At 37.7% G+C, this 143,217-nt stretch overlaps 7 protein-coding genes and 2 long non-coding RNA genes across 21 annotated transcripts; 6 read left to right on the top strand and 3 right to left on the bottom strand.

Annotated features, from left to right (window-relative positions):
- The first annotated feature begins 33,016 nt into the window (after positions 1-33,016).
- On the top strand, positions 33,017-33,459 carry LOC149932430 (uncharacterized). The gene is made up of 3 exons (XR_016473129.1): positions 33,017-33,067; positions 33,124-33,257; positions 33,325-33,459. It is a non-coding gene; the product is annotated as an uncharacterized LOC149932430 (long non-coding RNA).
- A 4,788-nt stretch (positions 33,460-38,247) lies between these two features.
- Ddx56 (putative ATP-dependent RNA helicase DDX56) lies at positions 38,248-41,261 on the top strand. Its single transcript, XM_090155539.1, has 13 exons — positions 38,248-38,519; positions 38,625-38,786; positions 38,857-38,940; positions 39,008-39,081; positions 39,148-39,474; positions 39,536-39,640; positions 40,003-40,179; positions 40,238-40,458; positions 40,521-40,597; positions 40,670-40,759; positions 40,819-40,924; positions 40,986-41,131; positions 41,194-41,261. The coding sequence occupies exons 1-13, from the start codon at positions 38,466-38,468 to the stop codon at positions 41,236-41,238; spliced, it is 1,668 nt and encodes a 555-aa protein (XP_090011665.1). The 5' UTR covers positions 38,248-38,465; the 3' UTR covers positions 41,239-41,261.
- On the bottom strand, positions 41,236-48,433 carry LOC149932428 (ectonucleoside triphosphate diphosphohydrolase 2-like). 6 transcript variants are annotated; one of them, XM_090155542.1, is made up of 12 exons: positions 48,131-48,433; positions 44,366-44,569; positions 43,686-43,803; positions 43,456-43,600; positions 43,196-43,305; positions 43,079-43,134; positions 42,814-43,008; positions 42,606-42,749; positions 42,392-42,547; positions 42,223-42,330; positions 42,020-42,160; positions 41,236-41,952 (listed from the first exon to the last, which is right to left on the bottom strand). In XM_090155542.1, the coding sequence occupies exons 2-12, from the start codon at positions 44,471-44,473 to the stop codon at positions 41,755-41,757; spliced, it is 1,479 nt and encodes a 492-aa protein (XP_090011668.1). In that variant the 5' UTR covers positions 44,474-44,569; positions 48,131-48,433; the 3' UTR covers positions 41,236-41,754. The 6 variants fall into 6 exon arrangements, with proteins under 6 accessions (XP_090011668.1, XP_090011667.1, XP_090011672.1 ...); XM_090155541.1 differs by lacking the exon at positions 48,131-48,433 and adding an exon at positions 47,430-47,540; XM_090155546.1 differs by lacking the exon at positions 48,131-48,433 and adding an exon at positions 47,484-47,501.
- Positions 48,434-58,031: 9,598 nt separating this feature from the next.
- On the top strand, positions 58,032-61,012 carry LOC149932427 (uncharacterized). 5 transcript variants are annotated; one of them, XM_090157074.1, is made up of 15 exons: positions 58,032-58,202; positions 58,350-58,474; positions 58,675-58,747; positions 58,814-58,872; positions 58,933-59,076; positions 59,140-59,159; positions 59,222-59,354; positions 59,411-59,551; positions 59,608-59,925; positions 59,990-60,078; positions 60,140-60,291; positions 60,355-60,498; positions 60,571-60,616; positions 60,796-60,826; positions 60,882-61,001. In XM_090157074.1, the coding sequence occupies exons 2-13, from the start codon at positions 58,355-58,357 to the stop codon at positions 60,609-60,611; spliced, it is 1,434 nt and encodes a 477-aa protein (XP_090013200.1). In that variant the 5' UTR covers positions 58,032-58,202; positions 58,350-58,354; the 3' UTR covers positions 60,612-60,616; positions 60,796-60,826; positions 60,882-61,001. The 5 variants fall into 5 exon arrangements, 2 of the variants coding, with proteins under 2 accessions (XP_090013200.1, XP_090013201.1); XR_016473148.1 differs by lacking the exon at positions 60,796-60,826 and having other exon boundaries at positions 60,549-60,616; positions 60,895-61,005; XR_016473147.1 differs by lacking the exon at positions 60,882-61,001 and having other exon boundaries at positions 60,549-60,723; positions 60,796-60,814.
- Positions 60,881-66,131, bottom strand: SMC3 (structural maintenance of chromosomes 3). Of its 2 annotated transcripts, XM_090157073.1 has the most exons (22): positions 66,115-66,131; positions 65,960-66,041; positions 65,819-65,894; positions 65,581-65,759; positions 65,434-65,513; positions 65,299-65,377; positions 64,943-65,236; positions 64,805-64,885; positions 64,454-64,740; positions 64,239-64,383; positions 64,107-64,175; positions 63,936-64,039; positions 63,614-63,877; positions 63,265-63,557; positions 62,990-63,209; positions 62,839-62,920; positions 62,586-62,777; positions 62,444-62,518; positions 62,278-62,386; positions 61,590-62,215; positions 61,346-61,523; positions 60,881-61,282 (listed from the first exon to the last, which is right to left on the bottom strand). In XM_090157073.1, exons 2-22 carry the CDS (start codon positions 65,972-65,974, stop codon positions 61,104-61,106), a joined length of 3,627 nt encoding a protein of 1,208 aa, XP_090013199.1. In that variant the 5' UTR covers positions 65,975-66,041; positions 66,115-66,131; the 3' UTR covers positions 60,881-61,103. The 2 variants fall into 2 exon arrangements, with proteins under 2 accessions (XP_090013199.1, XP_090013198.1); XM_090157072.1 differs by lacking the exon at positions 66,115-66,131 and having other exon boundaries at positions 65,960-66,090.
- Positions 66,132-66,439: 308 nt separating this feature from the next.
- Prp8 (pre-mRNA processing factor 8) lies at positions 66,440-75,572 on the top strand. The gene is made up of 5 exons (XM_090157071.1): positions 66,440-68,603; positions 68,683-68,920; positions 70,315-71,260; positions 71,337-74,916; positions 75,235-75,572. The coding sequence occupies exons 1-5, from the start codon at positions 66,491-66,493 to the stop codon at positions 75,492-75,494; spliced, it is 7,137 nt and encodes a 2,378-aa protein (XP_090013197.1). The 5' UTR covers positions 66,440-66,490; the 3' UTR covers positions 75,495-75,572.
- Positions 75,573-85,358: 9,786 nt separating this feature from the next.
- Positions 85,359-128,686, bottom strand: LOC149932422 (MAM and LDL-receptor class A domain-containing protein 2-like). The gene is made up of 41 exons (XM_090157117.1): positions 128,629-128,686; positions 124,031-124,186; positions 123,045-123,310; positions 122,887-122,971; positions 122,398-122,514; positions 109,736-109,983; positions 108,713-108,935; positions 107,447-107,587; positions 107,152-107,391; positions 107,053-107,082; positions 106,837-106,983; positions 106,607-106,756; positions 106,357-106,545; positions 106,151-106,297; positions 105,815-106,092; positions 105,516-105,747; positions 104,997-105,449; positions 100,172-102,430; positions 96,764-97,252; positions 96,164-96,385; positions 90,358-96,091; positions 90,107-90,288; positions 89,911-90,044; positions 89,585-89,849; positions 89,357-89,515; positions 89,013-89,300; positions 88,852-88,952; positions 88,474-88,659; positions 88,329-88,416; positions 88,123-88,269; positions 87,726-88,060; positions 87,495-87,666; positions 87,300-87,428; positions 87,072-87,230; positions 86,847-86,995; positions 86,577-86,781; positions 86,365-86,508; positions 86,183-86,287; positions 86,036-86,123; positions 85,917-85,974; positions 85,359-85,590 (listed from the first exon to the last, which is right to left on the bottom strand). The coding sequence occupies exons 1-41, from the start codon at positions 128,684-128,686 to the stop codon at positions 85,438-85,440; spliced, it is 15,111 nt and encodes a 5,036-aa protein (XP_090013243.1). The 3' UTR covers positions 85,359-85,437.
- On the top strand, positions 114,361-115,174 carry LOC149932424 (uncharacterized). Of its 2 annotated transcripts, none has more exons than XR_016472918.1 (3): positions 114,361-114,707; positions 114,767-114,898; positions 114,975-115,174. It is a non-coding gene; the product is annotated as an uncharacterized LOC149932424 (long non-coding RNA). The 2 variants fall into 2 exon arrangements; XR_016472917.1 differs by having other exon boundaries at positions 114,972-115,174.
- On the top strand, positions 115,206-116,150 carry LOC149932423 (uncharacterized). Of its 2 annotated transcripts, XM_090156302.1 has the most exons (3): positions 115,206-115,293; positions 115,439-115,810; positions 115,873-116,150. In XM_090156302.1, exons 1-3 carry the CDS (start codon positions 115,230-115,232, stop codon positions 115,950-115,952), a joined length of 516 nt encoding a protein of 171 aa, XP_090012428.1. In that variant the 5' UTR covers positions 115,206-115,229; the 3' UTR covers positions 115,953-116,150. The 2 variants fall into 2 exon arrangements, with proteins under 2 accessions (XP_090012428.1, XP_090012427.1); XM_090156301.1 differs by having other exon boundaries at positions 115,206-115,810.
- Positions 128,687-143,217: the final 14,531 nt, after the last annotated feature.

Here is a 143,217-nt window from a genome sequence, read left to right as displayed (position 1 = left end):
GCGCTTTGCGAAACAACGTTCGGCCAGTGAGACAGCCATTTTGACCGCCTCACATATAGCAAACAAACGCCCTCATCACGGCCCAACAAAAGGCGACACCATGGGCTGCCCGAGACCCACCCTCGCACAGCTGAGGACTAGAGTGGCTTCCTCTTCCACTGCAAACTACCCTCCTTAGTAGGTCACAGAATGACGAGTGTGGAACACCCATGAGGTTCCAGTGACCCAGCGCCCCGATCACATGACCTTGAGAGCCGGGTATGGAGCCCCCCACAGGCTCCAGTGACCCCATCACACCACTAGATAGGGACAGTGGGAAGATTTCGAGATACAGCGGAAGTTGGCGTTGTGGTCTGCTCATAACGCCAACTCGATTTCGAGATACAGCGGCAGTTGGCGTTGTGGTCTGCTCATAACGCTAACTCGATTTAGAGATACAGCGGCAGTTGGCGTTGTGGTCTGCTCATAATGCCAACTGCTAAAACATCTAAAAAGTGTCTGCTGTAGAGTTAAAACTCCTACTCAATTTTCGGGTGGTAACGACAAGTCACCTGAGAGCAATAACCACGTAATTTTTGTCGGGCATTTTGAGAAAAACGTATTAAAACATTTTTTATCTCGTGTCCCTATTATAAAATTCTAGGTTCCCCTCTTTTCTTAGCATACCCATACTTAAATACTCTGTGGTTATTGTTGTATGCCTTCATTTTTTATTATTTGTTTACGTTAATTGTGTATTTTTAACATTACCACCTCGTTCTGTACCGATGCTTAATTTACTCGAAGCCCTACTGCGGCTTATTGACCAATATTTTTCATAAATAGATAGATAAACATTTAATCGTTAAATGGTTTTCAGAGAAATTTTTCCAGGTATATGAATACAATCAAATTTAACACTAGTACAACTTTTCTGGCGGTGTACTTCCTTCAAGTGAACAGTGGCGTCGCCAGACCCTTTTCAAATTCAAAATTGGCGCCTTAGCTCCTCCAACTCATGAAAAGGCTCAAAAGCTCGCCAAATAGTGTGTTGACTTCTAAAAGTCTAAAAAGATATTTTGGTATCGACCTACCTTAACGCTGGTTAAAAAAGAGACAGCTATCAAAAACACATTTTCTTAAATCGCGGGTTCGCATTTAGTATTTTAGGGGGATTCAGTCATCAATTTCGTGGGAAAAAACTTGCAACAGTTGCACGGCGAACTTAGATCTGCTTTGAGATACACAGTTATGAGATTTTTAGTTAAACAAGAGGTACGACGGTCAGAATACACACAATCCTTCTAATGTGTTAAGTTTGTTTGAGCTTTTCACAGCAACCTGCAACGCCGGTATCACAACCAAAATATATCCACGGTTACACATATATACATATTTACACTTCTCTGTTACTTCTAGTCATACTTTGAAAGCATCGAAGATTCCTTCGATCAGTGTCCCTCTTCATTTTTTACTTCTGATCACCCTTATTTGTTACTACTAGTCAGCCGTTGAGTGTCACCCTTATTTCTTCTGGTTATACGACAAAGACTAGTTCGATCAGTTTCATACTTATTTGTTACTTCTGATCACACTTCATATCACACTTATTAGTTACTTCTGGTCACACTTATTTGCTACTTCTGATCACACTTATTTGTTACGTTGAGTGTCACACTTATTACTTCTGGTCATACGCCGAAGACTAGGTCGATCAGTGTCATACTTAATTGTTACTTCTGGTCATACGTTGAAAGCGCGGCGCACTCTTGAAAAACGCTAGAGGGAAACGGGCGCGTAGACCTCTATAAACACGGGGATTTAAAATGTTGGAAATTGCAGGGGTCCGTATACGCTGCCGAAAAAACCTTACTTAGAATTAAAATTAAGGAACGTATTTGCAACTCTAGGTTATATGAAAACCGTGCAGCTATTCAAAAATATAACTTTCATGAAAATCGGACTTAAATTAAGGAACTGTATGTAGATTTTTAGGCGAAAATATAAAACCCCGAAAATTGGGATCCCGTAAATTACCCTGAAAACTATACTTAAATTTAATATTTACTGATATAACCGAAGTTGTAGGTCCGCTGAATCCTAACCTATCCAATAATATTTTTTTTAACGTTATCGGACTTAATTTTAAAGAAAATATCTACCACATAAAGCGAAATCACCGAAAATAGTAAATTGGGGAAGAGACTCCCGAAAATATATGGGGGGGGAGGCTCTCCCCTCCAAGAGGACGCCCCTGTATATATATATATATATATATATATATATATATATGTGCCATCAAATTCCGTGTGGGTACTAAATTCCGAGTGGGTAGGGCTACCCACGATACCCACATTATCCGCCGGTCCTGTAAGTGTTGGTCTAAATGTTTCCTCCTGTATATGTATATATCACCATTTAATCATATGTAAGTTATACTATAAATATTTGGCCTAGGTTTCCCCCCCCCCTCCCAAAAAATGGTAACCCTGGCGACGCCACTGCCAGTGAAATGAGGACCAAAATTAGAAAAAGGTCAAGTTTTATTGAAAAAAATTAATATACAAAATATGGGTTTTATTTAAAAGTTCTTTTTCTCTAAGTGTCGATCAACCTTTGAATATGTCGTCGACAAAACGGACATCTTCTCCTTAATTCTGGCCTACTTAAACAAGTGTGGCAAGCAGCATGCCCGCAGGGAAGTGCTATTAAATTGAACACCGACGAGTTTAGAATAATTAAAATCAACTTACTACCTTCGAGTTCGGTCGAAAACATTTCGGTGGGAAACATTAATACCCGTTGAAACGTTACGACGTAGGCTCTTTCTGAAAATGAAATCCAATATGTGGTCATCGGGAGGGGGGTGACTGTGTCCAACGTTGTTCGTCATCACCAAGAGATTTTGCCCGTCATGAAGAACCGCCCTCTGCTTGCAGTTTTCGTCTTTGAGGAAGTAGCAGCGGAAGTACTTGTTTCTATTGGCTCTACCTTCATTGTCCTTCAAAAACAAATGACCGTCTTGCATATAAATGTTACTTTGGCTTCTTATCCCAGTTATTATTTCCATCTCAGGGAACAATAACCTGAAAATTAGAAAGCAAAACCTTAAATCGTAACCATTAGAATACTAGGTCTTTATATAAAATACGAGAGGTCACGTGATTACGTTATATTCATCGTAGAGTTAAAAAAAAATTCTGAGAGCTCGTGCGAATTGCACGAGACTTAATATACTGAATTATTATAAGACGAAATACCGACTTACAAAAGCGGAATTAAGGTTTTAGGCCTTTTTAGAGTCGGTACTATGTTACTTATGTTATTATTGGAATTATTTTCAATTATAACGGAAGACAAAGCGTAAAGATTAAAGAACCATTTCCATGCCCGCGTGAAGATTCAGAATGAAGATGTGGTAGCAGAAACGCTGAAGTGAAATTTGTATCTTCCGTTTCACCTTACCGCTTTCTAATTTTCAGGAAAGTGTCAAGCAGATTTTTGCCAAGCGTTTTCTATGCGATGAGAAAATATTTCAAGGCTATTATTTCACGCGATGTTCTTCTTTTACGTTACGAACTGTTTAAATTAGACTGATTAGGTTTAGGTACCTGAATCAATAATCAACTTTCATAAAATTTTTCATTTCAATTATAATTTAATTATTTGAATTGCGATTGAATCACGTGAACTGACATTTACTATTTTGTTTTTGGAATTACCAAACTTGCATGAAACGGAGTAGAAAATTCAATAAATCGCAATTTGAACAGTGTTCCCCTTAAAGGGATAATGAAATGGTAAAAAATAAAAAAAAAAATTATATCGATTTTTAGAAGAAAAATAAGTACAAATTGAGTTTCATCTATTAAAATGAATTTTTAATTAAATTAAAACTTTGCCCAAAACTTCGCCGCGGTTTGCGCGTGAGAGTTCTGCGACGAGGCATTGTTTTCATAGCGTACACTTTTGGTCGTGGGTTTGCGCCCGGCTCCCGACGAAACTGCTTTTTTTTTCTCCCTCTTTTTAAACTAAATATTAGAAAACTGAAATTTAACTATTTCGTAGACGTTATAATTATATTTTGTAGATTATAACGTGTCTAATTGACTTAAATTTCAGCGGAAGACCGGGGTGATTCTCTTCGCTGGTTAGTGGTTTGTTCATTTCATGGATTAATCCATGTTCATTTCAGCATCATGCCCAAACCATGGCAAATGGTGAAGCCTACTTTTAGGCAAATGTTTTTATTAAAAATTGTTTAATCGTTGTGTCCTTCAGTAATTCGTTCATGGTTATGGTGTAGAAGAGTTTCAGTAAAAACTTAATTTGTTGAGGTTAACGGTAATAGTTAGTGTAGGGAGTTGTTGGCTCGCGTGGCTTGCAGCGATTTTCCCAAAAGGGGCGAAAAGAAGCGCGAAAGGGGTTTTCCAATTTCCGCTCTTCCTGCCTATAAAAGGAAGGTACTAACTGTCCTCTTCGCATTCCTTACTTATATTTCTTTGGTATAATTTATCTCTGCCTGAGTACTGCTGTCGATAGTTTTTAATTTTCTAATCGATAGTTTTTTATTTTTCTACCTGAAGCTACTCGGTTATTGTTCCCTGAGATGGAAATAATAACTGTGATAAGAAGCCAAAGTAACATTTATATGCAAGACGGTCATTTGTTTTTGAAGGACAATGAAGGTAGAGCCAATAGAAACAAGTACTTCCGCTGCTACTTCCTCAAAGACGAAAATCTCTTGGTGATGACGAACAACGTTGGACACAGTCACCCCCCTCCCGATGACCACATATTGGATTTCATTTTCAGAAAGAGCCTACGTCGTAACGTTTCAACGGGTATTAATGTTTCCCACCGAAATGTTTTCGACCGAACTCGAAGGGAGTAAGTTGATTTTAATTATTCTAAACTCGTCGGTGTTCAATTTAAGTTAATAGAAAATTAACGGGGCATTAAATATTTAGACACAACGTTACCCACTTGACGTATCCAAATATGAAATCGATGATGACACGGGCGGCAGCGGCTAAATATCCTGCTAATCCCGACAGTATAGCTGGTGTCGCTGAAGGCTTGTCTCCAGGTGGAGCCGGAGCCCATTTTGCCATTGACAAAAATGGGCAACAGTTCTTCAAGGCTCTACTTCCGCTCTACAGTACATTGGTTTTTGTTTCTAATTATATGGTAGAAAATGCTATTCCGAGGACAACCGCCATTTTCGTCGATGGTACATTTAAAAGACCGGCAAAGTTCGCCCAACTTGTGACCATTCATTTACAATGCAACCAATCCCATCATCTAAGAATTTTCTGAACATTACCAGAACTACGGCGAGCAGTTCTGGTAATAGTAAATGGTTAATAATTCTAATTTTATATAGGTTTTTGCCGCCGTATACGCATTAATGATATGCAAAACCGAAGCAGCTTACGATGAGTTCTTCGGATACATTGCGCGAGAATTCCCAACACTCAGACCAAATCAAATAATGACTGATTTCGAAACAGCCTTACAAAACAGTCTCCGACGAAACTTTCTTGGCGCCGAGTTAGCTGGCTGTTGGTTTCACTACACTCAGGTATAATAACCGCACTCTTGAATTCGAAAGTTCTAAAAAAATTTATGTGTCTTGTCTAAAAAACATTTTTTATTTAATGTCTAAATTTAGGCATTATACAGGAGGGTGCAATCCAGGGATCTGAATGCCATTTATAGGGTGAATGGTCTGGCTAGAGATGCGATAAAAATGCTAATGACACTTCCCCTCCTGCCTGCAAACCGAATCCAGGATGGTTTAAATGTCATTCGAGTTAAAATAGCGGGAATGCTATATGTACGTACATAAATCTTTTGTATTACCAGGACTTTATGTAATCACTTGTAACGTCTATGGTTCCATTGCTACCACGTTTGTTTTGTTGTTTTAGAACAAAAAGGGCCTAAACTACAATTGAAGGTCGAACATCACAGCAATCATCTTTGAAATTACAAATATATATCTATATCAGTGGCGGCGTAAGGGGGGGGTGACTGAAGCGGTCCGCGCCGGGTGCTAGGGTAGAAAGGGGTGCCATTTATCTAAGACAATTCAAATAAATAATTCAATAAATAAATAAATAAATAAAAACATAATTCAAAAATTGATATTAAAATCTGAGGGGGGTGTCACTAAACATTGCCGCCCGGGGAGCCAGCCTTCTTAAGCCGCCACCGATCTATATAATTACCTGGTATTACATTATGTTACATATGATAATTTGTTACATTAATGCGCATTATAACTATTTATTTAGCTGACTCCAAGTCAACTAGCCGCATTAAACGGCCTCGCGCAGTACGTAAACGATTATTGGATTGGAGTAGTTACTCCAGATATTCTCTCAGTATGGAACCGTTTGAGAAGGACCAACAACGACGTAGAGTCATTCCACGCACAGCTTAATAAGTATGTTAAGGACCCGAATCTCGGTGATTGGAAATACATAGGTATAAATGGACAATATTGGTCGCTTTTTAATGTTAATTAATAATTTTGATATTTTTTATATATATTAGTAGTAGGAAACTAAATATGAACATGTAAAATACAAGATGGCCGCCAAGATGGCCGCCATAACACCCCCCCCCCCCCCCAAGACACCCCCAAAATATTTTCCAAAAACAAAATTTTTGTCCTTGGAAAAATCGAAAAACATATTTTTGTTTTCAATCTCAAATTTCACCTTGAAGATGATCTTTGACCTCAACGACAGACCCCTGTCTACCACCCCTAAGCCTCGGTCTATCACCCCAACAAGTTGGGACACGATCGGACAAGGTCGGCCCGAGATATCGGCGGTAATATGTAACCCCCCTGATTACGTCAACTTATTTACTTTTGGTGTCACTTTTTTAGTTTTTTCGTTTTTTTGCCATTTAAAATGCTAATTAGTTATTTGCGAGATGGGGAAACGAATTCGCGACCTTCGTTTTATATCCTTGGCGGTTTTGGCCCCACCCAAAATACTTTAAACAACTAATAAACGAATATAAACTTGAGATAATAACTATTTCTATAAATAATAATTGTTTTTACATTTAAAAGTCAAAGGATATGTGTAAGCGTAAGACGTCTCAAAAATCGAGCTCTTTAAAGGTTAAAAAAATGAAGTTATTTATGGGGAAACCAGAAATTAAATGCAAATCTCCTACCGAGAACCCTTGTTATTACGAGGAACCATGTCGCAAACACGCGTTTGATTTTATAAATAGTTTTAAATTTAGTGTTAAATGTTGGGTTTGTCAAGTTTTATTTCTGGAACGAAGAGTTTTTAAGATGCATCTGCTGAATCATTTGACATCTAGTTTTTCTAATAAAACACTTCTTAATATTGATGTTTGCGATTGTCTTCATTCAAATCAACCGAAATACACAAGCGAAGAAGAAATATTAGACGACCAAATTATTGATTATTTGAACGAGTTTAACGTAAAAAATGAAGAATGGCTCGACGAGTTTGTTAATGGTAATGGAACTCCAAAGAAAATTCATCGTAATAAAAGACAACTGGTATTAAGAGTGAAGAAACTTTAAATTCAACAAGGAAATCAAATGTTGTATTTCCACCGGACTTTGTCATGCCATCTGATGAGCAGATGGAAGCTATTATTAATTAATCAAGTTGAAACGCCCATCGAGGTTTTAGAAAATCTTGAACAAACTTGTCAAATGATTGAAAATATGTGAATAAATATGTTTTCTAATAAATATATTGTGCTTATTTTTTTCCTACGTAAAAATAGATAATTTAACTCTTTCGTGTTAAGGTTTAGCGTGGTAGATCGGTAGCGTTGCAGGACGTTATTCAAGCAGTCTCAAGTTCAACTCCCAATCCTTTCGATCTATCACGCTAAATCTTTTATTAATATAAAACGAGATGTCGCCCAACTAAAACTGTCATTATAAAGATGTCAAGTTTCGTAGTATTTCTACCTTCGAACGCATCACCCGATATTTACCCGGAAAATACGCCTTCTAACTTTAAAGTACAGTTATCAAAACCTTTAAATTTTAACAATGAAAAATGGGCTTGCTCATTAGCAGAAATAATTCTTCCTGAAACTTATTCGAATATAACAAATGAGTATTCGCATTTCCAAGTAGGACACGTGTCAGATGTTATTTCACCCGAAGAAAATCAATGGGATTATATTAAAATTGAAATTCCACCCAAACGTTACGAGGGTGATCTAGACAGAAATAAGAATACTATTCCAACATCTCTTCAAAATAATATACTCAACGAGTTTGCTAAAACTATTGAGGCCAATCAAACACTTAAAGGAAAAATACAAATAAATACGGTAAAAGCAGATGAAAACGAAGACAGTTCAAAATTAAAAATACAGTTACAAAAAGATGTGCAAGTAAGAATACCTCAAGCATCGCCCCTAGCGTCTGTTCTGGAATTTCGAGAAAATGATTTTGTCGACAGTGATTATCTTTCTAATTATCCACTCTCGAATCACGCCAAAACTATTTCTTTAACTTACGCAACGAATTTTATCGAAGTACGAATTAAAAAAGCGTTAGTTGTGAATAAATATCAACAAAAATATTTACCACGACAAATTCCAGTGGAAGAAATACAATCACAACCCAGGAGGAAAAAACAGAAAATTAACAAGAAACCGAAACTAAAACTAAAAGTGAAACAAGAAGAAAAACCAAAACTTGAACCAAAAACAAATTTAGAACAAAAGTCAAATTTGAAACCAGAAGAAAATCTAAACAACATTTTACCAACAGAACCTTTAATTCCAAATATTAATGGAGACGTCAACCAACCAGAAGTTTTAAATCCTTCAGAAGAAAATAATTTACCAAGTTCTCTCCCAATACCAGTTAATCTACCATCTCAGCCTGTTATTAAACAAATACAATGGAATAATTACGCAATTGTGTTTGAGGCGGGCAGATATGAGGGAGAAAGACAATATAATAATGAAATTCAACCGTTCACATTACACTTAATTATACGCGATTTATTAGAACGATGTAAACCAAGACAGTTTGATGGATTAAAAACCGCGATATCGTCCGATGATGAAGATAATTTATATTTTAATTTAGAAATACCGGTAGGGATGGAAATTAAATTTCAAAATCCATTAGCAGATCTTTTTAAAATTCCACCAGACACTTATTTTACGGGTATTCAAAAATTTGGCCCGTTAAATAATTTAAATAATATTACTTTTAATTCGCGTAACAATTTTATCGACATACGTATTGAGACTACAAAAATACCACAATTTGAGCAGGAAGATTGGGCTTTCTACTCTGTATCAATTATCCAACCTTTTTTATTTGAAGGTCAGAGAGATGATTTTGGAAATATTATCCCATTATCTTTGCATAGGCAATTAAAAAACGAGATTCAACAAGCTACAAACTACCCCCCTTTGAATCGGTACGAAATTAGTTACGCAATAGAAGAAATAAATCGAGGTCATTACTTAAGAATTTCATTCCCTAGAGATCTACAGATGGCCTTCACCGGGAGATTAGCAAATATTTTTAATATAAACGCGCCAGAATTTCAAAATGGTGTAATTAGCAGTCAAAATTTAGAGTTATTTGTTAGAAATATTAACCCATTTCTATCCCGCCCGGTATAAAATTTTAATTATAATTAAAATAATTGAGACGAAACGACCAATTTTAATTTATTCAGAATATCATAAGTTAAGTAGTTACAACAGTAAGTTAGACGTACTATAACAATGCACAATTGAATTAAACCCTTTTACAGAACAAGTTTATCAGTTAAATATAATACGAAGCAAATTTTAATGAAAGAAATATCTACAGAGGCTTTTTGGAATTACTCGCTTACGAAATACTTGCCGCATCTTTAACGCTCATTTTATTTCAACACTCGCCCTTGATGAAGATACCGTAGATATCTGGTAGTGGACGACTCGTTCACTTCCTGTTGACGTTGTGACACATACCACATGAAAAAGACCAATGCCGTCCAATTTCCAATATCATATAATGACTCGCACACCCAAGAAATCATTGACTGGGTTCGAAACCTGGGTGGCGCATTTGTTTTTAATCAATAGAGAAACGCTAAGTTATAATTTCTTCGATGCAATAATTTCAATTTCAATTCTATTTCAATTAAACCAAAATTTCGTACTCTATTAAATACGCTTCCGATAAAGCTGAAGGTCTAATTTTCAATAAGGCGTAACAAGTGTCGGTGGTTCTGTGGTAGAACATCCGCCTGTCAATCAGGAGGTCTCGGGTTCAAATCCCGCCCGATGCGATCGCAAATTGATACTAAGACGAATACCGTGTACAACTGGTGGAAACCCTGCCATTGGACGTTGAGAGGTAGCATTACACTCAGCACTTGGTCCGTCCCAAAGTCATTAAGAAGAAGTTGGAGAGAAAACGCCCATATAAACACAACAGACTCAACATGCACAACCATCAGAACACAAACACAACAAATTCAACACTCACAACCTACGCATAAACATTACAAAAATATAATACACCAAACCGTCACGACGGTGAGCGAAAAAACACCATCCAAACCAAACCGCAAATGCATCCGTTACCGTCGCACGGTGGTTTTGCCAACCCTTTGAGAAACTGCGTACGCAGTAATTACACTTTGCACCGAAAATGCGAACGCGTTCGCAGGCCTGACAGACCCACAGATCCACAGACAGACCCACCCACAGACCGACCCACAGACAGACACGGTCGTTGTATAACCCCTCCTAGGGGACTTTGTCCCCTCGGAGAGGTAATAAATTTTTTCCAATTGAAGCCCCTAACTGGGAAAATGACAGTTATACGTTTGAACGTAATTATTACGAGTCTGATAAGGATTTAAGCGGGAATTTTAAACCGTTATCTCTTCATTTCAAAATTTTAAATGAACTTCAAAGATATTTTGATTCGCATATCTCACTTAAGGCTGGATTTTTTATTTTCAAAGAAAATGGAAATTATTATTTTCAAATTGAGTTAATGAGTGGCTTGGAAATTAAAATATTCGGTCCTCTAGCAGAACTCTTACAAATTGACTACAAAGTAGATTATATCTCCTCAGTTTATAAAAGCAAAGCATTAGACCCACTTCAAATTAGATTAGAATTAGATAATACGGTTAATTTCATAATTTTTCGAAACGATTTAAACAGAGTTGAGAATAGTCGACGACAAAAACGTGATATTGATTTCAACAATTACGAACATGGTAAAAATAATAAACTAAATGTTGTAGACAAATTCCATTGTCGAATTCCAACTGGTGTTTACCACACTATTGATGATATTTTAATTGCGATGAAACATTCATTACCACATCAGAGTTGGGCTAAATTCGAGTTTAATTTTAATTCAGATTCGACAGTTTCAGTTAAAGGTGTGGGTGGAAACAGTTTTTTAACCTTTCCAATAGATAACCCCAAACTCGGGCAAATGTTAGGTTTTTCAAACAATCAAATTGAAAGACCTCTTTTTAACGAAATAGGTATGTACCCCGCAGATCTCAACCACGGAATATCCGGAATTTATGTCTATACAAATATTATACAACCTATAATTACAGGCCACACTAATACGCCCCTGCTGAGAATTATCAAATTAAACGAAAATAAAAATCGAGCACAAGTTGAAAGATTTCATTTTTTAGACTATTTTCCAGTTCTCTACGATCAAATACAAACTATAGAAATTTCTTTAAGGTCGGATTACGGTGAACTCCTGCCATATAAAACAGGCAAGACTATTATTAAATTAATATTTAAAAGACTGGATGCTTAGTCTAAAGTACACTTAAAACAAGCTCATCATGGAAAGATATTATCATCATTATGTACAAACAGGACGCGGATATAACGTCTTTCGAGGAAGCCAATATCAAACTGGTCGTGGATTTGGGTCAATTTTTAAAAGTTTAGCAAGATTCGTAACACCTCTTTTTCGACACGTAGCTAAATCACTCGGTATTCAAGGGTTGGTTATGGGGAAGAGAATTATGGATGATGTTGTTGCGGGTCAAAATTTTAAGGAGTCTTTTAAAAAAAATAGTAAAATTGCTGGAACAAATCTTTTAAATAGTCTCGGTGATTCCATATTAAATACACAGAAAGGCTCTGGAGTTCGGAGAGTAAAGAAGCGCAAATAAAAATTACGCAATAATCAAAGAAAACGCAAGAGAACAAAAACCGATTTTCTTGACTAAAGCATTATGCCTCAATTTGAATCTATGTGTTCAGAGTTAGAGCTTTTTAACGAACCCCTGATTAATGGCAATATTTAGGGGAATAAATTTGTAGATTATTTCCCTATAGCTCCTTTGTCTAATGCTACACAGATTGATTTTTCTATCCCCGGGGGAGATTATTATATTGACATGTCAAACTTGATGCTTAAAATTCGAATTCGTGTTAAAAAAGAACAAAACGGGATTTTAATAGATATTCCTGCAGTCGAAAAACAAGTATCCCTATGTAACCTTCCATTGCATTCTATTTTTAGCCAAATAGACGTATTTATGAATGAGACTTTAGTACAATCTAGCAACAACTGCTACCCATACTTAGCATATTTAGCAACAGTTTTAAATTAAGATAAGGGAGCCAAACAATCTTACAAAACCGCCGAGGGCTATTACGAAGACGGGTTTTGCGACCCAGCGCTAGCGTTTGACGATGTTAATAAGGATAAAAAAAATAATGGAATTTTAAAAAGAAGTAAAGATATTGCGGGATCGAAACTTTGTGAATATATGGGTAGACTTCATGTAGACTCTTGTAAAATAGACAAATTTCTTTTAAACAAAGTGAATTTAAGAATTCGACTCTTGAAAAATTCCGATGAATTTATAATTATTTCACATGAAGATGTTAATAAGAAATTTAAATTGATTATCGAAGATGCGGTTCTTACGGCTAAGCATATTCTCGTTAATCCAGATCTCCAGCTGGCACATAATGTGATACTGCAGAAACAGAGAGCTTTGTACGATCTAACACAAACTGTTGTTAAAACTCTGACAATCTCAGCAGGCGCGAGCGATTTCGTGAAGTCAAATATTTTTTTAGGTAAAATTCCAAATCGGGTAATAATCGGAATGGTAAACAATTCTGCTTATAATGGGTCTAGTCGAGAAAATCCCTTTCAATTTAACCATAATAATCTCTCGTTCTTACAACTTTCATTAGATGACCAGAATATACCAGAAACTGCGCTAACTCCAGATTTTAATAAAAATCTCTACACTAGGTCATATTATTCACTATTCTCGGCAATGGATTTAATTGGAAATAACTCTGGTAATTGTATTGATTACGAAAATTATAAAAACGGTAATACATTATTCGCGTTTGATTTAACTTACGATTCCTCGGCAAACTCTAACAATCTCTCAATTCAACGAAATGCTAGTTTACGGATGGTAATGAAGTTTTCTTCCCCCTTAACTAATATTCAAAACATAATTATTATTGGAGAATATGAAAACCGATTTGTCATTAACCAAGAGCGTCAAGTTACGTATATTACGGAATAAAATCAATCAACGAGGGCAAAGATTGGTTAGTTGTTTCGCGAAATCGTAGTGGTAAAGATGTCTCGAACTCACAGTCTCTCACCTAAACAAGAAGTATCGGTGGTAGGTTATGTTAACCCATCCATCCAAATTTACCGACTAGACACTTGCGCCGAATTTGAACTGAATTTGGAAGCCTGGCAATCTCTATTCACATTCGAAAAGGAAATAACTGATTTTTTTGAAGACCAAGTTGCTAGTTTTCACACCTGGCTTCCTCTTGAAGGTTCAAAGATAAAAATCGACTGATTCAAGGGACAAAAGGAAAAACTCGTGGATGTACGCGCTTGTGCAAGAGGAAAAAATCATTTGTATCATCTTTTTTATTCAACAAATTATGGTTTTACTCTCAACCAAGCAGGGTGGAAAAGATTAAAACATTGTAAACATACAATCGATCAGGAGATTAATTTAATTTTGTCGGCAAAAAATATTATGCGTGACATAATTGTACATGAGCTCACGGATAAAATGCTTGAAATTACCGAAAATTGTGAGAATCCACATTGTAAATCTTCGATTACTCACGATCTCTCTTGTAAACTAGGATTTAGTACAAATTTTGAAGACCGAGTGGAAAATATGATATTATTAGCTATTCCCCAACTAAATTTTGATCATATTGTTGTTAGATTCCAAAAGGAATTTGGTCTTGACCCCTTAATAGTAGAAAGTCAATTATATTTTGATATTGTTCAAAATGTGTCAAACTTAAAATGTTATTTAATTTATTAAAATAAAAACTTTTACTATAGTTTGTTTTTATTATTTCTATTCATACATTTAAAGATGGTGGTGTCAAAAACAGACAAACAATTAAGTAAAGTTTATTACGATGTTGAAAGCCCATACAGTTATTCTGACAGTGTTACTTTAAGAAAAAAATTTCCCAAAATTTCGGAAAAAGAAATAAAAAATTTTATCAGCAAACAACCAACTTACACACAACACAGAGCTAGGAGGTTAAATTTTAAACGTAACAAATTATATGTAACAACTATTGATGAAACATTTATGGCCGATTTATTAGACCTCCCTATTTTACAAACTTTTAATAAAAATTACCGTTATACGTTATTAGTTCAGGATATCTTAAGCAAATTCGTTTTTATTCTGCCAATTAAAAATAAATCCTCGAGCGAGATTGTGAAGGCTTTTAGAGAGATTTTCAAAAAACGGGTACCCCTTAATTTATGTACCGACGCAGGGTCAGAATTTCGAAACGCCCCATTTCGCGCTCTCTTAAAGCGTTATAACATCCACCATTACCTCACATACTCCGAGAAAAAGGCCTCTATGGTTGAGAGACTGGTTCGTACGGTAAAATCTAAAATTTTTAAAATAATTACCAAGACCGGCGATTTACAATATCTTAATAAAATAGCATTAATTGCAAAATCTTATAACGCTCGAAAACATTCAACAACGGGAATCGCCCCTAAAGATGTCAATAAAAACAATGAATCGGCAATTTGGGAAAAAAACTATGGCAACCTTAGTATGATTGGGAAGCCAACATTAAAAATTGGGGATAAAATTCGATTAGCCGTTGCAAAATCATCATTTGATAAAGCATACAAAGGAACGTTTAGAGCCGAAATATTTGAAATTCATAGAGTAATTACGAGAGATCCCTGTATGTATATTGTGAAAGATTTGACCGGTAATATAATTAAAGGGGCGTTTTACGCTCAAGAATTAGTTAAAATTCAAGTGTAGAGCGCTAAAGTCTTTATTCAACATTTTGTTAACCATGGGTTAAGTACACATTCTCCTGGGTCTCGCGATTGTAATATTTGGTGTTAGTGCCACAATAGTGACATCCGCGATGAAATTTAAAAAAAGAAGTCCCGAATACAGGCTAGATATTGGAGTTTGTGACAAAGCATACGATCTAGGAAGAGACACGTACCTCGTAAAATGTAACGAGACTTTCGACGTGCGACATTTCAAAAAAGAAGACGGGAGTTTGAAGCCGTCTATCAGGGGAATCAACTTAACAAAAGATCAATATGAGAAATTATGTATTTTGACAGTGACGTGAAAGATGAACACTAATCAAATCCAATATATACTTAAGTGTGAGCCCCGCTCGAGAGATAAATTTATCGGAGTGTTTCCCGCTAATAGATTACCAAAAGTTCTAATTCAAAAAAAATCATATTGTTTCGTAATCAACACCGATCCTGGTACGCTTCCAGGCTCTCATTGCGGCGATTTTGGAACACCACCAACAGCACCCTCCTCCAAAGATAACTCTCGATCCCAATCATCTTCCTTGCTTAATTGACTTCCAATATCGGTATTTTCTAAGTATTCTTCAAATATTTCATTTTCTCGATTTAATCGTTTTTGTATTCTATCCTCAGTAATTGTCTTTTATTGCTTAACAATCGGCGTAGATGATTTTCTTTTCCAAGAATCTACAGTCTTTAAGAAACTCGGGAATTTCCTAGTTTGTTCGTTTTCTCTCTCGCTGAGATAGTCTTTCATTTTGCGTGTCATAGTATTTAAACGCAGCTCTGCAGCGTCGCCAGCGTTAACTCCCTCGGGCGTTTTGAAGGGTGAATAAATTTGCGAGGTGTACGGGGAATTTAATGGGGCAACAGGTACGGGTGCTTGAAAGTTTGTAATTTCAACTTTAGGTACCGGTATCGCTTTCCTCATTTCTCTGGCCTCGCTCAGTATTTTTAGAAATTCTCGTAATTTACAGCGGCTGTTTAAATTAGAAGATAATATATTTTGCAGCTCATTATCTAATAAGTTATAATATGTTTCCTGGGGAGAAACAAGCTGTTTATTTTCTTGAGATATTTGTCCGACACTCGATGCGGGAACTAAAATCATTTTTTTCATTTTATCTTTTATTGAATAAATTGGCAATTAAAGGAACGATAGAGCCTAATAAAGCCGGTATGAAGAATACCGTACCTTTCTGAATTATTAGAGCACGCTTCCTTTTTTGCGAAATTTTCGGACTGGCTAAAAACCGTATTGTTTTTTTATATTTAGATAATTGGTTTTTTTTGGCTTTAGATAATATAATTCCACCCCCTTTCAAGTTTTTGCAAACGGTCTGTAAGGCTTTTAATTGCGTTGGAGAACTGTTAGCTAATAAATTTTTACGTATCCCTCCTTTAGATTTATACAATAAATTTAAATATGGATAGTGTGTTTTAAACCTGTCAGAGGGATTTGCAATAGGAGTCGTTTTTTTACGTACTGTCTTTTTTGGAGCCATTTTCTTTAATGAAGTTGCTAATAATATAGTAAATTATTTATTATTGGGAAAAAACTACCATTTGTGGTCCGTTTTGATTAAATGTGTACGATCTTAATCGTAAGCTATCTGGAGTGGTGACACATGTGTCTATAAATAGGGAATTGTAAGGTTCTCTAGTAGCCATATCGTAGGCCATTTTAATTATTTTTGTATTATTTGGAGATATTTGATTGGCCAGATATTGGATTTGACTTAGATCTCGAGGAGATTTAAACAGATTTAGATATGACATATTAAGAGAGATTAAACGAGATTGTTTGCCTCGAGGAAATAGGGTTTGTGAGATTAATACGACTGAAATTTCATAATGACGACTGTCTACGGTAACCAATTTAGCAACTTGATCATTTTTGTAAAGTTCGTCTGCTAGATCGTCAATAATAAGTAAAGAATTTCTATTTGATTCCCAAAACTCGCTGTCCATTGGAGGAAGTCCTTGAATAAACTCTATATCGGTTAAAAACTGAGATAAATCATGGTAACCTGATTGCCAAACCGAATAACAATAAATAATTTTAATAGGAGGTTTTATCGATTAATTCATTCCTCCATCTAATTAGTGAGTTCGTCCATGATGATTTGCCCGACATAGTAGGCCCTGACACCATCATTCGAAACGGTGAAAGAAATTTTATATAAGACATTACTGTTTAAACAAAGACAACATACTACGTATTTTGTTACTACATTGACTGATTTATAGAATATATGTAAAAATAAACAAACACATTTTAAATTTAAAAAATTATTTTATTAAAGTATAATGTTTCTTATCAAAATCCATTCCTTCACCATTTATATAAACTTCATAATAACATACAAAAAAATAACATTTTTGAATAAAAAATAAATCATAATATCTCTTTCACCAAAAAAATTATTAATTCCCGTTTTTTAGTAAAAATTCAATTTTGGAAGTTAAAAGTTTAAATCTTAGGTTATTTAAAAATAAAGTATTTACTCGATTTTCGGAAGAGATTTCATTTACGATAACTATGTTGTTAAATGAAACCTGTTTTGCGGGTTTTTTTTACATGATTTTTAGATTTATAATTAAAAGATGACAATTTTATTTTACAATTCAACATCTTCACATTCTAAATAGCCGTAGGGGACACTAGAAATATTCTCTTTTAGCACACGTTTACAAAAAGTTTTTTTGAAAGTTTTACTTAAGTTGCCAACACGTAAAAGCATTTTGTACTTATCTTTTATTACGTTAAAGGGAATTTTCACCTTAAACTCGGTATTTGGTACAAAAATCATTTGTTTGAAGGCGTCGAAATGTATGATGTCTGAATTCTCCCTGGTAAGAGTTATTCCTTTTAGTTTTATAATTGTCTGATTATTTTTAAGTTGAAAACTGTAGCTTTTTGGTCCAGTTGATACGAATTTTGTGATATATGTATTCGGAGTCTCACACGTAAGTTCACCTAAATTACCACCGAGGGGGGTAGCCACTCGTTTGGTTGATGTGTAAATTTTACTCCATCCGTGTCATAATAAATTACACGCTTTCCCAACTTATTAATTAACTTATGCAGATGAATACGCCCGTAACTGGTGACAAACGAAGCAACAATAACATTACCTTTTGCAAATGTTGGGGCTAGCTCACTTTTTTTATAGCTTACCATGGCAACATCGTTGTTGATTAAATGAAAGTCTGTTAATTTATTCGTTGTGTCTGCTATAATCTCGGTTAATTGGGAGTAGCGATGGAATATTTTAGTTGATGATTTATCCATTCTTAACGCCATTCTGCCATATAACGAATTTTGCGCCAATTTCGCGGAAGTTCTTAAGGATGGGTTATCAACAATTTCCTCAGGCTCTAACCTTACTCCATCAGCTTCGTATATCGCGTCTAAATACTCTTTTTGTTCTTGATATGTTTTAATATTGGGTGGAAATCCTGAATTTTTAACTTTTGCTCTAAAAAAAATGTCAATATATGGTTTGAAAAAATTTGTTGTAATACTATAGTGGTAAGCTTCGAAAATTTCTAACAGTTTGTAGTTACACTCTTTTATTGAGTAGTAGATTTCCACCGAAGGTAAAACTACCGTTATAGCTCGTTCGTCAATACTATGGGTACATTTTTCATCATTATTTATCACACAACTTCCGCATAAAGGATAATAAAGTTTCTTATTAAATCGGTAGGGAAGAACGGGTAAGTAGAGGTCTCTGGGGGGAAGTATTCGACAACTAATTATTCCAAAATAGGCGTCCGGTGCATAATCAAAGTTGTGTGTGATAACTTTAACATTTTTACAACCGTATTCCATTTTTTGTAAGCAATACGCATACAGACTACAAAAATCAAAATATCGGATTTGTTCTCCAATTAAGGGTTCTACTTCATGGTACAGCTTAATTGTTTCTACACGCCCTCCAACTAAAGAATCTCTAGGGTTAATTTTAGGAATAATTTTAATTGTATTAAAAAATGCTTTCGCCTCGGCATTTTTTCTCAACAATTCTAATATCTCTGTTCGGTTGTACACATCGTAATTTTGTATAGTACATCTACCTATATTCATTTTCAAATGTTTATATAGCGCACGCGCGCGTGAAAGTGAGTTTTTGGTTGCTGTTAAAAAAGGTGTTATTTTTCGCGTGTAAAAATAAATTAACGGCCAGTTCTGTTTTGAAATAAGAGGAAAAAGGTTTACCGGTTTTTATGTCGGAAAAGTTCGCGTCTTTTATTTCGCTGTTCACGACATTTTTTGGTCCGTCGAGCCGGATACATTCGTCAACTTGATTATGTTCCTCAACTAATCATCGAATCGGCTATCTTTCCGTGAGAGACAGTGAAAATTAGCGTGGATTCTCCGTTGGAAACCGTTTAAACCATCGATCATATCCCGATCGTAAACGAATCAACATAAGTCATCATGGATGTTCTGGTGAGAAGAAGAGCAGCTATCAAGGGACAGATCACCAGGATTGAAAATGCGGTGGGTCAAACAGCAACGAATCTATCTGACGTCGCCTTGAAGCTGTATGTAGACAAGGTGGAAAAACTATCGAAAGACTTGGATGAGGTTCACGATGCCGTAGTTGCAAAAATCGATCCCGACGACGACGACTTCGCGGATCACGAAGATGAATACAACCCTCTAGTCGCTCGACTCGAAGATCTGACAATCCTACTCGTCACTGAATCAAATGAAAGAGCAGCAAACATTCCAGTGAGACAAGTCAGACCAGCTAGTGATGTACGTTTACCTAAGCTGGAACTTCCATCATTCAGCGGTGGTTACGTCGATTGGCTTCCATTTCATGATTTCTTCACGGCCACCGTACACAACAACGAATCGCTCACCGGAGCTCAGAAGTTTCAGTATTTGAAGTCATCGTTACGAAACGAAGCAGCGCTCCTAGTTCAATCTATTCCGGTAACTGACGCTAATTATCTGGAAGCTTGGGATATCTTAAACAATCGGTTCAACAATACCCGGGAAATCATCGATGCACACGTCAAACTAACGTCATCCAAGAATCTTCATCCGCTTTACGAACGCTCATCGATACCACCGCCGAATGCATAAGGGCGCTCAAGGTTCTCAAAGAACCAGTACGACATTGGGACTCCATACTACTTCATCTTGTAAAGGAAAAACTGGATTCAGAATCTCGCCGACAATGGGAACTTTCCCTGAGGGGGACCGAAAGACCAACTTTCGAGGATCTCGTTACATTTCTTGAACAACGGGCCAGAGCCTTAGCAGCAGCTCCGCCTACAACTACTGCAATCAAGTCGAAGCCTCCATTACATCAGAGACCGAGTACAAAGGCTCATCATGGTGCTCTGAGCGAGACGTGTCACTTTTGCAACGAAACACACTCGGTATACAAATGTACCAATTTTCTGAATGCATCTTCGGACGAGCGTTGGAACATGGTCAAGAGGAGTGCCATGTGTTTCAATTGCTTACGAACCGGTCATCAAAGCAATGACTGCAAATCTGGTCATTGTAGGAAATGCAACGCACGACATAACACACTTCTACATCAAGAGAAGGAATTAACGAAGACGAAGGCAACCTCCGGTGTAGTTTCATGCCCATCTCGTGAAATAATTGGATCAACCCAAGTTATCTTGGCAACCGCAATGGTCCAAGTCAAGGGACTTGACGAGCAACTTTATCCAGCCCGAGCGCTTCTGGACTCGGGTTCTCAAGCCAGTTTCATCACGGAACAATTCACGAGGAAACTAAGATTGAAGCGAACACGTTTCAACGTCTCAGTTGACGGAATTGGAGCAACCGGAATGAACACCTCTCAAGGCAGTGTCATGGTGAATATTCAGTCAAATATCATGAACACGTCGGAGGTCATCGTCGAGGCAATCGTCCTGAAAAAGGTCACGGATTATTTACCTAACAGTCCGTTCGATCCTGGAAATTGTCTACACTTGAAAGGCTTAACACTTGCTGATCCAACTTTTCATAGCCCTGGACAAGTGGATATTTTACTAGGTGCTGATGTGTATCTAGAGCTCTTACAAGATGGCATTTGCAAGGGGAAAGAAGGTCTTCCAGGTGCCTTTAATACTCTTTTCGGATGGGCAGTTTCCGGTCCATTGCTGATGGCCGGAAGAAGTTCGAAAATAAAGGTCCACCATTGTACATTGGAAGCAGATTTGAAACATCTTTGGGAGCTAGAAGACATCCAGCCTCGAAGAATACTATCTCCAACAGAAATTCAATGTGAAAAGAACTTTGAAGAATCACATACACGTGACTCTACAGGAAGATTCACTGTACGATTACCAAAGATAAACGATGCACCAAAACTTGGAGATTCTAAACAAATGGCAATCCGTCGATTCTCTCACTTAGAACGACGTCTACGTGTTAACCCGAATCTCTATGAGGAGTACCGCAAGTTCATGGGGGAATACATTGCCCTTGGACATATGGAACTCATTCCCTCGAATGAAATGAAAATCGAAACCAATCCATCTTACTACGTGCCTCATCATGCGGTATTCAAAGAAGACAGTACCACCACGAGAGTTCATGTGGTGTTCGACGCCTCTGCCAAATCTACAACTGGAGTTTCCCTAAACGATCATCTGCTAGTGGGGCCAAAACTTCAAGATGATTTGGTCAACCTCCTTATTCGCTTTCGTCAACATCGCATTGTAATGAAAGCAGACCTTGCCAAAATGTTTCGTCAAATTAGAGTACATCCAGACGACTCCGATCTTCAAAGAATTGTTTGGCGAAACAACTCACACGAACCCTTGCTCGAATACCGTTTGCTAACGGTTACATATGGAACCGCATCAGCGCCATACCTAGCATTTAAAGTCTTGAAGCAACTCGGCCATGACGTGAAAGAGACACTTCCGTTGGCATCTTCGGCTTTACAAAATGACTTCTACATGGACGATCTAATGACAGGAGACGAATCGATTGAGAACGTTTTAAGACTTCAGTCAGAAATCATTCAAGCTACATCTCAAGCAGGATTTGAAATAAGGAAATGGGCGTCGAATGAAGCTGCATTATTGGATACACTACCAGCCAACATGAAGGATTTACAAAAGCCACTATGCATCGAGAACGACGAATCAGTCAAGACTCTCGGCCTATGTTGGACTCCTTCGGCTGATAATTTCTCGTTTATGGTTACTTCTCCAGCGTCAAGAAGTTCAATCACTAAACGTACGATTCTTTCGGATACAGCAAGGATATTCGATCCTCTGGGACTGTTGGCACCAGTAACCGTTCGAGCGAAACTGATGTTACAGGAAATGTGGCAGCTAAAATTGAATTGGGATGGGCAACTTCCCCAACCACTTGAAGCTAAATGGAGGTCGTTTCGAACCGATTTACCAGACATTGAAAACATTACGGTTCAACGGCACATTTCGCAAGCTAATGCTACAGACATTAGCCTGCATGGATTTTGTGACGCATCGGAGAAAGCGTACGCAGCTGCCGTATACCTGAAGACGGTGAATAACAACGGACAAATCAAAATACAACTGATCGCTGCGAAAACAAGAGTCGCTCCGCTCAAACAAATCACACTTCCGAGACTGGAATTATCTGGTGCATTACTTTTGGCTTCTCTGATTCAACTGATCAGGGAGTCATTGAGATTGGATATAGCTGATGTTCATTGCTGGTCGGACTCAACAATCGTCCTAGCTTGGTTGAAAGCTCCACCGCAACGTTGGAAAACGTTCGTAGCCAATCGAGTGTCAGAAATCCACGAGAAACTACCGAGAGCGCAATGGCATCACATTTCAGGAGACAGCAACCCTGCAGATTGCGCTTCTCGAGGAATATCCGCTAGCGAACTGGGAAATCATGGTCTCTGGTGGCATGGACCGCAGTGCCTTATTTTCGCCGCAACAACGCAAGAACTACATGAACTCTCAGAGCCAAATGAATGTTTATCCGAGGAAAGACGAATTATTTCGTTAGTAACACATCATCAAATGGATTTCACGCTCCTTTCCAAATTTTCAGCGCGTAAAAAACTCATTCATATCACCGCCTACATTCTACGTTTTGTCTTCAATTCGCGAAATGCGACAGAATTGAGGATTACTGGACCTTTATCGAAGGAAGAGAACGAAAAGGCGCTATCCCATTGGATTCGGGTCGTCCAAAGCAACAGTTTTAACGAAGAGATAGCTTGCCTTAAACAAAACAAGGAATTGCCACGGAAAAGTAAAATCCTTTCGATGCGTCCGTACATCGATCAAGATGGGATTCTTAGAGTTGGTGGCAGACTTTGCCACTCCAACTTACCATACGAACAAAGGCATCCGGCACTGTTACCGAGACAGAGCAAATTAACAGAACTTCTAATACAACACGAGCACGAAAAACATTTTCACGGAGGTGCTCAACTACTAACTTCTGTCTTACAGAAACGTTATTGGATCGTCGGTCTTCGTGATGCCATACGTTTCCATATCAGAAGATGTGTTTCATGTGTACGACAGCAGGCAGTCACTGTAAAGCAACTTATGGGCGATTTACCACCAGCGAGAGTAAATCCTGCTCGGCCATTTTTGAAGTGTGGAGTCGACTACGCAGGACCATTTACCCTTAAACTAATGAAGGGACGAAGTCACCTCAGGTTTAAGAGATACATTGCCGTCTTCGCTTGCTTTATCACAAGATCAATTCAACTTGAACTTGTCAGTGACATGACCACCGAAGCATTTCTGGCAGCATTGAAACGCTTTGTTGCTCGACGAGGAAAATGCGCCGACATTTACAGCGACTGTGGAACCAACTTTACAGGAGCCGATCGAGAGATGAAAACATTCATCAAATTCATAGTCTCTACAAACAACAACGATCAAGTATCACGATGGCTCGCAGACGAAGGAATTAATTGGCACTTCAACCCGCCTGCAGCGCCACATTTTGGAGGCCTCTGGGAAGCCGGGGTGAAGTCCGTCAAGTATCATATGAAACGAGTTCTTGGCACCATGGTTCTAAACTTTGAAGAAATGCAAACGCTTCTTTGCCAAATCGAAGCTTGCTTAAATTCACGTCCTTTAACGGCGTTAAGCTCGGATCCAAACGACTTCAATGCGTTGACACCTGGACATTTCCTAATCGGAGATGCGCTCACCGCAATACCCGAGCCCGATCTCACTTCTGAAAACGTCAACCGCCTGTCACGTTGGCAATTGGGCCAACAAGTACTGCAGCACTTTTGGAACCGTTGGCGAAATGAATTCCTCTCTCGCCTTCAACAACGTCCAAAGTGGACTACACCAAAACCGAATCTACGAGTCGGCGACTTGGTCTTGCTCAAAGATGAAGATTTACCTCCAACCAAGTGGAGAATGGCAAGAATCACTGAACTTCATCCAGGACAAGACAATCAAGTTCGCGTCGTAACTGTCAGAACCTCTGACAAATCACTGAAAAGACCCGTAGTTAAATTATGCCAGTTACCACTAGACTGATTTTAATTGTATTCAAACTGTTTACTAAGGGTTATTTATGTATGCAAATGTAACTTTTCGGACTTTTACTATCTCATTTGAAATTCGTTATTTCAAGGCGGGCGGAATGTTCGGTTGTACACATCGTAATTTTGTATAGTACATCTACCTATATTCGTTTTCAAATGTTTATATAGCGCACGCGCGCGTGAAAGTGAGTTTTTGGTTGCTGTTAAAAAAGGTGTTATTTTTCGCGTGTAAAAATAAATTAACGGCCAGTTCTGTTTTGAAATAAGAGGAAAAAGGTTTACCGGTTTTTATGTCGGAAAAGTTCGCGTCTTTTATTTCGCTGTTCACGACAATCTCACATTCAAAAATTTGAATATATGTGTGGTTTGGTAAATTTTGTTCAATAAATTCTTTTCGGTCTAATTCTCTTTCTCTAATTTCTTTGAATGTTTTTCCGACAATTGAATTAAAGCTCGAGCCAGAAAAATGTTTTGGACAACCGTACCAGAAATCACCCATTACATCAATTACTATGGGTGGATTTTCACAGTAGCCATCTACGAAATACGGACCTACAGACTGTTCCCCAGCCGCGGATCTGACCGTTTGCAAAATTAAATTATTTTCCTTCTCATACCAAGATAAATATTTTAATGCAATCTCGCTTTGATTCTGTCTACTTGCCAAACCGATAGCCGGTATAGTACATAGTGTATATGGTTCTAAAAACTTGTCGATAAATACATTATTAAGTGCCCCAGAAAGAGAAATACCCCCATAATTACTGATATCAATTTCAATTAGTTCTTTATATAAGATGCGAAATTTCTGCATAGCTAAGCGTAATAAATTACAATCTAAAAGACAATATGCTCTGGATTCTGATTTAATACAATAGACCGGTTCGAGCTGTTTGTGTGAATACCAATTTTTAAATTGTCGGTATTCAAATTCTTTCATTTTATTAGGCTCAAAATATTTTTCGTCCGGAATTGGTCCTGAATAATTCAAAGTTTTTTTCGTCCAAAAAATATAGGGAAAATATCCTTTAGATTGAGGCAAAGAAAACATTTTAGGAAAATGTCTTAGTGGAGCACTAACATAGTTTAAAGAATCTACAAAACGAATGTCTACCCCTTTAATATAAATAGTAAGAATTTTGGCTCCATCGTAAATAACCTCGGGAATGACATGATTAATTAATTTAGAAATAATAAACATTCCGTCGAAAGATTATGGGCCATTACGATGAGGTTGGTAAATTTCGGCCTAATTGTTTTTCTTTTCCGTTTCCCATCCGCAAGTAAAATAGTTTCATGTTGAAACAAAAAATTGAGAAAGTTATTTACACAATATTGTCCTTCAAAAACCGTGGTTTCCACAGGCTGATTTAAAATTTCACTTTGTGCCACTAGCAGAATAGGTTTATGCATATTATTCTCGATTATAGTTTCAATATCGAAATATACATAGGATCGTGGTTTTTTTTTAAAGGTCGACTGTTTAACATAATGTTGGTTTGGAGGATGTTCAATTTTGCAAGAGTTGCAAGCTGTTTCACATTTGTGAGTTTTTGAAGTTTCAAATTGAATACAGCATTTTTCATATCTGTGGAAAAGCTTGCAAGTTTCATTTTTCAGGTGAAAACTGTAACATTCACCTTGTTTTAAATACCTATTACAAAGTTTACAACGAATTAAAGGAATTTCTAAAATTTCGTGAAAATCTCGACCTAAACACCTTTTACATTTAATATTTCTAGTGTCAAAGCAGTTGTGTTTGTTCCTACGAGCGGTGGAATAAAAAAATTTTCACAGTCTAAGCACGAAGCTACCCCACCCCAAATGGAATGTAGATTTTTAGCTAAATGAACGTGCGTGCCAATTTTTACAAGTAGAATTTTGTTTTCGGCAGGGGGAAAACCCTTGAAATAAATTTGAAAATTTTCCGTGGCGTTAAATATTATTATCTGATACTTTGGGGCTAAATATGATTGAAATTTAGCTATGTCACCAATTTCTACAGCTCCTTGTGCAATTCCTACATCATTATGCAATTTCTTAGCGGCTTTAGTTTGCAATTTACTACGAAAGAATGTTAAGGCTCTATATTCTTTAAGAACACTTGTTAATGGAAGTTTTTTCTTTTTATACTCGGCAATTTCACAGAGTTTTATTCCGACTGTGAGGCCTCTCGCTACGCATAAATTATCGATGTTGTTTATATAGTAAAAATTGGATTTAGTTTTTAAAAAAGCATCAAGATCGATAATGTCTCTGTTTTTTAGAGCTAAAAATTTTTTTCCCATTTTCTGTGGGGATTTCAAAAGAATTATACTAAATTTAATTTCTCCATCTAGTAAGAAATCTTTTTTCGATTGAGCAATGCGAGCTATATGGTTAAATATTCGAGAAAAAGTTAACTGATCAATTTTAATAAATTTAATGTTAATTGGATGTTCTAAATTTTCCGATTGAATTGCAAATCTGAGGAAATCGAAACCTGGTGCCTCTTGTCTTACGTATTTGATAATTTTGGACAGAATCTTTTCAAATACTGTAAAAAATAAATGTGTGGGGATTTCGTTTAAATCTATTAGTTCTAGATCAATATCCAGTTGTTTACATTTCCACTTTTTTGAATTTCTAGGCCTTAATTTTTTAATTTTATAAAACTTTTTATAATTAAAACTGTTTAAAGATGAAAAGTCTAATTCACTGTCCGAATAGTAATCACTGGAGTCTTCCATATTCTAATTTCGTTTCCAGGTCTAAAATATTATTCTAATTACTATTACGAATAATTAATTAATGAGTTTAACTTGCCTTCGTGGGTGGGCAAACAATTTTTCCTTCCGTCTGGTCAATTATCTTTTTCAGCCTGTTTGTTGAGTTTATGATTCGAATAACGTCCATGGATAGGGTGTTAGCTAAGAATTTCACCCTTTTATAATCACCCTTACAGAGTTCATCTTGGGGAAGATGTTTAATGTTTTTATACGAATATATCTGAATATCTACATATATTCCCTTGTCGCTCGCTTTTTTTCTCGGAGTTTTAGTTTCGTAAGACACTCCACCTTTTTTAACTTTCACTGATTGTTCGATTCCAACTTCTTCGATGTTTGACATCCTACGGACCTCTTGAATAAAGTCCCCATCCGATTCGTCCGACTCTAATAACATCTCCTCTTCAGGCCTATCAAAAACTGAAACTGCTTGACTCGCGGAGCTTTGACTATTGCTTGTGGAAGCCATTTTAGCCTGTTATGTTTTAATAGTAAAATTTGGCCCTTTTATACCAAAAGTATTTATTTTTTCATTAATTTTTTCAAAAATATAAAACCTTGAATATTAAAGTGATTAATACTACAAGGATAGAACCTAGTTATAATTTATCAGTATGTAAATGGTATTTAAAATTGTTTGTGAATGTCAATTTAAATATAGATATGTATAAAAATATAAAATTATTAATTATTTTTTTGAAGGACTTTATATTTAATTCCGTGACAAAAAAGACAACGCCCTAAGAGTTTTAATATTTTTGCTTTAAAAATCGATTATAGATGTAAGAATTTTGTTAATTACAGGGTTAGATGTTTTAAAATTCTATGGAAAGAAATATATTTCTGCGAGGTATAAAATTTAAACGAAGGGATAAAATTATATTTCTGCAGGGTGTATTTGATAAAAAATTGTCTTTCGACTTGATTTTAAAACAGGTTAAAATCAGGATGTAAAAATTAAATATTCTGAAATTTTTCTTATAAAAAGAGTGTTTTTCAACGTATTCGTTTTATAAACCATGGGCTCTCGCGAAGTTTTGACTGTTTCTGGTAAGATTTCTCATCCTCTCGCTATTAACCCTTTTTCACTTAAATATCTAGCATTACGCAAAGTCAGGAATTGTAATCTTTTTAAAATTAACGAAGTTTCAATTAGAGTTGAAAATTACTGTATGAAAACAGTCTTTCTTGAGTGTCAAGCCTTAGTAGAACCTTTTAAAAAAATGATTTTTGCTTGCCCCTTTATAAAAAAATCTTTCAAATTATCACCAGTTGTTTTTGCTTCGGTTTTTTCTAGAAGAATCAATAACAATTCTTGTCTATTTGACGTTCATTCTATTAATTTTGTCTGTCCCCACGACGGTTTTGAGTTTGACGGGTTACTGTTCCACACTCAATACACTCTTGAAGGTTGGTTTTCTTACGAAATTTTACGCTTAATTGGAAAACATATGCGACTATATCAAAATTTAAATAAGATCCCATGGTTTCGTCAGCATAGAAATCGTAGGAATCTTCAACACAATCTTCTAATTCTCTACCAATTACAGCAACTTTCTTTCTTTCGAAAAAACAATTAACTTTATCTACTGACTTTCATCTAACAAGATATACTATCCGTTTAGAATTAGGAATGATAGTTCTATTTTTTATTAATGATTTGGATCGACAAGAAGTTAAAATAGTTACAACTTTAGAGTAAGGAATACTAATTTTAAAAAAATAATTACAATAATTAAGATAAATATTTTTATTTAGTTGCAAATTATCTCGACCAATTCAAAATTTAAACGATCTTCGGCAACTTTTTCAATTACGACTCAAGGTATTTACAATATTTTTTTATTTATTTTAAAAAATTAAATTTTTTTTTAAATAGGACTCAAATCTTATAAAATTATAATATTGTTCATCAGACTATTTTATTTAAAGACTTTATTTGTGTTTTTTATTTTAATTGTTTTATTTGGTGAAAGATTTAAATTTTTGAAATGTTTTATATTTTTTATTTAAATTGTTTTTATTTTAAAAGGTTTAAGTGTTTTTTTAAATATGTTTTCCAAAATAACTAGTTTTATTAATTTAATTCAGGTGGTGGGGGCTCTTTTTAATACTTCATAATCTACTTTTTCTTTTTTAACTAGTTTTATTAATTTAATTCAGGTGGTGGAGGCTCTTTTTAATACTTCATAATCTACTTTTTCTTTTTTAACTAGTTTTATTAATTTAATGTTGGGATTGGTGTAAAGTCTTTTTTTCTCTATATTAAAAATCCTTTGTTTTCATCTTTTTTATCCAGTGAATTTTCAAGAAATTTTATTCTTATCTTTTTTGTCAGGTATCAAATTTTTTTGGTTAAATTAATTCGGTTATATAAATATCTTTTTGTTTTTTTATTAATAGTAGTTTTTTTATATTTTTTATTATTATTATTATTATTATAATTATTATTTAAAAAATTTCTTGAAAATTTCTTGTTTAAAACTGATTTAAACAAAGTTCATCTGGGATACAATCTATCGCCTGTATCAAACGACCCATTGGTTGTTTCAAACTACTCATTGGCTATTTTTTAATCTTTTTGATTTTTTTCATGTCCTCTATGTACTTTTTACCTCTCCGAGGGGACAAAGTCCCCTAGGAGGGGTTATACAACGACCGTGTCTGTCTGTGGGTCTGTGGGTGGGTCTGTCTGTGGGTCTGTGGGTCTGTCAGGACTGCGAACGCGTTCGCATTTTCGGTGCAAAGTGTAATCACTGCGTACGCAGTTTCTCAAAGGGTTGGCAAAACCACCGTGTGACGGTGAGCGTTAACGGATGCATTTGCGGTTTGGTTTGGATGGTGTTTTTTCGCTCACCGTCGTGACGGTTTGGTGTATTACGTTTTTGTAATGTTTATGCGTAGGTTGTGAGTGTTGAATTTGTTGTGTTTGTGTTCTGATGGTTGTGCATGTTGAGTCTGTTGTGTTTATATGGGCGTTTTCTCTCCAACTTCTTCTTAATGACTTTGGGACGGACCGAGTGCTGAGTGTAATGCTACCTCTCAACGTCCAATGGCAGGGTTTCCACCAGTTGTACACGGTATTCGTCTTAGTATCAATTTGCGATCGCATCGGGCGGGATTTGAACCCGAGACCTCCTGATTGACAGGCGGATGTTCTACCACAGAACCACCGACACTTGATACGCCTTATTGAAAATTAGACCTTCAGCTTTATCGGAAGCGTATTTAATAGAGTACGAAATTTTGGTGCGAGTCATTATATGATATTGGAAATTGGACGGCATTGGTCTTTTTCATGTGGTATGCGTCACAACGTCAACAGGAAGTGAACGAGTCGTCCACTACCAGATATCTACGGTATCTTCATCAAGGGCGAGTGTTGAAATAAAATGAGCGTTAAAGATGCGGCAAGTATTTCGTAAGCGAGTAATTCCAAAAAGCCTCTGTAGATATTTCTTTCATTAAAATTTGCTTCGTATTATATTTAACTGATAAACTTGTTCTGTAAAAGGGTTTAATTCAATTGTGCATTGTTATAGTACGTCTAACTTACTGTTGTAACTACTTAACTTATGATATTCTGAATAAATTAAAATTGGTCGTTTCGTCTCAATTATTTTAATTATAATTAAAATTTTATACCGGGCGGGATAGAAATGGGTTAATATTTTTAACAAATAACTCTAAATTGCGGAGATATATCTTTAAGGGTTATCTCGAGAAATTAATACCACTAGGGACAATTCTTCCGAGGAGAGGTATATTTTGGCTTGCCAACTTGTTTATACTAATATCAGTTAAACTTTAATGCTTTATGTTTTTTTTTTGGTAATTGATAATTATATTAACTGAAATTGTATAAGTACATTTTGTACTAGGTTGTTTAAAAATTGAATATAATTGATTTTATTAATTTATAAAACTTGTTTAAGAAGGATAGGGATAATTAGTTAACCTTAGTTGTATTAAAAAATTAATAATTATTCCCAAAGACAATATTTTTAAATTTTAAAATAAAGGTCGGGCTTAAACTATAAAATTTCAATGTAAAGGATTTTACCAGGAGAAATCTAGAATCAAGATGTTTGGTGAATTACATCTAAAGCCTGTACTCTCGAATTATATCTAAAGCCTGTACTTTCTTTGCCACGATCTTTAAAAATTATCTCTCTTTGAGTAGTAAGAATGTATAATCTTTTGTAATACTCGTCAAATTTCTTGGTGGAATCACAAGAATTTAAAAAGTTTGAGTCTGAACTTTATGTGTTAGATCAAATTCAACATGTTGGCACTGTACAACATACCGTTCGATCTGTTTTAATTAATTCAGACATTCTCGAACTATATACTTCCGAAGCGATTAAGACCAAAACCAGTGTTTTTATTCGTGCGATGATAGAGCAACAAAAAGAATTCTTGTGGTAAATATTTTTTAGATATAATCGTTTTTAATAGATTAATTTATTTATATTTATAAATTCTAGCCCGAATTTCCAACCCGACATCTCGTTTTGTACCGAAGAGGAAAAATACCTTCTACGAATTGATGTAATTATAATTATTTTTAATTATACACTTAAAATATTTTTAACATTGTGTTTTTTATATTTTTTAGCCTTCAAATTATTTATACACCCTTCTTTAATTCTTTATTATTTATTAATTTAATTTGTTAGATTATATTTTAGTTTTTTTTGTAGTGTTTCATATGTTGTTAAGTGATTAAAAAAATATATTGTTTGAAATATAATAGTTATTAAATATTATAATAACTAATTGTGTTTTTACTTTTACTAAAACTAACATTGTTTTAAAATAATAAAATATTTGCGAAAAAATGAAAACTTATTTATATTCGTTTATTAGTTGTTTAAAGTATTTTGGGTGGGGCCAAAACCGCCAAGGATATAAAACGAAGGTCGCGAATTCGTTTCCCCATCTCGCAAATAACTAATTAGCATTTTAAATGGCGAAAAAACGAAAAAACTAAAAAAGTGACACCAAAAGTAAATAAGTTGACGTAATCAGGGGGGTTACATATTACCGCCGATATCTCGGGCCGACCTTGTCCGATCGTGTCCCAACTTGTTGGGGTGATAGACCGAGGCTTAGGGGTGGTAGACAGGGGTCTGTCGTTGAGGTCAAAGATCATCTTCAAGGTGAAATTTGAGATTGAAAACAAAAATATGTTTTTCGATTTTTCCAAGGACAAAAATTTTGTTTTTGGAAAATATTTTGGGGGTGTCTTGGGGGGGTGTTATGGCGGCCATCTTGGCGGCCATCTTGGATTTTACATGTTCATATTTAGTTTCCTACTACTTATATTTTCGATATCTAGAAATCCTGCAAATTCTGGAAGACGCTCAACAAAGAGACCATGCCTGCGCCATTAATGGACAACCAATTAGGTCTGGTTTTAATAGGGTCCACGACGAAAATAATACGTAATATTTATACACCAATTTTGTTCATAAGGGATGTTAATATAAAATAATTGTAGAAGAATTCTAAACATTTCGGGAAGACTCGAGAGAGAGGAAATTTCAGTAGAAGATTTTCTTCAAACGGCCCAGAATTATGTCAATCCAGGAGGGTTGCGTCCACCAGGAGAACCTCGCAGACAACAACGAAACGGTAATATACTTCAATAGCTTTTAAAAGTTTATATAATTACAAAATGTTAATGATTTGGATTTCGTAGCTGCACGAAATCTCCAGGCTGGGGCACGTGTTGTGCGTCGCCAAGTAAGACGCGATAATGTGGCTCCCTTCCGACAACCACGAGTGGCTGCCGCCGCCGCCGCCGATGGACAGCTACCGCCAGCGTTACAATTACTACCAGCCATACGACTGCCACCAGCCTATGGACAACCACCACCTGGACAGCTACCACCAGCTGGACAACTACTACCAGGCAGACCACTACCACCAGCTTATGGACAGCCACCAGCTGGGCAACTACAAGCCGCTGGACAGCTACCACCAGCAGGACAACTACCAGCCGCTGGACAGCTACCACCAGCCGGACAACTTCTTATCGCCCCAGTCCCACAACAAAACGTCCGGTTAAGAGTGGTACGTGGATCAAATGGACTGATAAGAGTAGAACTTGTTGGAGCGCCCAATCATAATAATCAGCGAGAACAAAACGTCCAAGTTCCACCGGAGAACGTCCAAGTCCCACCGGAGAACGTCCAAGTCCCCCCGGAGAACGTCCAAGTCCCACCGGAGAACGTCCAAGTCCCCCCGGTGAACGTCCAAGTCCCCCCGGAGAACGTCCAAGTCCCCCCGGAGAACGTCCAAGTCCCCCCGGAGAACGTCCAAGTCCCACCGGAGAACGTCCAAGTCCCCCCCGGAGAACGTCCAAGTCCCCCCGGAGAACGTCCAAGTCCCCCCGGAGAACGTCCAAGTCCCACCGGAGAACGTCCAAGTCCCACCGGAGAACGTCCAAGTCCCACCGGAGAACGTCCAGAGAGAAACGGATGAAATTGAGGTGAAAATTTTATGTTATATTGAAAAATCAAGGGTTCATAATATTGAAAGATAGTGTTGTTTTTATAGGATGACGGCACTTGTTTCCTGTGCGTTACAAACCCGTCAATTACAATAGCACTTCCCTGCGGGCATGCTGCTTGCCACACTTGTTTAAGTAGGCCAGAATTAAGGAGAAGATGTCCGTTTTGTCGACGACATATTCAAAGGTTGATCGACACTTAGAGAAAAAGAACTTTTAAATAAAACCCATATTTTGTATATTAATTTTTTTCAATAAAACTTGACCTTTTTCTAATTTTGGTCCTCATTTCACTGGCAGTGGCGTCGCCAGGGTTACCATTTTTTGGGAGGGGGGGGGGGGGAAACCTAGGCCAAATATTTATAGTATAACTTACATATGATTAAATGGTGATATATACATATACAGGAGGAAACATTTAGACCAACACTTACAGGACCGGCGGATAATGTGGGTATCGTGGGTAGCCCTACCCACTCGGAATTTAGTACCCACACGGAATTTGATGGCACATATATATATATATATATATATATATATATATACAGGGGCGTCCTCTTGGAGGGGAGAGCCTCCCCCCCCATATATTTTCGGGAGTCTCTTCCCCAATTTACTATTTTCGGTGATTTCGCTTTATGTGGTAGATATTTTCTTTAAAATTAAGTCCGATAACGTTAAAAAAAATATTATTGGATAGGTTAGGATTCAGCGGACCTACAACTTCGGTTATATCAGTAAATATTAAATTTAAGTATAGTTTTCAGGGTAATTTACAGGATCCCAATTTTCGGGGTTTTATATTTTCGCCTAAAAATCTACATACAGTTCCTTAATTTAAGTCCGATTTTCATGAAAGTTATATTTTTGAATAGCTGCACGGTTTTCATATAACCTAGAGTTGCAAATACGTTCCTTAATTTTAATTCTAAGTAAGGTTTTTTCGGCAGCGTATACGGACCCCTGCAATTTCCAACATTGTAAATCCCCGTGTTTATAGAGGTCTACGCGCCCGTTTCCCTCTAGCGTTTTTCAAGAGTGCGCCGCGCTTTCAACGTATGACCAGAAGTAACAATTAAGTATGACACTGATCGACCTAGTCTTCGGCGTATGACCAGAAGTAATAAGTGTGACACTCAACGTAACAAATAAGTGTGATCAGAAGTAGCAAATAAGTGTGACCAGAAGTAACTAATAAGTGTGATAAGAAGTGTGATCAGAAGTAACAAATAAGTATGAAACTGATCGAACTAGTCTTTGTCGTATAACCAGAAGAAATAAGGGTGACACTCAACGGCTGACTAGTAGTAACAAATAAGGGTGATCAGAAGTAAAAAATGAAGAGGGACACTGATCGAAGGAATCTTCGATGCTTTCAAAGTATGACTAGAAGTAACAGAGAAGTGTAAATATGTATATATGTGTAACCGTGGATATATTTTGGTTGTGATACCGGCGTTGCAGGTTGCTGTGAAAAGCTCAAACAAACTTAACACATTAGAAGGATTGTGTGTATTCTGACCGTCGTACCTCTTGTTTAACTAAAAATCTCATAACTGTGTATCTCAAAGCAGATCTAAGTTCGCCGTGCAACTGTTGCAAGTTTTTTCCCACGAAATTGATGACTGAATCCCCCTAAAATACTAAATGCGAACCCGCGATTTAAGAAAATGTGTTTTTGATAGCTGTCTCTTTTTTAACCAGCGTTAAGGTAGGTCGATACCAAAATATCCTTTTAGACTTTTAGAAGTCAACACACTATTTGGCGAGCTTTTGAGCCTTTTCATGAGTTGGAGGAGCTAAGGCGCCAATTTTGAATTTGAAAAGGGTCTGGCGACGCCACTGTTCACTTGAAGGAAGTACACCGCCAGAAAAGTTGTACTAGTGTTAAATTTGATTGTATTCATATACCTGGAAAAATTTATCTGAAAACCATTTAACGATTAAATGTTTATCTATCTATTTATGAAAAATATTGGTCTTCGAGTAAATTAAGCATCGGTACAGAACGAGGTGGTAATGTTAAAAATACACAATTAACGTAAACAAATAATAAAAAATGAAGGCATACAACAATAACCACAGAGTATTTAAGTATGGGTATGCTAAGAAAAGAGGGGAACCTAGAATTTTATAATAGGGACACGAGATAAAAAATGTTTTAATACGTTTTTCTCAAAATGCCCGACAAAAATTACGTGGTTATTGCTCTCAGGTGACTTGTCGTTACCACCCGAAAATTGAGTAGGAGTTTTAACTCTACAGCAGACACTTTTTAGATGTTTTAGCAGTTGGCATTATGAGCAGACCACAACGCCAACTGCCGCTGTATCTCTAAATCGAGTTAGCGTTATGAGCAGACCACAACGCCAACTGCCGCTGTATCTCGAAACCGAGTTGGCGTTATGAGCAGACCACAACGCCAACTGCCGCTGTATCTCGAAACCGGCCCTAAATGGGTTAGAGTGTGCAATAACTGGTGGCTTTACCGGGGAGTCGGGGTCCGGCTCTTGTAACCCATAAGGGCGGTGGCGCACTGGGAGATGTTAGCTCTGATCAAATGGTCCTATCTCCACCTCCGACTTCGGTCAGGTTAGGGCTGGAAACTGAGCTTCGGCTCAGGCTAAGGGGAGAGGGTCCGTGCAAACTGGCCACCTCGGCGGATTGGGTATGAGGGCACGGTGGTCCTGTTTCCCGGCATACAACTGGATCTCCGGTCAGGTTTGGGCTGGATACTGAACTTCGGTTCAGGCTAACGGAGAGGGTCCAGGCACACTGGCCGCCTCGGCGGATTGGGTAGCCTGCTGTGGGGTGGCGAGCCTCCATATGCGGGCACGGCGGTCTTGTTTCCCGGCCTTTTGGGGCCCACCGGGATCTCCGGTGCCAGCTGTGCCGGGTTACTTGGGCTGCTGTGTGCTCGTCGTTCCCCTTTAGGAGCTCTTTCCAAAGGGTTTGGCTCCTTACCTTCATAGGTAGGGTGTCGGCTGGAGTTGCTATAGCATCCATTCTTAATCCCACTGCTGTGTGCGAAGTGGGGATTGGTCCACCCATTGCTGCACCTTCTGCTGGGTTGAGTGGCTTGCGTCAAAGGTGAGACCATCAGTAGTGGGCTTCTGCTACCCATGCTGGATTTGTTACCTGTCCGGGCTTGGGGACGCTGGCGTAGGGCACTATGATGATAGGCTTCCGGTGGTATGGTCTTGGTTACTAGGTACACCGGGCTATAAATTCTGACACACTGTATCTCGAAACCGAGTTGGCGTTATGAGCATCCCATAACGCCAACGGCCCATAACACCAATTGTTCATTACACCAGCAGTTGGTGTTATGAGCCGTTGGCGTTATGGTCGTTGGCGTTATGGGAATTTTTAGTTGGGGTAATGGGGAGTTGGCGTTATGATCCTTACCCGTCATGACCACTCTTTTCTACCCCACTTATCTCCCTCCCTCTTTTACTTTACCTTTGAAAGTGAATTGTTAATAACGATTAGGAACTAAAATGAGATTTATTTATCACAAACCAAAGATCTTTGATATTTATCACATTTCTTAAGAAACTTTAAACAATATTTCATTATATTCTTGTTCTTCGAATAAAAACTTAGCCGTATTTACAGTTTTACATCATCTTCTTGTCCTTTGAATGAAAACAGTTTTACTCCTTTCTGACCTTCTTTTTGTTTCTAAAAGCCATAAAGAAATTGTAGGATAGATATCAATGTCTTCTATGCTTATGTTTCTTAAACATATTCTTAATTATTGATCTAGACAGTCCGCATTTAGCTCGACGAATCTGACTGATTGTAGCATAATAACGTCAAATTGCATTACTGCCAGATGCCGGGAAATACGTTCGATTTAGGAGTAGAAATAAGTCAAAATTCGCAATTTCATTGGCTGTGGGAAACTGAGAGCGCAACGCTTTTATCATTTTCTCTTTTCGGTATAGTATTATACTTTTAATTAAAAATAAACTGGTCATTAGAACCAGTGAACCCCCAGATTCCATTTAATTTACTGGTCATAGTCGCCACCGCCTTATTTCCAACACTGGTTGTGTATGGTGTGTCTTTTGTGCAAAGAATATATATATATTCTTTGTTTCATAAGAAAGTGCCCCGGGCCCAGCCATCAAATGCAAATTGTGTCTCTAAAAGAACTATATTCTCTACTTTCGTTACCCACATCCCACGTTGTTGCGGGTTACAGTTCTACCGAAGACTAAATAGCGATATAGTCTTTGTCTTCTACAGCCCTGGTTGTGTTTCTTGCTTGAAACTTGTTGTTATGATATTTTTACTAAGTATTTACCTCTAAGTAATAGTTAAAAATGGAGTCAAATATCCAGTTTCATCAAATGGGTCTTGACGACAGAATATTACAAGTAAGATAATAAAATTACCGTTTACTTTAAGCCTGTTTTCTAGTATCAATATCAAAGGCTCTATTTGATTTTAGCACATGTATAACATCAGCATTGTCTATTTAGGCAATTTCAAAACTGAAATGGGAGTCACCCACCTTAATACAGGAAAAAGCAATTCCTCTAGCACTAGAAGGAAAAGATATCTTGGCAAGAGGACGAACTGGTTCTGGGAAAACTGGCGCCTTTTTGATACCCCTCATTCAAAAACTTTTATCAATTAAAAATGTAAAATGTTTTTAGTAGATATGTTAAAGATGAAAGTGTAACTATAAATTAACAAATTGTTATTTGAAAGGATTCAAATGCTAAACTTGAAATTCGAGCAATAATCCTTGCACCCAGTAAAGAGTTATGCAAGCAAATTAACTACCATTTTAAAGTACGCTTAATTAATCACTTTCAACTTCAATACATGGTGTAATATAGCCTTTTTTTTATATATTTAGTCTTTAACAAACTCGTGTGGTCCAATTCTTCGTAGTGTGGATGTATCGCAGAAGTCTGATGTTATCACGCAAAAGTAAAAGATGATAAATACTTTTTTATTATTTAAATATTATAATTTAGAAAGCAATATTGTTTACAGGCCTCTTTTGATGGAAAAACCAGATATTGTTATTGGAACGCCCAGTCAAATTTTGGCACACATTAATGCCAATAACATTTCAGTCCAAGAGTCACTGACAGATCTTATAGTTGATGAAGCTGATTTAATCTTTGGTTTTGGCTACAAAGCTGATGTGGAAGCCCTTCTAAAGCAATTGCCTAAGGTTTATCAGGCTGCCTTGATGTCAGCTACTTTGACTCCGGAAGTTTTAGAAATGAAGAAAATTATTCTTCACAATCCTGTTGTTTTAAAGTTAGAAGAACCTGAATTACCACAACTAGACCAGTTGACTCAGTATCACATAAAGTGCGTTATGACAAAATTATTTTTGTATTTTGTTCTTAACATATACTATTGTTATCTTTAGATGTGAAGAGGAAGAAAAATTTGTATTAATTTGTGCTATGATGAAGCTTAGCCTAATTAGAGGAAAAACTATTATATTTGTAAATAATGTTGACAGATGCTTTAGGTGTGCAATTTTAGGCCAAAAATTAGTAAGGCTGTGCAAGTCCTCTTTTTTTTAATTTCGAGTGAGTCAAGAGTCCAAATTTCGGGATTCAGTCCCATTTTCAGTACTAATTTGAGTCTTTGAGTCCTTAAGACTAACAAATAGAACTGCATGAACGCTACTGCAGCGCTAATACGGGACTTTAAATAATAAAATTGAAAATAAATACATTTAAAATATTAAAAAAAAATAAAAGAAGTCTGCGGACTCATCTAAAAATATTGAAGTGACTCCATGGCCATTCGAGTAGGTCTCAGACCAAGTACTCGCACAGCCCTAAAAATTAGAGTATGTTTCAATTTACCAAGGAATTTACTTGTTAGGTTAAAATTGTTTTTGGAGCAATTTGGTATCAAATCCTGTGTATTAAATTCAGAACTACCAGTTGTTTCCAGATGTCACGTAATAAGCCAGTTTAATGAAGGAATTTATCAGATAATTATTGCTTCAGATGAAACTGATTGCGCCGAAACGAAAGGACAAAAGCCCAAAGACAAAGGGTGAGTTTAAATTGGCCTTTTTGTTGTAGACTGAGCCTACATTTTTGTCCATCTTTAGAAAACGGAAAAAAGATAAAAACTATGGAGTATCCAGAGGAATAGACTTTCAGTATGTATCCAATATTGTGAATTTTGACTTTCCATTGTCTGTAGACTCTTATGTCCATCGAGTTGGAAGGACAGCTAGAGGAACACACAAAGGAACTGCTCTTTCTTTTATTTCTATCAAAGACCTGCCTCTTCTGGACGCTGTTGAGATGAAATTCAGCCAATCAGATGGTTGATATTACTAATTTTATTTATTTTGGATTGGATTTGTTATTTATCCAACATTCTTTAAGACCTGTCAAATCGCAGCATTTTTAAACCATATCAATTTAAAATGGAAGAAATTGAAGGCTTTAGATACAGATCCAGGGTAGTTATTTTTATAATAATGAGAATTATTGCTGTTAAATAGCTTGTATAAGCATGTTTGTCAATGTTATAGGATGCATTAAGGGCTGTTACCAAAATTGCCGTCAGGGAAGCCAGACTGAAAGAGATTAGGGCTGAACTGTTGAAGAGTCAGAAACTTAAAGTAAGAATCTCTCGATGGCTCTTTTTACAAGTGAATCTAATCCATTCTCTCCTGTGTAGACATATTTTGAGGACAATCCTAGAGATTTTCAAGCCTTGAGACATGATAAGGCTTTGCATACTGTTAAGTTACAGTCTTATTTGCATGATGTTCCAGAATATATAGGTAAATAATGTCTTTGGTAATTTTTTGTATACAATATATTAAAATTGACAATTCTCTATAGTACCTCCAACCTTGAGGAAAATGGTTAGAGCTGAAAGGTCCAAGAGAAGTAATAGAAAAAGTGATCAGTCACTTGCATCGACATTATATAATGACAACAAAAGTCAAACAAATAGGAAGAGAATACAGCAAAACAGAAAGAGAAAGGTATGTGTTTTTCCAGCATTCATAACGGAAAAGTTAACTAAAAGTTATATATTTATTCCTAGAATGAAGGAAAGGATCCTCTAAAAAATCTAAAGAAAATGAAATAAAATGAAACTTTTTTATTATTGAATGAAGCGTTTACACGTATATTTTTTAATTAACTTCATAGTATTTGCATAATATTTCATATTCAGCACTTAGAACATGTAATGTATTTTCATTACATGTATCCAAATATATCAGAAGTCTTGGCAAGTTGGCACTATCATAAACGTTGAAACAAAAAAAAATTTATTTACAAAAGTAACAAAGAAAATCTATTAGTTTTTCATTGTTTAAAAGCTAATAATATATTTTTTTACATATAAGCTATATTCTAACAAAGTGAAATCTGTATAATGATGAATGGTGTAAATGAAAAGAGTTATGGTAGTCATTTCTTATTAATATGATATCGCTTAAAGTTAAGAAGATAATTAGTTGCTTTGGACACATTTCGAAGGTATTACCGTAAATATTTTTACAAATTTAAACAATATCCCGGTGACTGCTCATTTACTATTGTCAAAATGAATGTGATGCAGCTATATTAAGAACAATTTTGGCATTATAGTGGTTAATATCTACACTATTGGCTGTGACTGTTTCTTCTGTCCCTTGGAGCAAAAGAAAAATCCCAATACCAATAAAATTGCACACACTATAAGTAGAATTATAAAAACTGTCAAACTAATTGCTGCAGGTTCGACAGATTCCTCTGGAATGGCATTTGTTGAGTTTATCATATAGCCTAAGGCCCACCCAACACTCGTGTTGTTAATCTGCAACAAACAAAAATAGTAATTTATGTATGTGGCAGAATATCGCCCAATGTTGTTGACAACTTGCCTTATTTGAAAATGTTAAAGTTTCCCAAACAGTGGCGTTGAATTCATATCCTTGGGTTAAAATGGCATCAACTGCAAAACCTTGCATACAAAAACGATCTAATACTTTTCTAACATTTTTGGGATAATCCGTAGCATTAACCTGTGAATTTTTGAATGCATTTGTTGTACAATCATAATGAATTAATCACATCATAAGCTTACTTCTGCCCAGTTTTTTTCGCAGAAGGTGTTCAAGTCTTTTCGATAGGTTTCAAGTGATTTATTAGCTGCTTTTAGGAAATCAATCGTGTAATAATAACTGGAGAATGCCTATAAATTTGGTGTATAGTATTTAATAAAAGCTCCGAGTAAATTAATAATTTAATCTCACCATAAACTTGATATTATCACCCATTTCCACATCGGTAATGGGTTGAAAGCACTCTTTATAACTTTTTGTGCTGCATTCTGCAGGATCAAATAGGGCTTCCACTTTTTGCCTACATTTTGTTGGGTCCGAAGTACCTTTTATTGTATAGGTTTTATTCTGAAAAAGCAGAAATATATAGTTAAACGCATACTATTTTCAGATTTTCAGATATTACCAATTTTTGTTCATTAAGAAAAACCCACTGCCTCAGGTAAGGTGTTTCGGTACATGGTTGATTAAAGAAAAAGTTTGCGTCATTCTGAAAAGTCCAACCTGTATGATGGCAGGGACTCTCTGCAATTTCTGAATATTCAGGATCCTAAATTTAATTATCACCTTGTTAATTTAAAAATACTTGAAAAACACAAATTGGTTAATAATACAGCAATTAGGCCGGCCAAGTATCGCCTATATATTTCAAAAGCTCCGTAGCAAAGGTAAGTAACGCTGAAGATGTGGTACGTTTCCCCGTATAATCGAAGAGTTTTAACATTTTTGGCGTCTTTAAATTTATCAACCACTTCGAATGATATTTGAGTAGAGGCGCCGCCCATGTCCAACGCACCAACCGTTGGATGCTATATTAACAGAAAATACTTATATGATATACCCATAAACGTTTGAAAAGTTATCGATAAGAATTATTACTATTTTGCTTTGAAGGTTTCCCAAAAGAAAATTACTGGTTATCCAAGCGAAAATACCTATTGAATGACGTGATTATCCAAGGTTATAGATTAACAGTTAATACACGAAAATATTTACCCTCATCTTGGCCGGAAATAATACCCACATCCTTTCGGTCCATACCAGATCGAGGAATAGCGCATTTTATAGCGGTGAAAGTTGCCAAATTTAGGTACGGATTAGACATGCTACGAGAAAGACGCGGGAAATGTAATATACAATCCATGTGCTTTCTAATCGTTTGATTTTGCCGCCAAATGCAAACCGAAGGAAACGAGTACCAACTAAAGAGCATTGGCCGTATCTCGATAATATATGATTTTAATTGTAATAGTTACTTGAGTATGCGCATTCCAGCGGTAGCTGCCAAATAGACTGGGGTTTCTTTTCTTTTCTCTTCCGGCACTTTTCCCGCTACTTCGTACAAACAGGGAATCAACGATTCCCCGGCGTCTTCCGGATCGGCGAAGCTTGAAATTCCGTCTAAACAATGGACAGTAATTCATTACCCGTGAAATTTATATCCCTGGAACTTGTTGGAAATACTATCACCGAATAGTTACCGTACCGTCAACGCCGCACGTATGAATTTCATTCACGTAGCCGGTTCCCTTGTATTTATCTCCCTTCCACTGATACAATAACGCTTCCGTGTGACTCGAACCAGCGTCCATAATAACTCCGTACTATATTAAAAAAAAACACATATTACAAGGTTTATTGCCTTCATAAATTGTCGACGGTCGTCGCGTAGTAGACATCACGAGAACCGGTAATATTATTTACGACATTTAAGCCTATTATTTCCTAATTACGCGTATTATTATTTTGGTTCCTCGTAGAACTTCCGCGTTGCTTTTGTTTTTGTAACATCAAAGTAAAATATTGTCGACCGTTATCGTTCGCTTGACAAGACGGTGTCAAGCGTATATCATTCGCGTTTTGCTTAAGATGACAGAAGAAAGTTGTCGGGAAGGGCTCCAAAATACTTCGTTACGCTAGAGAAGGGACACGCGAGAAAGAAACGAAGAGATTCCTTCTCTCAACACAGAGGCGAACATTTTCTAAATTGGAACGTCCCGGGGCGTCGGGAAGAAAAATATATCCAGCTAAAACGAGGGAAAGCCGCTTGTGAAGAAAAAGTTCAATAGACCACTTTGAACGTCAAAGTGTTTTCTTAGGGGTAGCTTCGTTGGGAATGAACCGTTTAACAGAGAACTAAACTACTATTGGACCCGTTGTACTTACATCAAATGGAATATCGCCTCCAGTTAGTGAGTAGAGCAACGACAGAAATATGATCCCAACCAAACCTACGACGATGGATAGGCCGGCTAGTATTTTGTAGTTAACCATTACTCCGGATGACGTGAAATACTTTTCCCGTTACTGACTGGTAGTAAGGTACGCAACGAACTACGGAAGATCACGGACGAATCCTTTCGCCAACCACTGCCCGAAAAAGATTTAAAAAATTAACTTATGTGGGCTTATATCGATGAAATTCCTTATCACTTTACACGACGTTATACGAAGCAGTCATTCATAATAATACCTCGAATGTGTGCCAAGAATATGTTTCGGCGCCAAATCTAGCGGCACATGAAAACGAAAACTCCTCTCCCCTCTCAACCCCAACCGGGATCTAGCCGCGACTTATAAAAATTTTAAGATCCACTCCCGGAAAGGGTAATTACGAATTCAACCTCGAATGGCTTCAAGGTGTTTTCTCTAATTATTATCACGGCGTTTTATTCATTATTATTTCTTTTTCTCAACGGGTCTCTTGTTTTTTCCTTTCGCAATTTTCGGCACCAAACGAAGCTAATGTAACCGCCTAAGTGGCTAGATTTGTCCATACCTGGTATTGGGTAAGCTAGTGCGACTGGATTCTGACGTTCCCCGAAGCCTTCTTGTTTCTCCTAATTTAAATTACGATGTTTTAACTAAGTCTTTGGGATGTTTTACTAATGAGCCCTTGTTTTATTCATGACCCGGTTGACTCACTTCTCCGCGACAGTTATCTCAAAGGCCTTCGAACGCCGTCTTAGGGTCCAAGCGAAGTCGCGCGAGGAAATTGGTCCACGTTTTTATCGTCATATTTTGTCAGATAGAGTTTATAGACTTCCTAATTTCTCGACGCGTAGTAGTAGGCTCCAGTGTTATTTATTTTAGAAAAAAATACATATATCCGGTTACGGTAATGAATTACCCGACAGAAAAGAAACTATCGCGATTATGGCCACTATCAAAACCCGGCTTGGAAAAACTATTTACGTAAGATCTTATTCGTGCCGACAGGAACTGTTAATTATCCGTTATTCAGATGTCGGGCTAGATTTCCTATGGCACTCTTATACACACGCTCAAATATCTAATAAACAATTATGTATTTATGTATATACTTAAGGATAATGACTATATTAAGACGATCCGTGGGCGCTATGGTTTAGTTTCCCTCTGCGCGAATGAGTTACTGCGTCGAATAAATTAACATTTAAAGGGGGGCACACTGACTGACCACATATCATTATCCCTAAGTATAAATAAATTAATTCTTGCTAATAGTAATAATAATAATTTTACATATTGGATTTCTTAAATCGTGTTAAAAGTCAGGAAACGTTGTAATTCGTCACGGGTTAGGATTTAAATTGTAATTGTTGGCCGGTTTATAAGCGTTAGTTCAGATATCAATATCTTTTAGTCAGGGCGTGCTTTGGGGAATACGTGATAAGGGTGTCATAACTTAGCGTATACGGTCGCTTTTTAAGCTAACACGTATAAAATTGGCGGGTTCCCCTTTTGTTTCCCTTTCTTTTTTTTTGCGCAATTAAACTCCTCCGCAATTCGAAGTTTGGCACTGAGAAAGGATCTCTCAACGTGAAACTAGTAACCACGAGCCTCTTTTTATTTTGGCGGTCAAATTATTAAATTGTAGTAAATTACATATCCTTGACGTTCCTTCGGGACATACCGCTCCCGGTTGACTTGTTTCCCCCGATATATTACAGAAACGTATCATTTCATTTCTTCATTTAAACCAATGCTAACCACACGCGTACGTTTACCGGGGATTTAAAATACGCAGCAAGACGCGATGTTGGTTATTTAATTGTTTGGCACGTCTCCTAAAAACGTTTTTCGTTTTTTGGAGGAAAAGGGTTGGTTTGAATTCCCCATTTCTTACTTTCTTCCTCGACTTCTCGGAGTCAAATGGCATCCCCCATCCAAGGATTCAAAGAGTTCTCAGCCCCAATACCGTGACTTCCTGATTTGACAATCTCATTAATCTTAGCCGAATCATTTTCCATTTACTGGTTACCCGATTTATACCTATACCCCTCCCCAAATCTACAAAATACGCGGCTTATTCCGCCAACGACAACGGATCCATACAAATTAGGTAAAAGTTACTCATTTTATATCTCAAGGTATACTGGCTAGCCTTGAACTCTTTGCAAACTCGGCGCTGTTTCTAATAGTTCTAATATTACTGGAGGATTTTTTACTGCGGTATTCAACCAGAGCCATTATTCGTGGTTTCGGATATAACCGAGTTTAACATATCTCTTATCTAAAGGCTTGCCCCGAAATATTACACCGTGAAGGCTCGACTACCTTGAAAACTTAAAAATGCGGTATCCCTACGAGAGATGTTTCCCATTTGTTTTTAATTGGTGAAACTTTCCCGCCAAAACCACGGAAACATTCACCGCATCCCGGCGTGTAAATTACGCTTGAAATTTATATTTACGATGAAAAATTTCAAAATTATACGGTCTAAGGATTTATAAAAACCTATTTTTCCTTATCCAATATTTTAAAAAAGTCACACAACTATCTCAATATTTTTGTAAAGATCAGCGGAAGCTTGCGAAGGTACATGTTTCGAGTGTATAACGTTAGCGGTATAGGATAATTTTATCTAAGAAAAATATTATATATTTCCAGTAATACTAGTACCGGCCGCGTGATAACCGGGGGTACCGAGTGGTTGGCCCAATGGTGACCCTGGAAAGTACAAACCGGTAAAGGAACATGTTCACTGGTCGTTTTCGATGTTATACCAACAATTTTAATAAGAATGCGATCTTAACGCGTACTGTCACCATTTTAATATCGACAAAATACACTTACAACCCCCGTCAATAGCGAACTGTAGCTGATGGATCTCTATTGTATCGCTACCTCTCTATCAAGTTTTTTTTTGACGTAGCAGTCTGGCACCGGGTTTTATATTATTTACTTTAAATGGTCGATATTGCGTCCCGCAGAATGGAGGTTGCTTACGGTATATTTCTTCACTAACCTTGGATCGCTTGTATTTGTATATTTCGAACGTAATAATATTCAATGGTTATACCTAATCTGGATGGGGAAATATAACTTCCCAACCTAGTAATAAAAACGTAGTTTGACGCGTGTTTTATGTTTCAAAGTGTACTTTGAAAAGCAGGCAATTGTAGAAATTTTGGAATTTATCCTCGATAAGTTTCCGTATGATCATATCGTTACGAAGTGTTATCTTTATTTAGATAAGTTCGTATTAAATAGGCTCTTTTATCAAAAAATACACCGGCTCTCAAGCCAATCTCTCCCATTATTCAATTTGCCGGTAAGAAAGAACACGGAGATTTCGAAATTTATCAGAAATCTTCGTATCACCATAAAATGGGTCACTTGGTCATTTGTAACAAAAAAAAATCCTAACCCTAAACCCATAATTATTTGCGCCATTTTCGCTTGCCCCGGAGAACGAACTATCAAACGTTTTTAAACCTATGCGTTTAGGAAAGTTAATAAATATTGACTACGCTATTTTAAAATTATAAACACTATTATTTAGTTTCTGTAGACTCTTAAGATTGTTAAATTTCAGTGCGGTAATAGTGATAATATAGAAGTAAACTTTGAAATTTATGACAGTTAGGCATGCTTGAAAAATTATTAATTTTTAATACGCACCACTACGTTTTGTGTTAGATTTTGGTTCAAAATTTACGGACTTACTTTGACGGTCAAAACTTGGATAAATCACCCGCGGTTAAGTAGAAATTTATTGAATAATGTTTATCGCGTTACTTTGGGAAATAATGTTATTCGCGAGAGATAAAGAGATCGAGCTGCGTCCGATCCCAGTTTTTCTCCGCGAAAGTTGTCCGCTTTTATTATTTGAAAATTTCTCTCTCTCTCTCTCTCTCTCTTGAACTTCCTCGACGCGAGAGGTTTGAAAAGACCGCCCACTTTCTCCTTCATTAAAATGGGGCATTCATATCATATTTCGTTTCCCAGCCGGGGCCAGTCATACGCGGCTCTCGTCTTTTCGGAAAGTAACAGAAACGCAGCGGCTGATAGTTTTTATAGACGCTAGAGCCTCTCTCGGTGTTATGTCATTGAATATTTTCTTAGCTAGTTGACATACGGGAAGGGTTGGGTAAAGTCGGTTTGGATACGGTCAACTTTTATTACGCGCTTGAAATATCTATCGGTATATGCAAGCGTAAGTAACATAAATAAAATAAGTATGACACTTGGGTGGATGTTTTCCTACAACCTTAATTCAAGTAGTAACAAAACTATGAAAATCGCGACATCGTGAATGTAAAGGCTCCCGCCATTTGACGCCAAGGCTTAGCGAAATTTAAACTAATCATTATTTTAGTAAAATAATTATAAATTAATAAATTGTAGCTTAACACTGATTATTAAAAACACCCGATTTGTTGCTAGAAGTAATATTTTTAAAATTTGAAATCTTATCATAAAACGAATTTATTTGGGTATTATTGTATAATATGGAACTAATAAATAGCTACTTATTAGTTCCATGATTGTATTAGCTTCGTGTGTAGTTTACATTTTAATATCGAGGCCAGATTATTCGTGGCCTCGGTAGTCAAATGGTAGTGGCGTTGAGACGGTGACCCAAAGGTCGTAGGTTCGGTTCCTGCCCGATGTGATATGATTTTTCTCAGTCACTCTGGTATGGCCCCACACGCAGAGGTATTTCTTGGTTTAAATGAAACTTCTAATTGTATAAATTCCTGCGTAGTAACAAAATTAATTCTCATTGTTATAACTACAGGCTATCAAGGACCTGTATTAAATTAGTCGACGTAAAATGCTACGGCACCGTCAACAACGGGTAAAAGTATCCCGTCAATAATGTGAACCAGATAGAGTCATTCATAAATTGGGTGTCCGAGGCCTAATTATTCGTGGCCTCCATTATTCGTGGCCTCCATACTCCGTAGTCCAATGGTAGTGGCGTTGGGACGGTAACCTAAAGGTCGTAGGTTCGATTCCTGCACGAGGTGATATGATTTTTCTCAGTGACTCTGGTATGGCACCACACGCAAAGGTATTCCCTGGTTTAAATGAAACTTCTAATTGTATAAATTCCTGTGTAATAACAAAAATAAATTCTGATTATGAAGTTAACACATACGCGCAGGGCCGTCTTAAGGCATGGGCTAAATGGGCTACAGCCCAGGGCCCCCAGCCAGTTTTAGGGCCCCGGGAAAGCCAGCCATACAGCCTCTACCCTAGGGATAAGGGTTTAATTGGTTAAATATTATTTATGCTCATTTAATATTATGTGTCTTTTAATTACGTCTAAAGTAATTTTACTCATCGCCACATCACGTATCATACGGTAACTACAATTTCTAAAACCTAACACTGTCTGAAAAAATCTTATTTTCAGTAGGCCTATGTTATACCACGGCCAACTTTTATGTCTCGCGCATCTCTCGCGCTACAGCGGCCATCTCATTCGTTGACGTTTCCGTGTTAACCTATGAGCAAAAGATGTGTATGACGTGAGCGCCCCTAGCGGATTATTATTTTTAGTATAGTTTTTACATTGAAGTCAATATAAAAACCGAGCGTGGCGCTGACCTCCTACACATTATAGTACCGTTTATAGGGGGAAAATCCTTGCTCGCGGAATTTCGACGAATGTGTTGGCCGCTGTAGCGTGATCAAAGTTGGCCGTGGTTATACTTTTGAAATTAAAAGTTTTGGTTTGATTATGGTGTAAATGAATTTAGACAACGGACATACAAAGGCTTACCGTTGGGGCTCGCAAAGGTCTTAAGAAATAATTTAGCCCAGGACCCCAAAGGGTCTTAAGACGGGCCTGCATACGCGATGAACTTGGCGCTGTGTGTAGCTGCTTCCAGGTAACGATGACAAGGAATCTCATTCGTCAGCTAGTTTTATTTACTAAATATTACATATTTAAAAGCTTTCATGAAATTACTTTGGCGCAATAATGCCAAATAATTCAAATGGAACCCACAATTGACTATTATAAACCCTCTCTTCGTTTCGGACGGTACATATTTTGAAATATTTAATCGAAACCGCGCTTTCATTGTTATTTATCACCATAAACGTAACCTGGTATTAATTCCTCCCGAACGATATTGTCATCCAGACGACCTTTTCCGTTACAGAGATGAACTATTAGTTTTCCCACAGTAGCTGCAGTATAGTGTTTCGTCATGTATACGAAGTTTAAAGGGGCTTTAAACGAAACACAATATTTCAGCTCAAGCAAAAACTAGCGGCCGAAGGAGATTTGATCCTCAGTTTCCTCACCATCGTTAAGTGGAAGTAACACACAGCGTCCAGTTTGCTTGCGGCGTATGTCCGAACTTCAAAACCAGGTCGATAATGTTTTTAGTTGTAAACAAAGATAGAACTCCATACCCTAGATACGAATTCAGAGAGCTTTCCCAAGAAGCAATTACCCACTTCCGGAACGTGACGTCCAAAAAATCGGTTTCCATCGGCTGCTGTAGGTCGCTATTTTATTTACTTGTATCAACAATACCCGCAAAGCCATGGATGGCTTGTGCGCAGGTACATGGATTTGAACATACTGGCAGAGAGGGAGTATAGCACTATTGATACAATGTAAAAAGATATTACAATAGGTGAAAACCATTCACCAGTCTTCGCGCAAAACTATTCGTCGAAAAAAAATTATCGAACCATACTAACGCAAACTATTCGCTCGCGGGAACCGGTTCTTGGACCTTTCGGAACTGTTCGAGAGCAGGTACCATCAAGAACCCAAGACTGAGCTCTCTTAATCTCGTCTGCAATAGTTTTTAGTAGACTAGTCCATACGGGCTTTTAGGAGGGAATTTCAGACTATTCGTACAACAAGTTCTGAACTGTCCGGGACGTTAATTTTAGAGACTCATAGCTCCATCCGAATCAGTTCTTTGAACGGTTCCGGACTTACGAATAGTTTTCACCTAATATGTACAGCGTGGAAAGGGGAGTTTATATTGAATGATTTAAAAGAATGATATAAAACAGATAAAATATACCAACAAACAAAAACAAAACAAAAGAGGGCATTAAGGGTCGATACGCATCTGGGATGGGCGGAATGTCAAAGGTTTTTAACCGAGAAGATTAGTCGTCTCAATAAACGGCGCTCTCCTTTCGCTTCTCCCATGGCGTAGTCACTAATCTGAAATATTTTCGGTCGGGCGGTAAAAGGGTGCAACTTCAATTCGACTTGTAAAATAGATTAAGCGTTTCACTTTCACCATGCTTTCACAAAAGAGACAAGCCTTTGCACACTTGTTCGTAAATGATAAATTTTATATGATATAAAGGTAAAATTTTACCTTTTTTAAACTTTTATATAACTTTTACCGCCTAAAATGTGGTCTTATTTCGGCACCGCTTCAAAACCAAGAGAAAAGGACTAAATAAAACCTAGCTTTCCTTTCTACGCTCTCAGTGCTATTACTCCTTGGGGACTCGCTGATCTGCTTTTATTGAGACGCCTATTTAGTAACTAGTTTAGAGGATTTGTTTGGGCATTTTGCAAAGCACAAAGATCCGTTGTAGGACCTAATTTATTGGGCAATTCTGCAGTATTTGTAAATGTTTAATATAAAAGTCATTTTGGGTAGTGGTGAAATTCACTTTGACAAATTAATTTTGGCAAAAGTGGCAAGATTTCCAATCTTATCCTAATTTTGGTTAATTTGTAGGTAGTTCTGAAATTGAATACTAGGAAAATGTTTTAGTATAATTGTAAGTCATTTTGGGTAGTAGTTAAATTCCCTTTGACAATAAATATTTTACAAAAGTGACATAATTATCAATTTTATCCTAATTTTGGTTATTTTGTTCGTAGTTCTAAAAATCCTATAAATAGGCACTGATCCCTTGATAAATGTGGCGTTCAAATGACAGAAAAATAACAGATAATGAGGAAAGCGAGGGAATTATAAAACCTATTTAACGAAGTTAGTGGACCGAAAATTTAAGTTGCGACAATGACCCCAAAGGTCCCCGTCGGATAGAGTGGAGACTAGTTATCCACCATTTATAGTATAGTCAAAATTGATGCTCCTATGGTCGAGATGCAGTTAATATTAAAAAATAAACCAGCGAACCACTGCATCCAAGTCAGTCTGTAGCGCAAGGTTGTCTGAAGACACTTCAACTTTATGAGAAAGTTTAGCTTCATCGGCAAATAATAAAGGAAGATCAACACGGACAACGGTGAATAGGGAATTATTAAAGGGGCTCCAAAGTTCGGTGGAAAAATGTGTGTAAAGTCAGTAAAGTGCGAAATTTACGGTTAACTCTGCCCGCCTCTGCCAAGGCCAAGTGAGGGGTTTTGGGGAAGGAAAAGCATGCTCAATTTTCTTTTTTTTTTTGCCACCGAACTTTGGAGCCCCTTTAAGCTATGGTAACCATGGTAACTATGGAGTTATTTTTTTCGGAGTTCCGACAGGAAGTCGGTAAACGCTATTAACTATTTCGAATCTAGGGTACGAGGACTATATTATCTTTCTTGTCAACGAGGTTTATAGAGCATTTAAAGGGCCGTACCGCCGTTTGAATTTTACTAGTTTCCCACCCGAGCGCCGGTAACAGGGCTGAAAAAATCGCCGGATCTGCTAATATTGAAGTGGCTTAGGTTCATTTGAGATAATTGTTCTACGGAATATCTAGTCCCACTTTGAATGGGCGATATTAAGTGTCTGCCTACTGGGCAGAGTTGATAGAGACGCTATAGGGTAAGAGAACTGGGTAGTGTTTTAAACTAAACCCAGACAGAGAGCATTTAAAGGGCCGTACCGCCGTTTGAATTTTACTAGTTTCCCACCCGAGCGCCGGTAACAGGGCTGAAAAAATCGCCGGATCTGCTAATATTGAAGTGGCTTAGGTTCATTTGAGATAATTGTTCTACGGAATATCTAGTCCCACTTTGAATGGGCAATATTAAGTGTCTGCCTACTGGGCAGAGTTGATAGAGACGCTATAGGGTAAGAGAACTGGGTAGTGTTTTAAACTAAACCCAGACAGAGGCGACGTGTGTTTTGTTTAACTGGCTATCTGGCATATATTTAAGGGCCGTGTCTATCAGTTACATTAAGACATTGAAGAGCAAATGGAGAGGGGATCTAAGGATAAACTTTCTCCTCTAGTGGCGTGAAAATACGTCATTCGGTCGCCGTTATAGTCACATATATAAAGTTCCACTCTGATGACGTTTCAGTGACGTTTTTTGTATCTACTTCCGACCCCTCACACCCTCCTTGAAAGTCCCTTTAAAGGGAATAGAACCTCTGGTATTTCTGTCGTCCCAAACCGGGTTACACCGCCTTTTAAGGCTTTGGCTATTTTCGGCGCTGTTAAGTGATTTCATAAGTCTATAATATTGTTCCATAAGTTTGTCACTTTCGGGAATATTTTACTGAGAGCTAGTAACAAGTGACGTCATCCCAAGAAGAAAATCTCCCTCTAGCGAGGTGCTGTCGGGAAGAAACTTGAGATAATTAAAAGGCCACACCGGTGTTTGAAAAATTCTGCCTGAATTTAGCACGTGGTAGCAAATACAGTTCAAATTCAAACGATGGTGTGGCCCTTTAATCAAATTAAAATGTACCCTACCGTATAGAGATGAGTCGGGCCAGCTAGTTTTAAAGCCCGACCAGATTAAAAAATTACAAAGTTGAAACCCAAACCGACCCGGCCCCCCAAAATTATTCATTTCGAAAACCCGACCCGACCCGGCCCGCCAAAATTATTTATTGCAAAACCAGGCCCGCCAAAGTTGATAGCTGACCTGCCCGGACCGTTCCAATAATTTTTTTTTAAATCCAACCCGAATAGGCTCGATAAAATTGAAAACCGTCGCGACCCAAAAAACTGGCACTTTATGTTTATAGTAGGTGGTTTCTTTTCGCCTGTTCTCGAACTAAAAGTGTACTGTTTTTACCCTAAAACTTTTTATTCGCGTATCCCTGGGATTAGAACTACTTCGCCCCATAAAATATTCGCTTGTTCCCGAGTATTAGGGCTACTCTTTTTACTCCTTCCGAAAAGAAGGTGTAACTGAGTAAATCAGATTTTGTCGTCTGCTAAAAAGGCCGCAGGCAGCCATTTTGGAATAACCTTTTTACTCCGACTCAAACTATTCGCAACCACAGAATCGGAATAAAATGACGTTTGTACCAAAAGTAAATAAAGTATAATACTAGGGCCTCGATCTGTGACGCCTTATTTGAGGGGGGGTATGGCCACCATTCCCCCTCCCCCGTCTGAAGCCAGCGAGGGGCTGATCACTCCGCGTAATCGGTGTACAGAGCCGTACCCTTGACTGTATTAATGGGATTACGCGTAATCTTTGAAGCCCCTGCCTTTGGCAGTGTTAGTCTAAGCGTAATCCGGTGTACAGACTTTCTAAGAGTGGTTAGCCCCTCGGAAGCCAGTCCTGTTTTCTGGTTCAGGATTGAGAAGTAAATGGGAAATCAGTCGAAGATTCGAGCGCTTTATTATCGAGTTGAAAAGAAACTCGCGAAATATTTCCAGCCGACACCCTACCTACGTAGGTAAAGAGTCATACCCTTTGGAGAGAGCTCCTAAAGGGGAACGACGGGCACACATCAGTCCCAGTAACCCGGCACAGCTGGCACCGGAAATCCCGGTGTGACTCCAAAAGACCGGGAAACAGCAGCGCTCATCGGACTCACCGATTACTAATCGGTGACATCGGTTTCCTACTGTACGCTTTTTCGCGTTTCCGGTTTTGACGTCACGATAGTCATCGGTTACTCACCGAAGTCATCGGCTGGAAGAGTCGGTTTTCCGATGACTGACGTCGTTACTGACGTAAAACTACTATAAAAGCTACGCCATTTTAAAAAACACCGATGACTGAATAAAAGCGTTCAGCAACTTACGACGTCATTATGACGAAAAAGCTCATCGGTAGAAAATATCGAATCCATCGGTTTTTTTTCCGTTGACTGCTGCTGAACGTACCCCAGGCTACCCAATCCGCCGAGGCGGCCAGGTTGCACGGACCCTCTCCGTTAGCCTGAGCCGAAACTAAGCACCAGCCCCTACCTGACCGAATTTGGAGGTGGAAATAGGGCCATTTGACCAGAGCTAACATATCCCAGTGCGCCACCGTCCTTATGGGTTACAACTTTACAAGAGCCGGACCCCGACTCCCCGGTAAAGCCCCCAGTTATTGCACACTCTGCGGTATCAATTTTCACCTATTTTAGTTTTCGCCGGTCCTATAGTCGATTTTCGCCACAATTTCCCCCATAGATTTACCTTAATTTCACTGCATATGTTTCTTCTCTTTATTTCCAATCTTAGATTTAAGCAATATATATTTATTTTTTACAAAAGGTAACTATTTGTTTTTTAAATAAAAAAACCTTTTAGATAAAGTTTATCTCTGACAAAAATTGAATGAGTTGCCATTAGGGGCACAGTAGGGGGACTACTGTCAGAGACGATGATTTTTTATTTTTTCTGACTGCAAATATCGAAAAATATTTTCGCCGCAAATTTCACCGTTTTCAATGGTTTTTGCCGCTTTTTCGCCGCAAATTGGAAACACTGATCGTAACGACAGAAGTTTTTGAAGGCGCGCGATGTTTACAAAGAAATAGCGATTATTTCGGAAATCACCGGGGTTTCCAGCCCAACCGATGACTACGATTACTCAGCGCTGGCAATTGTGACGTCACAGCCGGAAGTTCGTTAAGTCGTTCAACAACTTTCATCGGCTCAGCGATGGCTTCAATAACTAGTTACTGAACGCAGCCTAAATTATGGTTCCAGCTCTCACGCCAAGGTGAAACTTAAATCTCTCGATTTGTGTAGAGAGTTACCTATCCTTATGACTAAATTACTTTTCAGGTACATTGAATACATTCTTGGATTCACGTAATGACGCTCACACCTATCAGTAGTTGGTGGCGCCACCTATCTTTCAAAGAAAAAATCGTCTGATGCTAGTGGTAGATGATAATTAAATTATTATCACCGCTGGTTTGCGGTTGTTAACGCCACTAACTAATGATAACTATTTTGGTTCGTAAATGTTTTAAAGAAATTGACCCGCTGACATCAAATACAAATATTGGCTCTAGCTGTACTCATAGAGGAATAGCTATACTATAGTGGTATTGATAGTTCTGATTGGGCTAAGCACTGACATTCCTCTTCAGAAATCGCGTAAAGGGGGATGTATAAACGGGGGGTATGTCGAGGTAGACTTTTATCTATTCATACATTCCAACAAAGGCAGCGCGATCATGGCGCGATCTACCGGTTAGGGTTTGAATTCTATAAAAAGTCTACCTCGACTTTCTCCCCGCCTCGAACTGGCACTACGCTGTCGGATTTAGCGTCTTCTTTCCTTTCCCCTCCTCTACTATTCCTCCATGCTGTACTATTTCCCAACTCAATGGTTTTCACTAGTGCTTCCACATGCGGGGAATTTTTCCCTTTTCCAGGATTTTTCAACCTTCCAAAACGCTAAAAGGGAATAATGCAATTTTAGGGGAAAACGGGAAAAATGAGGGAAAACGTCCTTTCGCTGGGGAAAATTAGGGAAAAATGTTCTTTGCACGGGAAAATAGGGAATTTTAAGCTTTTCTGATAATATTGCCTGTGGCAGTTATGTTATGAGTCACAGATGTAAAAAATATTTTTAATACGTTCCTAAAATGCTGGTCATTTTTATAGTAATGGATGTCATGATCTAAATATCCATTTGCGACTTATATATTTGGGCAAAGTTATTCAAATGTAAGTAATTTTGTATTAAATAAAACCTTATATTTGGAATTCTTTTCAGAATTAAACTGAATATGAATATAAATTAGTATTAAAAGCTCCAAAATATAGCGAGGTATAAAAATGGAAATTTCCAAGTCAAAAAAGGGGGAAAAGGGATTTTTCATTTAATTAAATTATCGCAAACGGGAAATTTTAGATATCAAATGTGGAAGCCCTGGCAGTGTTCCCGAAACTGGTACATTTGTACTTTTTCGGTACGATTTGAAATAACCAAGTACAAAAGTACATTTTTAAAATTGTAAGGAGGATTTTAGTACGTTTCAAAATTTTTAAGAAATTTTCCTTCGAGGTCTTCCAAAACCGTAAAATTATGAGGAAAACGACCTTTAAAGGGAATATGTCGAGACTATCGACGGACACGTTGAGGCCCCCCCTAACCCAAGGTTTATGGATAAATTTGTAGTATATGCGCTCCTAACCTCGTCACGCTAAAAATGGAGGCGGTCTTATTTTTTGCGTCTTCGCAGCAGAGTTAATCACGTCGAAAAACGTAATTTTTAAGAACCAATAAGATAGCAGTATTATTTTATTTTAATTTCGCCCCCCTTTTCTTCTCGCTAGTCAGACCTCTAGATATTTTGGAAGCGTACCACGAGCGGTACGATCAAGGATCCTAATAGGATCCTTGGTACGATAAATAGAACTGAAATACGATAATTTTCAGGTTTTGGTACGATAATTCTATTCGATCAGGTTGGCAACGCTGGCCCTGGTTTTCAGTTTTTTCACCAATGCACCCGTGGTGACAAGCAAAATAGTCTTTGCTGACAAGTGTAGTCTGCATTTGGTAATTTCGGTTTTGGTTTACCCACGACCTGAAATATATGTTAGAGGTCTAAAATTTTTCTAAGGATTTAATTATATTTTTAATCTTTGATTGTTACTTAACTATTCTCTAATACGGGTGGAACAAATAGTAAAAACATTTCAGGTAAGTTAAACAATTTAAGTATATGCTAAAGATCACAATGAAAAGGCAAGGCTTTTTGCTATAACATGACACTGTGCGCGGGAAAATCATGTGTACTTTTAGAACTTGCTATTGTTTTGTCAAGTTTTGTGTGCTTTGTTTTACTAGATGAAATGGAATTAGGAGGCGGAGGTCGTAATAACAAGGATGACTGTGGTAAAAACATTGGTATACGTTCTCTACGTAAACTCAAAACTAGACCGATATATGAAGATAATTTGTCAGAAGACAGTGTATGTCCATAAGTTTTTTTAGCAGTACCTTGAAGGGCCACACCGACGTTTGAACTTGACCTGTTTCACGCGCAAATTTCCGGAATAGGATTGGTCGTATTTGCTACCCGGTGTTAAATTTGGGGCGAATTTTTCAAACGCTGGTGTGGCCCTTTAATTACACTTAGGTGTCTATTAATCAATATTAATTTTATTATCAGGTGGAAGAAGTAGAAGTTGACACCCCAAAATCTATTTTTGAAAAGGAAAATTTAGCAAACCAGAAACTGAAAGGCATTTATTTTTATAGCTTCTAGTTAAATGTTTGGTTTATACAACAGTGTATGACATTTTGTATAGATTTGGGACACCAAGAGGATGTAGATTCTATGTCATATGAAGAGAAAATACAACTCATTGTTAGTATTTAGTTTAATCTCATGTTTAAACATTTTTAAAATTTTCTAATGCATTTTAAGAAAATTTATGAGGAGTCAACAGAAATGGCAGCTCTAGATAAAATAGCTTCTAATCACTATCCCAATGAGTCCTTTGAAGAAAATAATATTGTTGATGTTGAAGACGATCAGGCCAGTCTGTTTCAAGCTCGAAATATGGACACTGTTAGCAATATGTTAATTTTAAATTTTTGTGGAATTATATGGTAATAGTTTTTTTTTTCACAGGAAAGCATTAACCGTTTAAGGTATAGAGTTCAAATATATTTGAGTAAAATACATGAATTTGTAAGATTTACAACATTTTTAGATCAAGAAATGTGTCTGTAGTTAGAATTAACCCACCAAGTTCCACAGTCACAAGGGAAAGAGCTTCCACAGGTTTTGATTTTGATTCCCTTTCAAGTCCTGAAAATACTCTTTCAAGTGACAAACCTAGTCAGGTAATTTAATTAAATAACTTGTTGTTTTGCCTAAGTTTTCATTTTTATATTTTTAGGATACTCAAAACAGTCAAGCAGCCATACTTCATTTAAGAAGACCACCTCTTCCAAAACCTGATCCCAGCATTCCATTTACAAAAGAACACGGCTTAAGAATACCATCAGAGTTAGCCGCTCAAAGAAAGGCCATTTTAAAGGTGCTAGTCTTGTTCATATTTAACCTACTTTTATTTTCGATGAAATTTCATTTTAGAAGAGGCAAGAAGATGATTGGGTTCATCCAGATTGTTCAGATATCAAAGATTTGGAGGAGCGGAGAAAAGTCATAGCGGAGAGATTAAAGCTGCAGTCAAAAATGATTTTTCAAAGCAGGATAAAAAAGCAATCAAAGGGTAGAAATAATTGGGTGTATAACCAAATTGCCACATTAACAGAAGCACAGAGTGTGAGATTTTTCAAAGAGTGGCGGGTTAGAAAAGATAAAGAGAATCGAAACGAATCACCTAATATATTTGATGACATTGAGCCAATGGATGAAACTGAACCTTCAAGTCAAATTGCTCCTTCAAAGGTAACTGTTTTTGCATCTTTTAGAAATGTCTGTATTCTTTTATATAAATAAAATTTTGTTTTAGTTTCAAATTTTGTCGACAACTTCCAAAATACAGGGTGATGATGATGGGATTGATGATTTTGTTGATAAGAAAAAAAAATCCTTGCGTTTGTAAGCTTAACGTACTTTTGAAAATTTGGCAGTTTTGTCTCATTGATAAAATTTGTCCTAGGTCTAGCAGAAATCATAAAACCAAATCTGAAAGGGACGATGTGTGGCTCAGTAAAGATAATGCCGAAATGGGAAATAAAAATGCCAACACTCGAAATGCTAGTAGAAGAAAGCTTTACAGTGGTTTATCGTCTATTCCAAATCCATTTACAGGTGGAAAATAACTTGTTTAAAGAAAAAGTAACTGTAATAAAAATTGAATATTTATGGCAACAGGGTCTTATGTTTCTGAAACTATCTGTGATAATTCATCAAATGGTAAAAGAAAGAGATATGAAACTGAAGATAAAAATAAAAAGCAGTTGGCAGAGGAATTTGATGCGCTTTTAGATTCGTCTCCAAATCTGGATATTGAAAATGGTGAGAAATAACTTCAAATAAGGAAAAGAAAATTATCCTAATATAGTCAGGAATTTTCTTTTAATCATAAAGCCAAACGTCCGAGAGATGAACCAAAGAGTCCAGAGTTTTAATGAAAGTAAGGGGCTCTTTTCCACCTAGTGGCTGACATTAAATAAAGTGCCTCTGTTCTATAACTACTGTAGCAGATGACATATCACAATGTGCAGTGCATTTGTGTCGGCTGTTAGTTTGCTCTGTTGCAATTGCTTATTTAGATTGAATCAATCAGTATATAGCTATTCAAATTTATTTTAGATATATTAAATACCAAAGGCATATTTTTTTGGTAAGTTTCCTTGATTAATTTGTTAATACTATATGTAATAAAATACTCTTTGCAGAAAATGTCTGCAGGTTAAACAAGGAACCAAAATCAAGTGCCTTCTTTTATCTTTCAAATGTCTATGAAGATCGTCAAGTTAACATTCAAGGCTCTGCTATCTCATAGAACACTTATAATTTATTGTAAAAAAGTGTTTTAATAGAATACATAAAAGTTTTTCAAGTTTTAAGGGTTTTAAAAATATCTTCAGAATTAAATACAAAGGCAAGTTTAAATGTTTTTAAGAATGTGTTGCGTCGTCTTCTACAAAATCTCTGGCATCTTCTTGGGTAACAGCCTCAATGTGACTGACTTTATTTCTGAATTTGACACCGTAAAATTTGTCAGCATGTTCCAGTAACTCTGGTCGGAAAGTGGTGGTAATAAACTGAGCTTCCTGAGATAGCTCATGAATCATATCTATATGACAATATATATATTTTATTTTTGATGGAAAACCAGTTCAGAAACTACTCTTATTACCTGCTACTGCCTTTCTGTGTTGAGAGTCTAAAGCCTGATCAATTTCATCAAAGAGATAAAATGGGGCTGGGTCACATTTTTGGATGGCAAAAATAAGGGCCAATGCGACTAAGGATTTTTGTCCACCAGAAAGCTGTTGCATTTCTTTCATCTCAGCTTCACGCCCAGAAAATGACACCTTAAATAAGAATTATAAAATTACCATAAAAATATACTTTCAACAATTTATAAAAATAGCACTTACTCTAATTCCAACTCCCTCAAATTGCTCCATCACGGATGTGTCGGAGGTTGAGGCACTCTCCTCCATGGATTCTACAGTTTGGTCCTCTTTGTCCGATCTCATAACCAAGTTAGCATGTCCATTTGGAACTAACTTTTTAAAGACTTCACTGAAGTATTTGGAAACTTGCTTAAACGTAAGCTGAATTGCTTCATATTTTCTGTGCTCCAAAGCATTCATTAAATCCATAATGGAATCATATCCACGGTCTAGTTCTTGTTTTCTCGTAATGAGTTTTTCTTTCTGTTCTGAAAAACTAACAAACTGATCCAGAGCTTTTTTGTTTACGTGGCTGTATCTCTTCAACTCTTGATTGGTTTGCTCCAGCATTTTGAAAAGCTGTTTGGCATTATTTCTCTGATATTTTTCAAAAGCTTCTTGCGGAAGTGAACCCAAATCTCTTATCTTTTTGGCACATTCTTCGATTTTCTTGTGCAGCACTGACTGTTTGCTGGTCATTTTCTCCAAATCTTTAGAATCTTCATTGATTCTTTCTTGGCAGTCTCTTTCTTTATTTTTCTGCTCTTCAAGGTTCTTAGCAATTTTCTTCATATCTTTGTTTCTATCGTCAATCTTTTTGTCCAGGTCTGAAAACATAAAAGTAGATACAAACTCGGTTTGCATTTATCGAGTTGTACGATTATTATACCTTTCATGGATTCCTTTAGGTCCGTTATCCTCGACTCTAAATTTTTAAGCTCATTTCTGGAATTACTAAGTTTTTGTTTTCTGTCTTCTACAGAAATTTCTTGAAGAGCCTGTGAAAATCATTGGTTATTAGGTGATAAAAAGCACTTCTCTTCTTTAAAACATACAGCTTCTAATTCCTCTTTTCTACGATAAAGATTGTTGTTTAAAGAATTTTCCAGCTTGTTCTTCTGACCCTCCAACTAGAAAAAAATATATAATTTGATACCACTGCCAGCCAAATTGTTCAATAGAATGCCATTCTCTTACACTCATACGCTTGCTAAATGCGTCTTTATTGCTCTGGGTAAGTCTCTTTATCTCATCATTCAGTCTGTCTACTTCTTCTTGGTCAGCGACTGAAAGTTGTTTGAGAAGTTCTTGCTGTTTTTCATTATTCAATGACTCTTCGGTGGATTCCATAGATTTCAAACTTGACTCCAAACTAACCAAACTTCTCTCCTGCAAGTTACATTTTCAATCAATGATCGTCTACAAAATTGGTAAGCTTATTTATTCATACTTTGGGAGGTCTCGCTCTATCTAAAACATTGATCTCCTCTTTCATTAGGCGAATATCAGCTTTTGATTTCTCAAACACATCTCTAAACACACAAAACGGTTATTTCCACTTTTTTTCTGTTACTTTAATTTTATGTGTAATTTTAATTTACTTGTTCTTGCTGTTCTTTGTTTCAACTTTCTGCATTTCACTAACAAGATGGTTAATACGAGATTCAAGTTCGGCTAATTTTTCCCTGTGCGTTTTCAATTCATCTTCTTGGTTATCTACATCTTTTTGAATTTTTGAGTGCGTTTGGTGTAACTCCAATCGAGAGCGTCTTGGATCCAAATAACCACCAGTCAATGCACCTTTATGGGAAACTTGGTCCCCTACAAACAAATTTTACATTATTGTACAAATTAATATAATATAAAATTTCATTACCATCTAGGGTAATACAGTCCAAATTTGAAGTTCGAGCAATTTGGGTGGCAACTTCCAAGTTTCGACATATGAGGGTTTTTCCATAGATATACTTCATTACTGGTTCCATTTTCAGTTCAAAGTTAAGTTTGGAGATCATAGGGATGGCATTATCATTTGTTGGATAATTCATGTCTTTGTAGACCAGTCTATTGAAGGGCATGAATGTAACTTCCCCTGGGAATTTCTGACGATTCATTTCATTCAATATCTTTGTACCAATACTATCATTTTCCACAATATGATAAAATAGCCTAGAAACAGAATGTATTATTTTTCATAACGGAGCACACTGATGGTAAGTAATTACTTAGTCCCTGAAGTAACTTCTACAGCTGTATTGATGGTTTTGTCACAAGTGAAGTTTTCTATCAACATTCCATAATATTTATCAGCTATTTCTTTAGACTCGCCTCCTCTGTCCTTGAATATCTTGAGAACTTTTTTCACACTTTCTCTTCCATTCAATGTAGTCTTTCCAATCATCGAACGCATAGATTGATCTTTCTTCGAATATTCTTCCTTTAGCATAGCCAAATTTTGTTGCATGGAATTTTCCTTTCTCCATAACTCACTTGGATAAAAATCAAAATATATTTGCATTCTATTTAAATCAAAGATTAATTACGTACTTCCGTTCTGTTTGAAGAGCATCCTTTTCTTTTTTCCTTTCGTAGAAATCTTTGTTCTGCTTATCAATATTATCTCTCTGTTGCTCAAGTTGCGCTGATAATTCCTAAAAAAACCTTTTATTAAATAAATATGATTTATTATAATTTACCAATTTATACTTAAACACGTACATCAATTCTTTCGGTTAAATTTTCCTTTTTACCCACATCTGTTTCCAAATCTTTCTTCAATCGAACAATCTAATAGAATAATATAATTATAAGTCTTTTTAATGTTATCAGACCTTATCTAAGTTTTCCAACCTGGTCTTTTTTATCTTTTATTGCCTTATGGAGAGATTTTAGTTCTTTGGCAATCCATTTGTCCCTTTCGGCTTTTGAAGTGAACTGGCTTCCCCTTCCTTGTTTAGCGTAAAGTTCTGTTCTTTTTTGCTCTTTCAAACTTAGCCTTTAAGAAAATATGTGTATAATTAATACTTGGGGACGTATAACACTAAACTATATAGGAAGATATTTACTCGCGGGTGCATTCCTCCTCTATTCTTTTCTGTTCCTCATATTTAGGCTTTATGTCAGCCAGTTCCGCTAATTTAGCTTCAATTTCTTTTTTAAGTTTTTCCAGTTGTTCTTGAGCACGAACACGAGAGCTATTGTCTCCCTCTACTTCGTCTTTCAAATCCTTGATGTTCAGTTCAAGTCTGGTTTTCTCTTTTAAAAGAGCAGAATGTTCATTGGTACAAGTGTCTTTCTCATCTTTCAGGGCTTGAAGCTTTCCTTTGATTTCTCTCAAATCTTTATTCAATTTCTGTTAAGATATTAAAATCTCTACAAAAGTGCAATTGAGTAAGACCTAATCTAAGATATGATACCTTAATATTATCTGAAGCTTGCTGAAGGTTTTCCCTGAGTTTTTCTGTTACATTGCTGCTGGTCACTCGGCGTGTCTCAATCTAATGAAAAAGCTTATATAAATGGAATTGCAAAAAAAACCTGAAGGTTTGTTATACCTCATCCAGCTTTTTTCTGGCATCTTTCAATTCATGGTCATATATGGTATACTCAAGAGACCTTCTTTTCTTATCAAATTTTTGATACTCCTTCAATTCCTCCTTTTCTTCTTCTAACGTTTGAAGTCTTTCCTCAATGTACTTCAACAAATCATCAATTTTTTCTCTTTTGCCTTGGGTGTCTTTCAAGATGTCATGACTCTCCTCTTTTCTTTCATCGTAAACTCTAGTTCCAGCTACTTCTTTTAAAAGTTGCAGCCGGGTTTTGTCAGGAGCAGTTGCCATTTGGTTGATCTAGGAAACAAGGAGAAAACTGTTCTAGAAAATAAATAGCGATATTAAAATTAACTTATTACCTTTCCTTGTTTCACGATGTAATACGGATTACTTCGAGAGAAACCAGCACTTTCTAACATATTCATCACATCTGTTCGGCTATACATAAATCTCTTTAGTTCCATTAGTTGATCATACTTTAACTTTATACGTACGTAACCATTTTCTTTGCAAGAAAATACTGATCCTTTTTAGAACCAATGACACGTCTAAGGGAAACTTCATCCTTATCTATCTAGAATATTTTAATATTACATAATGATTTCTTTGAAATTGCAAGTTGTTTCTAAGCATTTAAGTACTGGTAATCTGTTGTCTGTATTGTCGAATATGATTTCCACAAAAGCATTAAGAACACGTGGGCCAGTTCCCTCATGAAGAAGAGCTTGTCGTTGCTCAGGACGTAGATGAGAGAATTCATCACTCAAGACAAATTGAATTGCATAGAAAAAGTTACTTTTTCCGGACCCATTTCGTCCAACTACCGAAAAAGTTTTTTCTATAACTATATTCTAACAGGAATATAAGAAAAAACCATACCAATAACATTGTGCCTCCTACTGAAAGGTTCAATTGTTGTTTGTTCCCTGTAACTTCTAAAGCCTTGGATAATAAGCTGTGAGACAAATGTTAATATTTTACATAAAAGTTAAATAATTTTATTGAAACAAAAAAATTTACCTGCTTGATATACATTTTAAATACGAGTTATCTAATTTGTTTTCATTTTCATTCCAGCCTCATCAAAAGAGATGACAAAATTCTAATGGCGGGAAAGGTTCTAGAATTATTAACTAGGTAAGCACTACTATTCTACCAATGAATTTAAAATTTACCAATAATAAAGTTTGTTTTTGGTACGGTAGAATTATTACTCCTAAAGTGATAGAATTTACCTTTACCATTCGGATTGCGTTCAGCGACCGCAAAGCGGCGCAAAGTTAGATCAGCAGAATAAAATAAATTCTGGACGCCATTTGCAAAGATCATCCGGATTGTAAAATTAATTAAAATGCAATACATTGTGGATATACTAATTTATAAACAATTGGTTGAGTAATGATTTCCAATTAATGATAGTGTTCTAAAGACCGACGAATTTGAATGTATTAAATTCATTTTAATTCGACCTTTGTACAAAATAATCGATAGTTAAATAATTTAACATTGTTTTTATAGTATACTGCAACCAAGGCTTAAACATTAGTCATCATGGCATTACCACCCTATGTATTAGGTCAGCCTTACATGATGGGAATGATAGCCCAACAGCAGGCGGTGGCAGCTGCCCACCTTGCCCAAGCTCAAGCACAAGCCCAGTTTCAGCAACAACAACTTCAACAACAGATGCAGCTTCAAATTCAAGCTCAGCAACAAGCTCAAGTCCAGCAGAGCATGCAAATGAAGCAAGATTTAATGTCTGAAGAGAAACTTCAAGAGAAGGCTAGGAAATGGCAACAGCTTCAATCAAAAAGATACGCTGAAAAAAGGAAGTTTGGTTTTGTAGATGCTCAGAAAGAAGATATGCCACCAGAGCATATTCGTAAAATTATACGTGATCATGGTGATATGAGCAGCAGAAAATATCGTCATGACAAAAGAGTGTACCTGGGAGCTTTAAAATACATGCCGCATGCAGTTTTAAAGCTGATGGAAAACATGCCCATGCCTTGGGAACAGATTCGGGATATTAAAGTTCTGTATCACATAACTGGAGCAATCACTTTCGTAAATGAGATACCCTGGGTGATTGAACCAGTCTATATTGCTCAGTGGGGTGCAATGTGGATTATGATGAGGAGAGAGAAGAGGGACAGAAGACATTTCAAAAGAATGAGATTTCCACCTTTTGATGATGAAGAACCTCCTCTTGATTACGCCGACAATGTTTTGGATGTAGAGCCTCTAGAAGCTATTCAGATGGAGCTAGACTCTGAGGAAGATCAGGCAGTAGCCAAATGGCTTTATGACCATAAGCCGCTATGTGACACCAAGAGAGTCAATGGCAGCACTTACCATCACTGGAATTTGACACTACCACAACTGGCAACCCTTTATCGTCTTGCCAATCAATTATTGACTGATTTAGTCGATGAAAACTACTATTATCTCTTTGATTTGAAATCTTTTTTCACTGCTAAGGCATTAAACATGGCTATACCTGGTGGTCCAAAATTTGAGCCTTTAATCAAGGATTCCAATCCAGCTGATGAAGATTGGAATGAGTTCAATGACATCAACAAGATTATTATAAGACAACCTGTTCGAACTGAATACAGAATTGCTTTTCCATATTTATATAACAACATGCCACATTACGTACACCTTTCTTGGTATCACACACCTAATGTGGTTTTCATCAAGACAGAAGATCCTGATTTACCCGCCTTTTACTTTGATCCTTTAATCAATCCAATCTCTCATCGTCACGCGATAAAGAGTGTTGAACCACTTCCTGAAGATGATGAAGAATTTGAGCTTCCTGACTATGTCCAACCATTTTTACAAGATTGTCCACTGTATACTGATAATACTGCAAATGGAATTGCATTACTATGGGCTGCCAGGCCATTCAACTTGAGGTCTGGTAGAACCAGAAGAGCTATGGATGTACCTTTGGTCAAGTCTTGGTATCGTGAGCACTGTCCTCCTGGAATGCCAGTGAAAGTTCGAGTCTCTTATCAAAAGCTTCTCAAGTACTACGTCTTAAATGCCCTGAAGCACAGACCGCCTAAACCTCAAAAGAAGAGATACCTATTCCGATCTTTTAAAGCTACAAAGTTTTTTCAAACCACAACGCTTGATTGGGTTGAAACAGGCCTTCAGGTGTGTCGTCAAGGCTACAATATGCTAAACCTTCTTATTCACAGAAAGAATTTGAACTATCTCCATCTTGATTACAACTTTAACTTGAAACCTGTGAAAACTTTGACCACCAAAGAAAGAAAGAAGTCTCGTTTTGGAAATGCTTTCCACTTATGCAGAGAAATCTTGAGATTGACAAAATTAGTCGTAGACAGCCATGTCCAATACCGACTGAACAATGTTGATGCTTTTCAACTGTCAGATGGTCTGCAGTATATTTTTGCCCATGTCGGACAACTGACAGGAATGTATCGGTATAAATACAAACTAATGAGACAAATTAGAATGTGCAAAGACTTGAAACACTTGATTTACTACCGTTTCAATACTGGACCAGTTGGGAAGGGACCGGGATGTGGATTTTGGGCACCAGGATGGAGAGTTTGGTTGTTTTTCATGAGAGGAATCACTCCCCTTCTCGAAAGATGGTTAGGAAATCTACTCTCTAGGCAGTTTGAAGGTACTAATATTTGGCATATATATAAGATACTCATTTTTTTTTGCAAAACCTTTTATGTTAAATATTGTTTACTTTATAGGACGACATTCAAAAGGAGTTGCAAAAACAGTCACCAAACAAAGGGTAGAAAGCCACTTTGACTTGGAGCTGAGAGCCTCAGTCATGCATGATATCATTGACATGATGCCTGAAGGTATCAAACAAAATAAGGCCAGAACCATTTTGCAGCATCTCAGTGAAGCTTGGAGGTGCTGGAAAGCTAACATTCCTTGGAAAGTACCTGGATTACCAATCCCAATTGAAAATATGATTTTGAGGTAATTGTTTTATAATTCTTCGCCCATGAGTGATTTAGATCAGAAGTATATAATGCGTGATTTGGCTTATTATTACCCTTCTCTCCTTTCAGTAATATAATATATCTGGGGAGCAGAGAAATCTTTCTTTACTACCATTGTTATTTTCTTGAAACGTATCTGCGCAGATTGATTTTCCAAAATAGATTTTGGAAAAAAAAATAATATGCCAACTAGAACTGGCGCGGATAGGGAAGTCCTATTTTGCGGAAAGAATATTTTGCATACTTTTGCAAAACTAGTGCGAACTGGCAATTTTCAAGAATAGCGCTTCCTCCTATATATTTGTTTTGATTGTGCTATAATATAGTATTTTTCACAATTATATACTTGAGGCGTAAGGCTTGGTACTGTCCTCTAGGTCTCGTTATAGATGGCCCATGACTTTTTTTAGTATGGGGCTGGGGAGGCGTCGCGCGCCCCCAGCGCTAGAGCAAAGCTAGTGCGCTGCGCCATCAGGCACCAATGTATAGTCTTTGGATAATTTGTAATTAACTATATCTCCTTAAGTATTCATTTCTGAAAAATAATTTTAACGGCAATAGATTCCTGGCGAAAAATACTATATTACAGCACAATCAAAACAAATATATAGGAGTAGGCAATATTCTTGAAAATTGCCAGTTCGCACTAGTTATGCAAAATATGCTTTCCGAAAATAGGTCTTGAAAATTGCCAGTTCGCACTAGTTGTGCAAAAGTATGAAAAATATTCTTTCTGCAAAATGGGTCTTGAAAATGGCCAGTTCGCACTAGTTTCGCAAAAGTATGCAAACTATTCTTTCCGCAAAATAGGACTTACCGCGCGGATACAGCTTCATATACATCTTCAGCAGTTTGGGGGGGGGGAGGCAGAGTAATTTACGTTTATTGAAAATGCCTCAAGCTGGCGAAGGTGCACATTTAATTTTTATAGTTTAGATATGTATATTACTTGTATTGCATACTTCTGATTAGATGCTTTTTATATATAATTTTTTAATTATAATTTATTATTTATTATATTTTAAAATCATAATACTCGGAGTATAAATTGTAATTTTTATAGACCAGCAGAGAACTCTAAACTAACTTTGTGTAAAAAGAGTATTAGGGAAAATGGGATAAAATTATGGCATGGTCTACCGGACATTATAAGAAATTTCCAAACATTAGTCGTCTTTTATAAAGCCGTATTTTACTATTGGGCTGTCAGCCTATAAAATTGAATGTAAATACCACGAACTGTTTATAATATTGTACACTATTTACTAATTTATTAATTTAAATAGGTAGAGACCCTTTTGTAAATCAGTGTACCACACTGAAAAGGATATCTCGGAATAAAAAGCTTTTATTATTATTATTATTTCATAGGTATGTCAAAATGAAAGCAGATTGGTGGACAAATACTGCCCATTATAACAGAGAAAGAATAAGGAGAGGTGCAACTGTTGATAAAACAGTTTGTAAAAAGAATCTTGGTAGATTAACCCGTCTCTACTTGAAGGCTGAGCAAGAAAGACAGCACAATTATTTGAAGGATGGCCCATACATCAGTGCTGAAGAAGCTGTTGCTATATACACTACCACAGTCCATTGGCTTGAAAGCAGAAGGTTTTCACCTATTCCGTTCCCTCCTCTGTCCTACAAGCATGATACGAAGTTACTTATTTTAGCCCTTGAAAGATTGAAAGAAGCTTACAGTGTAAAAAGCAGACTGAATCAGTCTCAAAGAGAAGAGTTAGGATTAATAGAACAAGCATATGACAACCCCCACGAAGCACTTTCAAGGATTAAACGTCACTTGTTGACCCAAAGGGCATTTAAAGAAGTTAGCATTGAGTTCATGGACCTGTACAGTCATCTGGTGCCGGTTTACGATGTAGAACCCTTGGAGAAGATCACTGATGCATACTTAGACCAATATCTTTGGTACGAAGCTGACAAACGAAGGCTTTTTCCACCATGGATCAAACCAGCTGATTCTGAGCCTCCTCCACTTTTGGTCTACAAGTGGTGCCAAGGAATCAACAACTTGCAAGATGTCTGGGACACCACTGAAGGAGAATGCAATGTCATGCTTGAATCGAGATATGAAAAGATGTATGAGAAAATTGATTTGACATTGTTGAACAGATTGCTTCGTTTGATTGTAGATCATAACATAGCTGATTACATGACAGCCAAGAACAATGTGATTATCAACTACAAGGATATGAACCACACTAATTCCTATGGTATCATTAGAGGTCTTCAGTTTGCCTCTTTCATTGTACAGTATTATGGACTGGTTTTGGATTTGCTGGTTTTAGGCTTACAAGTAAGTTATTCCTTTTTCTAAATCTATTGTAGCCCTTTCGGAGTTAATTTTAAATTTTTTCCTTTGGCAATTTCAGAGAGCTAGTGAAATGGCTGGGCCTCCACAAATGCCCAATGACTTTCTGACGTTCCAAGATGTTGCAACTGAAATTGCTCACCCAATTCGTCTGTACTCAAGATACATAGACAGAATTCACATTTTCTTCAGATTCTCAGCGGAAGAAGCTAGAGACTTGATCCAACGTTATCTGACTGAACATCCTGATCCAAACAACGAGAACATAGTGGGCTACAATAACAAGAAATGTTGGCCAAGAGATGCTAGAATGAGATTGATGAAGCATGATGTAAACTTGGGTAGAGCCGTTTTCTGGGATATAAAGAATCGATTACCACGTTCAGTTACCACAGTTCAATGGGAAAATAGCTTTGTTTCTGTGTACAGCAAAGATAATCCAAACTTACTCTTCAATATGAGTGGTTTTGAATGCAGGATTCAGCCTAAATGCAGGATGACTCATGAAGAATTTACCCATAAAGATGGAGTGTGGAATCTTCAAAATGAAGTGACAAAGGAACGTACAGCTCAATGTTTCTTAAGAGTTGATGATGAGTCTATGCAACGTTTCCACAATAGAGTCAGGCAAATTTTGATGGCCTCAGGTTCAACGACCTTCACTAAAATTGTCAATAAATGGAATACAGCTCTAATTGGTCTTATGACCTATTTTAGAGAAGCTGTAGTTAACACCCAAGAGCTTCTAGATCTTCTAGTCAAGTGTGAAAACAAAATACAAACTAGGATAAAAATTGGCTTGAATTCCAAAATGCCCAGCAGATTTCCTCCTGTAGTGTTTTACACACCGAAAGAATTGGGTGGCTTGGGAATGTTGTCAATGGGACACGTATTAATTCCTCAATCAGATTTAAGATGGTCCAAGCAAACTGATGTTGGAATCACTCATTTCAGATCGGGAATGAGCCACGATGAAGACCAAGTGATTCCAAATCTTTATCGTTACATACAGCCATGGGAAAGTGAATTTATAGACTCTCAAAGGGTGTGGGCTGAATACGCTCTTAAGAGACAAGAGGCTCTAGCACAGAACAGAAGATTGACGCTGGAAGATTTGGAGGACAGCTGGGATAGAGGCATTCCAAGAATAAATACTCTCTTCCAGAAAGATCGTCATACCTTAGCTTATGATAAAGGGTGGCGAGTAAGAACAGACTTTAAACAGTACCAGGTCTTGAAACAGAATCCCTTTTGGTGGACTCATCAACGTCATGACGGAAAGCTTTGGAACTTGAACAATTACCGTACAGATATGATTCAAGCTCTCGGTGGAGTTGAAGGAATTTTGGAACACACTCTGTTCAAAGGAACATACTTTCCTACTTGGGAAGGTTTGTTTTGGGAAAAAGCAAGTGGTTTTGAAGAATCGATGAAGTACAAAAAACTAACAAATGCCCAGAGATCTGGTTTGAATCAAATTCCAAACCGTAGATTTACCCTTTGGTGGTCTCCCACAATTAACAGAGCCAATGTGTATGTTGGTTTCCAAGTACAGTTAGATCTGACTGGAATATTTATGCATGGCAAAATACCCACTCTGAAAATATCTTTGATTCAGATTTTCAGAGCCCACTTGTGGCAGAAAATTCATGAAAGCATTGTGATGGACTTATGTCAAGTTTTTGACCAGGAGCTTGATGCCCTAGAAATTGAAACTGTGCAGAAAGAAACCATTCATCCAAGGAAATCTTATAAAATGAACAGTTCATGTGCAGATATTTTGCTTTTTGCTGCCTACAAGTGGAATGTATCAAGACCTTCATTGTTGGCTGACTCGAAAGATACCATGGATGGGACCACAACACAAAAATATTGGATAGATGTCCAGCTACGTTGGGGGGATTACGATTCCCATGACATTGAGAGATATGCCAGAGCTAAATTTTTGGATTATACTACTGATAATATGAGTATTTATCCATCACCTACTGGTGTCCTGATTGCCATAGATCTGGCTTATAACCTTCACAGTGCTTATGGAAACTGGTTTCCAGGCTGTAAACCATTAATTCAGCAAGCAATGGCCAAGATCATGAAAGCCAACCCTGCACTTTATGTGTTACGAGAACGCATAAGGAAAGGCCTTCAGCTATATTCATCAGAACCAACTGAGCCTTATCTATCTTCTCAAAACTATGGAGAACTCTTCTCAAATCAAATTATTTGGTTTGTAGATGACACCAATGTATACAGAGTAACAATTCACAAGACCTTTGAAGGGAATTTGACTACCAAACCAATTAACGGTGCCATTTTCATATTTAATCCAAGAACTGGGCAACTTTTCTTGAAAATTATTCATACATCAGTATGGGCAGGTCAAAAACGTTTGGGTCAATTGGCTAAATGGAAGACTGCTGAAGAAGTAGCAGCTTTGATTCGATCACTTCCTGTAGAAGAGCAGCCCAAGCAAATTATTGTTACCAGAAAAGGCATGTTGGATCCACTTGAAGTCCATCTTTTGGATTTCCCTAATATCGTTATCAAAGGCAGTGAATTGCAGCTACCTTTCCAAGCTTGTTTGAAAGTGGAGAAATTTGGAGATCTCATCTTGAAAGCAACCGAACCTCAGATGGTTCTCTTCAATTTATACGATGATTGGCTTAAAACAATATCATCTTACACTGCATTCTCTCGTCTCATTTTAATCCTTCGGGCTCTTCATGTTAATAACGAGAGAACCAAGGTAATTTTGAAGCCAGATAAAACCACTATAACTGAACCACATCATATCTGGCCCAGCTTATCCGATGAAGAATGGATCAAAGTTGAAGTTCAGCTGAAGGACCTTATTTTAGCTGACTACGGCAAGAAGAACAATGTCAATGTTGCTTCGTTGACACAATCAGAAATTAGAGATATCATTCTGGGTATGGAAATATCTGCTCCTTCAGCTCAGAGGCAACAGATTGCTGAAATTGAAAAGCAAACAAAAGAACAATCGCAACTAACAGCAACTACAACCAGAACTGTAAATAAACATGGTGACGAAATCATTACATCCACCACTAGTAACTATGAAACACAAACATTTTCATCTAAAACCGAATGGAGAGTAAGAGCTATTTCAGCCACTAATCTGCACCTGCGTACCAATCACATTTATGTTTCTTCAGATGATATAAAAGAAACAGGATACACTTATATTTTACCCAAAAATATTCTAAAAAAATTTATCATCATATCAGATTTAAGAACCCAGATTGCTGGTCATTTATATGGTGTCAGCCCTTCAGACAACCCTCAAGTTAAGGAAATCAAATGTATTGTTATGCCTCCTCAATGGGGTACTCATCAGACAGTTCATCTTCCCAACAATTTGCCACAACACGAATATTTGAAAGAAATGGAACCTTTGGGCTGGATTCATACCCAACCTAACGAATTACCTCAACTGTCCCCTCAAGATATTACAACTCACGCTAAAATCATGGCAGACAATCCTTCCTGGGATGGTGAAAAAACAATCATAATTACATGCAGTTTCACCCCTGGATCTTGTTCATTAACAGCCTATAAACTAACTCCTAGTGGATATGAATGGGGTCGACAAAATACTGACAGAGGAAACAATCCAAAGGGTAATTATTATTATTATCATAAGTAACATAATAAGTATGACGCTTCCTATGGTTTTAATGCAAATTTCCTGACTGAACGTTTTTTGACACTGACATTCTCGACAAGCTACTTCCCTCGCCTTTAACAGTAGTATATTTCGCCTTAGGCATATTTAGACACAATGGGGCTTTGTGCTGAGAACTACACCTAGATTGTGCAAAAACTCTGAAAATCAGTTCGGTGATAATTTTTGCTAATTATCATACTTATTATGTTATTAATGTTACTATCTAAATTATCTACTGTAATTTTTTGCTAATTATTTATTATGTTTATAGGATATCTACCCTCCCACTATGAACGAGTCCAAATGTTATTGTCTGATAGATTTTTGGGATTTTTCATGGTTCCTGGACAGTCTTCTTGGAATTATAACTTCATGGGAGTCAGACATGACCCCACCATGAAATACGAACTTCAACTGGCGAACCCAAAAGAATTCTATCATGAAGTTCACAGACCATCTCATTTCCTCAAATTCAGTAATTTGGAGGATGGAGATAATACAGGTGCAGATAAAGAGGATTTTTATGCATAAATATTCTTTTAACTTTTAATCATGTGATTATTTTTGTGTAATTATCTGTATCTAAATAAAAATGGAATACACAAAGTATTTTGAATATTTCAGATTTAATTACATTTTATACAGATTATTTTTTTCAACTTGTATTTAAAAGCTTAAAGCTAGCTAATAATAATATATACATGATAGTGCCCTTGTTTTAGAACATTTGGTTACAAGGTAGCTTTTCTGCTTGGCTTGAGGTGAGCTGCTTTTTGCTCTAGCTCGATTTCCATACCCGCTAGTAGGATATATAATAGTGCTACTTAAAAGGGCCACAGACTCGTTTAAATTTTGATTGTGGGGTTACATAACTTGTTTAAGGAAGCTAGGAGGAATGCCTGAGCCACATGACATGAAATTCGGCTCGAATTTTTCAAACGAGCCTACTGGGTTTTAAAATCCGCTTCGGCTGCCAAAATTTTCCTAATCCGTTACGATCTGTTTCAAACAGATATTTTCAGCTTCTGCTGGGTAAACCCGTAGAATTTGAAATTTTTAAGTAATATTTCCCTACTGGGAAGTTGCTGAAGTACATTAGGGTGTGCAAATACCTTTTTTTTGGGACCAAATCAAATATCAAATATTTTTTTTTAAGATCATCAAATACCAAATCAAATATTTGAAAAGTCAAATAATTTGGTCAAATAGTATTTGGTTAAAAATATTTTATCAAATACCAAATAGTATTCAAACATCAAATACTAGATCAAATATCAAATAATTTGGTTTTCAAATAGTGTCAAATAGTTGTCTACAACCCGTTTCAATTTAAATAAGTAAAATAACTTAACCTCCATTTCATTTATATTTAACAATAAGTCAATTACTCAATGAAACTATCTTAATTATCATTAATCAATTAATCATCAAACTATTCAGTTTAACTATTTATAATTATAGATATTAAAATTACAATCCATGGTTTTAAAATTTAAGTAATAGAAATTAAAAAGACAGATACTTTATTACCAAGTCATAAAAAAGGTAGCTTTCGGCCCAAATGTTAACAATACTAGCACTTACAATATTTACAATTACATCGCTGACAATGAAAAATAATATCATCCCTTTTTTTATATATTTTTTTTATACAACCTATTTATAGTTTGTTAATTATAAAGTGATTCCATTGTAATATCCAATAACTACTTTTATAGGTTTAATTTCCTCCAATCAAATATGTTAACCGTGCCTTTATCTAGATTTATAAGTATTAAGTGACAATTAAGTCTAATAGAAATGGAATTTTAAATTGTTTCTTACCATTAGTGTAAGTTGTTCAAGTCCTAATCTTGAACTTTTCTAATTAACTTAAGTCTCAAACTATTTAAATAAGCCGGTTTAACATAAATAAATTTAAATAATAAATCTAAATAAAACAATAGACTAACTAGTAGTAAAGAACGAGGTTTCTTTTACACTGGTCCAGCTTATAATGCTTTGTGTTTTAGTTTCGCTTTCATATTTCCATTGTTCAGCCAATGGCCAAAGCGCACGAGCTTTAAAATTTTTGGCGGGAAAACCCAGACAACTTCTAGCGGTTAATTGATTATTTGACTAATTTATCTAATATTTGAAATCAACAAATTCTATTTGAAGACACCAAATTATTTGATTTTGGAACTATTTGACCAAATACCAAACTTTTTAGCTATAGCTATTTTCAAATATCAAATTATTTGGTCAAGAAATAAAATATTTGACAAATAGTTTTAAGCACTATTTGATTTGGCAAACCGGTTATTTGATTTGGTATTTGGTCCAAATAATTTGGTTGTACCAAATATTTTGCACACCCCTAAAATATTGAGTTTTATATCTCTGATAGCGGCCATGAAAATGGGGCTTTATGGACTTCAAATCCTTTCACAGATTGAGTTGAACTGTTGAACAAACATAGGCGCTTCAATAAATCATCCTCTAAGGAAATCGCCAAGAAGTAATGTTTCCGAGAGCCAGGACCCGTAAGGTATTGTTTATATAGTGCTTGATGAAATAATGGAACAGTGTTGCCAATGTTCGAAAGTTAAAAATCCCACAGTTTCGGTGAAAAACCGCCCAAAAGCCACAAACCCCTATACACTCACGAAAACTCCTCGGAAAACATGTACAATGTTTTGGGCCCAAATTAAATTAGGTTTTTTTTGTTTTGTATTTTATTTATTTTTATTTTTTGGAAAAATTATTAATCTCATGTTTAAAGAACTAGTTTACTTTATCCTCCTTGCTTATCCATAGGTAGCAACTCTACCATTTTATTCATTATACATTTTTGAATTGTGGAGATCGAAATGACGGGGTTCTGGCTTAAAGTTAGTGCAATTGATATTATTGGCCTCAAAGCTAGATCTTAAAATGCAATATGCATTCCACAGTAACGTGATGATAGTTTAAGCCTCTGAATGCGCTCCCCCCCCCCCCCCACCCATTTGACCCTTGCTCCTCTTCAAATCGGACAATGAACAGCTTCGTTTTTCTCTACTCCCAAGTTGTTTCGGAGATAAGACTGGACGAATTCCAAGAAATGCGAAGGCCAGCTGCAACCGCAGCAGCGACCTTTCGCCTTTCTTGGAACTTGGCGCACGTCATGATCCCCCCCGTTCTTCCTTGCGGCTCGCGACGCCTTGCGTTCTGTATATAGGGGGGACTAAGGGTGGTGGGTACAGTGGCTTATGAGAATGAAAAGTAAAAGTTAGGACCGTTATCATACCGAACAGGTGGAAGGGGGTACTTTCTTTTTTCTCGGAAGGCAGCATCAATATTTCTTTAGACAAATTTTCGTGGGTATTTTGAACTAGCGATCGAAAATCTCCCAAAAAGTGAAAAATCCCACAAAACCCTTTGATTTGGTTAAGAAAACCCATTATCCCATTTCCAAAAAAAAAACACCCTAAAAATCCCACAAAATGGGATTTATCCCACGATCTGGCATCACTGTAATGGAAACTTTTCACCTGTAAACAGAAGTACAGAACGTCGTGTTTTTGGCATGCTTTAATATGTCAAAAAAAAACTACCTGGTTAAAAGGGAACGCTAGTTGCTGCCGTAAATGTGAAAAAATTTCCATTATTTTAACAAGCACTATATAAACAGTGTGTTGCAGGTCCTGGTTCTCGGAAATATTACTTCTTGGCGATTTCCTTGGAGGATGATTTATTCAAAGATAATTTAAACTCGTACCCTAGATTCGAAACCACTCTCTCGCGCGTTGCCGATAGCGTTTACCCACTTCCCGCTGGAACTCAGAAAAAATTCGCTCCGTGGCTTGCGCCTTACCGCAACCGATGGAGCCCGATTTTTCTGAGGTCACGTGCCGGAAAAGGGTAAACGCTTCGTAACAAAACCGTCAATGGGAAAGCTCTCAGTATTCGAATCTAGGGTACGAGTTTAAATTATCTTTGATTTATTGAAGCGCCTATTAAGTAAAAATCTTCCAAAAAAATTTAGGCATATAGGGGAACGTTTATAATCTTTGTTTTCAATTTTATTGACCGCACATATCGATTTTCTTTATTAGTTTTTAGTCATAGATAATAAATAGATATCTTACGCTTGGCTAACCCCATGGGATTTAGCGAAGATGGCTCGCTGTGGGAACCGGAAAGGGCACCAGAAGCATGATATAAATTTCGGTTCAATCCCTATTTAAATCCTTTCTGCTATTCGCGACCGAAACGAGTCTAGGTGGAGATGGGCGCCACGCTCTTCCGACTTTCCGAGGTAGAGTCTGCCATTGTCAAATTAGAGAAAGGGCGTCGTAATTGCTTTGTGTTCGCGCGGAGAAAACATAAAACAGTGGAAAAAAGCCATTACCCTACTGGCTGTCAAACGCCAATAGCTTCTAGTTTTCGACGGTAACCAAAAAAGGGTGAAATAAATAATAACTTTTGGTCGCGCAAAGGGAAGCGTTTATCTAAGAACATTAAGCTGCTGCTGTTATATCTGAAATGAAATAATAAATTGGTTCTTGCTCGAAATAGCATTCGTTTTCACTTGTCAGGGGAATCATGGGTTTTCTAGCTACTAGAAAATTTAGTTCCAACGCTTATAACGTCTGAACCTTTTAAAATGATTTAATCAATTTTTTTTATAATATTGACCACAAAAAGGGAAAACACAGGTTACGTCCGCGCAAGAAAATTAGTAAGGATAACGTGTACACAATCATGAACCAAGAATCGACGGGTACTCACTATTTCCCGTTTGTTGAAAGCGATTTTGCTGTACAGTTCCAAATCAGAAAGAGCTTTAAAGGGACTTTAAATTTCGTATACATAGATTAAACACTATACTCCAGTTACTGAGGACAAGCTAAGTCCACTTTATTCCTTTTAATTTGTAGGTGGCGTTGATCGCATATTTCATTATAAATACCTTCAGAAACGAAGACAATGGTCAATTTTAAGTTCATATTCAATAATTCTTCATTACTTCGACGAAGTAAGCGTCGAATTTCATTTTGAAAGCTTTTTAATTTTTATTAAAGTAAAAATATTTTTTGATATCCAATAAAAAATGTTTTCGATAAGTATCGTATTATTTGCCGGGTTGTTTATAGTTGTTTATTGTTAGGGGCGGTAAAAATGTTTTTGATAAGCATCGTATTATTTGGCCGAGTAATTATAATTATGTTCAATAAAAAATGTTTTTGATAAGTATCGTATTATTGGCCTGATTAATTATAATTAGATCCAGTAAAAAATGTTTTTGATCAATATCGTGTTATTTGTACGTGTATTTTTTGATAAGTATATTGGTAAGACCAGAAAACAATTATTGGTGCTTAAAAGGAATATTACCTCTAATATTTATGTGCCCCCCAATGATTCCCATATTGGCTCACTCGTACGTCTTTTCACATTTTCAGCGCTGCTTGAGTAATTGTAATTCTTATACATGTATTTTTTGAGTCAAGTTACTAAAACTAGGCCTATCCATTTACATTATTTTAAGAAAATTGCCTATTTTTTCACGAAAGCTAGTGGAAATGTCGTGGTTTTAATATTAGTATGACTTTAAAAAAATTGTTATGATTTAACTTTTTGTGCTAATTTTGAAATCAAATTCTGCCCTAGCAATTAATTTAATTGTTTAGTGTCCAAAATTTGAATTTATATTGTTCATTTTAAAATTGTATATTGAACATTTTTGTTAATCAAAACCGGCCAATTTGTGTTTTAATAAAATACTGTCCCTTAAATAGTATCCTTTATTTTTCAATAGATATATTGGCCTCAAGTACGAAACTAGAAATTAGCACGCGAAGGAGATTTCTCGCCATCGTTACCTATAGATTCTAGAAGTTTCACACAGCACACGAAATAATCAGGTCGTTAGATGTCAAAAGAGTTTATAGGGCCTTTAAGATTTGATACTAAAAGTAGGTTTCGTAAGGCGCTTGAATTATGATAAAGGCGAACTTTTATCGGAGATGCAATATGAAATCAACATAAAGGAAGTTGGGTGAACTGCCCAAGCGCAGTTTTTTGACTTTTCAAACGCCTTTGGAAACCCAGCTTTACTATCGCTACGCACGTAGATTAGAATCCAACAGCAGTCACGAAATTTGCGCGAAATGGACTAAAATTGTATCGATTTCCTCTTAGATCCTTGGTCCACGTATTTAAAAATTATTTTCGACTACCACTACGTAGGTTCCGAAATAAGGTTTTCTTTGAACAACTCTTATTCCACAATCCTATTCTACACATGGTGTTTTCCCTTTCACATTATCTCGACTAGTTTTCTTACGTGGGCTTAACCTGTTTATTATTAAAGCCTTTAAAGGTCCACAGAAACGTTTGAAAAATTCGACAAGAATTTCAGTCAGCCCCTTAGAAAAAAGTGTTAATCCGTAATCCCACCCTCAAAATTCAAATGATTCTGTGATCCTTTAATTACTGGGGCAGTTGTCAAAAGTTCTGAGAATCCAGTTTAAATCGAGACTACCAATTTCCTTTGCCAAAGTTGTTAAACCTTTTGCGTTTTAATAACCGCCCCTGATGTTTCTGGTTTTTTGAAAGACTTATCTATAGACATAACCCAATCGCGAAAGTCATCGGTTATTTTAAAGTCTTTGGAAGGCAATGGAGCGTGATACTTGTGGGTATCTCGATAACTGGGTCCTTGATTGGCGTTTTTGGCTTTACCCGCAATTTCGGGATGTCCAGCTCCCGGGTGATTGGCGTAGTGCTGGGCAATATCGCCCTGAATGGTTCCATCATCCTTGTATTCCAGTTTTCTTTCTCGGTCCCATTCTTCTTCGAAATACTGGGTTTCCTCTAATCTTTCGATTTTCCGGTAATTGGTGTGCTTGTAACCTTTACTGCGATACTTGTCTTTACCACTTTCTGTTACCTGTATATTAATTAAAATAGGAATGTAACTGGAAGTATGTTATACATATCTTACGAGAGAAGTATTGATCTCCATATACTGCTTATGTTATTCGCTTGAAACATGTACCTTCGCCGGAGGAATATGTTTCTCTTAAACGGCTTAGATGGATACTTCTCTCGTCAGTGATATTTTACAAACTTCTGATACAAGCCATTGTATATATTGTTTAGGGATTCCATCATTTAAATTCACTACAAACCTCGGTGGAAATGAGGGGCCGTTTTGATTTGCGTTCCCTCAATTGAATGACGTACTCGAACGGCATGTACGTATCGTCTTCCTCTTCCTCGTGTCGACTCTTTGTTTCTTCGGACACTTTCTCCTCCGCGGCGGATTTGATTAAATCCGAACCTTCACGCTCCTTTTGCGTCGAGTCGCTTTCTTCTTGGCCAACCGCTTCTTCTTCACTCGGCGCCTCTTTACGCTCGCTGGTTTCTTTATAGGCTTCGGTTTTGGACTCTTCCTTTATCCCGGGTACTTCCATCCTTTCCTCATTGTCATTGCTACGTCGATCGTCCAAAGTAACTTCCGTCACTGGGACTTGGTTGTAAATATATGGCGCATTAGCGACCGACAATGGAAGATTTTTACCAAAAGGATCACTCGCGAAAGATTCGCTTGTTTGGGGGTTGATTACTTCGTTTTTCGTGCTTCGCTCATTCTCTCTTGATTTATCACCGCGCTCTTTGCTAGACGTCGGAAGTAAGGCGACGTAGACGTACTCTTCTGGTCGATGTAGCTTCGGGTTTTCTTCTGATGAATTTTCCCTTTGAGAATATTGATCCTCAAAGAGGTTTCCTCGTTCAGGGGGGAGCCCCGTTTCGAATTGTCGTCGTATCTCTTTATTTCGTTCTTCTATATTGCCCTTTTGTCCTTGGGGTATTAGCTCCTGGGACTGATCGTGTTTCATATGGTTATAAAACGTGGTATCCGGCCTTTGTTCGAGAAAGTACCGTGGGTTTTCCAGTAATATTCCGTATGTTTGCAAGAAAACTTTGTCCTGGTAAATTTTGGGGAAAACGGCTGGATGTTGTTTTAATATTAAATGAGCTTCGTTGGTGGCTACGGATAACTGCCCGGGAAGCGCCGCTTCGCCATGGCCAATAGAAACGACGCAAAGAAAAGCGAAAGCTGTCTGTAACGTATCCATATTTTAAAATTATTTAGAAACTTGTATCAGAAGTTTATAATATATATCTTACTAGATAAATATCCATCTCCTTCTCCTGCTAATGATATTTGCTTGATTTATGTGCCATCGCAGGCTCTCGCTATATAGTAGCTTAGTGAGTTTAGATTAGTTAGATTACATGAGAAAAATATGGTTTATAAGTAAATATTCCTAAGGAGTTTAATTTTTACATTTTATATCGTTGGACGGAGCAATACCGAGATGCGGTGTAAAAACGATTTGGCAGAAAATTCGTGCCCATTGAATCGAGGGGTCGGACATTTGGCCGAATCCCGTACAAAATTTGGAAAAAAATCAACAAATCCAAAATCCAAGAATTTTGCTCCCACAGACTTTGTATGACAAATCCACAATAAAAAATCCTGGATTTTTAAAAAATCCAAAATCCCGTACACAAAACAGGCAAATGTCCGACCCCTCGCATTGAATAGTGAGTAGATTTAATGGCCTATATGGATACTTATTTCGTAAGAGAAATATTATAATTTTAGAAGAACCGCTTATATTTCATATACGTGAATAAAAACTTACCAGCGTATGAATTTCAAACTTCATGATCTTGTTTAACTAATAATCCTGATACTTTAACTGACATAGTTCAGCAACGCGGGTTTTTTAGAGAGACCGGAGCTATTTTGCTATAATCACATTCGCAGAATTTGACGCAACTGTTTATTGGAAGACGAATGTATCGACATAACTTTGTTTGGCAGAAATAAGGTTATTGGTATCACTGACGCGCTCTTAATTCCACTGACCCTATTTCTCTCGGGAATATAATTTCACGCTTTTTGGTCAAAGGAAGACCATCTCGCCCCCACATACGACAGACAGCTAGCTCTTTTAATAATAATACGTCTCATTCGGATTCACTCGCGTTTTCTTTATGTTTTTCGCGGCTTCCCCCGTGTCGGTTTCGACGTTCTAGCCCAAATAATTTTCACCACTACTCTGCCTAATAACGTTTCAAATATCCGAACTATACACCAGCCCGTTACGCGTGGCTTCACTTTCTCATTTCAAATAAGAGAAAGAACAAGGTGTCACGGACATTTAAGTGCACACAATCCCCCCGATGTATTAACTATATTTCAAATATTAAATTTAAATTAGAACAAATTTCCAATCATCTTGTACATTAACTTAAAAAAAGACGAATTTTATCGAAAAATAATTTTTCGAGTTACCTGGTTTTGGAAATAGTGCGTACGCGGGTTGTGGCGTCCCGCGATTTGGCCAGATATCTCACTTAAAATAAACATTTCTTAATTCAACCGAAAATATAGTTAAAAAATGATCAGTACTACTAAAAATATAATATTCAACCAAGTCACTCTTAATTTAAAAAAAGTATGTACATTTTAAGTCGAAAATCGCCAAAAATCACTAAAAAGGGGCAAATGCCCCACTTCCGGCCCCCGTTCTCAACAAATGTTAACAATGCCGACGAGGGCATGATATTTACAATTTATTGACGTATCATGTGTCATGGTACCTCGAACATACCTCGAGAAATCGTGCGAACACCCGTGGCGGCGGCGTTATACACCATACGTGAAACTAACACTTACAAATCCCCTAGGATTGTGTGTAAAAATCTTCTCAAGTTTGTGTTTTTTTTTTAATTTATTTTTCGACGCCTTTTTTCTAGTCTTTTATTCGCTTTTATCGTTTGGCTGGATCTTTTGCCGACGAGACTGTTGACCCTGGTAGCGACGATGCGAGCCATTACGTTTAAAACCGATCTGCAAAAACGTGCCTTTTTGTTGTTAGGTTTAACGCGTTTTTGTAGCGTTTCTTTCAATACGAACGTATATTTTAGTAACCCGTTAAGAAACCCACGTTAGGCGACTTATAAAGCTATCTCACCACCCCTCTTTAAACAAAGCTATTATTTAAAAGACAGTATCGGAATCTTTACGTTTAAAATTAAAGATAAATGTACTTTAGGCTTTCTAGTTTTCCTCATAGACGCGAACCAACCAGTGACTTTCTAATTTTAGCGATGTATCTTTAAACTTATCGCGAAACGCGCTTCATTGGAGCTGGAGGCGTCTCTCTGTTGGTTTTTAGCCTCGATTACGAAAATTAAAAGATTGGAAACTTTTCTCAAAACGTTGTATTCGAGAAATTCAATATTTCCCCAACTCTTTGCGGTTTTTCTTGACATAAAAATTTCGATTTTATCGATATTTTGGCCCGTCGTGTTTAATTGACCGGAACCAAATGAAATTTTTCAGAATTTAGTACGAAAAGCTTTTATTATAAAATGTTTTTTATTTACAAAACATTCGTTGATATAAATAATTAATTCGCTATATTTAAGCCTCGGTGCTAGAGAGATCTAAGTCGTCATCTAAGTAGGATTTGGCAGGACGGTGTGCCAGTTCCGTCGTGTTCAAAGGAACTTGGCTAAATCCAGCCATAAAACTAGGTTCTTGCGGTTCATTTGTTTTCCCATCCGGTGGATTTAACTGAAAATGGTAACGAGACGAAATATTAATTTATCATGATCGAATTGAACATTTACTTCCTCTCTCATCTTGTTAAATTAAGCGTCAAATTGGCATAAGAACAAGAGTTCTCGAAAAGACAAATGATAAAATGAAGAATGCGCGCTTATCCGCTTGGTCGAATTTATCGGGCGGCGGCCTGAAATGTTAACAATGTCCCTCCTAGGTCTTTTGTTGCAGAGCGTGGAATCCTCTCGAGTACAGTTTAATTCCGGTTGAGTTATATTTTAACGCGCCTGACTAGAAGCGACTAATCGTCTTTGTTTTCTCGTATTACGGCCACTTACTTCGTCCATTGGGAGTCCGAAGAGGGGATTGTCCATGCTTTGTGGCGCCTCCGGTTTTCTGTCAATTTTTGTTTTTGATAAATGAAACTATTTGAAATTTAATTGTTTGTCGTACGTACCTGATCCATATATTGTATCCAATAATTAGCGCGATGACCAGCACGGCTAGAGACCCGAATATGAAACCTAATGTCATAGCTAGCGTAGCTATTCAAATACAATAAATTGTGATAAATAAAAAAGGAACGGTGTATTTTTTTACTTACTAATACTATCGTCAGCAGGGGACGTTTCCGGTTTTAATGTAGTTGCGGATTCTGAGGAAGTTTCAGGACGATTTGTGGTTTGTTCCACAGGCTTTAATGTAGTTTCTGGAAGTTTGGTCGGGGTATGTGAAGTACTAGTGCTATCTAAATATATTTTACATTCTATTAGAGTATAGTCTTACCACAGCCAATCTCATCCTCCCCGTTAGGACAATCGGCGTTTCGGTCACAAACGAAGTCGTACGGGATGCATTTGGTGCCGTTCCCGCAGTCAAACTCGTAGCTAGGACAACCTCTGGGTGGCTCAGTTGGTGGCACCGTTCGGACTATAATTAAAATGCCATTCTCGTGAATGTTTTCGCGCGAATAACTTTCAATGGGAGATTGAACATACTTCCACTCAAACAACCAGAAGTGAACCGGATTTGATCTATAGCGATGTCGCTCTTGTTTTCAACGTATACCGTTCCTTCGAAGACTACGCGATAGTCTTTAAGGCTTCCGATGGCGACGTGGCCGTATTTCCAGGCTTCGTTCTCATTTCCAGATGAATGCCACATTATATCCGTAGTGCCTCTTTCGGAAGACATCGTTAAAACCTAGAGCGAAACAATTTTGTTCACCTTCGAGATTATTTTCGTACTAAATTGTTTCAATGGATTACTTGTAATTGTCCACCTCCTCCCTTGGCAGCCAACATACTGTACCAGAAGCTGACGTGACAAACGCCTTGACTCGCTTTAAAAACTGGGGCCGTCACCGCCGCTGTCCACCCGGGTTTCGCATTAGTACTGTTCAAAAACAGGAAAGAGCCTACGTATCGTAAAGAGGCGGGGAAATAAGAGGTTATAATCAGCAGACATTTTGCGATAAGTACAATCAAACTGACCTTCTTCGTTTATGCCAGATTTCGGTTGCGCATAATTAATAGTGGGCGAACCCACTTGCTTCCAGATGAGCTCCGTGTCTTCGATATGTTTCCATCCTTCGCAAGAACTGATAAAATCCAGTTTGTCAAAGTCGCAACTTCCGGGACTGATTCGCGATTCTATAGGAAATGCGCCCTAAGTTAATATACAATGTTTTGAGGCCATTGACGTTGTTAGAGTCAGTTTACCGCATCCAGTTTCGTCCGACAGGTCTCTGCAATCTCGTTTTCCGTCGCAAATTTCCCATTCTTTAACGCATTGGTCCTTACTTACCAAACATTGCCACTGATCCTCCGTACATTCTTCGATTTCGTAAACTTTAATTGATTCATTACATCATGGTTATATTATAGCACATTGAGCTTAATATCCTGTCGGATTACCTGGTTGGCAGTTTTCTAACTGGAAGTCATCGACGGCTATACCGAAGGCCCCTCCGCTGGACACGTATGATCCTTCAACGATAACGGCCATGTCCCTTTCCGATCCGATCTTAGCTTCCAATTGACGCCACTCTTTGCTTATTTTGCCCGCAGCGAATCCGATTTGTTTCAGCTGGAAAGATTAGTTTTGTAAAAAAAACCTCTTAATTATCGCTAGACGCGAGAACGTACATTGGAGCTCCCGCTTGCGGGGCGTCCAGATCCTTTAGAATAGATTGTAAGGTTTCCCATTAAGAGATTGTTCATGAAGTACCACAAAGTGAAAGTGCAGTTGGAGCCAGATTCGATGTAAGTCGGGGAATGGAATCGAGCGATGTCCCGGTTTTGCGTTTTGTACGGAGTGTACGAAGAGAGGTAATAAGCATCCGCCTTGCTCCTGCTGTGGTCAGCCTCGGGACCGTCTATTTGTTGTTTCTGGTTCTCGGGCTTCACTCTATTCCATTTGAACGCGAGACCAGCTTGGTTGAACCATTCGCAAAATCCCGTCTCGAAATCGCATTTGGTACCTAAGAAATGGTTTTTGCTTATACTATAACATCGATTATATAAGCGAAGGAGAAGTCCATACCACAGTCTTTTTCGTCAGAGCCGTCTCCACAATCATCTATAAAGTTACATTTCTGGATGTTGTTAAAGCAACGACCGTTGTCGCAGGCTAATTTAGAGCCGCAAGTAGGGTGTGGTGTTGTTAAATCAGTTTCTCCCGGTAACTTAGCTGTTTCAAAAGGCAAATATTAGCTACTTCAATAAGGATTGCTTGTTCATATTATTTACAGTTAGATTTTTCGCACGAAGGCGTCAATGAGATATCATCGATACTAACGCTTCCTAGCTCACTCGTCACAACCGCTACCAAAGCAATCTGCGGAAAATTTCCGTTATACCCTTTAGCTGTCTTTTTGGAATATTTCAAACTTACTTCAAAGTCCATATCACTGTCGTCGTAACTGACGAGCACGGCCTCGAAATCCCAAAAATCTTCACCTGTTCTGGACTTGATAGTCTGAACTATTGTTAAGGCACCGTTATCGTTGGGATTATAACTGGTTCTTCTGTAGACTTTCAACTCGTGACTCTTCCCAATGATATTGTACCAGAACCTTACCTAAATAATTTTAAACCCCTTTTGAAAAATGTCGGTTCTACCTGAGGCTAAATAGCGCCTCAAATATTCTAGAGAAAATAGTTCCCGTTATAAGAAGGGACTCATATATAGTTTCTGTGTGGGCCCACAGACCTTTGTCTTTAGCTACGCCACCACGTACTACTTTTAAAAGGAGTCCGGTAGATATCATACCTTGCAATTTCTAGTGTTACCCTTGATGATGTAGGAGGCCAAATACGCTTCAAAAATGTTTCTCGGTGCCCCAAATGCGTAATATACGGTTAAGTGGCTTCCTGAAGTGTAAAGCTCTTTTAAATAATTATTTTGCCTAAATTTACTTAAATAAGATATACCTCCGTATTGTCTGGTGGTATGATCCGCTTGCGGATAAATACCCCTGACCACGGCCGTAGCCGTTCTGAGTTTCCAGGCTGTAGTACCAAGGTGATCTTGCGGGAACCATTCGGGACAGATACCATTAGAAAAGTCGCAACGAGCATTGTAGGCACCACATCTCTGCGGGGATTCATCACTGTCGTCAGAGCAATCGTACGAGAAGTCGCAAATTCTGTTTTGATCAATGCATTCGAGACGCTCTTCACTGTAGCACATCGCCTCACCTTGGTCGCAAACTTTCTTATCTAATGAAGAAAATTATATTTTATATAGAGTTTCGTAAAGACGATTACGGTCGTACTGGAAGCGGGCTTGTTCGGTGGGAAGCAGTTTACGAATCGCAAATCGTCGATTGCCGCAGCCGAAAGATGCGCAAAACTCCGGTAACTTTTGAATGTTAGACGAAGGTTCTTGTTTCGTCCCAGAAATACTCTTTGTGGCTTCCACGTATTCTGAGCAACTATGTTCATTTGGTAGTTTATTTTATTGGGTGGTTAGATATTGTGAAATACGGGTTAAAGATAAATACCCAAATCCGCTAGCGCCCACTGTAAATAAGTTTCTGTTTGAGCGTCGTTTGAAATTTCTCGATCCATCATTAAATCAACACTACATCGAGTTCCCCCGCAATACGAGTTAAATTCGACAGTACATTGTGATCCCGTTCTGCTGATTATTGGGGTGACGAGCAGAGTCCAGTCTTGGGGTTCACCGTATGAGGAATCGGCGTTCACGTACCATCCCTCTGAACAGTTACAGGTAGTGTCAGTTGCTGGAAGAATGCTTTTGGCGGCCTTAAAGTAGATGAAATTCTTACCCAACTTATTCTTTATTACTTGGGCTAATGTACCTTACCGAAAGTTGTCGGTCAACGGCTTTAATCGTTCGCCACGCGTAAACGGTGTCTTCGTGCGGAGGCTTCGGCGGTCTAGCAAATTCGACAAACCAGCCACACAAAAAGCCATTTTCGAAGTTACATTCGGATTCAACTATGTTAATTATTATCGTTGTTATTTAACGAAAACTTTACCAGAAATAGATTGTGACTTACCGCAATTCTTCTCATCCGAGCCATCTCCGCAATCGTTTCTAAAATTGCAAACATCTTCTTTTGGAATACAATTTTTGGTGTCGGAAGCGCAAGAGAAAAATCCCTCGCCACAAGGATTATGTAGTGTTGTTTTTGGAGTTTCTGTGGTTGTATGAGGAGGTGGCAGTCGGCCCTTATAGAAACTAAAAGGAAAAATTATTTATCCAATTTAAGCTTTAATGTTTTCCATGAACGTCGAACACGGTATTAACCTGCATTGATCGGTAAAGGAAATGTCATCAATAGCTATAACATCGTTGTCGGTGGCTCCTACTTTGGCTTCGATTATGAAGAAAAAGTTATCCAGTTCGTTCAACTCTATAGTTTTTTTTAACCAGTAATTTCCTTGATTTCCATGTAGCTGAAATATTTCTCTTTCGGGAGACATGGGCGAAATGCTTCTCACGTATAAAGTCAAACTATTGACGTCAGAGCCGTACATGTAATAGTGGAACCTTATGGAGCAGGGATGCGTTTTTGTGTCTTTGAATATCCAGGACTTTAACCAGGCGCGTTGGTTGTTCAATGATTGCCGTTTATTGACGTAAAGATAGTGACCTTTTCCCGTAAAGGTAGTGTGGTCGAAAACGGGACCAGTGTCTATGAATTCCTTGTGATAGAGCGCTCCTTGACCCCAATCGAAATCGATATTATCATCTACATTGTTTTCCCCCTGTTCGAAAATGGACGTCCCGTTTTCAAAATCAATCAATGTGAAGTTATCGCACTTTTCCTCGTCCGATCTGTCACCGCAGTTATCCGTTAAATCGCAGCGAAGGGACGGGTGAACGCAAACCTTATTGGAACATCTGAACATGTTGTCCGGGCATTTCGTCTGAGCAGATGGCATGGCGCAATCTTCGAATTGAATGTCGTCAATAGCCAATGCACCGGGCATTTGCGGGACTGGCGTGGTTTTAAAAGCTAGGTGAAAACGATGATCTCTACGTCCAATGCCTATCGTGACGTTTTCCCATTGGTTTTGGATAGTGTGCCGCTTTGAATAGCTTTGATACCAAATTGTTATCGGATTTGGAGTGTCCAGCGTGTCAAGAATCAAGTTAACTGGTGCTGGACTCGACTTTAAAAAATAAAAGAAAGTAACTTTGCAATTGCATGAGCTACCGGTGTACAAAGGACTGACTACTTCCGATGTCTCATTGGTTTTGATTTGACCTCTTTGAGCCCATAGAAGCAAGTAAGACCCTTCCTCTGATCCAGTAGTAACGTCCATCTTCACGTCAAAAGATGTCAGAGCTCCGGCTTCACCCGCTTTCGTGATGTTCCAAGATATCTCCGCGGGATTATCTTCCGTGGGCCACCAACCACACCAAAAATTGTCCTCGAAAGTACATAGATCGGGACAAGTTTCTTCATCTTCACCTCTATACGGACAGTCTTTCTTGAAATCGCAGACTTGAGTATTGTTAATGCAGCTGTTATCGAGACACTGGTATTGCGTTTGTTTATCGCATCGGCCCGGCGGTTGAACCGTTGGAATCGGAGTCGTGACAATTGCGTAAGTCGGGGTGCACTTAGGCGTAAAGGATATGTCGTCTATAGCAACGGCGTTCATACCCATAAAGGATCCTCTAGCTTCGATCGATACTTTAAATTCTCGCCGTGCTAATAACACAATAGAAGATAGCAGCCATTCGTCGCTAAAAGATTGGTTACTGTTAATATAACCCACTTGACGCATTTCAGGCTCGTTGTATGTTTTAATGAAAACCTTAATGTCCCTGTCACCTCCGACCATGTGATACCAGAACCTCAAACTACAGCCTTCGGACATATCTCGCTGGAATTCGGTACTTTCAATTCTCGCTCTTTCGTATCTGTTTCTTGGTGGTAAATACAGGAATCTACCTGTCGAGTTCCCGTAGGTATGATCCCTTTGAGGCGTTAAGTCTTCCGAAACGGAGCTACCAGATACCAATTGAAACGGGTAATAATTATCCAACCGCCACGAGCCCAATCCCGTTTCAAAGTCAACTCTTTCTAAATATTCCGAACAAGATTGCTCGTCCGATTGATCCGGACAGTCAAAGTTAAAGTCGCAAAGTTTGCTTTCCGAAACGCAATGTATTCCGTTGGCGCATTTTTTCTCGCCGGCTTGACATACACTTCTTTTCGGTATCGGACAGTTTTCGAAATGGATGTCGTCGATTCCTACAATTGGACTTCCATCATGGATGGTTGCCGTGTACCGAAGATTCCACAAACCGGAAGTTTGAGTTCTAATCGGCACGAAGGCTGTGTACCATTGATTTTCCGTATGAAATTGATCAGACCATATTGTATCAGTTTCGACGAGTTGTCCTCCCAAATTCTGTCTAATCAGTTGAATTCCTACGTGAACTTGGTCTCCTTTATTTAGTTCGATGTAGTATCTGAATCCCAATTTGCATGTTTCGATGGTGTCTCCTAGACTGGTTGATTCGAGGGTGGCCACGTTTGAAACTAGTCCCCCTTTTGCGCTCAAGTCGACGTATAAATAGGAGCCGTTGGTGTCAGGTGCTTCGATAGGAGGAATCACGGAAGAATATTGGAGGTAATTGGACGAAGAATTGAATAATTTCCAGGAGAATCTTCCTTTACTCGTATCGCTCCAGCCGCACATATCATTGAAAGAGCATTCAGCGCATTGGGCTTCGTCACTACCGTCAGAACATTGCGGATGAAAATCACAAACTTGGCTCTTAGGAATGCAATTTCCCACACCTACGCATATGAATTCGTCGTCGTGACACGGTCTGTTGGTTACTGGTACAGTCGTCGTTGTTCGGACCAGTGGCAGTTTCTCGTCGGTCATCTGGCATCCTTCGGAGAATGAAACGTCGTCCACTACCCAAACTCCATTTGAGTCCTCACCCTTCATAGCCTCTATGTGTATTTTGAAGAGCCCTTCTAAGTCATTTAAGTTTACGGTCACTTTTTCGTAATAATTGCCCAATGTTTTGGAAGTAGTGAACTTGTCTTCGAATTCCCCCAGCTCGTCTCGTTGTACCATCACGGTGAGAGTGCCCACTCCTTTGTGTTCTTCATATTTCGTGGTCATGTACTCGGTGAAATAAAGGTAGAAAAATCGGAAAGCGCATTTTGCGCCAGTAACCTTCATGACAGGGCTGGAGAGTTTGTCGACCGCTCCTTTCGAGCTCGACATGAAATAAGCGTATTTTCCAAAATAACCATTTTTCGTATGGTCCCTTTCCGGGATTTTGTCTTGGTCGTAGATGTTGAAATCTCTAATTTTCCACCTCGGATACGATTTACCAAAACTCCAATCGCATAAGTAGTTTTCAAAGTCGCAGTTTCCCGTGAAATTGCTGCACTCCTGGGGAAGTTCATCACTGTAATCGCCGCAGTCGTCGTTGTAGTCGCAGAGGAATTCCCGAGGTACGCATCTGTTGTTCTTACAGCGAAACTCTCCGGCTTCGCAAGAAACGGCTTCTATAGGTCGGGGATTGGCGCAGTTTTCGAATTGAAAGTCATCCAAAGCTATGATGATGCCCGGGCTATTAATGTAGAATCTCTTGGTTACGGAGACAAGTACTCTGAAACGCGATGTCTGACGTCCAATATGGACCATCGCTTGATGCCATTCGGACATTTGGCCCTTTTCTAGGCGGAATACTAGATGCCTCTTTCCATGGTGAGTTCCCTCAACGTAGACACGTATTTCCAATCCACTGACATAGGGAATGTCGCGAAAAAAGTACCAAAAATAGAATGAGCAGATTGAAGATGCATCGTTCAAATCGGGACTGTTCATTATGCCTTCGTTGTTGTTGAAAATGATGCCGTCGTTTGTGCCTAATGTCAAGAAGTGGCCATAGCCAGCCTCTTTTACAGTATGGTCAAATTTTAAAGCCGCATCCGTAGCATTAGCTTTTTGCCTTGTCAAAATTACCGAGGATTGATTTTGTACAGTCCAATGGCAAGTATCGTTTTCAAAATCGCATTGTGTTCCACATTTCGACTCGTCAGATTGGTCGACGCAATCCGGGTAAAAATCGCAGACTTTATTTGAAAAAATGAAATGGTCGTGATTATTGCATCCAAAATCGGGCCTTTCCGGTGGAGGTTGCGGACAGCCTCCTTCGGACGATGACATTTCGATGTCGTCAAGCCCTATGAATTGGTTTTTTGAATCACCGGAGAAGTTCGCCTGAAACGCTAGCTGATAGCTATCCCAACTATTTTCCATCAGATCGATAGGTTGTTGAGAGTAGATCCAATCCGGACGAGTGCCAAATCTTTCGTTAAATGAATAAAGTATAGTTTCCTGCCCTCCTTTACTTATGGCCATTAGACTAAGAATCGGAGGTGTCGTTCCATTTCGAAAGTACCAATATTCAACGCATCTCTTTTGAGAGGTCGAAAAGAACGGAGACAGGAGACGGAAAGATCTTTTTCCATAGCCGTTCCAGTAAGCGTACATGTAGACGCCAAACTGACTCCCCAAAGTTTTATCGTGATCGGGACCGCCGTATTCAGTCTCCCCACTCTCTCTACTCCATTTTTCCGTACTTAGCGGATCATTGTACCAAGCGCAAGTGTCTTTCTCGAAGTTACAAGAGCCCGGAGATCCGCAATTATCTCTGAGAATTTGAATGTTGTCTAAAGCCATTATTCCATTGTTACCAGCGATTGCTTCGAAAATGTATTTCAAGCTAGTGGAAGGTATCGACGGAGCGTTGCACTGAGCCATATGCCAAGTAGCACCTTCGTCTCCCACTTGGTTCCATAGCAGTTCCTCGATATTGTCTTGCATGGAATATACCTTGATGGCACCGGTTTCGTTTCCAGTCAGGTAATACCAGAATTGCAAGCATTTCAAATTTACATCATAATTTCCGCTTTCCAATCGAGCGATCGAGCCTGGTTTAGGATTCTTGGAACCGTCTATAAAGAAATACTTGCCGTTCCTGGTAAGAAGAGTCCGGTCAAATTGTGGACCGAAGTTAGTATCTTTCCCGCTTCCAACTGACCAAGTTAAGTCGTAAGAGATGACGTTGTGAAATCCGCAAGTGTCCGTTTCTACGTCGCAAAGGCTTCTCGGTGGACAAGTACTTTTATCTAGGTAAAATATTGAATCGAATGCCGTTGTTCCGTAATAATTGTTGGTGTGACTGCCACGAAACGCTAAGTGGTACGTTCCATTCTTGGTAATGTATATTTGTTCGTCAATCCATGTCGGTCCTTGACTCCCTTCTCTTTCCCAGATCAACTCCGATTCTCTCGTTTCATAATCTATCAGCGAAAACGACACTTCAGGTCTACTTCCGCCGTGCATATAGTACGAGAATCGTATGCAACTCCCATCTTCCCCAATGTCTACTACGTCTTTTGTTTCCAAAAATGGTTTGCTAGCGCCATTAGTTTCGGGTGCGGCGTAATATCCTAAACTAGACCCAGTCGTTCTATCCGTTTTAGGCCTACCCGACGCTTTAGTTCCGGAATGGCCTTGGAATCTCGAGAAGGATCCGTAAGTGAGTACGTCCGGAGAGTACCAATTACACATATCTTTTTCGAAATCGCAGTTAAATGGGCTATAAAGGGGCGTTGTTATTGGAGCCGTGGTGCTCGAAATGGTGGTTTGTTTCTCTCCGCATCTCTTAAAGGATAATTTTAGGTTATCAATAGAGATGGATCTCTCAGATTTATCTCCGTTGTAGTCAGTTAATTTAACCACAATTTGTATAGCAAAGTTGTTCTTTCCATCTGGAATGGCCACAGCCGCCTCTCTGTAGACCCATCTTCCAGGATCTATTCCCGACAAAATTTCTACCGGTATGGCGTTGAATCCATCGTAGACTTGGTTTACCAACACGCTTACCCCTTCGACATTGATGACGTAGACGTACATTCCAAAACAATATTCAGCTTGCTGGTTGTTTTCTATATCTTCGCTGTCCAGTAATATGGTTGTGTTTTGTACCCCTATATCGGAAAATTATCTTTTTAGCCTATATCTTAAAACTATTCCGTATGACCAAAACTTGTTGAACTTACCGGCCAAATTGAGGAACATGTAGTGACCTTGAACGCTGTTAAGAGTTTTGTCTCGTTTTGGGCCAGTTCCGAAGCTTTTGTCATTAGCGGCCCTTAGAATCCATTGAGCTTCTTGCGTTTGCGTAGTTCCCCATCCACACTGGTTGATCTCGAAGTTACAAGTGACGGTTTGACTACAGCTACCATCGACTACCTGTAAGTCATCTATTGCAATGTAGCCCGCTGTTTTAAGAAAAATCAATTTGTGCGTATAGAGAGAAATCCGATAAAAAGTGTTGAGTAGCAAATATTTAGGGCTGTTCACAATTTATCTACGCAAAAATTCTACTTCTTTGACAAACTGTACTAATTAGAAAGATCCCCGTACCTTTATTAACATAAGAAATTTTTCCGAACTACTTTAATTGAAAAAATATCAATAATATAATATGATTAAAATGTCGACTCTTTCTTGACACAATTGTGTGAGATAATAGCTACATGCTAATGATTGTAGTGACCCCTACCCCTTTAATATTTAAAAAGGCTTATACATCAACCCCTTGCCCCTTTGCATGTTGCGTAAATTGTCAACGGCCTTTTAAACCGATAAAACATTACTTCCAGACACGCCGGTTTCAGCTTCTATTGCAACGAAGTACGTTGAAGGCATCGAGGGTAGTGTCACTTTCGTATGCCGCCACTCAAAGGAATGGAACAAGTAGACTTTTTTTATGGGTATCTTGTTTTCTAGTCGAGTTTCAGAGAATGTTCTTTGGTACACTAGTAAATTTCCCGCGCCAGTTCCGTAAATATTATACCACATATGGAAGCAAGTATCACCGACTTCGGTCAAATTATTCGAAGTGAGAACGGCCAAGGAACCCTGCTTTGGCCGAACGATTAGGAAATGCCCTTTCATCGTTTGCAAGGAATGGTCGAATTGCGGTTTATCCTTGTCCGCAGTTCCGGAACCAGTCTCGAGTTCCCAGTCTTGCAATCCAATTTTACTGGATTTACGCCAACCGCACAATCCATTCTCGAAGTCGCAGAGAGATATCTCGGGGCACTCTCCATTTTTCAAACTAAAATCGTCAACCGCTATGTTACCTAAAATGAGGGTAGTAAAAAAAAATACATATTTTTTTAAATTAGTTAGAAAAAATTATATTATCTTCATCGTGCATATACATATATATTCACGGGAGTAGCCATTGCCAGGCTGCATGGCTGGGGACCAGAGGAATTTATTATATAACAGTAAAGTTAAAAGGTACCCCTGTAGCACAGAGTCGATTTAGGGTCGGGCATTAGTCGAATAGTCGCTTTTGGGTTCTGGTCCAAAGGCCGACTCTAAAAGTCTTAAACGTTTTTGAGATAATTCCGCGTAAGTACGCTTTTGACCCCTTTTAAGGTCGGTATGATGACGTAATATTTTGGACTACTTGCCGACTCAAAAACGACCTTACTATGTTTAGTATTAATTTATAAGAGTAACGAAATTCAGATAGTAGCACATTTAATTCGGGCCGATACAGTCGATATGTCCTAGGGAGTTGAGGTCGGCCGGCCTTTATAGGTCAAATCTGTGCCGACTAAAAATGTACCTGTTTCTTACTCCAAAACGACGTCGGGCCATAGTCGTCCCAATTTCAATCCGTGACTCTATAACGACTATTAATGTGATGGTTAACCGACTCCAAAACTTCGTCGGGCCGACTGCCTAAAACTGCGTATTTCTATTGCGTATCGATTCTGATGCTAGAGGGTTTATACGAAAAACTAAGACACCGGAATCAATAGGCCTTTCTATAAAGTAACATTGGCCTTCTTGTTTCGATGTTGCTGCTGCATCACGTTGACGTTTTACTAAGAAAAACCCTGGAAATAAGAGTAAATTCGACGAGGCACCCTATTTTTAAGCATAAACTGAACTGAACTTCTACGTATTTCGTGACGAATGAGCTACATATAAACAAGTTCAGCAAGCGTAGCTTATTTTATTGAAAGGCCTATTCTAGTAGGATTGTCCGCCATCTTGAAAAATGGCCGCCAATTTTTAAAAGATTGTTAATCGAACCCAACCAACACGTAGAATAAAATATGAGTAGTCGCTTTTATTCCACGTGTTTTGACAATCTTTGGTAAGTTTGTTAACCCTGTAACGAGTTGATTTATGCTCGGGCTTTGGTCAAAAAGTCGCTTTTCGGTCCTGGTCCAAATGCCGACTCTAAAAGTCGTAAACGTTTTTGCGATAATTGCAGGTAAGTACGTTTTTGATCCCTTTTAAAGTCGGTATGGTGACCTAATATTTTGGGCCACTTACCGACCCAATAAGTCTTATCATTGCAACTATTAATTAGAGTCCGAACGCGGACCTTAAATTGTAATAGCTGTGGTGACTTGAAAAAGCCATTGCACATTTAGAACACAACTAATGGTCGACTTATATCCAACAGTTTATTTGTAAATTAATCGCGCAGAACTTTGAAAATTTGCGATTTAATAAAACTAATTAAAACAGTTTTTTTAATAACTTCTTTCCTATACTCTATTTTTTCGAAAAAGATCATATATTCAGCCTGAAAATGTTTGCTTTTTCAAAAACCTCTTTACTCAAGTAGGTCACATTCGTGTAATAAAAGATATTAGGGAAATATATTGTTAATTCAAATCGAGGCCCTGTTTTTCGAGCACTACTAAAACATTTTCTGCCTTTTAAATTGTTTGGATTAGCTCTATGAAATTACGATAAATCGTTGATTCATGTTTTGTTAAATCACAACAGTTCCCCTTACATATTAATTTAATATTAATATTACCAATTAATTTGTTTTTTTTTGTTTAAACATTTAATTCAATTCGTTTTCTTGTGTACGGCAATATTTCAAACACCTTGTATATTTTCCGTTCTTTTTATCGCCAATATTCTCCAAGGTCGTTTTACTTGGTCATTGTAGGAATTTTCTCACTCCCTAACCCCACTTTTTTCCCACCGTCTTATGCATTTTAGCCCGCTTTCGCTGGTCAATCCGTTCTTGGAAAACCTAACCACCCCCCCCCCCCCCATTTTTTACATCCTTTGTAACGGTCGTTCTCGGGCACTACCTTCTTTTTGTTTAGTAAAGAAAAAATAGATCTTTTTCTCACTTCCAACGGGTCACACGCACCCAATTTTCCTTCCCGCGATTTTGGAGAATAAATAGTACATTTATGTTACCAGTCGCGGCGAGATTTAGTAAGATTATTGTAATTTTGTAAGTATTGCCCTCCTGTTTATTAAAGTTATTGTTTTAAAATAAATCCGTTTCGATTTCAATACGTGTTACTACGATATACGATCCCACTCGATAGGACCTTTAGAAATTCAGTAAAACCAAATTTTCATCCCCTCCGTCCTAGCGGATTGGCATCACATGTTTACAAATTTTAAAAAAAGTGTTACCAATACAATCACAGCTAAATATCTTTTAGGGAATCAAATTGGTATATTTTTAATACGAGTCGGAAATACTGCTAAATTTGTCGTTGGCCCAGCGTCGTTTCGGAGTCGGCTCAGAGTTATTTCAGAATCGCCCAATAGTCATTTAAGAGTCGGTTATACAGGGTGTTAACTAAAAAATGGACCAGGGCGAATATCTCAAAATGTGTTTTAGCTACGATTTTGAAATTTTAGGTTGGTATAGAGCGCTCAGGGGGTCAACCAACTATGAAAATGTCAATGACCTTGAACCATGTCTTCAAGGTCATTAAAAAATTAACTTGAGAACCGTAAGAGTTACGAAGTTGGTTCCAATTAGAAAGTTGTTCCCCGTCACATTTTATGGTTAACTAGCTTTGACCGTTAAGTTGATAACGTGTTAAAGACGATGTTCAACTGATAACTTTAAAAGTACTCTTGTTAGAGTCGGCCAACCTCTATTTTTAAGAGACACGCCTATGTCGGCCCGACTCTAAAATGCTATAGGGGTAGTACACGAATGACGGTCACCTGTAGATAAAATTGGGTTGAGTGATTGCCATTCTTACCTTGAGGTCTCATCGAAACTCCGGCTTCTACGATGATTTGGTAATCTCCTTCCGATGTTATGGTGAACTCTTGAAATATCCACTTGTTACCAGCGTCTCCTTTTCGTAACCAGATTGACGTCGGGGTGTTGGATTCGGATAGCTGTTTAACCTCCAATGACATGACGTCTCGCCCATACATATGATACCAGAAAGAGAAGCACGAAGCGCTTTCGTTGTCGGACAGGATTTTGGGACTTACGATGGCGCTCGCAACCCTTTGTCTTGCCGACCTTTTGTCGACGTACAAGTAGTAGCCTTCCCCCGTTGTGTGGTCACTCGTGGGCCCAGTAAACGAAGCGTTCGTAACGCTGCCATGTCTTTTCCATTGGATAACATTTTTTGGATCGTTTGTCCAGTAACAAAACCCGTCATTGACCGACCCATCGTCAAAATTGCAGTCAACTTGAAGCCTCTTTGGGTCGCAGTCCGAAAAGGTTACTTCGTTTATTATGAGGTTAGTTTCTCTAGACCTAAACAGCACGCGAGATCCTTTTGGAGTACTCGGGATTTTAACAGTAAGCCGAGACCATTTCCTATTATAATCATTTAATATAAAATCTTTCAATTTTTTTTCTTTTTTGTCGAGAGATAAGTATACTTGTAACTTTTGAACAGTTCTACCACTAGTAGCGCGGTAAATATAGAAAACCATTTGGCAATGCGTGGAAGTACGTGGAAGAGCTGGGCTTAATAAAACCGCCGGCGTATTACTTTTTCCTACATTTGTCCGGGATGTCATAACGTACGATGTATTTACGCCGTTTCGATTATTGGGGAGCGAGATTCCTCGACCAGTTTTGTTTTTATCGGTTATGACGATCCACGAAAGCCTGCCAGTGCTATCGTCGATCCAACCGTTCATTCCGTTTTCTACGGAAAGGGATCCGCACCCCTCTTCGTCCGATTTGTCTTGGCAATCGGAGGTAAAATCGCATAGATTCTCCAATGGTATACATCCTCCAATTTTGCATTTGAATTGGTCACTTCGACAAGGATTTACAGTGGGTCTCGGGGTCGGCGCGGGAGTCGGTAGAGGTGTATCGTAAATCTGGCAATCTTTCGTAAAGGAAATGTCGTCGACGCTGATTTTTGAAGTTTGGTTTCCGGGTGCGCCCTCAATTATGAAGTGAAAAGGTTTTTCATCGTCGATAGGGACGATACCTTTAGCCCAAAACTGCCCGAGGCTACCGGATTTGATCCAAACCCGATCCAAGTCCCACGCGTTTTGTTCGTACCCGCGATAAACCGTTAAAACGTCTTCTTGGTTTCCGTATAGATAATAATAGAACCTTAAAGCGCAAGTCTTTCCCGATTGTTTAACGATGTTCGGTCCTATCAGCTGAGCTTTGGGTTGCTCGCGTATCGAGTTTAAATTTTTTGATTTGACGTACAAGTATCTTCCTCTGAAATCCGCGCCAATCGTGTGATCGTTAATGGGTCCCACGTTTTTAGTATACCTGGAAGCGGTTGAGTCGCTAAATTCCCACGAGTAGCCTATTGTTCCGTCTTGCTTTTTCATAAAGGGACCGAGACTCGCGGCATCCTCAAACGTAGCTGCCCGTAGTGTTTCGCTGCAAAAATCCGTTATTTCGTCGTAGCCGTTGCCGCAATCATCGGTCAAATCGCACAGCGCGTCTTCGTTGATGCAAATATTAGTGGCGTTGCACTTTATTTGATTTTCCGAACACTCGTCCTGGTCCGCTTTGAATGCGCAATCTGAAAATGTTATATCGTCTATGGCCAACGTATAAGCGTAGCTCACGGAACCCGATATTTTGATGGTAAACTCGCCGTGCGTGGTGCCTACGCTGACATCAGCTTGCTGCCAAGTTTTGCGCTTTTCGTCGTCGGGACCAACGATTTGATAGATGGAAGAAGTCTTGGCGCCGCTAACCTTTTTTACCGTGATTATTTGTTCGCCTCGGGTTAAGAAGAACCAAAATTTCATCGTGCAACTGGCATCGGATCTCTTGAAAAGAAATTCCTTCTGAGGACTGACCAGATCGCCGGTAACGTAGTACCCGTTGAGGTAAGCGTACGAGCCGTTGGCGTTCTTCAGCGTGACGTCGGTATCGGGCAAATCGCTGTTTATTTTTTTGTTGCCCGTTCCCACGGCCCATGAATTGCCTCGATTTCCGACTGACGTCCAGCCACATAAACCGTGTTCGAAGTTACAGCTATAACCACAGTGGACTTCATCCTCGTTGGTGTCGCAATCTGATAGGAAACGCTTATTAGTTAAAGAACAATTTCAAGCTCACGCGAAGCGATAAAAATATTAAGTTTTAGCGGAAAAATCAACAAAAACTTTTGCTCGAATGGCAAGCGTGTCTCGAAGTTTGATATGAATTCCGCTTCGTAAGCCGATCAAGACGATCAAGATATTTTCCGTTTACACGTCGCTTAAACGGAATATAACCTTCAGTATTTCTCTCACCCCGTAAAACGCTTCCAATATTGGCCCCTCGCTCTTATGGCTTTGAACATTTTGTCCCTTCTTAGAGGTTTGTTGAGGAGGTAATCTCTAAAATTATTGGGTTTGCCGTTAAAAACGCGTTGGAGGTTATACCCATTAAACGCTATTTTTTAATATCACTCGATAAGGAAAATCACTGCCATGATTATTAGGACTCTAGCAAAAATTTTAATCTTAATTTATTACGAAGAAATTAATACAATCGTTTTGAAACATTAAAATTAGTATTTTAAATTATTTTTTTAAATCATTAGAAAAACTAAGATATAGTAATTAAATTTATAAAATTAGAAGTAAAATAATTAGATATATACGGAAGAGTTCATATATAAATTAGGTTGTAATTAAAATGTTTAGATCATTTCATAACTGAAGTTAATAGAACGAGCTTAAAATAAACAGTTAATAATCAAATGATGAGATCATAATGTTTAGAACTTTAGATCGTAACTAAAATGAAGACCTGATTATTAAAAAATAATAGTTGACCATTTAAACGCTTAGATCATAATTGAAATGAGCAACTGATTATTAAAAAGAATCGTTGATAAATAATAAAATGAATAGTTTGAAAAACAATAAAAAGAATAGTTGAAAAATACAATAGTGAAATTTTAAAGGAAATCATAATAAACCCTTGATAAATCAAAGGATCATATCATAATTAAAATGAACAGTTGATAATAAAAATGAGTAGATCGTAATTTAATTGAATAGTTGAAAATAAAATGTATTAGTTTGTAATGTAATTAGTAAGTAAGTAAGTATTTAGTAAGTACTGTTTGATCTTAATTTAAATGAATAGTAAAAAATATATATATATTTTATTTCAATTATTAATTAATTATTATTTATTAAAATTATTGTAGCCGATTAAATATCGATAGAAGTGATTAAAGTAGTTTTGTTATTTAATTTATTTAATCATTTCAATCATAATTAAATCACACTGAGATGCTTAAATTAAAATTGGAATGAAAAAAGAATGATTAAAATTATTGGTTCCAATATCTACGCCTAATCATTCTAATTAAAAGAATGTCGAAAGTAAATTAATTAGGGAAAAGCGGAAATTTAACCAGTACTTTTCCACTCAAGCATTCCCTAGCCATTTTTAGTTCCACATCCAAATTTATTTCGAGTGGGACTAATGTTAATATTTCGTTTTGTTGTTGACACGACATAAACTGACCCCCCTCCCACCATTTCGGCTAAATGCTTCCTCGAAATTGGCCTCAAGAGCATTTAATTTAATTCAATTATTTTGTATCTTATTCTTAAAACAGTAGCATTACCATAACTAATCAGCCTGTTTTTATCCTAAAAGGTAAATTTCAATTTCTGATTCCCACTTCGTACGTATAGGTGCTTACCGCGCTTCCTTAAAATCCACATCAAAGTCAAATGTAGAGTTCGCACTGCCGCGACTGGACTTACAACCTGTTCGATACACTACCAAAGCTGTCAGTAAAGTTCTTTTAGCAAAGTTTGACAGGGGGGCAAGACAGTTTGGAACGATTTTATAGAAAGGAGTATTAACGAACTTGAGCTTCTTGTATTCCGATGGTATAGGGCCTCGCGCGGATGGAAGTAAATGCCTCGGCGAAATTGTACTAAATGGCGCTTAATTAGCCTCATACCCATAGCCTCATCTTTCGATGGGTACTGGACTACTGCTTCCCTCTATCTAATAATCGTAGCGTCGCGCCGCGGTTATTATACAAAAGCGGTTTTTCGTTCCTTATATTGAAATTTTTCTTATTAGGCTCCGTCTCGGAGTTCCTATGGGTTCTTGCGAAACTTCGCATTCGAAACTCTGCAACAGCTTCGACACGAATTGTTTAGGATACTACAATCGATTGGGGATATAATGGAAAAATATGTTTGACCACTAGGGTCCTACAAAATTAAGCATTCAATATCTCTGGAACCGCTTCGACAAGAATTGTCCACGAGATATGAAATAGCTTTGGAAATATATTTGGGCACAAAACTGGAAATTAGATATCTCTGAAACCATATATAGGGTAGATTTGTTTCCAGAATAATATGGATATAAAACCATGTTTCTATATAATTGCTTGTCAATTTAACTCGTTTTTCGTGGCATATCTTTAACGTTTGCGTTCTAGTTTCATTTCTTACGCCGGTATTATGTGGATAAATAAAACGCAAACAATTACGTTTTTGTCAAAGTAGGAAACAAAGATCTTGTAGGGGATCTTAAAACTTTAACGATGTGGAACTAATATTAAGGCTTGAAAATTGACGATAAGTCACGTCTCTCTAAAAACCACTAAAAATTACCTTGTCTGAAGTCGCAGACTTGACTGGCATTGACGAAACTAACATTTCCTCCTTTACAATCAAATCCTTTTTCCGGAACTTCGTAGCATTCTTCGTTATCGACATAAATGTCGTCCAAGGCAATATTCCCCAATTGCCCTTTGCTTATTCCCGAGAATTCTATCCGGTACTCGTCCTCGATGTTCAATATCCCCGGTCTCAAGTTAACCGAAGTCGAAAACCACTTGTTTCCTTGGTTCCCCGTTCTCTTCCAAATTTCGAGTGCCGACATTTGGTTCGTTTCCAAACTGAAAGACGTGACGTTGACGGACAGACTGCCGATATCGTCACCGTACATATGCGCCCAGAATTTCAAGCATCGGTTGGTGGAGAGACTCAAGTATTCCGATTGTAAAACACCCAGTTTAGACACTTTGTTGATACTATTCACGTCCTCCAGATAGACGTAATATCCTGTAAGTAAGAAACGCTCGAGTTGAGGTACTAAGCGTTTATTTGATTAACCTTATTTACAATCACCTTCCAGGTTTCCTTCGGTGTGATCTCTGTCCGGTCCTGTTCCAACGGTAGGTGTTGGACCTTTTCCCCTAATCCACTCCAAGTCCACACCGTACGCTTTGTTTTCGTAAGTGCAGAAATCAGTGTCAAAGTCACAGCTAGCGTGGATAGGGCATTCTCTCGCTAAAATTCGGACATCATCAATAGCAATATCGCCTTGGTCCCCATATCCAGTCACGGCTTCAAAAACAATCTGAAAGGTAGTTAGGGTTTTATCTTCAATGGTCTTAGCCAAAATATCAATCATCAATGTGACTTACATCGTGTTTTTTAGTGGATGCTACGTTGACTTGGGCGATAGTCCAGGAGTCCGAGTGTTGTCCGTTCTGCGACCAGGCGCTTATGCCCAATTCAGAATCGCCACTCGGACGAACGTAAATGTTTAGTTTGTTGACGTCAGCTCCGAGCATGTGGAAGTAAAATCGAAGGCAAAATTTTGAACTTTCCTCGTCGGCTGGTAAATTTGAATAAATTAACCGCGCTTTGTTGTTTGTCTGTTGGCGGCCCTTCTTCGACGCTTGAACGACCATATAATGTCCTGGAAACGGAAATCTTTTCGAAAGGCTCTTAAACGAATTTAGGAACAAAAGAGTTACCGTCTTTCGTTCCGTGAGTATGATCGAATTTGGGCCCCGTTCCTTTGGTTTCAGTCGGTCCACTGACTCTCTCCCATTCAATATAATCTTCGGATTCCTTCTTCATTCCGCAGATATCGAGAGACTCGAAGTCGCAGAGTGTCCCATCTGTTTGGGTAATATACGTTAATGAAATATGGAAAAATTAATGCTGGTCGAAATCATACGTGTGATCTGGCATTCCCCGGGGTAGACTTCGATGTCGTCGATTCCGAAATCACCGATATTGGCCTCGGATTTGTTAGCTCTAATAATGACAGAAGTATCCATCGTCGTGGGTAAATTGTACGATCCGTAATTCCATTGAAGACCTTGCGTTCCTCTTTTTACCCAAACCGGCCCAATTTCTTTAATTTCTATAAGAGCGCGCTCGTGAAATCATGAATTCACGAAACGATTCGCGATAAAATAACTAACCTTGTACTAAGTATAGAGACAGAGTTGTTGGCAACGGACTGTGTACCCAGTACCAGAAACTAAAACAAAATTCGCTAGAATTGGTCGAGATGGGTGGACTCTTCAAGTTAGACACAATTTCGTTGGTTTTTGAGAAGTAGGCGAATTTTCCTAGATTAATTTAAATGCCCCATTTAATACAACAATCATTTATTTAATGATTGTGTTGAAATAGGAAATGACAATAGCACCTCCTATTTCCTGGCGAGTGTGGTCGCAATGAATGGAAATTTTGTCTTTCAATCCATTATCGGTTGTCCTGACGACCCACGACGAATCTTTAGTCCAATTGCAGAAATTTCCCTCTTCGAATGTGCAATTCCAGATAGAATCTATGCCTATTTATTGAGAGTAATTAAGCGTGAATTTGGATGTGACATTGATAAAGAAGGATCTGCGTATAATACCTATTGGGGGCGATATTGTCGGGACTTCGTCTAAACGAATTAATTGTAATTTTATGTATTAATCGAGCCATTTATTCAAATGGAAGTTAATCAACTTACCTCCGCATTTCCCGTTTGTTAGAGTGAGGTTATCTAAGGCCACGAAAGAGCCCGGGTCTCCGCTGACTATTTCGATGATAAATCGGATTTCTTGCCCCGGTTTTAGATCCAAACCAACTTTTATTTCTTCCCAATCCGTGGGAACCATCCCGCTTGAGAAAATTACGTAGGCTCCGTTGTTCCCGGTCTCTCCGGATGTGGTTTGTTTCTTGATATTGATTTCCCCATTTTGGCCTCCGTCTGTTTAAACACAAATGAAAACGTTTTCTACTTAAAGTCCTTTCATCGTGAATACCATTGTTTTCCACAAAATGCGAGAAAGAGAAGCAGCCAGACAGTGAACCCAAAGAACTTTCAGAGATGATTTCGCTGATAATGATCCCCTTTTCATTTGGTGATACGTTACTCGTCGTATCGGCGTACAGATACATGTCATCTATTGTAAATCACAAATTATCAGTTTCTTTGTTTCTTAACACTTATTGTCTATTATTTGTAAAACGTAGCTTTCTTAAAATCCTTTTGATATCTGAAATATTTAAATACCTCAACAACTATTTGCATGATATTTTCCAAAATTATATACAGGGTGTTTCAAAAGGTTATGCAAAAGTTTTAAGGAGTTGTTGGCGGTGAGTTGAGAAGTATGCCTATTTTTTTCCTAATTTTCCTACTATGAGTTAAAAGAGCCCCAGAGAGCTTCAAAGTGTGGCCTAGTAGCCTCTGGAAGTAGGCTGCAACCAGCGCAAAACCAAGCAGCAGGGACTTTAAATACTGTTAAAGTTTACTGGTTACCTCGATTTGTTTACAAAGTCCTTTTTTCCTATCACACGAGCCCAAACCTTAATGTTCGCATTTCCCTGCTGCTTGGTTTTGCACTTGTTGCAGCCTACACACAATCCCCTGTGGAAATGTTCAAATTGATAAACCTAGCTATCTATTGAATTTGATAATTTATCTTCCTACCACTAAAAGTGCGAGGGACAGTTAATGCCCATTGTTTGGGCCCTAGGGGCCCATAATTAGAGACAGTGACAGCGAGAGTACGATATAATCTATTGATCACTGTATCATTTTCTTTTCTATCGATAAAGGCGCGAGGGACAGCGAATGACCAATTTATGGGGCCCCGAGTGCCCAAAATGGAACCGTACAATTAACGAAGTCACGTCTTTATTGATGCATAATTTCCATTTCTATCCCAAATTCAAATGTTAAAATTCAAAACGATATCATATTTAGATTGCTGTACCATTAAAGCCCGCGTGCCGAGAAACTAATTTTAAAGGGGCGCAGTATCATTTGAATTGCAGTAGTTTCCAGTGCTAGTTACAGGATATAGAACTAGAACATTGCCAGAATTTAATTGGTCGGATCTACTATCACGAGGTACGGATGAGGTGGAGTAACCTGAAATTGGGGCTGTACGTTTTGAATGATTATGTGGCTCTTTAAAATTGGAAAAGCCTATTAGTACTATAGGTCGTGATGAAGCCTTTTTTCCTTTAAATAGGATAAATATCAGGGCATATTTTAAGAAAAAGCGTTTCAACCTAGTTACCTTTGTCAGTTGGTTGGGGCGGCGTTCGTTTCAGGAGATTTTCGTTGCGTACCCTTCCACTGCCAACCAGTAACCTAAAAGATGATTCGGGGTCGTGCACATACCCACACAGGTCGGCGTTGAAGTCGCATTCTCCAACTCCCCCGCATTCACCTTCTTTCAATAAAGTATCGTCCACTCCGATATCGCCTTCGTTTTCAAAACCGAGCGCGTCAAAGTTTAACTATTCGAGATTGAAATTTGGTTGTCAATGATCTCCTAACTCTCCAAGTAGATTGATTCCGAAAGTCAGTGGGTGAAAGTTTTGTTGGCACTACCTTGCGGCAACTTCCCTTATGTCATAACGTCGTCTTTTTTTCAAGAGAGCAAAAACGCCACGAAGTGACCGTCGACGCAAAATAATTATGTTAGGCTTAATGTTTAATTGTCAATAGCGCTAATCTCTTCTTTGGCACGTACATGGACCAAGAATCTAAGGGGACTTACTGTTCCCGATATTTTGACACGGTAGGCGTGGCCTAAATCGGAAGTCTTACCGAGGTACATCAGCCGCTTTGAAGAGCCTCAAAAATTCTGTTAAGCTCTCACTACGAGGGGTTTAGTGGGTGCTTAGGCGACAGTACGTGCGAGAAAGTTTAGTTTATTATTATTTTTAATTACCTCCATAGTTAATTACCATTACTTAAACTCTTAAAGAAGTTTTAAAACTTTCTAAGCCTTAACCGATAACAACGGCGCCATTACCAGTGATTTTTATATTTCCAGTATTACCGTGTACGTTTTAAAGCGTGAACAGTACTGTGAATTCATGGCACGTACAAACGTTTTCAGGCGCAGTATAGAAAAATACATTATGACGCGAGCTAGTGGAAACTAAGCTTAACGTCGCAGCATTTTCATCCTGGTGAAAAACAGCATGACAGACGTTATTATGACGTAGTTGAAGCTTGTCTTCACAAGATAGCGGGAACGATTTCTTCCCCTCTGACTTTGGGAATCGACCTATCGTCATTTCAAGCTCACTTGATAGTCTCGATTCAGCTTGATAGGGACTCTTCCCAGGGTCCACGTAGGTATCAGTTTCCGCTTCTCCTCGAATATCTTTGTTGGGTTTTCACCAAAATAGAAAACACTCAGGGTATTGTTGGTGCCACGCATAAAGTACCAGAAGGTGAAACAGGCCATTCCCGTCGTGGGTTTCTTTAGTGGCGGACTTCTTAGCTCGGCATTAGCTAACAGTGGTCCGTTCTTGGTCACGCTCATGTAATAGCCTATGGGATGGAAATCTTATTTAGCACACCGTAGTCAACGCAACCGTTTTTGTTAATGATTCATATTCTAAAAATACCTTAATAATTTTAATTAATTAAAAACGGGCCTCGTACAAAATAACGTACGCTCATATCACGATATGATGAACGTTTAAATTTCGTTGTAGATTAAAATTTATCTCATTTAAAATATATATTTATAACTTTTAAAATAACTATAACCGCGTTTATAATAGCTAATTATCGCCTTTAAAATAACTACTTTTCGCGTTTAAAATTCCTTCTTGTGAGGATTTTTCTGTCCACTTAAAGGGGCTCCAAAGTTCGGTGGCAAAAAAAAAGAAAATTGAGCATGCTTTTCATGCATGAGGCGGGCAGAGTCAACCGTAAATTTCGCACTTTACTGACTTTACACACATTTTGCAACCGAACTTTGGAGCCCCTTTAATGCTTTTATAATTCCTTTTTTGTGTTATTACGGCCAACCAATTACGTAGATAATAACTACTTTTCAAAATCATAATTCCTAATTATCACGCTTATAATAACTCCTTATCATTTTAAAAAATTCCTTCTTATTGGATTTCTACAACCATTTTTTAGCTTCTTTTACATCTAATTGTATACTTCAAATTCATCAAGTTGGTTTCTCAATGCACTTGCGTGAAATCGCTATAGAGGGCAACATTGCCAGACGTACGAAAACTATCGTCCCTGTCGATAATATTGAACCGATTTTTTCGGCCCCACAAAGTTTTTAAAATTAATTTCCTATATATTCTGCGACTCTATCATAGCCTAGCGTGCAAGGACAATCAATATACATAAGCATGCCTTTTAATATAAATGACTGCACCTCTTTCCCGGTTCGGAGGCGCTGGCGATGACTCGCGAGTTAGTTGCGGTAGGTTAGCTCAAAGGTGGGAACTGTACAGATTACCTGTGCAGGTTGCAGTTCTGCAGATAACTGCAACCTGCGTAGGTCATGTCAGATCAGATCACGATAGAATTTTTTTTTGCAGGTTGCAGGTTTACCTGGCAACCTCCCATATTTAAGAAAGGCCCGCTTTACCGCAACATAAAACTAAGAAAACGAGTATGCAATATGTATACTATGCTGTGACGAACTGGTGCCTGTCCTCGCTAAAATAACCGCGGGGAGAATGGAAATGTGTTGCTTCTCGGATTACGTTTTCACTTACTCTCTCCACGCCAGCTCCAGTCTCCGGTCTCTAATAGCTGCGTTCAGACTATGTGAAAATATTACGTTTGCGTCGATCGTGTCGGTTCTTTCGATTTCTTACACCGTTCAGACTTCTCAACAGAGACTTTAAATTTTCGCGCGTGTCGTTTACATTTTTTCATTTCGTTCCGCTCAAAAAGTTCATATCAGGCATATAGCCTTATTCCTCATCAGCGCTGACTCTAGTTAGTGGCGACCTTTAGAACCATCGAAATACTATAACCAATCAGAGGTGGATAAAAAATTTATTTCAATTTTTCCGCCGTTATTACTGAGCTCTGATTGGATGTACAATCACTTTTTATGTTAATCTCCGTGCAAGGTTGGTTCCTTTCTGAACAGTGAAATGAACGAACCGACGCGACCAACATAACCGAAACGACACGACCGATGCTAACGTAATATTTTCACATAGTCTGAACGCTGCTTAACTCTCTCCACGCGGTGGCGCGCCTCGACTTAATATCAATTTTCGAAAGCCGGTTTTGTTTTAGTCACTCGTGGGCCTTAGCTGTAAAATACGTTTTATTTTGGAGACCAAGAATTAAATTTCTACGGGGCCGGTGACGTTGGTTGATTATTTTCTTTGTAGGTTAAGCGTTTAACAGACGAGTTAATATTTAATATTAAAATAATATTCCAGACTTGGATAATATTACAATAAATATAAAAATAATACGTTTAAATGATTGAACTAATGTACTTGCTTACTCTTTAGCATTTACCTCAATAAAATATATATTAATACTTCTCTACGTATGTCTTTATTAGTATTTCTGAAGGTGATTTGCAGGTTACCTACGCAGGTTGCAGGTTGAACAGGTGAAATAGCCTACAGGTGCAGGTTGGGTAGATCATTGGTTTTAGGAAAAAGTGCAGGTTGCAGGTGGTACAGGTTAGAAACTTGGCAGGTGCAGGTTGGACAGGTCGTCGCAAATTGCTGCAGGTCCCACCTCTTTAGCTCACCATTAATGTTGCTACCTTATTTCCAAAACCTGGTATCTAAACAAATTCGATTTAAGTAAAAAATAGTGTAAAATTCTCAATTAACGCGTTCGCGTTATGCTATCCTATTTCTAAAACTAAGTATGTAAAACAATTCAGTTTGGGTAATGATCATTTAAATTTTAAAACGGTTCTATCACGATAGCCATTGAGGCTCTCGGGGGCCCTTAAATTTGGGAAATTTATTTCTTGGAAACCGCTGAGACCACATATTTAAATGATGCGTTGATTCATGAGGTTTAAAAATTTATCGAAAGCGATGCCCATTGGGGCCCATACATTTGGCTGATGTGAAACTAATATTACGGCTAGGCCGAATTGTTAGTCTTGGATCGGGTTTCCACTCTGCATGTGCTTCTGGTAAGGAGAGGTGAATAAGTTAAAAACTTCTACGCGGCCAATTTCAACGCTTATTCGGTTTCGACCATATTATAAATCGGATCTGTATTTTGATTCGAATTCTGCAATTATTTACCAAATATAATCAAAATCTCGAGGTACTATTTAAAGCTCTCGAAAATTGGTTCGACCCGAATTAATAAAAAATATATTATTTAAATGGACACAACATTTTTAAGCCTTGAATGTTAAAAAGGCAAAGTTAACAAAATTTAATCCATTATGTTAACCACAAATGTAACCCCCCATATGTATCCGCTACTGTATGAACATCCCAAAAACTTAATATAAAAACCAATTTTGAACTGTTTTCTATGGACGTTCTCCGGACGTTTCTACCAAATATCGACATTCTTCGAACGTTCCATTATGAACAAAAACGTTATATTAACCAAAATGTCCAATTATGCAACAATTAAACACGTCAGTTTGCTACCTGGGTAGTAGTTTATAAAATTTACTTAATTAAATATGTTTAAAAATAGCTCTTTATTGGATAAAATTAGTTAATTGAGTAATATTGAAAACAATTTAGCACTTGGACTGGACTTAAAACCTGTTCGTTATAATACCAAAGCTGTCAGTAGAGTTCTTTTAGCAATGTTCGACAGGGGAGCAAGACAGTTTGGAACGATTTTATAGAAAGAAGTATTAACGAACTTGAGCTTGTTGTATTAGCACTTGACAGACGAAAACGGGACACTATCTCTGATTCGGTGCTGAACAATTAATTAACAAAGGTGGGGGAGGCAGAATAACAAGAGTAAGAAATTGGTGTTTATAGCGGAGGTCTTCCAGTGGCGGCTTAAGAAGGCTGGGTCCCCGGGGCGGAAGTGTTTTGTGACACCCGCCAGGACCGTGCAGAAGTTTTCACGGGTCCTTCGTTTTGCACCCCCCCCCCCTCGAGCCCAAAAACATTCTTCAAGTTTAATCGTTCTGATTTGCACCCCCCTTACGCCACCACTGAGGTCTTCACACCAAGCACACAGCATAAACGTCAATACAAACAAAATGACAAACAGAGAAATCAATGTTTATAGTTTGAACGGAATCGCGGGTATGGATCTCGAAACTAGTTCTCGAAATAGTAGTTCAACAACGAATCTATAGATGACGGTTGTGTAAATGATAAATTTCGAAGACTATGACAGAAATTTACTGTATATTAAATGTCTAGTATATTTTTAACCACTTAATTTCCTTGTTTAGTAAACTTTTAAATAAAACCCCTCTCGATAGGATACCCGTTTGGGCCCTTGATTTCACAGGAGCCGTTAAGGCGACAAATATAAATCAATAGCTAAGAAATGAAATGCATTCGCTGTTGCAATTTCAATTTGGGCAATTTGGAGCCATATATTTGGTATTAACATGAATTTATTCATTTACAAAATGAATAAATTCATGGTATTAATTATATTTCTATGTCGATGTGGTACGTATTTTAGGGCTTGGTTGACTTGTTAAGTTCATTTAGTATAGTTTTTCCCTTGCGTATTTATGACACGCCAAACCAGACAAAATTCGACTTCCACTCACTAGCGCTTAGAATACGAATACAACGTAAAGTCGTTGCAAACAAAAGATAAAATTAGCCTCTCGCTCGCTCAGAATACGAACACAACGTAAAGTCGCTGCATACATATGATAAATTTACTCTCTATCTCTCTACATCGTGTAGCTCTCACTGAGTAGGGACATCCTGGTTGGGAATATTAATCTATTCGCTAGCGAAACGGGTATAGGTGGCGCTGCCGTCGCTACCCCTGCAGCTTGGTTTTCCAGCGTATAGTGGTGATCCAAATCAAAACAAATCCAAGAAATATGGCGGTTCACATTAACGCTAGAGGTGGGAGAAGTTGTGCGGTCCCTTTTTGCAATAATACTGCGCTTAAAAAACGTAAAACTGAAGAAAATAGTTAAGAACCAAAGCCAGGATTATCATTTCATAAATTCCCAAGTTGTAAGAAACTTTTAAATGTATGGTTAACAAAGATAAAGTCGGGGAAAAGGCCTAGTAAGTGGGCTCAGATTTGTAGCGCCCATTTTACAGCTGATGACTTCTTGGAAAGAAATGGTGAGATGCAAATAATATTAATTTTTTTAAAATATATTAATCGAAAAACTCATCAATAGATGGTAGATCTGTAAGAAGACGTTTGAAATGTAACGCCATTCCCTCCCAAAAATTGCCATGTAAGCCAATTAAAGAATCAACCGAAGTTAGATTAAAAGAACGAGCTCAACGTTACGTAAAGCGTTCTAAAGGTATTCTTATTTTATGGTAAACTTTTGTGAAATAATAAATAGAATAATAACACAAATTTAATTTTAAATCAAGCAGTTCTATGTTCAACATCACCAATAACAGATTCCATTGCTCCAAAAGTTGTTGAAAGCGCAAGTGAACCAGCTCCGGATGATAAAGTTTTTGTCATTATCAAACTTAGCTATGCTATCTGAAGTAACAACTGAAGCTCAAGGAAAGGACCAATCTCACAAACCATCTAGAGTAATAAATGCGTCTATTGGTGTTCAAGTTTATTTGGACCATGGAAAGTATTTTGTTGGGTCAAGAGTTGGAATTTCAAGCAATGGAATGAAAAATGCTGATTTTGTGTCTCTTACTGGCATTGGGAAAGAACTATTTGAAAGCCTTTCAAGTGAGGTTTTAGGGCTTGAAAACCAGAGCAAGCTCTAATTTTCTAATGCCTGTAAAATATAGGGTGCTGTTAACCCTAATGAAGCTTAAGTCAAATTTGACATTTGACGCTTTGGCTTCATTATTTGTCATTTCGAATCGAACAGTTTCAACATATTTCAAAAGAACCCTTTGTGCCCTTGCTGAAGTTTTGAAGAAATTTATCTTTTGGCCGGATATGGAAAATATCAGAAGTAACTTTCCTAAATGTTTTAAAGAGTTTAATAATACTCGCATTGTGTTGGACTGCTCAGAAGTACCTATGATGAAGCCCAACACATTTCACGACAGAGTGGCAACCTACATCCATTATAAAGGAACTCACACAATAAAAATTCTCATTGGAATTTCACCTTCTGGCATGATCACGCTCGTTAGCGACCCCTGGGGTGGAAAAGTAAGCGACAAGGAAGTCACCTTTGAGAGTGGGGTCATAAATCTTTGTGAACAATTTATTGATGGAATTATGGTTGACAAAGGTATGCATAAAAGTGTAATATGCTAAAAAAAATATTTTAAAACTCATTCAACTTAAATTTAGGCTTCCTTATTGAAGATGAATGTGCGGCCAATGGCATAGCTCTACACATCCCTCCATTTTTGAGAAAAATAACAGTTTAGTAAGGAAGAAAGTGTAAAAAATCAAAAAAATTGCATCAGCTCGTGTTCACGTGGAGATAGCCATTCAAAGAATCAAATTATTTAAAATTTTAAATGATAAATTTGACCTTGATTTAGTTCCCTACTGTGACGAAATTCTGAAGGTCATATGTGGATTAGTAAATTTACTAAAACCAATTCTAGCAGATGATAAATTTGATGACTAGGTTTAAATCTTATTTAATGACGATGATGATTATTTTATTAATTTTTATCAAATAAGTTTAAAAATCTTTTATTATAAATAAGACTTCAAGTAAAAATTCATTTATAACATTAATTTATCAAATTCATTTTACTTTTCTTATATAATACTAATTGGCACAGTACAAAATAGGAACTTTTTTGTTTTAAAAATCACTTACTCTTGACTAGTAATGGTAAATATAATTTGCACAATTTGACTATGTTTTGTTTCAAATAATCTTCGTCTCTTTGAATATCAATTAAAAGATAGCCCTTGGGAGAATACAAGAAAAATGAGCATGTTTTTATGTTTAACACAAAGGCCAAGCTGAATTTGTGCATAGTAGCTTCTACAATCGTTAGTTGGTAAATAAATTCCGTCTTTTCCAATTTTCAAGAAGTTAAATTTGTTTAGAGCGACAGCATCTTCAATTGATATTTTCTTCTTAATCTCGAGTAATTTTATCTCTCCATTTTCCATGTATAATCCATCTGGACTAAAAGCTAGAAATGGATTATTTAAGTTAATTAAGAGGCCATATTCCAATACTTGTACTTTTTTAAGCCACGAAAATTTGGCCCGAGCAACTTTCTCCATTTTGTTCCCATTTTGATCCTTTTGGGCTTTCTCTAAACATCCGTTCTCCTTCTTCTAAGGCTCTTGGCTTTTCCCCAATGTATTTCCAAATTTCAACCATGGTGTGATTCACTATTATGGAATAAATAAAGGTTAAAATAGGATAATATAATAGAATACCAATTAAATGTTAGCATACCTTTTTGAGATGTCATCTTTTATTTGAACAATATTGCTCCAAGGCCTACTCTAACAATGTTTTAAGTAAATCCAAAAGGACTTCAAATCTTAATGACAGTATATAATTAGAACCAAACATTATGTCTTTAAACTTGACATTCAATCCTACTTACCAAGAAAACACTAATTCGCTGTTAAAACGTATATAATACCATCTCATCAGTAGCACACCACTATTTGCTGAATGCTGATCACCACTATACAGTTACACGCAGTGTGGATAGGGGGCGCTGCCGGAGTTTTCGTTAGCGATATCAAATCTGCTCCCCGCGAAACAAGTTTTTGAAAATTACGAATGTGCCGTCTCCCCTAAAATGACGAGAAAACGTTATCATATGACCCGTAGCGCCATCCATTATTTTTGAAAAATAAATATTTTTGCCGGAAAACGCGTCTTATTTGAACGAACCATTGAGAGATAGACGGCGCCACGGGCAGAATGATAAAGTTTTCTCGTCATTTGGAAGCAGACGGCAGTATTCTTATTTTTTAAAAACGTATTTAGCGAAATACTGAAATCCGACGTTTTGATTGGACCTCTAGATTAATATTCCCAACTCAATGGTAGCTCTACAAACATAACGTAAAGTCGCTGCATACCTAAGATAAAATTGCCCTCTCTCTCGCTCAGAATACGAACGCAACCTAAAGTTGTTGCAAACATAAGATACATTTTATCTCTCTCTCTCTCTCTCTCTCTCTCTCTCTCTCTCTCTCTCTCTCTCTCTCTCTCTCTCTCTCTCTCTCTCTCTCTCTCTACATCGTGTAGATCTACAAACATAACGTAAAGTTTCTTCATACATAAGATAAAAATTACTGAATAGAATCTGCTTGTGGAATTTATTAACTTCAATAGTAAAATGGCTTGATTTCACACTACAAATTATTAGAGTAAAATAATATACGAAAAATTCAGACTGATCTACCTGGCGGTTAAGGATATATTGTTTTTTTTTTATTTAATATTTTCTTAAGGGAAATGCCTTCCAGTTTTTAAGGCAATTTCAATAACTTATGTTCATTTACTTCTGATAATAAAAATTCATTAATTATATTTCATAGTCTTGCGGAAACTACATTCTTTTTATGAAACAGCTATCGCCATCTAGGAATTTCAATACTTATTTAGTTTGGTCCAGCATCTTGTTTATTATTATTTCAGTCGTCGCGAGCCCTACCTTATCTAAAACATTTTTCAGTTGAAATCTATTCGGCGAATTGCGAGCGGCGAATTGACGGCGATATAGAAATTTTTATATTATGCATGAAGCAACTTTACGTTATGTTTATAGAGCTACACGATGTAGAGAGAGCAGGGCTGCCTTATCCATAAGCAAAGATAATTTAAACTCGTACCCTAGATTCGAATACTGGGAGCTTTCCCATTGACGGTTTTGTTACCTCAGAAAAATCCGGCTCCATCGCGAGGGGCTGATCACTCCGCGTAATCGGTGTACAGAGCCGTACCTTTGACTGTACTAATGGGATTACGCGTAATCTTTGAAGTCTCTGCCTTTGGCAGTGCTAATCTAAGCGTAATCCGGTGTACAGACTTTATAAGAGTGGTTAGCCCCTCGCTCCATCGGTTGCGGAACTTGCGGTAAGGCGCAAACCATGGAGATAATTGTTTCTGAGTTGAAGCGGGAAGTGGGTAAACGCTATCGGCAACGCGCGAGAGAGTGATTTCGAATCTAGGGTACGAGTTTAAATTATCTTTGCCATAAGGCAGACTAGGCAAAATGCCTAGAGCCTACGAAAATTTTAGGATACAATAGGGCCTACGATTCCATATAATAGGGCCTACGAAGGTCCGAAAAGTCGGTAAATCATAAATGAGGGGTTTTTGCCTAAGGCCCTGAGTGAGAGAGTAATTTTATCTTATGTATGCAGGGACTTTACGTTGTGTTCGTATTCTGAGCGAGCGAGAGGGTAATATTATCTTATGTTTGCAACGACTTTACGTTGTGTTCGTATTCTGAGCGTGAGTGAGTGGAGGTCGAATTTTATCCGGTTTGGCGTGCCATACGTTTTGTTTCAACAAAATATTTTTATGACAGCTACATTTTACTTCATAAACCACATCATATCGTTATTCTTTAGGGATTTTGTTTCTACCAAAAGCGTATTTAAGGGGGATTTGCGGGTTCAAACCCCTCTAATGGATCGATGTAATGTTACATTAATTTTAAATCTCAAGGAGGAATTGGGTTGCAAAAGGTAATTAAATAGGTCTAAAAGGGGGGCACAGTTTAAACCCCACCAGAAATCAAATTATGGATACGCTCTTGGTTTCTAAGTCTACTTGCTGCTACTGACTAATTCAACGTTATACTTGTGTTTTAATATTCGAGGTACTTTTTTTTAGTTTTTCCTTAACACGTCCTGTCTTTTTGTTGTTTTCGAATACTTTGGTTACAAACATGTTATTATCTTTACATTTTTCAGGGAAATTAGAATTTAACAATTGTTGCTTAGATAATATGAAAAGGATTTAAATCTTTAACTCACCCTGATTTTAATCAGACAAATAATTAATGACTACGCGTCAGTCGTGTCACTACGATTTTCATTTTGGGGGAGGGTCAAATTTGGGCAAACATTTTCATGGTGGGGGATGATGTCTTACTTTCAAGTTGCGAAAAGAATACAAATTATTTTCGCTTATGTTTGAGGGAGCTAAGCGAAAGAGAAACAATTTCGCCGTTTTAGTTTGTTAAATAATTTTTGTAATCATATGTAAGCTCAGTTAAATTTAGAAATCAAATTAATGTCGGTATAGATTAAACTTAACTTCACTTGAAATAAAACCAAAATTGTAAGCGCGTATAAAATTAGATAAAATCAATCAGTCAACAGTGTTTAAAATTTGTAATAATTAACTAGAACATTGTGTGTAAATATATATAAAAGCTGTATATTTTCCATTATATTTTAAAATATGTGTTTCAATGTGAATGTGATACCGAGGCAGGTGCGTTTCGAAAAGCCCACCGGATATTGGCCGGATATTGGCGAGTTCGACATCAAGATTAAATAGAGGTGAAAGGGAAAACCTCGCGAGACGACCAAAAAACTTTTAGATCGAACGGACCGGAACCGGGCTCACAACAAAACGAGCAATCTTAGGACCCACATTATAAATGGTATTGAAAAAAAGAATTTTTATAGACTTAGAAACTTTGTATTTCTTCGACCAAATATCACTCTCGCCGAGCACTCAGAGTCGGGTAATGAACGTAGGCCTAGAATTAAGGGCTTCAAAAGTCGCATGATGACTTAGGCCTAAGGTGGTGCCTTGGGTATTAGCCTAGCTGATTATTATTATTATTATTATCTCCCATCCCCGGTAGAAACAATCCAAATTCTATATAGTTATTTTATAGAAAGGAGTATTGTTGTTATGAAATGTTCGATATAAATATCACCCTATAAGCAAAGGTGTTGGGCGAAGCTATATTTTTGAAGCTTGGAAGTCTAATCCATGTTATATCGCAATCTATCAAACAGCGTCTTAGAAAGGGGTCCAAGCTTTCCGGGATCGATTTTGCTAATAGGAAAGAAATGAGAGGGCGGCAAAAAAAGCCTTCTAACGACTTCAGTGGCGGCGAGATACCGGCGATCGAAATCTAAGGTACAATGTACCCTCTCTTCCAAAATCTTCAGAAATTCTGTCTACAATAAGATTCTTGAAATTTTAGATAAAACGGAGCACTTCGCAACATTAGGGGACTAAATCAGCCTTTGCTTTTATATGCCACCATGAATATATCTAGCTATGAATATACAATAGCAATAGCCTCTCTAACCTCCCGCTAAAATTTGGGTTGGGCTCATCTAGTCACGTGATCAATCACATCTGATCCGACCGAGTGAGTAGCATGCCGTCATTTCCTTCAGTCTCCTGATTGGCTGAAAACGCTTCACTGGTCTCGAAAGTTGCCACCCAAATCAAATCGACATGATAGAAGGGCTATATCGTAGGGTTGGATATTCATAGCTAGATATATTCATGATGCCACTCGTAGCTACGAGAGAGCGCATGTAATAAATAACAAGAAGTCGGCCAAGGCCGTGATATTAGATCCACATCTAAATGATAAATTTCACGTCCTCGGGACACATCACGTGGGAAAAAGTTATTTCCAGAAATGGTGAAGTTAAACCTCACTTTCGCGGAAGCCTACGCATCTTTTTTTCATTCGAAGACCGGAAATACCCCTCGACTATTGCCAGCGGAATGATACTGTAAAGGATTGAAGGAGGTTTAAAATATAAAAAAAAACTAATCTGATAAGTCACTTGGATCAAAAATTACGCGGTGCGTAAAAATTCGCAACAGACGCGAGGGGGGTCTGATTAAAGGGGCCACCAAATCTCCGCTAACTAATTTTAGGCCGTGGATCTTAGTTTTTCAGGTAGCGGTAACCCTATTAAGTGTTACCGAACAAAACGGCGTTAATATGTCACTCCAATAAAAAGATATGATAGTTGTTGCAATTTAGGACGACAACAACAACGACAACATTTACAACTATCTGACGATTGCAATAGATCCCCCTCGATATATTTATCGATGTGGATCTAAAAAGCGGCGAGCAATATCTCGTGCGGCTTATGCAAAACTTAAGGCAGATTCGCTCCCCTAATTTTGTGCAGCGTCCCCTTTTATCTAAAATCATTTCAAGAACCTCATTTTCCAAATATATGCGAATTATACAAAAAAAAATTGTATAATGAGAGCCAATGAAAAGCAAGAGAAATAATAAATGTTTAAATAAAGCAATTTAATCGATTTTTGGTATTGTGTGGTAAAGCAGAGTACACGAGGACAGACACAAATTAACTGTTTGGACAATTTTAGTAACTGGATTTTAGTTATTTTTCGACTTTAAAAAAAACATGAGTTACTTGGAACTCTTAAGGGGGGGGGGGCTTGTACAACACCAAATATATTATTTTTGACGCCTTTAATATGTTTGTATTCTGTTCTTTCTGGACACTCCCCCCTTATCGGTGCTAACATTTTGCAGTGTGTTGATTAATTTATGTTAGGTTACCACTAAAGTCATACCGTTTCTCTTATTTGAAAAATTACAAGAGTTTGCGAGAGGTTTGTAACTTTTACTACATTAAGCCAAGCGTTTTCCGAGAGAACCCGAATGATAACCTATCGCTAATTGTTGATTATAAACCACCGTAACCACGGGAAATCACCTACATTTAGCGAAAATGTAGGTGGAAGCGTTCGAAATGGCAAATGCCCGTTTTTATCGAAATATGAAGAAAAAAATTAAATTATCACATTGTGTATCATTTTGTACTTTTTAGAATAGGAATCGAAAAAAAAATTGCATCCGCTTTTCATTATTAGACATATCGCTATGCTAGGCTTATGATCATTACCTTGAGTGGTTGATGTCGAATGATCCTCCAGGTTACCCTTTACTATTTGCCATTTATACAAATCCGGGTCATAACTTTGCCATCCACAAGTCCCACTTTCAAAGTCACACGAAAATTCTAAAAGAAAAACCTGAGTTTTGAATAGATCGAGGGACACCGCGATACTTTTTTGGCTTGGCAAAAGTCATCTGGTTTCCCCAAGGATCCTATATGTTAGAAGGATATGAGGCGAGGGACGAAAAATGGCAGCGCCGTCGGTGGGTCATGGGCGATAGAGAATCTGTCTTTAGATTCCGTCAAGGACAAAACACGGAGGAAGCACCGCCAAAATTTGTCCTTGAGGGAATAGAAACAAGACGTCGCACGTTAAGAGGCTCTCTTAATATCGACGGCGCTGCCGGCGTTTTGAAAACACGGGCTGGCCGGAGGGCTACCCATCCTTCTAACATATAGGATCCTTGGTTTCCCACTCGTCATTGCTAAAATCACCTTCATCCGGCTGACACGGTCCTGCTTGAAATTCGAAGTTGTCCAAGGCAACGTCACCGTCCGAGATCTGAGCTTGAAATGTCAACTATTCAACAATACAATATCGTAAAATTAGAAGATTGTATGGCGGTATTTATTTTGGCTATTAAATAACTCGCCGTCAAGTTTAATGGTCCTGGCGCGTCGATGGTGATTTTGTAGCGAAACCAGGAATCGGCCGTTGTCCCTTCTCGAACCCATTTGATGCTGTCGTGGACATCCTTTCCGCCGAGGATGTTCCCTTGAATTAGCGATATGTTTCCCGAAAGGGTGCCAAACATTTGATAATGGAAAGTTAGACATGACACTTTTTCTATTTCGACTATTGGTGACACCAAAGTGGCCTTTTCGTCCGTCTGATCCGATCGGAAATAGATGTACTTTCCTAAAACGCGCCATATAGCCCAAGTATTAAACCATAGTCGAAGTTGTTACGTGTCTGAATTTATACTTTGATACAATAATTCAAATCTTATTTGTTTTGGGATGCTATTTTCATTTGAATTTATTATGCGAATATATACATTATAAACAATATAACATGGATTAATTAACTATTTTCGCTAAAGGATATACCTCAAACAGTAGATCTCTACCTTGAACTAATAAACTACGTTTTTACTGAGGTGCTTAGGAGTATTGGGGTGAAAATGTTTAGCAATTCGGGTCCTGAAGATTATTTGCCCAAATTTCTACACTGAGTTCATATTTATTGATTTATTTCCATTTACCACACTTTTGGTAACGGTCTACCTAGCGAAAGTGGATTTGAAGCGATATATCTGTTCGTAACCATGGTGATGGTTTTGTTGAGTTCCCAAACAACCTATTTCGCGAGGTGGCGTTCGAAACACAAACCTAATCGTATTTCCACGTCACTTTAAAGGAAAAATAAAATTCCTTATGTATGGTGAATCAACGAATTTAATAGCCCTTTCACCAGTTTTAACAGTAGGGGTAATTTACGGTAATTACTTTAAAAACCAATTTTAGCTTGTGTTTTGATTTTTCGGTTTAGTTTAACTTCCTTTTAAGCGAATCTAATTTATTAAACCATGATATAGTTATGAAATACTATCGATTTTAATTAGCTTATATAAATTACCTTTTCCATCCACGGCCTGTTTGGGACCTTGTCGATTTTTGCCATTATCCGTGGGTTCGGAAAAGTTCCATTTTCCAGTCTGAACTGTCCATTTGCAGAAATTTCCTTCGTCGAAGTTGCAAGTCAAATCGTTTCCTTTGCACAAGGAAACGCCCGCTTGACATCCGAGATTAAAACGAGAGAAAAGCTTACATCAATATTTTCTTCCTTGTAAGAAAAAGACCCCGAGAAAATCCACCCTCTCAATTTAAAAGCGCTTTTACGTAATTCCTTCCCATATTAGCTCGTCATCCATAATTTTTTAACGGTTCCTGGCGAAAGACGCTCATAATGGAAATATCTTTAATCTTTACCTAATGAGATTAGAAGAACGAAGAGAGTCCTCTTCATTTCTTCTTTGAAGATTTTGAACGCCCACTGACCAAACTCGAAGATTTTCTTAAATAAACCTTTTTAAAATAAATATTTTAACGCAATTGTGAGTAGAAACTGTTTTTAAGTGGAATTTAACGGTAAGTCAAAGTAAAACGAAACATTCCAGATCCTCCCCCTGCTTCGATCCTTATCGCTCTACCTAATCAAATATATTCAATGGCGTTTCTCTTTCTTTATCTTTTTTTTTAGTTTATATATATGGGACTTAAACAATAGGTATATAGTAAATCATCCGTAATCGCGGCTATTTCATATCTTTTAAATGTATTCTATCACTTCGCTTAAAGTGTATCGCTTATTAACATCTATTATACTGTCAAAATATATTTATTTATATAAGAAATTTAATTTGAGCGCTAAATAACATTGTGTGTATATAAACGTAATTAAGTATTTCCTAAGTAAAACAAACCATTAAAGTAATGCATTTAATTGTTATTCTCCTATAAACAGTGAAGCCTCGGCTTTCATCCAGCCGGGTAGCGGTAACTCGTTCCTTGTTTTTGGGACATTCTCTCTTATAGTGTTAGGGGCCCGGGGGTTTGATTTTTTATGACCTGTCCCATCACCTCTACTGAACCTGGTTACCTCGGCCGCTTGGACCATAGCTATGATATCATCATAAGAGCAATGTTAAAATACTTTTGAGGGCAAGGCTAAAGTGGGTTTTTAATTTTATTTAAAAACAGGGCTGCCATGCCCTCAAATTACTCAACGGGGTTGGGGGAGGGAGGCTGGGCTGATAGAAAGCTGGTATAAAATTATATTTAATTCAGTATACTTTTTTAGGGATGTTAATTTTCCGGAAAAATAAAATGCGGAAAATTTTCCAGAAAAGTTTCCGGAAAAGTTTCCGAATTGCGGAAAATTTTCCGCAAATCGGAAAAATAAAAATTTGAAACATAAATTACCTTTTAAGGGTTTTTAATGTTTTTAACTTTTTATCGATATGAAATGTCTAATATCAGTAAACATACTACAAAACATTAATAGCGTTACATTGTTAATCAGTTTAAACTAGTCTAGAGGTTTAGTTTTACTTTCAGATTCGAAAAAATGAGACGAAAATACCGCTTTATTTCAATTTGCAAACAATATATTAGACTAATCATGGAATAAAAACTTTTTTTAATTTTTTTCGGAAAAATACGGAACATTTTCCGGAAAAAAGGCCTCGGTCATTTTCCGGAAAATTTTCCGACTTACAACACTACTTTTTTTCATGGGCCCCCTACCTACCTGAGTGTGCCACTCTCCTAAAGTTATTATCGTCAAAATTCATGACATTGTAAAATCAAATTTAGGTCAAAATATTTAAAATTTACCTTCATTTTTACAAATATCAAGTTGCTAAATAAATTTTAAATAATTTAAATTATATTCTACCTAATTATGTATTACAAAATTATCTTGTTTGTAAAATCTATTTAATTACGCATTAGAGTTGGAAATAAAACAGATCTCGAAATCCTTTCAAAAATGAAATTGCAAGCTTATATATTCTCATAAACGAAAGAAAAATATTTGAAAATTATCACAGCGCCCCTAGAGGCAGATATGGACAATTTATTACCATTATAGTTTTAAATAGGCCTGTATCTATCAAATGATATCTTGTTACACTAAAATTTACGAGAGGTTAGACTCGCAGGGTTCTGAAAAAAAAACCAGTAAAACTATCGTCTAGTGATAAGACAATTAAACAATACTACAATAACGTGCCAGTATTCAATTTATTATTTTCATAAAATTGTATTATTATTTAAAACGCTTAAAGAACTTAGAAAGTGGTAACTAAAATTAAAAATTACACACAAATCAAACCCCCGACAATCCCAATCCCAGAAATATCATATCTACCCACAACTCAAATAAACCCCTTAATAATTAATCTCAGTTATTTTATCTCCCAGAATTTTTATGCCATTAAAAATTTGTAACGCATTTTACTCTCCCTTAACTATAACGTTACCTTGCGGGTTTTCCGTTGACGAAAACTTTCTCCGCCGGGAAGGAGGTTTCACACGATTTCGCCTCTAACCCGAGACTCCCGACATGTCTTAGGAGCTTCAAGTAGTGCCAGGAATAATAAATGTTCAAATGTTCAAATGTTCAAAAGTTCGAGAACAAAAAAAACCTATGCACTGTGTTAAAATTAATACAAAAAGTTCGAGCGGAAAATTTATCCAGCATCGGAAATCAATAACAAAGGAAGCGAGAGGAAAATTAAAATATTTAGCCTGTCGGTTCATACACGGACAAGACCCCCAAAATGTAACAATTTATATATATGTGTGAAATTATAATTTAATGTTATTAGGGAAGTTAAATTTTTTGTTTCGTTGTCTAGGGGTGAAGGTTATATAATAATGATTAAATTTAAATTGTCACATTGAAGAAATAAAATAAATGGTTATAGAAGTAAATAATTAATTATAATAAAAATAGGTCAGGCCACAATTAAAAATATACACAAACAAATTATTATGTACAATGAAAAGAATATATTTACAAACGATAAAGGTCCATGGCGTCCCAACGTCCACTGGCCGGCTAACTCGGCCCACACAACGGGCACTAAGGCCCCGCCGTTACGACGCGCGCAAAAACTACTTGAATCGCCTATGTCGTCTTATCAGTTCGGCGATTTTCTCAATGCTCTCGCTCGGGTCGGAGGCTTTAACCCCTACGTAGGGTATTGCGAAATCCGGTGAAACCTCCTTCCCGGCGGAGAAAGTTTTCGACAACGGAAAAGCCGCGAGGTAACGTTATAGTTAAGGGAGAGTAAAATACGTTACAAATTAAACGCGTTGCCAAGCCACGATTTTAAAGAAAAGTACTTATCACATCAGTCCGATGGTAACTCGAGTCTTTGACACATCACTTCGGGAAAAGTAGAAAAGTGGAAGACTTTAGAGTACATGGTCAATAGAGGAAGCTGAGACGTTCTGAAGATTATGTCGATCCGATGAAACGCTGAAGGAACCGCACTTTAAAGAATTTACTTCTTCGGCCTCCCATGCAGGCCACGTTCTCCATCTAGGATCTCTGGCCCAGACCTCCAACTTAGCTTTATTTATATATTCATTCGAATGACACCTACCAAGCCAGGAGTAGTAATACAGGTGAATGGTACATAACAAATTAAACTAAGCGTGGGGGTGAGATAGTTAATTAACATGGACTTGAATTGATTAGAGTCGGTTGAGCGCCTCGGTGACCACCGCCTCTCCCGTTTCCCTGGTTGCTGTTAACGTTACGGCGCCAATTGTCTCTTAGACGAGGACAATCTCTTTTGAAGTGATCGGGGGAGTTGCATTCAAAACATCCATACCTCGAGTCATTATAGTTTGACCTCCGGGAGGGTTGCGGAGGGTACCTGTCACCTTGACGGGACGGCTGGGGGGTACCGGTTTTCCTGCCGGGATGGGGGCAACTGCGAGCGGTGCGGCTTTCGGAGTGTCTGAAGGGATAACGCTCTCTACGCGGGTAGCGTCTGCTATGATATCCTTTATACAGGTGTACTTTTTATGCACTAGATAACCTCGCATGGAGGGGCGTAAATTTCTAAACACAATACGTGCTTTTTCTTTCGCCGAGAGGGGGTTTTGCAGACGCCGCATAAAGTCTTGCATGCTATTCGTATAATCTAGAGTGGATTCTGTTCCCTGACTGAAGTAGTTCTAACACCCGGTCATCCTCATCCTCGCTTTCAAATTCCTCTTTGATGGCCGTTTCAAACTGCCGCAAGTGGTTAAATTAAATCGGCTGTCAACCCACCAATCTAATGCGGGTCCTTTTAAGATGTTTGGGACCCAGGAATTGATGTTCCGAATTTTCTGAAAGGATTTGGCTTTAATCAAAAACTCTTTCAGTTAATTTTTTTCATCGGCGTGCCCATTAAACGTCGGGGGATCAACCTTAGGTATCTACGCAGCGGGTTGGTTGTCCTGGGCTGGTACCATGGTCGCTGTGAGGGCCGGTATTCGAGCTACAAGGGCGGCTAAGACGTCTGCCGTAGCCATATTTTCTTCTATAATTTCGTTTTCCCGAATTTGGTTTAAACTATTTCCCTCGGTATGAGTGGGTATTTGATGGTTTGGGTTACCGGAGATAGGTTTCGTTTCAACTGCTCTAATTCGCGCGCTTGGTTCAATTTATACCTGCGGTATTCTCTTTCTTGGGTTTGATAAGCTCGTAAGCAGTCGGAGCAACTATCATTTTCCCCTAAACTGGGAACACAATCAGAGCAGAATTGGAAGCAATCTGAAGAGGGTTCAAAGGTTTCGTTATTATCAGAGTCACTCATATAAGTTTTTAAAAAAAATACTTCCTAAAGAATCCCGGACGGACCCCCAGTTTGTTACGCTATTTTTATTGCAATTTAAATTCTTCCTAGGGGTTCACTAGATAGCCGTAATATTTAAAAAAAACATGAAGAGGGAGAGCTCCTGTGGATCAAAATAATTGTTATGGGTCAAGGTTAATGTTTAAAATTTGTTCGTTGGAACTATCGTGCCAATGGTTAAATTAATACACCATTACAATACAGCAAATATACATTAGGAATTCTTGCTTCCTTTATCAAAACCGTACACTTTCAATCTACAATAAATTCCCGCCCCAAATATCTTCAAGCTACCCTTCCACTAAATTCTCATTTTTCCCCGACACTAAATAAATGCAATTAAAAACCTTTGTCTCTAATAGGGATTGTTTGTCACTGCCAGCGTTTTGCGACGAGTTCTGCCCTTTTGTTTTATTTAACACCAACCCATATATTATATTAGCCATGCACCGATGCACTCCTCTGGAAACGGAAAAACGTAGATTAGTGAAAGGTTTTGGCCACAGGTGTAGGTTAGTAGATAGAAGGTGATGGTGGACGATGACTTCGACGAAGAGGTTTGCACATTCCCGATTTCGACAGATTTGTCTCTTTTGAATATTAATACTCTCTTTCAAACTTGATGAACGGAAGCAAAGTCTGGTTCAGACTTATTTTTCTAAAATTCTAGACTCCCAGGTCTATGAGGAAAAACCAGCCTCCCAGGCTAAAGTCGTTGGACGTCTCACTCGCTTATCTCGACTCTCGCTGATTTTATATTCTTTTTGGATGTCTCGGCACATGAAATCACGAGCGAGGGTCACTGGGTGACACCAATCGTAGGTCATGGGAGGGGCTAAGTTCTGGCCAATCCAAAAATTTTAGCGGATTAAGAGAAGCGTCCATTTTCTTATTATTTAGTATATGGCGAGAAAGGATAAAAGTAGGTTCAAATGAGTTTATGGTTCATTTATCATGACTAGCAGTGGGCTGACAATTAACGGATTCGAAATGGCTTCTTTTACTATGGCTTATCTGGCTTTTTATTGTAATTGGCAGTGACGATCCGAAAACTCAATCTTCACACGAATATTCCCCGACATTCCCACCAAAAAGGTCAAAACAACATCGTAAATATTTTCAGTGACAATAGTCACTGGCAGTTAAAATATTTTTAGAAACGTCTAATGGTTGACCCATCGGCCCGATAATTTTGAAAGGAGAATCAAAAATAAAGAAAAGGGTTGGATCTCCCGAGCGGTCAAGGCCCCTACCTCTCTCTCCCGCGCGACTACTGAGAACTGGGCACCCCACGACTTTCTCTTCCCTGGAAAAGCGTAGGGGAGGGGGGGGGGGGGACACGTTTTACAAAGGTATTTGGCAAATGAAAATATATATAAAAATGAAGTTAAATATAAAAATAACGTAACAAGTATCATTTTGCGATCGCATCGGGCAGGTTTCGAACCCGAACCCTCCTGCATGACAGGCAAGTGTTCTAACACAGAACCACCGATATGTGTTACGCTTCAGAGTATATTAATAGTTTTTAAAGTCTTTTTTCGTATGAAATTTTAAAGCTCAAATTTTGCTTGAGCGCAGTCAGCAGATAAGATGGTTAAAGGGTAAAAACTGTGGGTGGTTCACCTAGTTAGTTTTTTGTAATTTATTTCGTTTTTTCAGTCGTATATTTTTATCTATTGTGTCTTTAGCGTATTTAGTTTTCAATCGTAATGGTTAATTTATGAAGAAAATTTCGAGTTGTATACATCGTGCTCGTACATTTATGTTGGTCTGGCTTTTAACTGGGTCGTCATTACTTCGTAATTTATTTTAAACGTTTTCTCGACGGATTAAGATGTTTAATGCAGTTCATCAATTGGGTTTGTTTGTTTTTATTTATAAAGAGCCCTAATTCCTAATGCAGTCATTGATATATGATATTGGAAATTGGACAGCATTGGTCTTTTTCGTGCAGTATGTGTCACAACGTCAACAGGAAGTCTACGAGTCGTCCACTACCAGATGTCGAATATAGCTATTCTGCGGTATTTTCATCAAGGGCGAGTGTTGAAATAAAATGAACGTTAAAGATGCGGCCAGTATTTCGCAAGTGAGAAAAATACAAATACCCTCTGTAGATATTTCTTTCATTAAAATTTGCTTCGTATTATATTTAACTGATAAACTTGTACTGTAAATAGGGGTAAATTCAATTGTGCATTGTTTTAGTACGTCTAACTCACCGTTGTAACTACTTAGTTTATAATATTCTGAATAAATTAAACTTGATTGTTTCGTCTCAATTATTTTAATTATAATTAAAATTTTATACCGGGCAGGATTGAAACGGGATTACGTTTTTAGTAACTTACTCTGAATTGCAGATATATCTTTAAGGGTTATCTCGAGAAATTAATACCACTAGGGACAATTCTTCCGAGGAGAGGTATAGTTTGGCTTGCCAACTTGTTCTAATTTGAATTAATTGTGGTCTTGGTAAAGTAATTTTGAACTTTCGAAATTACGAACTTAATCTGTGAGGCTAAATTGGGTGTTTAAGGAATTTAGTAGCGAACAACGCTGAGTTGTAATTAATATAGCTTAAATATTAGATTGTTAGAATTATTTGTTTTTATTTTATAAATATGATTAATCCTGGCAACCCTGTTCTCGTTCACCTTAATTACTAAATTGTTATTAAATTTAGAATTTTTTAATTTCTAATCAATCTTACATTATCACTATGATAATTAATAATTGTTTAAATAAGTGTTTTGATAAAAATTAAGTAATATGAAAGCCTGGTCTAAAGAATAATAAAATATTATATTTGGCGTTTTCTATTTTTCCGTCCTTACAAACAGTAAATTTGTTATGTAGCGGCAACGGGAATAAAATATCGTAAATTTATCGTGGGGGTTTTGGTGAAATATAAAAACTTAAAATTCAATTTTTAATTTTTTTATCAAAAAAAATAATAATGTCGTGAGCCGACGCGTGAGAAATTAACTAAATCCCCTCCGAGGAAAGGGAAAGTTACGGCCTTGACCGACTTGTTAGATACACATCGAATATATATTCGAAGCATGGACTAATTAACACAGGGACACCCCGTTCCCGAATATTTGCTTCGGGTGATTGTTAAATGTGCGCTCTGGCGGTATAGTTAAGAACTAACGGAAAACTAGGGTCAAACAGGAAGGAGGAAAAAACGGGGGGATAAACAAGTCATAAACCTAGTCAATGTGGCTACCATGTTGTGGCGCGTACGGTTTCGTTTTACGGATATAAATTAGCTTGAATTGCCCTTCTTAATTTGAACTAAATAGAAAATGAATTTTTCTTCATTAACTTATGAAACGATGTTCATTTATCCACCTAAAAAAAGGGAAAAAGATAATTGGAGGTCAATTTGATTTCTGGTAAGTCTTTACCAAGGCTTAATAAACAGCCTTTTTATCGCTATCAATTTCCGAATTTCTTTATTGTAATATTGGTTTTATTTTGTAGATGATGATGATTTAGGGTTTAGGGAATGGTATAAAACATACCCCACTCATATGCTGTATCTTGAATCACTTTTACACGATTTACATTCATTTTTTCCAATAAAAATATAATCTAATGCTAAAAAACTATCATAAAACGTATTGTTGCGGCAAAAAAAGACCGTTGTAAAAACAGAGATAGAACCGTTTGCTATTTTTTACCTCTCCGAGGGGACAAAGGCCCCTAGGAGGGGTTATACAACGACCGTGTCTGTCTGTGGGTGGGTTTGTCTGTCAGGACTGCGAACGCGTTCGCATTTTCGGTGCAAAGTGTAATCACTGCGTACGCAGTTTCTCAAAGGGTTGGCAAAACCACCGTGTGACGGTGAGCGTTAACGGATGCATTTGCGGTTTGGTTTGGATGGTGTTTTTTCGCTCACCGTCGTGACGGTTTGGTGTATTACGTTTTTGTAATGTTTATGCGTAGGTTGTGAATGTTGAATTTGTTGTGTTTGTGTTCTGATGGTTGTGCATGTTGAGTCTGTTGTGTTTATATGGGCGTTTTCTCTCCAACTTCTTCTTAATGACTTTGGGACGGACCGAGTGCGGAGTGTAATGCTACCTCTCAACGTCCAATGGCAGGGTTTCCACCAGTTGTACACGGTATTCGTCTTAGTATCAATTTGCGATCGCATCGGGCGGGATTTGAACCCGAGACCTCCTGATTGACAGGCGGACGTTCTACCACAGAACCACCGACACTTGTTACGCCTTATTGAAAATTAGACCTTCAGCTTTATCGGAAGCGTATTTAATAGAGTACGAAATTTTGGTTTAATTGAAATAGAATTGAAATTGAAATTATTGCATCGAAGAAATTCTAATTTAGCGTTTCTCTATTGATTAAAAACAAATGCGCCACCCAGGTTTCGAACCCAGACCATTCGGCTTGGTAGTCGAGCGCTCTACCACAGAACCACCGATAGCTGCTTAGATTCACTGAAATTAAGACAGGCATCGTAAGCATAATAGGTAATAAAGTCTTTTTTTATTAATGAATTTATGAAGGCCTAATCTGGTATTTTTTAAAGGTTAAATCTTGTTTTAGCGCAGTCAGCCGAGATTAGAGGGTTAAAGGGTAGACCCTGTGGGTGGTCCACTTTCTTAACGACCTATATATAGTTCTGTTAATTCAAAGGAGATAATTTAACGTTAATTGCTTTAAGAGCTGGCGGTTAGTCAAGTGGCTCTCTGTGCTTTGTTGATGGTAAGATTTTTGCTTCTTGTAAATACATTTGGTGTGGATATTTGGATATCTACGATTTCTAACGCAGTCAATGATTTCTTGGGTGTGCGAGTCATTATATGATATTGGAAATTGGACGGCATTGGTCTTTTTCATGTGGTATGCGTCACAACGTCAACAGGAAGTGAACGAGTCGTCCACTACCAGATATCTACGGTATCTTCATCAAGGGCGAGTGTTGAAATAAAATGAGCGTTAAAGATGCGGCAAGTATTTCGTAAGCGAGTAATTCCAAAAAGCCTCTGTAGATATTTCTTTCATTAAAATTTGCTTCGTATTATATTTAACTGATAAACTTGTTCTGTAAAAGGGTTTAATTCAATTGTGCATTGTTATAGTACGTCTAACTTACTGTTGTAACTACTTAACTTATGATATTCTGAATAAATTAAAATTGGTCGTTTCGTCTCAATTATTTTAATTATAATAAAAATTTTATACCGGGCGGGATAGAAATAGGTTAATATTTTTAACAAATAACTCTAAATTGCGGAGATATATCTTTAAGGGTTATCTCGAGAAATTAATACCACTAGGGACAATTCTTCCGAGGAGAGGTATATTTTGGCTTGCCAACTTGTTTCAAAATTCTTTGATATTGAAAACTATATACTAGATGACGGTAGCCGTTTCCTTTTTGCGACGTTTTGACCCGAGTAAAATTCTGTCGGGGGGATAAAAAGAGGAAGAGCATTTAACAAGGGTCTTTCGGAGCTCCCTATAGGAATAACATGGGAACGGGGTGTCCCGGTGTTAATTAGTCCATGTTCGAAGTGTGTAGGGGATTTTCTACTAAACCCAAGTCGCTATTCCCAGCTTAAAGGAAACCCGGCGACCAAACCTACATTCACTTCCCCTACGTGGTCCTCCCTCTCGCGTGACTTTACTGGTGGGGTTAGCGAGGTTGAATAGGGTGTCTAAGGGTAATGGTATGCTTAGATATTACATTGAGAGTTGCCATTTAAGGAATCAAAGAAATTAACAAACATTTTACAGTAATCATAAAAATGAAAGTTAACCTTTTTGAAAAAACAAAAAGAACACAGATAATATAATGTACACTAATATTAAACCACAAGATAATTTTAGCCAATATAGTACTTATTTGGTGGGTCCGCTTCCTGGTCCTCACAGGTGATTTCGATTCACGCACTCCGCGTCAGCTTGGTGACCCAGCTGCGACTCACACACATTCGCGCTTTCATTTCCGCGGTCTTTCACTCGGACACCCGGTACTTATTGCCGAGACATTTCATCGCGGGTTAAAACTTTTATTTCACCTCCGTGACTATGTCTCGCGTCCGACTCCCACCACTTGGTCTTAGAACGATTTTAAAGATTAGGCGACCGAGACAAGTTTTCTCGTTCACCTCTTGCCCCAGCGAGACCCGAGCCACCTGTCTTTTCCATCACTGACTGCTTGGTTTTTCACCAAGTCACGTGGTTTCTGGTGTCACAAACGTTCACCCCAATCAGTGACCTAGTTTCCAGGATGACTGGCCGGACCCAACCAATCACAACAATAGCGTCATGACGTTTATTATCAAACATTTCGTTCGCAACGTCGGGGAGGAACAAAGGGTCAGCCGCAGCTTGACCAATAAATCTATAGTAAAAATAATGTCAAGTCTGGCGCCAACAAGACTCCAGCCATGCATCACACTATAAACACGACACTTTAAGAAATATTTTACAATAGATAAATTCTCCGAACTTGGTAATTGGCAGCCCTCAATTCGGACCGACAATAAAAATAGTGGAGCTGGGGGAAAAGAGAGACGGGGTTCGCGAAGGGGTTAAAACAAGAAGTCGGGGACTCGCTAATCCCAAAAGCGAGAGAACGGTAAAGAGAGAAAACAAAGGAGGGGGAACTAAGGATACCTTTGGCCACAAGGATTCCCAGGACAGCCCCTTCCCGTGACCCGCTCGTCACCTTTGACAAGCGAGAGCGGTCCACTTTGAAGAAGGCAGAGAGCTTCTCACGAACCCCCTCCCGGCAACGATGACCACCATCGTGAGCCGGGAAGACCCAGAAAAACCCCATCTATCAATAAGAAGAACGCAGGGTTGAATTCGAAATGACGTGGGAAAGTAAAATTTTTTAAAACTTTTAAATTAATTATTAAGTCTCTTTTCGAAGTCGAAGCACCTGGAATTAAACTCCTATCTCGCTCGAGTTACATTTTACTGGGTGCCCCACTATCAGACGAAGCCATTTCTACTTGTCTATCTTCTAAATTCGCGGTTCTCACAATCATGGCCAAAAACCTCGAGCAGATATCCGCTCACAGTGGGTTCTTCCTGTTGAAGAATTCTCTCTTAATTCCAAAACTAGCGTATCTCTTACGCTGTTCCCCAACTTGGCACCGGGAGAAAGATCTCGCGACTTTTGACGTCGTTTTGCGCCAGAGCGTACAGACTATCACTAATACTCAGATGGACAGAGTATCTTGGGAACAAGTGGCTCTCCCGGTCTCTAAGGGCGGTTTGGGAATTCGCCACGCTTCGAAACTCGCCCTGCCTGTATTTCTAGCCTCGAACTCCAGTGTGGAATCTTTGGTGCAGGCAATTCTTCCGTCATCTTTAGGGAATTGCAATGACGTGAGCTTCGACGACGGGCTTGTTAAGTGGCTTGAGCTTAGTGAACAAGAGCTTCCTTCCCGGGATCACCGCGACACGCAACGCGCCTGGGAGCACCCGCTGGCAGAAACGGCTATTTCCACTCTGATGGATTTAACGTCCGATAACCGGGATAAAGCCCGTTTACTCTCTATCACGTCTAAATAGTCGGGTGCCTGGTTAAACGCCTTGCCATCTTCCTCTCTTGGCACCTTACTAGACGACGACTCCTTTAGGATAGCTGTCGGATTGCGCTTGGGTGCTAAAATATGTGTCCCTCACACCTGTAAATGTGGCTCTATGGTGGATTCTCTGGGTACGCATGGCTTAAGTTGTAAACGTAGCGCCGGTCGTTTGTCTCGACACGGAGCCGTTAATGACATACTAAAGCGTGCTCTAGTTTCCGCTGGTTTACCTTCCATGTTGGAACCCCCAGGTCTGTCCAGGGACGACGGCAAACGTCCTGATGGTATGTCTCTGGTGCCTTGGGCCGGCGAGGCGGTAAATCACTAGTGTGGGATTTTACCTGCACGGATCCTCTCGCGCCTTCGTATTTGGAATCTTCTTCGTCAGCCCCTCTCTGGGCCGCTTCCCAGGCTGAATCGAGGAAGAGGACAAAGTATGTCGGCCTCGAGAACCAATTTACTTTTTACGCTGTCGCAGTCAAAACCCTCGGTTCATTTGGCAAGGAGGGTCTCGGTTTGGTTCATGCCATCGGTCGGAAGATTCGTCATTTGACGGGTGAAAAACGCTCGGTCGCATACGATAAAAATAAACCACACAAATTGATAAAAAAAAATATCTGGGGAACTACTAAACAAAATTATATTTAAAGAACTGGCTAAAACTGGTTGCTACAAGTGACACTATTGCTATGGACGGAATGTCGTTAAGTGTTTGTTTGTTTGTCTGGCGTCGGCAGCGTGGGAATTGACGACACGGTAGATGGAGCTACAAGCTACACGCCGAGCTTTGGTGGGAAGTTTGAAAGAACGCTTCGCGAATCGTTATATAGTCTTTGTTGGTGATCTGGTGGGAAGTTAGTAATTAATAAAAATAATTAAAAGAAAAATAATTAAAAATGTAATAGGATTAGTTTGGCGGGAAGATTGAATTAAAAAATTTCTTTCGATATGCTAGAATAGGGTTATAATTGGTGGACGGCGGGAAGTTTGAATTAGACAATTTCTTTCGATATGCTAGAATAGGATTATAATTGGCGGGATGTTTGAATTGGATAATTTCTTTCGATATGTTATAATAGGAATATTTTTCGACGTTGTAAATTAATTATATTGGATTATTATTGCACCTCGTAAGACATCGAAGGTAGCTTAACTATTTAACCTTTGATACTTTGCGTCGATGTGAAACTAATATTCCGGCTGGGCCGAATTGTTATTAATGCTTTCACTTATAGTTTTGGTTTTCGCTTTAACTTTTGATTTACATATAAATTTGACTCTTTAAGACCTATAATACAATGGGTTGGTTTTGTCTATAAAATAGTTTATCGCACGTATATTTTACGTTTCGTGAACGTTCTAATAATTTTAAATTTTGTATTTTATTTTTCTCATTTTGTTACTTTGTTAATTTAAAACCGTTTTCGGTCTAAAGTTAGTTTTTTGTTCTATTGATATTGTAAATTTGTTTAAGGCAATAAGATTTGTAATATTTAATATAATAACAAATATTCTACTGGTTGGGATAGCACCGAGTTTCCTTTTTTTTGGAGGACGCTATTTGAATATGTCGAAATATCGTTGAGTAGCCAGTGGCGTAGCTGATGGTCCGCAGGACCCGCGGTGCGGGGGGGGGGGCCTCGAGCTTCGGAAGGGGTCTCGAACTTCGGAGGGGGCCCCGCTAACCATAAAAAAATTAAAAAGGGGGGCCTCATAGAGATTTTTGCGGGGGGGGGGGGGCCTCTGAGATCTCAGCTACGCCACTGTGAGTAGCGTGTCCAGTAGTTAATACGCCCAAGGGGCAAATTCTTCCAAGGAGAAGTATATTTTGGCAAGCTTGCCAACTTGTTTTAGTATGCTCCGATATATACATACGGCGTCAGTCACCAGATGGTGACAGTAAAAACTAACGACTTTAAAAAGTATACAGTAAATCCAGATATTGCGTATGAGTGTAAACCAAAAAACTAAAATATATCCGAATTTATTTTCTTTGAAAACTACTTATTATGCTCTCAAATACCTGTCCCTTCTTGGCCGCAGTGAACTGACACACAGCTACCTATATATCCTCTTTTTCCTCAAAGTAGTTGCGCTTTTTCCTATAATATATGTTCCTTCTTCAAAACTGCAGAAAGTACTTTAACAAGTATTTTTACTAAGAAGCATTATTTTATTTAAATATTTAATAATACTATAAGTAACATAACAATAAGTATGACAATTAACAAAAATTATCACTTAACTGATTTTCAGAGTTATTGCGTAATCCACGTTTAGTTCAGCACAGAGACCCCTAGTGCCTCAAACATGCCCAGGACGATAATATACTACTAAGATCAATTGCACGTCCCACACAGTGTCAATAATAGGTTCCGTTAGAATATTGGCATTAACACCACAGCAAGTATCATACTTATTGTTATCATTTCACTTATTATAATACCCAATATTTACTCATATTTCATACTTTAATAGTAATATAAAATTAATCGTATTAATAAACAGCTCGATCTTAGTTAAAAACTACTGATTTTTATCGTTTGGGTAAAAGAACAAATCAAATAGTTTTGATACCGATAAAGCAACAATATAAATATATTTAAAATTGTGGAAAAAAAGGTTATTTCTTTATAAAGTTTACTAGATTTCATTTATTAAACTGAACATGGTGTAAAACATTTCGGTAAAAATAAAGTGCTTCGTTACAATGATATCTTAAAGAGATAGTGTCAGAATTTTCTACGTATATGAAGTTTTTTCATCAATTATTGAAAAATATAGTTATAGTTATATAACATTTGGTATAAATATAAATATTCACGATTAATTTCAAATTTTAAAATAGAAAGATAGCGTAACTTTTTTTTATCACATACTGTCTACGTCATAGATAGGTTAATGTTTATTGGTTGCTACAAGAGCGAGCTGGAGATACAATTTTTAGGGGATTACAGGAGGAAATTTTACTCCCATCGCTTTCGCACGCTTTAAGACCCTCATTCGATTTAAAGTTATGGAAAGATAAGCCACTTTTGTTGTTATTATTACTGCAGGAAGGAACTGAACAATACACTGTGGCGCCCACGGTCTTCGGTGCTTTCGGTGGCATCTTTCCGTAGAATATAAATATTGTTATAATGACTAAGTATTATAAGAAATAATGATATAATTTATAAACAATACCTTGTTATCGATTTTTTTCTTCAATTTCTACTTTGAAAATAATATTTTTACACGTAGCCGGCTCGTGAAGTCGTGATTCGAGAATCTCGAACCGCGTGGTCCGCGAGAAGAAAGTCAAAAAACGCGCTTACAAATCCTCTACGCGATAGTAGAAAAAGGCAGCTGGAAATTCCCCGCTGCTCGAGTGGGCCGAAATCGACCAAACTCATGACGTCAACAATCTGTAAAATACGCGAAAAAGTAGATTAGTCCATAATTAAAAGGGATAATATAGCTAAATCCTAAACAAATTTGAAGAAAAACGCGAAACTCGGATCAAATAGATCTTCGAGTAATAAACTAAATTAAAATTAAATAAAATAGCCAGAAATTCCAACGGTAGACCGGTTTCGTTCTATTTGGAACTCATCAGTACCGTGCGGGAAATCTGGCTGGCGACTGTCAAATCTAAAGAAAGAAACTAAGCCTAAACATTTAAAATTTCAAAACGCGTTGCATATAGCAACGGAAAGCCGAAAAGGGGGGAGTGTGGTGGAGAATAGAATATACGATAAGTTAAGTTAAGTTAGAAGAAACCACCTATGGACTGTGAGAAGGATGATAAAATACGCGAAAAAGTAGATTAGTCCATAATTAAAAGGGATAATATAGCTAAATCCTAAACAAATTTGAAGAAATTAAAAAACTTACTACTAACTCGTACCCAATAGGTCTTCGAGCAAAAAACGCGAAACTCGGATCAAATAGATCTTCGAGTAATAAACTAAATTAAAATTAAATAAAATAGCCAGAAATTCCAACGGTAGACCGGTTTCGTTCTATTTGGAACTCATCAGTACCGTGCGGGAAATCTGGCTGGCGACTGTCAAATCTAAAGAAAGAAACTAAGCCTAAACATTTAAAATTTCAAAACGCGTTGCATATAGCAACGGAAAGCCGAAAAGGGGGGAGTGTGGTGGAGAATAGAATATACGATAAGTTAAGTTAGAAGAAACCACCTATGGACTGTGAGAAGGATGATAAAATACGCGAAAAAGTAGATTAGTCCATAATTAAAAGGGATAATATAGCTAAATCCTAAACAAATTTGAAGAAATTAAAAAACTTACTACTAACTCGTACCCAATAGGTCTTCGAGCAAAAAACGCGAAACTCGGATCAAATAGATCTTCGAGTAATAAACTAAATTAAAATTAAATAAAATAGCCAGAAATAGGTGGTTTCTTCTAACTTAACAATCGGTAAAGTTTTGACGCGGCTATTGAAATACCATTATTTTAAATTAAAATATAAAACTAAATACTAAATGAAAGTGGTAATATGTATATATATTCGGATTCAGGACTTAAAAATCTATCATAACGTGTAAGCCAAAGAACAAAATTTTAAATTATTATGAGTTGGCACTATCTCTTTAATATTTATATTTAGTACTGCATTTTTCAAAGTAAAAAAAAAAAAAATCTAGGAGCGTTAAAATTAATTAAAAACTTAATAAAAGAATGAGCAAGTGGTAATATTTTCGATTCCCACATTACTAGTATAAATCTTTTTACCTCTAGGAGGGGTTATACAACGACCGTGTCTGTCTGTGGGTGGGTCTGTGGGTGGGTGGGTCTGTGGGTGGGTCTGTGGGTGGGTCTGTGGGTGTGTCTGTCTGTCAGGACTGCGAACGCGTTCGCATTTTCGGTGCAAAGTGTAATCACTGCGTACGCAGTTTCTCAAAGGGTTGGCAAAACCACCGTGTGACGGTGAGCGTTAACGGATGCATTTGCGGTTTGGTTTGGATGGTGTTTTTTCGCTCACCGTCGTGACGGTTTGGTGTATTACGGTTTTTGTAATGTTTATGCGTAGGTTGTGAGTGTTGAATTTGTTGTGTTTGTGTTCTGATGGATGTGCATGTTGAGTCTGTTGTGTTTATATGGGCGTTTTCTCTCCAACTTCTTCTTAATGACTTTGGGACGGACCGAGTGCTGAGTGTAATGCTACCTCTCAACGTCCAATGGCAGGGTTTCCACCAGTTGTACACGGTATTCGTCTTAGTATCAATTTGCGATCGCATCGGGCGGGATTTGAACCCGAGACCTCCTGATTGACAGGCGGACGTTCTACCACAGAACCACCGACACTTGTTACGCCTTATTGAAAATTAGACTTTCAGCTTTATCGGAAGCGTATTTAATAGAGTACGAAATTTTGGTTTAATTGAAATAGAATTGAAATTGAAATTATTGCATCGAAGAAATTCTACTTTAGCGTTTCTCTATTGATTAAAAATAAATGCGCCACCCAGGTTTCGAACCCAGACCATTCGGCTTGGCAGTCGAGCGCTCTACCACAGAACCACCGATAGCTCCTTAGATTCACTGAAATTAAGACAGGCATCGTAAGCATAATAGGTAATAAAGTCTTTTTTATTAATGAATTTATGAAGGCCTAATCTGGTATTTTTTAAAGGTTAAATCTTGTTTTAGCGCAGTCAGCCGAGATTAGAGGGTTAAAGGGTAGACCCTGTGGGTGGTCCACTTTTTTAACGACCTATATATAGTTCTGTTAATTCAAAGGAGATAATTTAACGTAAATTGCTTTAAGAGCTGGCGGTTCGTCAAGTGGCTCTCTGTGCTTTGTTGATGGTAAGGTTTTTGCTTCTTGTAAATACATTTGGTGTGGATATTTGGATATCTACGATTTCTAACGCAGTCAATGATTTCTTGGGTGTGCGAGTCATTATATGATATTGGAAATTGGACGGCATTGGTCTTTTTCATGTGGTATGCGTCACAACGTCAACAGGAAGTGAACGAGTCGTCCACTACCAGATATCTACGGTATCTTCATCAAGGGCGAGTGTTGAAATAAAATGAGCGTTAAAGATGCGGCAAGTATTTCGTAAGAGAGTAATTCCAAAAAGCCTCTGTAGATATTTATTTCATTAAAATTTGCTTCGTATTATATTTAACTGATAAACTTGTTCTGTAAAAGGGTTTAATTCAATTGTGCATTGTTATAGTACGTCTAACTTACTGTTGTAACTACTTAACTTATGATATTCTGAATAAATTAAAATTGGTCGTTTCGTCTCAATTATTTTAATTATAATAAAAATTTTATACCGGGCGGGATAGAAATGGGTTAATATTTTTAACAAATAACTCTAAATTGCGGAGATATATCTTTAAGGGTTATCTCGATAAATTAATACCACTAGGGACAATTCTTCCGAGGAGAGGTATATTTTGGCTTGCCAACTTGTTTGGTATTACAAAATGTATTAATCATTTTGGCTTTGAAAAAACTAGAACTAATTTCTAAAACATAATCTCTGCCATAAAACACCTTTAAACATTCAGACTGTACAATATGACAAGCTAAAGTCCCATTTTAGTAAATTTAAGTAAATGGCCAAATAAAAAGAACTTTCCTGTACGTTAACATTTTTATCCTATTGCAGTTACATAAAGAAACCTTCAGGAAACCTAACAGACACGGTGTATATTTTATCAACAATCATCACATTGGTTTCAAAGAAGCGGTCGAATTTCAATAAAACACCTATTTGATAAAATAAATAAGTAAATAACAATTACACTGTAGCGCGTGAGTATGGGACTTAATATAACACGTCGTAAGCTATGTCA

Source organism: Leiobunum rupestre, chromosome 8, assembly GCF_980474605.1.
Source record: "Leiobunum rupestre chromosome 8, qqLeiRupe1.1.hap1, whole genome shotgun sequence".
Taxonomy (NCBI): domain Eukaryota; kingdom Metazoa; phylum Arthropoda; class Arachnida; order Opiliones; family Sclerosomatidae; genus Leiobunum; species Leiobunum rupestre.
The sequence above is the reverse complement of the archived record's forward strand: the minus strand, read 5'-3'. Positions and strand labels throughout refer to the sequence as shown.

Excerpts from the sequence above, each read along its gene's own strand:
- Ddx56 (XM_090155539.1), top strand. The coding sequence starts at position 38,466 with ATGGAGTCAAATATCCAGTTTCATCAAATGGGTCTTGACGACAGAATA. Across the intron at positions 38,787-38,856 it reads AACTTTTATCAATTAAAAAT|GATTCAAATGCTAAACTTGA; the intron begins GTAAAATGTTTT and ends GTTATTTGAAAG. Across the intron at positions 41,132-41,193 it reads AGCAAAACAGAAAGAGAAAG|AATGAAGGAAAGGATCCTCT; the intron begins GTATGTGTTTTT and ends ATTTATTCCTAG.
- LOC149932428 (XM_090155542.1), bottom strand. The coding sequence starts at position 44,473 with ATGGTTAACTACAAAATACTAGCCGGCCTATCCATCGTCGTAGGTTTG. Across the intron at positions 42,548-42,605 it reads TTCTTAATGAACAAAAATTG|AATAAAACCTATACAATAAA; the intron begins GTAATATCTGAA and ends CTGCTTTTTCAG. Across the intron at positions 42,331-42,391 it reads GTGATAATATCAAGTTTATG|GCATTCTCCAGTTATTATTA; the intron begins GTGAGATTAAAT and ends CCAAATTTATAG.
- LOC149932427 (XM_090157075.1), top strand. The coding sequence starts at position 58,355 with ATGGAATTAGGAGGCGGAGGTCGTAATAACAAGGATGACTGTGGTAAA. Across the intron at positions 58,475-58,674 it reads ATAATTTGTCAGAAGACAGT|GTGGAAGAAGTAGAAGTTGA; the intron begins GTATGTCCATAA and ends TTTTATTATCAG. Across the intron at positions 59,355-59,410 it reads CAAGTGACAAACCTAGTCAG|GATACTCAAAACAGTCAAGC; the intron begins GTAATTTAATTA and ends TTATATTTTTAG.
- SMC3 (XM_090157073.1), bottom strand. Across the intron at positions 63,878-63,935 it reads GCTCTTCAAACAGAACGGAA|TGAGTTATGGAGAAAGGAAA; the intron begins GTACGTAATTAA and ends TTTTTATCCAAG. Across the intron at positions 62,216-62,277 it reads CCTAAAGGAATCCATGAAAG|ACCTGGACAAAAAGATTGAC; the intron begins GTATAATAATCG and ends TTATGTTTTCAG.
- Prp8 (XM_090157071.1), top strand. The coding sequence starts at position 66,491 with ATGGCATTACCACCCTATGTATTAGGTCAGCCTTACATGATGGGAATG. Across the intron at positions 68,604-68,682 it reads ACTCTCTAGGCAGTTTGAAG|GACGACATTCAAAAGGAGTT; the intron begins GTACTAATATTT and ends TTTACTTTATAG. Across the intron at positions 71,261-71,336 it reads TGCTGGTTTTAGGCTTACAA|AGAGCTAGTGAAATGGCTGG; the intron begins GTAAGTTATTCC and ends TGGCAATTTCAG.
- LOC149932423 (XM_090156301.1), top strand. The coding sequence starts at position 115,339 with ATGCCTGTAAAATATAGGGTGCTGTTAACCCTAATGAAGCTTAAGTCA. Across the intron at positions 115,811-115,872 it reads TGGAATTATGGTTGACAAAG|GCTTCCTTATTGAAGATGAA; the intron begins GTATGCATAAAA and ends ACTTAAATTTAG.
- LOC149932422 (XM_090157117.1), bottom strand. The coding sequence starts at position 128,686 with ATGATAGTTGCTCCGACTGCTTACGAGCTTATCAAACCCAAGAAAGAG. Across the intron at positions 89,301-89,356 it reads ACCGAACAAGCCCGCTTCCA|ATAAGAAAGTTTGCGACCAA; the intron begins GTACGACCGTAA and ends TTTCTTCATTAG. Across the intron at positions 86,124-86,182 it reads CCCTGCTGACGATAGTATTA|CTACGCTAGCTATGACATTA; the intron begins GTAAGTAAAAAA and ends GTATTTGAATAG.